Consider the following 121,896-nt stretch of genomic DNA (forward strand, 5'->3'; position numbering starts at 1 on the left):
CCCTCAGATTGTCCTCAGGGCATTCAGGCCCAGTCCCCACTCTATGCATGCAGCCCACATCTCCCTGTTCAGCCCCAACTCACTGCTGGTGGATGCAAGCGACCGGGCTACCTCTCCACTGGGAGTCATGGCTAGGCCGTAATCTGTGGGCTCTATTATTTTTTTTCTCCCAGTTATGTTGCCCTCCAAGATTCCAAAACTCCCCCACAGACCCACCGGTGAGAGGGTTTCCTGGTGTTTGGAAACTTCTCCTCCTTCACGACTCCCTCCCCAGGATGGATCTCTGTCCCTAATTCTATTATCTCTCTTTTTATCTTGTATATTTTGCCCTACCTCCTTTTGAAGAGAATGGGCTGCCTTTCTGGGTGCCTGGTGTTCCACCAGCATTCAGAAATTGTTTTGTGGAATTTACTCATCATTAAAATGATCTTTTGATGAATTTGTTGGGGGAGAAAGTGGTCTCCCTGTCCTATTCCTCTGCCATCTTAGGACCACCTCTCCTCATTTTTATTACCTAAGAAAAAAAGAATTTGAACCAAAAATGGCATTAAAATAGCATTAAGATTCATAGGATGAAACAAATTCCAAGGCACTCTCCAAGTGTTGCTCTAAGTAGAACATCTATCAAGGATCCATCTTCCATCCAGTCTGCCAGTATTGCCAGATGTTCTGCATGAAGAACACGACCATTAACATAATCTCATGTATAATTTTTAAAGAGGCGATGAGAACGTCACTAAATACTTTTCAGACAGGAAATTGCACCCTACATTGAAAGGATCAATGGCTGTGTTAAACTGATAGCTCGCAGTTAAAGATGTCAGATTCATGATCTCTGAAGATTTAACTTCGGTACCAAGGACAAGGCTTGATCACTCAAGAGCTTTTGTGTGGCAGAGTTTTATTAAAGTAAGAAAAGGGACAGAGAAAGCTTCTGACATAGACATCAGAAGGGGGACATCAGAGAATGTCCCCCTAGCTAGTCTTATCAAGGCCTTATATACTTTTTTCAGACCCATTTGCACAACATACACCCACTTCCACAACATACATCTTAAATTAACAAGATTAGAATGAGCAATAGAAAGATCTTACCAGACCCACTCTCATAATATACATTTTAAGATAGCAGGATTAGTCAGAAGGTTCTTATTAAGGAGAAACATGTCCTGCTGCTGCTCCTGCTAAGTCGCTTCAGTCGTGTACGACTCTGTGCAACGCCATAGACAGCCTCCCACCAGGCTCCCCCGTCCCTGGGATTCTCCAGGCAAGAACACTGGAGTGGGTTGCCATTTCCTTCTCCAATGCATGAAACTGAAAAGTGAACGTGAAGTCTCCCAGTCAAGTCCAACTCTTAGTGAAACATATCCTATATGTTGTTATATTGACTAAGACAAAGCAATGTAGAAGAGAACATTTGTCCTTTTCTCCTTGAGAGTCCCAGACCCTTTTCTCCTTCTCAGGGGCTCCAGGCCCCTCTCTCCTCCTTGGAACCCTGGAATTATCAACCAACCTAGGAATTGATTCTCTCAAAACCAGCCGTGCTTTCTGGACGAAAAGAGCTGTTCTCTGGAGAGAAGGCATTCTCCAGTTGTATGTGTTTGGTCTCAAGTTGAACACCCACTGTTTTGGTTTGTTTTTATACAGAATTACAAATTTTTCCAGTCATGAGAACTTTTAAGATCTATTCTCTTAGCAACTTTCAAATATACAATACAACATGGTATTATTCACTATAGGTTTCCCAGGTGCTGCAGCGGTAAAGAATCCACGTGCCAAAGCAGGAAATGCAGAAAACGCAGGTTCAGTCCCTGGGTCAGGAAGATCCTTTGGAGAAGAAAATGGCAACCCACTCCAGGATTCTTGCCTAAAGAATCCTATGGACAGAGGAGTTTGGTGGGCTACAGACCATGGGGTCACAATAGAGTTGGACATAACTGAGCAACTAAACAACAACAACAAGCCATACATGTTGATAGCATGATACATAACAGGGAAAATTGATAAACTGATAAACTGTGTTTAAATTTTTATCTGTAAAGACCCTATAAAAGATAAAGAGACAGCCACAGCCTGAAAGGAAATATTTGAAAACTGCAAATAGGACCAGAGGATTCATGGCTAAAATATAAAGAACTCTCAAAACTCATCAATTAAAAAATCAAATAATCTAATTAGAAAATGGGCAAAAGAAGACATGAAGAGATATGTCAGCAAAGAGGATGACATACAGACAGCAAATAGAGTGATGTTCAGGTCAACAGCCATTCAGCTCAGTTCAGTTCAGTTCAGTCGCTCAGTTGTGTCCGACTCTTTTCGACCCCATGAATCACAGCACTCCAGGCCTCCTTGTCCACCACCAACTCCCGGAGTCACTCAGACTCACATCCATCAAGTCAGTGATGCCATCCAACCATTTCATCCTCTGTCGTCCCCTTCTCCTCCTGCCCACAATCCCTCCCAGCATCAGAGTCTTTTCCAATGAGTCAACTCTTCCCATGAGGTGGCCAAAGTACTGGAGTTTCAGCTTTAGCATCATTCTTTCCAAAGAAATTCCAGGGCTGATCTCCTTCAGAATGGACTGGTTGGATCTCCTTGCAGTCCATGGGACTCTCAAGAGTCTTCTCCAACACCACAGTTATTAGAGATAAGCAAATTAAAACCACAATGCACTACCTCTACACAACTATTATTAATAAAACACTAAAGTAAGAAACAGGCTTCCTGGGTGGCGCTAGTGGTAAAGAACCCCCTGCCAATGAAGGAGACATAAGAGACACAGGTTCAATCCCTAGGTTGGGAAGATCCTCTGGAAAAGGAAATGGCAACCCACTCCAGTATTCATGCCTGGAGAATCCCATGGACAGAGGAGCCTGGCAGGCCAAAGTCCATGGGGTCACACAGAGTCAGACACAACTGAAGCAACTGAGCACACAAAGTAGAAAATAGTAACACCACCAAATGCTAGCAAGAATATAGAGAAACTAAATCTTTCAGTGGAAACATAAAATAGTAAAGGCATTTTTGGGAAAAAGAAGGGCAATTTCTTATGAAATAAACGTGTGCTCACCATGTGACCCAGTGACTGATCTCTGAGGCAGTTAACCAAAACTTAGGTTCACCCACAAGTCCATCTGACACAGAGGAATAGAAAAGGTCTTCCACACAGTCATTCAGCAGGTCCATAGGAGGATGATAGAGACAATGGCACTAGGCTTCTTATATGGTAGAGCGTCCTTTGTCAAGTCTACAGTGTCCGCTACATATAATGCAACATGACAAAATAAATTAAATTTATAGCTGCTCCATTTTAGGACACTTTAATTATTGTTGTTTAGTCTCTAAATTGTGCCCAACTCTGCAACTCCGTGGTCGCAAAGACTCCCACCAGGCTAGCCCGCCTGGCTCCTCTGTCCATGGGATTTCCCAGGTAAGAATACTGGAGAAGGTTGCCATTTCCTTCTCCAGGGGGTCTTCCCAACCCAGGGATCTAATCCAAGTCTCCTGCATTGCAGGCAGATTCTTTACCACTGGACCACCAGGGAAGCCCTATCAGTTCAGTTCAGTCGCTCAGTCGTGTCCAACTCTTTGCGATCCCATTGACTGCAGCACGCCAGGCTTCCCTGTCCATCACCAACTCCCAGAGTTTACTCAAACTCATGTCCATTGAGTCAGTGGTGTCATCCAATCGTCTCATCCTCTGTCATCCGCTTCCCTCATCTTCAATCTTTCCCAGCATCAGGGTCTTTTCCAATGAGTCACTTCTTCACAACAGGTGGCCAAAGTATTGGCATTTCATCTTCAGCCTCATGTCCTTCCAATGAATATTCAGGGTTGATTTCCTTTAGGATGGACTGGTTAGATCTCCTTGAAGTCCAAGGGACTCTCAAGAGTCTTCTCCAACACCACATTTCAAAAGCATCAATTCTGCTGTACTCAGCTTTCTTTATAGTCTAACTCTCACATCCATACATGACTACTGGAAAAAATATAGCTTTGACTAGATGGACCTTTGTTGGTAAAGTAATGTCTCTGCTTTTTTAATACGCTGTCTAGGTTGGTCATAACTTTTCTTCCAAGGAGTAAGCATCTTTTAATTTCACAGTAGTCATCATCTGCAGTGATTCTGGAGCCCCAAAAATAAAGTCTGTCACTGTTTCCACTGTTTCCCCATCTATTTGCCATGAAGTGATTGGATGAGATGTCAAAATCATAGTTTTCTGAATGTTGAATTTTAAGCCAACTTTTTCACTCTCCTCTTTCACTTTCATCAAGTGGCTCTTTAGTTCTTCACTTTCTGCCATAAGTGTGATATCATCTGCATATCTGAGGTTATTGATATTTCTCCAGGCAACCTTGATTCCAGCTTGTGCTTTATCCAGTCCAGCATTTCTCACATGATGTACTCTGCCTATATCCCCTCCCTCTTGGATTTCACCACCCCCAATTCCCATCCCTTTAAGTCATCACAAAGCACTGAGCTGAGCTCCTTGGGCTATGGCAGCTTCTCACTAGCTATCTATTTTACACATGATAGTATATATATATATGAATGCTACTCTCCCAATTTGTCCCACCCTCTCCTACCCCTTAAGTGTCCACAAGTCCATTCTCCATGTCTGTATCTCTATTACTGCCCTGCAAACAGGTTCATCTGTACCATTTTCCTAGATTTCACATACACATGTTAATATACAATATTTGTTGTTCTCTTTCTGACTTACTTGACTCTGTATGACAGACTCTAGGTTCATCCACCTCTCTACAAATGATCCAATTTCATTCCTTTTTATGACAGTATTTGTCTTTCTGTGAGTGTCTTATTTCATTTAGTAAAACGTCTTCAAGGGTAATTCACATTGTAGCATGTGTCGAAATTTCCTTGTCCTTTTAGACAAAGTCTAGGAGTTACTTGAGCTTCCCAAGTGGTTCAGTGGTAAAGAATCTACCTGCCATGCAGGAGATGCAAGTTTGATCCCTGGACTGGGAAGATCCCCTGGAGGAGGAAATGGCAACCCACTCCAGTATGTTTGCCTGGGAAATCCCATGGACAGAGGAGCCTGGAGGGCTACAGTCCATGGGGTCTGAAAGAGTCAGACATGACTAAGTGACTCACAACAACAACAAGGAGTTTCTTCCTTATGAAGCCTGCTGAGCAACCCCTGACAGAGGCAAAGCTATTTCTAGTCTCCCAGTGTCTTTGTCTATATTTTTATTATAACAAAACACTGCATCATAGTCATATGCTTGCCTGTCTTTCTCCTCTCTCCATCCTCCTAAAATATCCTAACAAAAGTACAAAACTCCTCTGAGGCCAAGAATGTTATCTTATAATCACATTTGGAGGCAGATAGATTAAAGGATAAAGAACAGGGAGAAATTTGTTGTAAAGAACTCGGCGTGGATACACCTAATTATTTCCATACACACACACACACACACACACACACATATTCTTTATGGACTTGCTAAGCCTCAGCACGCTTTTATGTGGTTAAGATGTTATCATATGATTATGACTATTATGTTCACCATTCACAGCCCTTCTTTAATACAGACGTATGAGAGCACAGGGAGGTTTTCCAAATTCTCACTAATCACTACAAAATAAAAGAAGGAAGGTAATTGTGTGGTTTTAGTTAAAAGACTTTTCTGTTTCAAGATTGAGCCTGTGATGTCTGGTTTAAAATGGCTTCTGAGAAGTCTTCCTAGGTTCAGCCAGTCCCTTCTCTCCATGGAAATGCTGACGAATACACAGAAAGGGCATGAAGTGTGTGCTTCTCTCCCGATTTAGGACTGGCTATCCTCTTGGAGAACTCTGAAGTCAAGGAGTGACTAAGTGCCCTCGAGTCCATTCCCTGCTTCTATTTATTACTATAGCATCCATTGTGACTTCATCCATATCCATAAGCATCTCAGTCTATTTAACCTGTTATCACTAAGTAAGGACATCCTTGCCCCTTTGCTTCAGCTGTGTCATGACCCTGGGATGAAAGTGCTTTTAGCAAATGGAAAATGGATTCATCTTAGGATTTATGAAGGCCAGTACTCTTGCCTGGAAAATCCCATGGATGGGGGAGCCTGGTAGGCTGCAGTCCATGGGGTCGCTGAGAGTCGGACATGACTGAGAGACTTTACTTTCACTTTTCACTTTCATGCATTGGAGAAGGAAATGGCAACCCACTCCAGTGTTCTTGCCTGGAGAATCCCAGGGACGGGGGAGCCTGGTGGGCTGCCGTCTATGGGGTCGCGCAGAGTCGGACACGACTGAAGCGACTTGGCAGCAGCAGCAGAAGTAGAAATAATCTAGATGGATTACTATCACTTATAAACTATAGTTTTCTATATGTATCTTGCAATTCCTCACTTGGAGATCCTCCATGTTAGAAGTAGTCTATCCTTCACATGGAAAGAGAAAGAACAGTAGCTATTGAAGTAGGTGTAGATGTTGTTCAGTCACTAAGTATATCCGACTCTTTGTGACCCGATGGACTGCAGCACACCAGGCTTCTCTGTCCTTCACCATCTCCCAGAGTTTCCTCAAACTCACATCCATTGAGTCAGCAATGATATCGGGTGATGATGTCTAGCCTCCGTCTAGTCTCCTAATAATCCAGGTCTTGTTGATTCCTCATTGTTAGAGAAGAAGAAAAAACTCTGCCATAGGCTCAGGAATTGACAGGTGGTTCTGACCTTCCCATTTTTGGAGAAAATTCTTCAGGTATAAGGAAGATGGTTTAGAGAATGGCACATGCGAGATGATTCTCACAAGGCTTGTCACTTAAGAAACTTCAGCTCTTCCCCATTATGAAATCTTTTCCCTGATTCCTTTTCTCATTTAATCCCTAATGTAATGCTTTAGTAGTGAAGTCGCTCAGTCGTGTCTGACTATTTGCAACCCCATGGACAGTAACCCACCAGGTTCCTCCATCCATGGGATTTTCCAAGCAAGAGTACTGGAGTGGGTTGCCATTTTCTTCTCCAGGTACAGACAACACTGCCAGAGGCAAGTTGAGCTGTATATATGTTCAGCTGCCTCCAGGAAGATCCCCAGGAATGTGCAATCCACACACACTCTTCCTCTATGATTCCTATAGCACCCAGAGCTCATAGCACTCTTTCAGACACTGAATTGTATAAAACTTGGCTTCAAGCACAGCTACCTTGGGCCCAACCCACCTGTTTATTTCTTAAACAGGTGGGTTGGGCCCACCTGAACCCCAGCTTTGGGATTTCCACTTCAGGGCAATTTAAATGATTGAAAGTAAATTTCTGATCATTCACAAATGTATCAAGGATGACAAATCCATCCACAATGCTATCAGCTTTTTTTATGAATAATAAATGTAAAATTCCTGTCATAATGGATATGAATTCTCTCAGTACTGATCCAAAATGAATTGTCATCCTATCTAAAACCATTCTTTTAGTGTGATTTAGAAAGATACAGTTGAGGTCCTATCTACATCTACTATGGCTTAATTTATATATATATATATATATATATATATATATATATATATATATAGTATCCTGGTAACTTAGGCTAGAGATAGACTACTAATTAGGTTCTGAGTTTGACAGCCTTCTGAGAAGTGGTAACTAATTTATATCGCATTCTGGAAAGATGTCTTCCCTAATTTAAAAGTTATTAAGTTATTAAAATATGATATTTGTAAACCAGTGTATGAAAAAATTAAAAAATGATTATTTTTATTTTAAAATATAATCTACAGAGATGAGCCAAAGATTTATGTATAAGAATATTTGTTGTCAGATTATATATAAAATTAAGTAATAGAAAACTTCATAAATTTTCAAGAAATTGTGTTAGTACAATGCAATATTATACATTCATTAAAAGAGTGTTTCAAGAGAAGTTTTAATATCAAGGTAAAGTGTTCAAAACTATATTCAGTTTTTAAAAGTAAGTTATATTGCGAATTCCCTTGCAGTTCAGTGGTTGGGACGCCTCTCTTCCACTACATGACAGGTGAGGTTCAATTACCAGTCAGAAAACTAAGATCCTGCATGCTGCACAGCACAGCCTTTAAAAAAAAAAAATGTAGGTTAAGGCATTATATATGGTATGGCTTCTTATTTATTTCAATGTATAAAAACCCAAAAGAAAAAATGTTTAAATATTAACTGTGATTAGCACTAGAATGAGAATTTGTACCTTTCTCTATTTAAAAATTTCCCCCACTGCACATATACTACTTTTGGAATCAGAAAAGAAATAATAAGCATTTTCAAATTTTTTAATATTCTATATTAGAAATATAGTTTTTAAATAAATTATTATTCTAAACCACAATTTGTATTAACAGCAAGAAAAATATGAACTAATAAAAATTTCTCTGATATTTAAAATAAATAAAGTAAAATTCACCTAGCACTCTAATTTTGTTTTCCAAGTACTATTCTCCAATGACAGAAACCAGACTTTTTAATGGACTGAATTCCAGGGCCTGAGGCAGGGAAAGTTCAAGAAGAACTCTGAATATCTTTTAACTTTTTTCATTTTTACTTTGCACATAATTATTTGCACAAAAAAATTCTTAATTTTATAAGCAGTACATGAAGAAGGAAAATATCTTTGAATGAAATATATCTGAGAGTCCATATAGTCAGTCCACACTGACATTAAGATAAATGAAATAGTGAAAGTGAAAAAGTGAAAAAAATAAAATAGAAGACATAAAGATAGATGAAATAGATAAATAAATAGACAGATAAATAGATATATATAGATGATGGGGAAGGAAAGTGCTCCTTACTGTAGGATACCAGTTAATAAGTGAGATTTTAGTAATTGCACTGTGGTTACAGAAAAAGTTAACATTTGAAGTGGTCTGATGAAGTTAAGAACTTTTTGTTCTAATTTGGCAACTTTCTTGTAAAGTTAAAATTATTACAACATGAATTTTAAAATTAGGGCTATTTGAATAGTAGGTATAATTCTTTGCCTCTGTGTACTGAACTGAAGTGAAGGTATAATTATTTATGTTATTAAATTAATGCATCAGTGGTTGTAGAAAAATGGAATAGGAGATAAAAATATCACAACTCATAGATTCTTTAGACAAACATACATTTCTGTTGTCTGTACTCTTTAATGGATACTTTTGAAGGCACTTATATAGATCTAAAGAGAAACTTACAGTGCCTCCTGGGCTCGCTCCAGTATCTGACCCTGAGCTCTCTCACTGGGCCCTAGACAGCCATCATTGCAGTGTGGTGACTCAGAATTACATCCACATGTGGCAGCCGGGCAGGACAGTGGGCCCATATCAGACACGCCAAGCACAGCCTCTTCCCAATCGCTCAGAGCAAGCTTCCGGTCTGGAAACCGCTGTCAGCCCAGCCCATCTGGAGAACATTAGCAGGAACTTCCACTGGTAGCATCACAACCTCCTCCAGGCATGAAGGGGCCTGATGACAACCAGAACATGCTAACAAGATCTCCTGCTGCAGAGAAAAGACAAAACTACATTAAAGTTATATAAAACTGTTTTTCTTAATACAGAATCTTGATCAAAAACCAAGGCATCTGGAGTAATTACAAGACATCCATCTGCTAAGACATCATTACAAATTTGGAAGCAAATAGACAAAGAGGCAGCGGCAAGGACGTACCCCACATTCTAGCTGCCAGAATTGAGCCTCTTGGTATCATGCTTTGCCCTGACCAGAAATGATGGTTTATAGCTGGACGAGGAGGGGGATGTGAACTCAGAGGTCCATTGAGCTGGCACAAAAAATCTGGTTTCTCCCGCTGAAACCAGGCTGTTGCTATAGCAACCACCAGATGATGGACAGGTTTTTGAATGTGCAGTAGTCTACCATGATAGAGCTCACAAGCTGTCCACTAAGCGTTTTCAGATCTGCTAATACATGCACACTGTGGAATGATACTAAATGCTGTTTCAAGATTGATTTTAAATGCCTTTTTTCTACATAATTGAAAGGATCAACAATCTGAACTACTTTTAGTTTTAAATAACCATTTACACTAATGCCAGTTTTATTCACATGCCAAGTCAAAACTCCCTGGAGAAGGAAACGGCTACCCACTCCATTATTCTTGCATGGAGAATCCCATGGACAGAGGAGTCTGGTGGGCTAGTCTATGGAGGTCACAAAGAATTGGACACGACTGAGCAACTAACACTCTGACTTTCAAGTCAAAGCTCCCATTCTTCACCAGCTCTGCTTATTTGCTTTCAGGAAAGTTGGCCAGAATTCATGAAAAAGTACAGTGTCCCTGGATGACAGGAAGTTCTCTCCAAGGTGAATCCAATGCCAGGAGCTGGAAGGTTTCTGGAAACCAGTGAAAGCACAATGAAATGCCTTTGACCTTCATTTGCTGTTTTACATATATATATATTCCCTTAAGGAAACACTATCACCACAAAGCAATTTCACTTTGGTTGAACCAGAAATGAATAAAACCCATACCACAGTAGCATTTCCAGGCAACCTACAGTGAGTTTTCCGAGTTTTATGCAAAATACTCTTGACTTTAATACATCTAAAATACTTTTGACACCCAACATTTTAAAACTGCAGTGAGATGCTTAGAATTACTGGAATTTGGAGCAAGTGGCTTCCTCAGATCCCTGCCTAGTGAAGATGCTGGTAATCAGTTAACCCACAGTGAATGTCTGAAAGAACATCTCAAAATTCAGGCAAACCTTTTAGTGGGTTTATAGTTACAACTTAAATTTCTTTGATCAAATGTGGATTGTCTTTACTAAAAAATTTAGGCTAAAAGTCATCTATCTTGAGGAAAAAAACATCAGACTAATTATATTCAGTAACCTTTTTATTGAAGTATATTGGTGACTGTAGCCATGAAATTAGATGACAGTTGGTTCTTGGAAGGAAAGCTATGACAAATCTAGACAGCATATTAAAAAGACATCAGTCACTTTGCCGACAAAGGTCCATGTAGTCAAAGCTGTGGTCTTTCTAGTAGTCATGTATGGATATGAGAGTTGGACCATAAAAAAGGCTGGGTGCCAAAGAACTGAGCTTTCGAATTGTGGTGCTGGAGAAGACTCTTGAGAGTCCCCTGGACAGCAAGGAAATCAATTCAGTCAATCCTGAAAGAAATCAACCCTGAATATTCACTGGAAAGACTGATGCTCAAACTGAAGCTCCAATACTTTGGCCACCTGATGCAAAGAGCCGACTCATTGGAAAAGACTGATTCTGGGAAAGATTGAACGCAAAAGAAGAGAGCAGCAGAGGATGAGGTGGTTAGACAGCATGACTGATTCAATGGACATGAACTTGGGCAAACTCTGGGAGATAGTGAAGGACAGGGAAGCCTGGCCTGCTGCAGTCCATGGGGTTGCAAAGTATTGGACACAACTTAGCGACTGAACAACAACAACAAAATACTCAGAGATGTACACATATCTGAAGTGTAATCAACTCAATTAACTCTCACTGAAATGATGCACCTCTATAACCAGCACCTAGAAGAAGAAACAGGATATAAGACCAAACAAGAACGCAGAGCGACCTCTGTGCTCCTCCCTGTCACCGCCCTCTGATGGCAACCAGACCCCAACCCCATAAATTAGCTCTGCCTGTTGCTGAGTTTTACATAAATGGACGCACACTGTGTTATGTCTGTCACATTTAACTTAGCTGTTCCTTGATGAGGCTTATCCATGATGTTGCTTGTAACGATATTAATAGTTTGTTCATTCTCACCCTGGTATATAGTATTTGATCCATGGATTCCATTAAAAAGATAGTCTGGATCTACTTTAAGGCAGTCCATTCTAGGAAATAGTTACAATTTTCAAAGTAACTTCTTCTCAAAGCTGAAAATCAAAAGGACTAACAGAGTTGAGAGGCCCAAATGTGTTTTTCCTTGAAATCTGAGTGATGATCCTCCTATTGTGTTGCTTTGATTCGATTAGAATAAACATCAGTTGCCTCTGAGCAATGAAAAGCATTGAGAAATAGTATTTTCAAAAGTCGCTGTCCCTTTTTTTGTATTCAACACTTTCAAATCCCACATATTTTTCTTCCATTTCTGAAATATATCTTGAAATTTGGTTGAATCATTTCAGGGAGGTATTAATTTATTTTGTCTTCTTTTTTTCAGTCTAAAATTTCTAAAATGATTTTTGAAAGGAAAAATTAACACATTGCCAGCATGTATATTTTCAAATATAAGGCCAGTTGGAAGAGGCAAAAATTCCATGCCTCTGCACTAGTAGCGTGTTTTCAGAAATTCCCCCATTTTTACTATTGTGGTCAGGGTTGTACCGGGACAGTTTGCCCAGGCTTTGGAATAAGCACATTCTATTGAGAACCTGCCACATCTGACCCCAAGCACAGCTCTGCATTCAGTTTATTTTCTTGGACATATTTCCACACTTTTCTCCGTGTCTTTCAGACAAGAACTGAACATCGTCCCCAAGTCATTCAAGTGCACCGTCTTCTCAAGCTCACTTCCATGGAGAAAAACACAACTTCTATTTCTAAAGGCAGATATCTATCAAGGCTTAAAGTGCAAGTTTCTTAGTCACGTCTGACTCTTTGTGACCCCATGGACTATACAGGCCATGGAATTCTCCAGGCCAGAATAATGGAGTGGGTAGCCATTCCTTTCTCCAGAGGATCTTCTCAACCTAGGGATTGAACCCAGGTCTCACACATTTCAGGTGGATTCTTTACCAGCTGAGCCACCAGGGAAGATCACCAAGGAACCCAGCATCAAGGTTTAAAAGTCAGAATGAATTCTACTTTTTACAATCTGCTACATAAACTAACAAATCCAGCACAAACCATCATTTCTTTGGAATGGAGTTTTAGGAGCTTTGGTGGCCAAGAAGATAGAAACCAGGTAACAATTTCGCCTTAAGTTTACTCCGAAAGACTTGGGAAAAAAAATAGTTTAGAATGTTCAAAAACCAGAGGTGTGCCTTTTCAGCCAATAGATGTTTGTCCACTCCTGGTCAAATTTTCCTGTTTAATATCTTCAGAGAAAACATTGTGTACAAGAGACAGGCAAGATCTACATTGATTTCGGACTCAACCTTCACATGAACACACACACACACTTGTAGTTTTGTGTGTGTGCACAACACACATAACATGAAATCTAAAAGAGAGCTGCTTTCAGGAGAGTCTAGTCGGTTGAGAAGGGCCTAGACCAGGCTTGACATCCAGGTCTGCTGGGGGTGGGCCCGGGCGCAGTCTCTCCCTGAGGTCAAGATGAGCAGAGAGCTCTCGCTTTCCCTGAGTCCATTTCATTTTTTTGTAACTCAAAAGGATTTGACTATAGGGTATAAGTTTCCTTCCAGAACTAACAGGCTCTGATGCTTCTTCAGAAATAAATCAAATGATGAGAGGCAGGAAGGAGGTCAAAGCAGAGGTCAGGAGCTGGGCAATCAAGTTGAGAAGAGCCTGGAGGCCTGGCGGGCTGGCAGCCAGTGAGGAGTAAAGGATTAGATGCCCAGAGGTTTCCGGAAAGGCCTCAGGAACAGCAATAATGCACAGAAATGACCTAATCCTCTCGCCTCTGTATTTCCTGCTGACCAAGGGCGGGTGGGGGAGACAATACAGGAGTCAGCATCCGGCCTGAGGGAGAGTGAGGTTAGGGGATGGGCACCCCCAGATCACGGGGCTCCCCACCCACTTCAGAGAAAGCAGCAGTTTCAGGGAAGAATATGGGATTTGGAATTTTTTTATAAACTCTAAAAAAATTTAGAATTGTTTCAGATTTACCTAAAAATTGCAAATTGTCCACTCAGCTTAACAACTAGCAAATAACATGAATGAATCATAAACCTTTGTTCCATTAAATTAAACTAAGCCCCTGTGATTTTAAGGTTGCTTTTATTCTACTTCTGTTGTAGGATTTACCTTTGTTCCCCGCCCCCGCCCCGGCCCCACGATGCCTTCCCAGTAGTATCACCTCAAATTGTTAAGTATTTTGTCTTTCTTCATTTATCATGCACAAAATTTGAATTAGGGTCAGTTTCTGGACATTTTTCTGATTGGCTTTGTTAATTATTGGTCTGTCTAGTTAAACTGCAATACCAAGCTGTTTAAAGATGAATAAATACATAAAATTGATCCTTTGACTCCAGTTATGAGAAATAAAACATATTTTTCTCGATTTGTTTCCCCTTCTCTCTTTTAATTTTATCCGTTGCCTCATAGACACATTACTAGGTATTTGGCACTGACACTTGTGTTAGGCTTGGTTTCACGCTTTTATATTTGATGCTTACTGATATCTTTCACTGTGGTTTCTCTTAGCATCTCTGGGTCAGCTAAGAGTGCCTTCCAATTCCAATAACTCCCTTAGGTGAACTCAGGAACAATGTTTCTCTGAGTTTGCACAAGTTCAAAACCGTTTGCCTGTAGCCCTTACACCTGAAGGACATTTAAATGAGTATAAAACCTTTAGCTCACTCTTCATTTCTTTGGATGTCTTTGTCCTGCCGTGAAAGTTGCTGCAGAAAAGAACACAAAAAGCTTCATTTTACCCCGTCTTAGTTTTTCCTGCTGCATTGCAAGTGCTTTCTTTAACCCCAAGGCCATGTTTTTAAATACATTTTTCAATTCTGTTATTTTGGTTTCCTTTTCAGCAACTCATACATTGGCTCTCTTTTACTTATCATCTATATTTATTTTTCTCTCTATAATTTTTTTTAAATTTTATTTTGTTTTTAACTTTACAATATTGTATTGGTTTTGCCATATATCAAAATGAATCTGCCACAGGTATACATGTGTTCCCCATCCTGAACCCTCCTCCCTCCTCCCTCCCCATACCATCCCTCTGGGTCGTCCCAGTGCACCAGCCCCAAACATCCAGTATCGTGCATCGAAACTGGACTGGTGACTCATTTCATATATGATATTATACATATTTCAATGCCATTCTTCCAAATCATCCCACCCTCTCCCTCTCCCACAGAGTCCAAAAGACTATTCTATACATTAGTGTCTCTTTTGCTGTCTCGTATACAGGGTTATTGTTACCATCTTTCTAAATTCCATATGTATGTGTTAGTGACTGAGCGACTGATCTGATCTGATCTGATCTGATACTGTATTGGTGTTTTTCTTTCTGGCTTACTTCACTCTGTATAATAGGCTCCAGTTTCATCCACCTCATTAGAACTGATTCAAATGTATTCTTTTTAATGGCTGAGTAATACTTCATTGTGTATATGTACCACAGCTTTCTTATCCATTCATCTGCTGATGGACATCTAGGTTGCTTCTATGTCCTGGCTATTATAAACAGTGCTGCAATGAACACTGGGGTACACGTGTCTCTTTCAATTCTGGTTTCCTCAGTGTGTATGCCCAGCAGTGAGATTGCTGGATCATAAGGCAGTTCTATTTCCATTTTTTTAAGGAATCTCCACACTGTTCTCCATAGTGACTGTACTAGTTTGCGTTCCCACCAACAGTGTAAGAGGGTTCCCTTTTATCCACACCCTCTCCAGCATTTATTGTTTGTAGACTTTTGGATCACAGCCATTCTGACTGGCGTGAAATGGTACCTCATAGTGGTTTTGATTTGCATTTCTCTGATAATGAGTGATGTTGAGCATCTTTTCATGTGTTTGTTAGCCATCTGTATGTCTTCTTTGGAGAAATGTCTATTTAGTTCTTTGGCCCATATTTTGATTGGGTCATTTATTTTTCTGGAATTGAGCTGTAGGAGTTGCTTGTATATTTTTGAGATTAGTTGTTTGTCAGTTGCTTCATTTGCTATTATTTTCTCCCATTCTGAAGGCTGTCTTTTCACCTTGCTTATAATTTCCTTTGTTGTGCAGAAGCTAAACCCTAAAGACTCCACCAGAAAATTACTAGAACTAATCAATGAATATAGTAAAGTTGCAGGATATAAAATCAACACACAGAAATCCCTTGCATTCCTATACACTAATAATGAGAAAATAGAAAGAGAAATTAAGGAAACAATTCCATTCACCATTGCAACGAAAAGAATAAAATACTTAGGAATATATCTACCTAAAGAAACTAAAGACCTACATATAGAAAACTATAAAACAATGGTGAAAGAAATCAAAGAGGGCACTAATAGATGGAGAAATATACCATGTTCATGGATTGGAAGAATCGATATAGTGAAAATGAGTATACTACCCAAAGCAATTTATAGATTCAATGCAATCCCTATCAAGCTATCAACGGTATTCTTCACAGAGCTAGAACAAATAATTTCACAATTTGTATGGAAATACAAAAAAACCTCGAATAGCCAAAGCTATCTTGAGAAAGAAGAATGAAACTGGAGGAATCAACCTACCTGACTTCAGGCTCTACTACAAAGCCACAGTCATCAAGACAGTATGGTACTGGCACAAAGACAGAAAAATAGATCAATGGAACAAAATAGAAAGCCCAGAGATAAATCCACGCACATATGGACACCTTATCTTTGACAAAGGAGGCAAGAATACACAATGGATTAAAGACAATCTCTTTAACAAGTGGTGCTGGGAAAACTGGTCAACCACATGTAAAAGAATGAAACTAGAGCACTTTCTAACACCATACACAAAAATAAACTCAAAATGGATTAAAGATCTAAACGTAAGACTAGAAACTATAAAACTCCTAGAGGAGAACATAGGCAAAACACTCTCCGACATACATCACAGCAGGATCCTCTATGACCCACCTCCCAGAATATTGGAAATAAAAGCAAAAATAAACAAATGGGACCTAATTAAACTTAAAAGCTTCTATAATTTTTTAATTCTGGTAAAATTTCAAGCAAAAATACTCAGCAGTATTCTCATTTTCCTTTTACCCTGATTCACCAATGTTTTATATTTTCCCCATTTGCCTTATGATTTGTGCATTCTCTCACTCTTCCTCTCTCTCTTTCTCTCTCTGTCTCATATATTTTTATTTACACCCTTTTACCCTAATGGACACAACTTAGTGGCCGAACAACAGTAACAATCATAAATATATCAGTATGTTGCCTATCAACAAGGCTATTCTTTTTATTTTAAGATTTTTTGATGTGGACCATATTTAAAGTCTTTATTGATTTTGTTGCAACATTGCTCCTGTTTTATGTTTTGGGTTTTTGTCCACGAGGCATGTGGAATCCCAGCTCTCCAAACAGGGATCGAACCTGCACCCCCTGCATAGGAAGGCAAAGTCTTAACCCCTGGACTGCCAGAGAAGTCCCAAGACCACGATGCTTACACATCAGAGTGGACAGGCCAGCCCTGAAGACAGCCGCACGTGGGTGGGGAGGAGTCACCATCTTTGAGCAGGCTTAGCTCAGCTGTACCTCTTGGTGCCCTGGATGCTGCCCCAGTTTGAGTCTCTGGTCAAAGTGTACTTGTTAAAAAGCACCTCTTTTCACTGAAAAAATATTTGGGGATGGATGACAAATGACATGGTTGCATGACTGGCCCAGGAGCAACAAAGCAGGCCCAGCTCCCTGGAGACAGGTGAGTCTGGCAGGTCTGGGCTGTGTTTCTGTACATCTCCTACCTTCAGGTTGAGCTGTCTGGTCAGTCATGCACCCCACAAGGATGAGGATGGCTTCCTCCTTTGCACAGAGGTGTTCTTGATGTTCTGGGAGACTGACTCTCGCCTGCATCTATCTGCTGATATTCAGATATAGGTCAAAGGGCAAATGCATAGTATGGTATCTACATGACATCCCCAAACAAGGTGACGGGTTTATGTAAATGAGAGATCCAAGACTACCTGAAGAATTAATGGGGAATGTGACATTCAGCCTGACACTTGCCACCAGTCAGTATCATTGCAGCAGTGACACATTGATGTGGTTTCATTAACTGGTCAATAATGTCTCTGCTCCATGCAAACTAGTATATATCTGTTGTTATTGCTGTTCAGTCCATAAGTTGTGTCCCCATGGACTGTAGCACTCCAGGCTCCTTTGTCCATGGGATTGCCCAGGCAAGAATACTGTAGTGGGTTGCCATTTCCTCCTACAGAGGATCTTCTTGGACCAGGGATGGAACCCATGTCTCCTATGTTGGCAGGAGGAGATGGATAAACAACAAGCTCTTACTATATAGCACAGGGAACCATATTCAATAATCTGGGATAACATTATGAGAAAGAATGTATATGTGTGTATGTGTGTAATTGAATCACTTTGCTGTACAGCAGAAACTAACACAACATTGTAAATCATCTATACTCCTATAAAATAAACATTTTAAAAGCCTCTGTTAAAAAATACTACAAGAATATGCATGTAAGTTAGACATTGTTCAGTTCAGTTCAGTCACCTAGTCGTGTCCGACTCTTTGAAACCCCATAGATGGCAGTAATACCAGGCTTCCCTGTCCATCACCAACTCCCAGAATTTGCTCAAACTCATGTCCATCGAGTCAGTGATGCCATCCAATCTCATCCTCCTTCGTCCCCTTCTCCTCCTGCCTTCTATATCCCAGCATCGGGGTCTTTTCCAATGAGTCCATTCATTCCATCAGGTGACCAAAATATTGGAGCTTCAGCTTCAGCATCAGTCCTTCCAATGAATATTCAGGACTGATTTCCTTTAGGATTGACTGGTTTGATCTCCTTGCAGTCCAAGGGACTCTCAAGAGTCTTCTCCAACACCATAGTTCAAAAGCACCAATTCTTCGGCAATCAGGTTTGTTTATGGTCCAACTTTCACATCCATACATGACTACTGGAAAAACCATAGCTTTGACTAGATGGACCTTTGTTGGTAAAGTAATGTCTCTGCTTTTTAATATGCTATCTGGTTTGTGATAGCTTTTCTTCCAAGGAACAAATGTCTTTTAATTTCATGGTTGCAGTGATTTTGGAGCCCAAGAAAATAAAATCTGTCACTGTTTCCACTGCTTCCCCATCTATTTGCCATGAAATGATGGGACCAGATGCCATGATTTTAGTTTTTTGAATCTTGAGTTTTAAGCCAGCTTTTTCACACTCCTCTTTCACTTTCATCAAGAGGATTTTAAGTTCCTCTTTGCTTTCTGCCATAAGAGTGGTACCTCTTCATATCTGATGTAATTGATATTTCTCCCTGCAATCTTGATTTCAGCTTGTGCTTCTTCCAGCCCAGCGTTTCTCATGATGAACTCTGCATAGAAGTTAAATAAGCAGGGGGACAATATACAGCCTTGACGTACTCCTTTCCCAATTTGAAACCAGTCTGTTGTTCTGTGTCTGGTTCTAACTGTTGCTTCTTGACTTGCATACAGAATTCTCAGGAGGCAGGTAATGTGGTCTGGTATTCCCATCTCTTTAAAAATTTTCCACAGTTTGTTGTGATCCACACAGTCAAAGGCTTTAGCATAGTCAATGAAGCAGAAGTAGATGTTTTTCTGGAATTCTCTTGCTTTTTCTATGATCCAATGAATGTTGGTAATTTGATCTCTGGTTCCTCTGCCTTTTTTAAATCCAGCTTGAACATCTGGAAGTTCTTGGTTCACCGTACTGTTGAAGCCTGGCTTGGAGAATTTTGAGCATTACTTTGTTTTGCTAGACATTCTTACAGAGTACTAACTTCAGCAAAATCTAGAAACAGCATTATTACACAAAAACTTATCTTCCTTGATAATCTCTAAATATTTTCAAACAACACAGACCTAGTATGCTGTGTACTGTTTTGCCTCTTGCAATTTTGGCTTTCATGGTAAAAGTTAATTGGATGTATTGAAAGTCTCAGTGACACCCCAGAGGTAAAAGTCATCCATTTTAATTATGAAATCCTTGGAGCACATCATAAGACCTGTGGTCATCCAGCATCCAAAATTCAGATCACGAGTCATTCCAATATGCAAAATCATAAAGTGAAGGGCTAGATTTTTCCAAATGTTTTCTCTCCCACAGAATTGAATTTGTATCTAAAACCACAAACTACATTTCTGAAAGATGTAGTCACAATACCAGTGAGAGAAGCATAAGCTGTTAATTGCCAAAATGCTCTCTGCTAACCCACCAAAGGAAGCCCCTCAGTCAGTGACATCAACAGGTCAGAAAACAGGGATCTGAGTTCAGAAGAATAGAATTATAGATGAAATAGTGGAAAATAAAGACAATGGCAAGAGTCTGCTCTTCCTTCCTTTAATATAGACATTTGCCACTTTCTTGATCTGCTGACATCCTTAGACAGAAGCTGCATCATCAATTTAATGACAGACTTTTGGAGGAAAAAATGTATATATGTTTGAGTTTTGTGTTTATTTTTAGCTAAACAAAAATAGCATATGTGCCACATGCTAATTAGTTCTTCTTTCCTTCTGTTATTGAAAAAGTCCTAATTTCAGAAGTTGAAGATTATTCTAGAAGACTTTTGGCCATCATTCAGTTCAGTTTAGTTCAGTCATGTCTGACTCTTTGCAACTCCCGGGACTGCAGCACGCCAGGCTTCCCTGTCCATAATCAACTCCCGGAGTTCACTTAGACTCACATCCATCGAGTCAGCGATGCCATCCAGCCATCTCATCCTCTGTCGTCCCCTTCTCCTCTTGCCTTCAATCTTGCCCAGCATCAGCGTCTTTTCCAATGAGTCAATTCTTCACATCAGGTGGCCAAAGTATTGGAACTTTAGCTTCAGCATCAGTCCTTCCAATGAATATTCAGAACAGATTTCCTTTAGGATTGACTGGTTTGATCTTCTTGCATTCCAAGGGACGCTCAAGAGTCTTCTCCAACACCACAGTTCAAAAGCATCAGTTCTTCAGTGCTCATCTTTCTTTATGGTCCAATTCTCATATCCATACATGACTACTGGAAAAACCAAAGCTTTGACTAGATGAATCTAGTCTTTACAATCACTAGCCATAGATAAGATGATGGTGGCACACTGCCTTACAAAACCCATACTTGTTTGTGCATTTGACACCATAGCAGTTTTAGAATCAACTGCATAATTTTGAAACACATCCTATAATCTTATGGTTTTGCCTGAATTTCATATGATTAAATGTACAGCTTAATTTTCATCTAACTTGAATCATATTTTGCTTAAAGTTAAGCAGTTCTTCTTGCCACACATTTGGACATATAAATATTCACTGTCTGAGTGACAGAAATATGAATTAATTATGCCAACCTTACCAACTTCCCACTAAGAGACTTCTGGCAATTTTTACAACCTTTGATTACATTGCTATCCTGAAAAGAAGGAGCATCAGAAAGGGATAATACAGATTTTATAACTAAGTGTCCACACTTATGTACCCATGAGCACAATTTGAGTTTCTTCTTAACTATGGTTGTATGTTTTATTAATATTCATGTTTCGATTTATACTTGCATTTTCAACTTTATTCAACATAAAATTTAATTTAAAAAAAATTATCACATTCATATATAAAATTGCATGCTTTTGGTTATCATTAGTGGGTTTTTCCAATCTTTTCTATGACCACATCTTTCATTCTCAGTATTTTATTTAAAAGTATCCATTTTGGGAAAAACCTGGGCTAATCCATTAACAGGGATGTTTCAGGAAGGCTAAATGTGTCCCTGTGTAATGTTCTGTGCTGCTGCTAAGTCTCATCAGTTGTGTCCAACTCTGCGCGACCCTATAGGTGGCAGCCCACCAGACTTCTCCGTCCCTGGGATTCTCTAGGCAAGAACACTGGAGTGTGTTGCCATTTCCTTCTCCAGTGCATGAAAGTGAAAAGTGAAAGTGAAGTCACTCAGTCATATCCGACTCTTAGCAACCCCATGGACTGCAGGCTACCAGGCTCCTCTGTCCATGGGATTTTCCAGACAAGAGTACTGGAGTTGGGTGCCATTGCCTTCTCCGGTGTAATGTTCTACATTTCCTCAAACTCAAGCAAGTTGCTAGAAATGGATTTTGTGGATGAAAAAGGCAAAGTATTGGGTTCATTAAACAATAGAACTGAACTCCATCTGATCTATTATTTTTTTTAATGATTTGTAAGTTGCAAAGTCCCTTGGTCCACACCTAAGATCTAAGGTCTGCTCTGTAGATAAACACAAGCTCCAAATCAATAAAAATGACTCATACAGAATCATAAAGTTATAAACTCTTTTTCACTAACTCGACATGTATTTGACATCTGCTCTACTTTGGGGTTGTTGGGGTTGTTCAGTCATGTCCGACTCTTTGCAACCCCATGGACTGCAGCACTCCAGGCTTCCCTGTCCTCCACTATCTCCCGGAGTTTGATCAAACTTGTGTCCATTGAATCAGTGATGCTACAGGGGCAAATCAAAATCTTTGACCTCATTCCCTTGCAGTATTATAAAGAAATCAGATAATAATATATATTTTTGTATAAAATATACAATATAAAATGTCAAAGATCCTAGGAAATCATATAGCCTCAAAAGCTTGAGTTTTCCTCCACTTTGCCAGCACTGTCCCCTTCATTCTTCTGTTGAGTCTCTGGCTCGTCCTTCCACCAACAGCTTGTTTTCCCCCTCTTCCACCCAAACACCTTCTCTCCCCCACTACTCTGGTGAGTCATAGTTTTTGTTGTTCATAATGTCACCTTCCTCCAGGCTCACATTCTCTCATGGCCTTTCTTGAAACATCCTATTAGTTTCATAGCCTGATTCCAATTACCTATATTTCTCCATATTTCCCAAGACACAAATTCGGATTGGTCCAGGGTGCTTTGGCATAAGCATGCAGACCAAGCAAATTTGGAGGCTGTACCTCCCCTCCCATTCACTGAGGGCCTGAGACACATGGATGAGGGATGCTTCCTAACAAGCATCGGGAGTGCAGGTATTTCTGTGAAGAAGCAGGAAGCACAGCTCATGGTTATTTTGCTATTTACAAGTGTTAAAGGAAAATACATACACACTCTATTTATCCCACAAGTTCTTAGCTATTAAATCCAAAATAAGGATGAGGAGTCACTATAAACTCCTTATGTTACAAAGACAAACTGAACTAATGTAAATTAAACAACACTTAACTAACAGAAATTAAACTAAAATTAAATTAAAGTCAACACAGAAAATGTTGCTGAGGATATGGAGAAAAGGGAACCCTTGTGCACTCCTGGTGTGAATGTAAATTGGTGCAGCCACTATGGAAAACAGTACGTGCATGCTTGCGTGCTCAGTCACTTCAGTCGTGTCTGACTGTTTGCGACCCCATCAACTGTAGCCCACCAGGCTCCTCTGTCCATGGGATTCTCCAGACAAGAATACTGGAGTGTGTTGCCATTTCCTTCTCCAGGGGATCTTCCTGACCCAGGGATCAAGTCTTGTTTCCTGGATTGCAGGTGGATTCTTTACTGACTAAGCCACCAGGGAAGCCCAGAAAACAGTATAGAGGTTCATAAAAAAATTAAAAATAGAATTCCCATATGATCCAGCAATCCAAAAACTGGGTATATGTTCAAAGGAAATGAAATCATTAACTTGAGGAGGTAACTGTATCCCCAAGTCCATTGCAGCATTACTTAAAGTAGCCACTCTCTAACATGGAAAGTGTTACTGGGGGATGAACTGATAAAGGAAATGTCATCTATGTATGGCCAGCAGCCTCTCTCAGGGCACCTGAGCTCTGCATTTTATTCCACCATAAATCTTCTCCACTCTTCTCTCTGCCTTTGAGTCTTGAGTCTCTGCCAAGATGCAAGTGATGGTGCCTAAGTCCCAGCTATAAATAAAAAGCCTCTTTGTTTTCATTTGGTGACCTTTGTTTATTACCACAGAGAGTAAAAAAAAAAAAAAAAAAAATTTAGGAGTTAAGATGACAAATACCTATAAAATCAGATGGGATATGTGTAGAGCAAGCAGAGAATCAGCACGTTTCTGTCCTTTGAGAAGGACATTATAAGTTACTCAGTGTCCTTGACACTTAAAGTCAAGGTCAGGAAATGTCCCCTCGGAGACAATCTAACAGAATACACATCAGGTAACCACAGAGGAACCCATCTTAGGAAATCACTTGCAAAGTTGGTATTGCTATGTAGAGTGTTGCCTTTGTTTCTTCCAAGCTGCAATGATCAAAAAATTTAACCAAGTAATATAAATGTAATAAGCCCACAATAAGATGCAGAAACATATTTGAGCATCAGTCTAATTCACATTCTCCATCCTTTTTGAAGCTGTTCCAGATCTTTTGTAGTAAAGAACCCGGATGCCAATGCAGGAGACACAGGTTCTATCCCTGGGTCAGGAAGATCCCATGGAGGAGGAAATGGCAACCCCACTCCAGTATTCTTGCCTGGAGAATCCCATGGACAGAGGAGCCTGGCGGGCTACAGTCCATGGGGTCACCAAGAGGCAGGCAACTTAATGACTAAACGAAAACAATGTAGCCCAGTAGCTGGTTCTAGAAGGGCTTGATGTTGGTGTTTGCTAGGCTGTGGACTCCCATCTGAGAAAGAGCTACATGAGTCAGCAGGGACCTGGCTGACAACCATACCAGGGGTCACATAGCTTTCCTTAAAGAGGCAGACGGTCAGTTTTACACTTGCAGGACATAGGGTTTCTGGGGCAGCTACTCAACTCTGCCCTTTTCAGCCAAAGCAGCCCTAGGCAACAGAAAACAAATGAGCATGGCTGCATTAATACCACTTTCTTCCCCCGAACAGACAGAGGGCTGGATTTTGAGACAAACCATAGACCTACCTTTGACATAAAATTTCAACACCTCAAAGGGAGATGGGTGTTAGAAAGCGAACAAATCCAACAATATTTCCTATCAGCCCAAGGCTCGTCTCTGGACCAGTCTCAAAAGCAGTGTGATTTGTTCCTTGCATTCTCTACAGAAGGAAGCGCTGACCTTCACATTGGTGAGAGAAGAAGAAGGTGGAGTATGGGTGAAGAGCTTGCCCAGGGAGGAACGGAAGGTCCCTTGGCCCTCAGTCTCTGTGACGACACTGTTCTCAAAGGGATCACTCACCCCAACAACCTTACTCAGTGCTCAAAGAACGTTACAAAGCAGGAATTACCACTTCTATTTTACACTTAAGGCAACAGTGATGCAAGATAGCTTCTTGTTTGAGAACACAAGGCTCCTGGCAGGAAAAGACAAAGTCAAATCCAAGTCTACCCACCTACAGAAGCCCTGTGCTCAGTTCGCAGGACTAGAGTCAGCACCTCAGGAGGGTCCTGTGGGTATCTACCACAATGCCGCCAGAGACCAAACAACCTGAGCCTCCATTCATGACATGAGGTTTGACATTCTCTGAATTCTTGAAATCTGCCACCCAAAGATGAGAAGCAATCTAGTATGATGGAATTGAATAGCTTGGATCAATAACTGCACTGAAATCATATTCATGATCTAAGCAAAATGCAACCAAGTGCATTTTTATAAAGAAAGAAGTCTTATCTATTTATAGGTTCTAGCTATTTATATATCAAAAGTAGAGAATATAGTTTTTCTATAATTAAAACAGACTATTTTTTATTTAAACACATTTTAAAGGTGTATAGAAGTTCTGGTTTTCAAGTTCTCACTAGGATGAGATTGAACTTTTAAAATGGAATGTTGATCTACAGCATTCATACAACTTGCTGTGTTCTTTGTTTCTGTCAGACTTTCTCACCTCTTCTTCATAAAGGCTTCCTTTATGTGGGTTTCATTAAAACGAAACATGAGCCGGGGGAGGGAGGGTGTGGCGGGTGGAGGGGAGTCTTCTCTAGTGGTCCAGTGGTTAAGACAGCGCTTCCACTACAAGGGGTGAGGGTTCCATCCCTGGTCAGGGAACTAAGGCCCCAAATGCCATGTGTTGTGGCCAAAAAAGCGGGGGAGGAATAAAGATTTCATTCTTCAGGGAAAAAAAGAAGAAACACAAGGATTTGGGGAAACAAAACCACACACACACACACACAAGACTTATAACTGGCTCCAACCATGCACTTAAAAGTTCACTTATTCTCCAGTGGATTTTGACCTAAACTCATTAGCTGTCTCCTGTCAAAAGATGCAAGCTTTATAGAGTCATTGCAGAAACCATAGCTAGATTCCCAAGGGTGTCAATGTAGATTTTCCTTTTGAGATGCAAATAAAGAGATTGTTTTGTTTTATTTGTTTGTTTCTTAAGTTTCAAACACACACACACCAATGACTTGAATTAACTTCTGTTAGAGTTCAAAGGCAGAGAAGGCAATGGCACCCCACTCCAGTACTCTTGCCTGGAAAATCCCATGGATGGAGGAGCCTGGTAGGCTGCAGTCCGTGGGGTCGTGAAGAGTTGGACATGACTGAGCGACTTCCCTTTCACTTTTCACTTTCATGCATTGGAGAAGGAAATGGCAACTCACTCCAGTGTTCTTGCCTGGAGAATCCCAGGGATGGAGGAGCCTGGCAGGCTGCCATCTATGGAGTAGCACAGAGTCAGACATGACTGAAGCAGCAGCAGAGTTCAAAGGCACCATAGCTTCAGCTCTGAAAGTACTTCACGGATTCTCTGCCTGCCCTGCCACAAGGATGCCCTTCTGTGCTGGGATATCTCAGAATTTCCCCCCACCAGCTCCCTAGCAGTCTCCTGGCCCCATTAGCCTATCTTGGAAACTTAAAGAAATTCTTGGCTAGGGTGTTTTTCCTCTCCTCTTACAAAGGTTTTAAAAAGTCATTTTTAAAAAATGGTAATTTAACATTCAGGTTATTTTGAAAGCCTTTGCAAACCAAAGATTGCACAAGCAAAGGTTCTTATAGCGCCCTCACCCACGTGTCCATATGTTATATTTTGGATAGGCAAGATGTTAAATATAAGCTTTAATAAATGCAGCGAGGCTAAATGAAGTCAGCAAGCGTGACATTTGCATTCACTGTTTAACCATGATTTTGCCTCCCTGTTCCAAATGAAGATAGACAGCTTGAGCATGAGGGGGAAAAAATGTCTCTCTGTTTTTTTTACCTTTTGTGTACATTTATTCTGTTTCAAGTCTACCACTCATTTCTAATCTATAATTTTTTTTTCATTTTTATTCTTCACAATCTCATATCATGGCTCAAATGGACAAAGACAAAGTAGGGAAAGAATATGACAAATAATAGCTCTCAAGTATCTTTGAGATAAGGTGATAAGGCAGAGGCTCAAACTTGCCTGGGACTTGTGATGTAAGTTACCATCCGGATGTGTTTTGTAAAACACAAACTCCTCAAGAATACTCATATGATTGTGTATCGAGTGGAAGAGCTACAGAATAATACATCTTTGTTACTTGATTTCAAGTATATTCTCAAATAGCTTTCAACACTGACAAGGGAACAACATTCAGGCACTCTGTCTGTGGAGCGGAGCCAAACACCTGGGTGGAAACTGAAAAAGAAGAATCAAGCAAATTACCTTCATTGAACTGTCATGAAGTGAAACACTCAGGTCTTTAGGAACATCAAACACAACCTTTTGATGAGTGGATCCTTCTTCATAGCTAAAATTCTAGGAAAACTGCCTTGTGTTGCTTACATAAAAGAGTGTCTTCAAATGAACTTATCTATGAAATAGAAAGAGACTTACAGACACAGAGAGCAGACTTGTGGTTGCCAAGGAGGACTGGCTTGGGAAGAGATGGAGTGGGAGGTTGGGATTAGCAGGTGCAAACTGTTATATTAAGATGGATAAACAACAAGGCCCTACTGTACAATGCAAGGAACTATATTCAATATCCTGTGATAAACCATAATGGAAAAGATTATTAAAAATAATGCATCTATATGTATAAATTGAACTTTTTGCTCTATACCTGAAATTAACATAACACTGTAAATCAACTAGTCTTGCTGTTGTTAGTTGCTAAGTTGTGTCCAATGAGTCTTGTGCAACTCACAAGGGACTGCAGCCCACCAGGCTCCTCTGTCCATGGGATTCTCCAGGCAAGAATGCTGGAGTGGGTTGCCATTTCCTTCGCCAGGGGAAGCCAACCCAGGGATCAAACTCACGTCTCCTGTTTGGCAGGCGGATTCTTTACCACTGAGCCACCAGGAAAGCCCATATACTTCAGTAAAATTTTAAAAAGCAATCAGAGTGTCTTATGTGACAGAATGATGCAGAGCTAGAGAGAAACAGAACAGCAGTGGAGTGGGCACTCTGGGGGCTGGCCTGCCCTCTAGCAGGAAGATGGGACATGGACTGGGACACACCTCTGAGACAGACTGACAGCCAACACTCCTGAGGATTCACTCCACCAGGTGTTGGGCCAAGTAATTCATGTGCATCATCTCATTTAAGCCTCAAAACAGCCCCAGCTTGTAATCCACAATGCTACTATGATATTACTCAGGCTGACACTGAGAGCAGACGTGACCTACCAAGTGATTGTTGTGTATCAAGAGCTGTTCTTCCTTTACATCTATGCATTTAGTCCTATGACAACCTGTGAAATCAGTCCCACTCACTAGATGAGGTCACTGAGACCCACAGACATCCTCTTAACCAAGGGCATACTATGGGAAGCCAGAGTCCACGTGGAAGGGGGTGATCCTGGAGAGGACGACAACATGGAGCACATCCACCCAGTCTCTGAAAATCAGGGACATCTCAGTCTGGAGCATTTTGTCCAGGGATTGCATCCATCCACTAGTGCATTGTGTGCTAAGTCGCTTCAATTGTGTCTCTTTTCAACTCTATGGACTATAGTCCTGTGAACTATAGACCCTATGGACTCTACAGCCCACCAGGCTTTTCTGTCCATGGTATTTCCCAGGCAAGAATATTGGAGTGGGATGCCATGCCTACCTGCAGGAGATCTTCTCAACCCAAGGATTGAACCCATGTCTCACATTTCCTGAATTGGCAGGCGGGTTCTTTACCACTAGTGTCACTTGGGAAGCCCCCATCCATCCACTAAACATGTGACTGTTATGAATGACTACCTTCTATAGGATGCTCACTGCTCTCAGACAGCGTCTCGTGCGTGCCCTTCAGGTCTTGGTTTTCTCGTGGCTCTTGTTTATAAACATGGATGCAAACCATCTGATGAGCATGAACACTTTCAGCTGTTCTTTGCCTCTGTTCCCTGTCTTCATGCATCTCAGAAGTGATAGTCCCACTGCTCAGTTATTAGTTATTAGCAATAGAGAATAAACTGAGGACACAGGAAAAATGCAGCAAAGAGAGAGACTCTACTACTTCCTTTATTCACCGTGATCCTGGCAACTAAAACATTTTTTTAATTTTTATTTTTATTGGAGTACAGTTGATCTCTGGAGAAGAGAAATGGCAATCCACTCCAGTACTATTGCCTGGAAAATCCCATGGACAGAGGAGCCTGGCGGGCTACAGTCCATGGGGTCGCAAAGAGCTGGACCTGACTGAGCGACTTCACTTTCACTTTCACAGTTGATCTCTAGTATAGATCTGATTCATTGGAAAACACTCTGATGCTGGGAAAGATTGAGGGCAGGAAGAGAAGGGGATAATAGAGGATGAGATGGTTGGAAAGCATCACCAACTCAATAGACATGAATTTGACCAATGAAGGACAGGGAAGCCTGGCATGCTGTAGTCAGTGGGGTCCTAAAGAGTCAGACATGACTGAGTGACCGAACAACAACAGGATAGTTGATCTACAATGTTGTGTTAGTGTCAGGTGTACATCAAGGCAAATCAGTTATACATATACATGTATCTATTCTTTTTTAGATTCTTTTCCCAGATAGTTCATTACAGAGTAACGGAATTCCCTGTGCTGTACAGTAAATGGTCCCATTGAAACATCTTTATTTAAATGGTAGCATGTAGTGCTCTAAAATTTAGCATTTGTATCATGTAATACTTTAATACCAGTTTCTTCATTCTAAGGATGAGACTGTCTGGTTTGACCTTTTAGAGAAAACCACATTTCATTATAATGCTATAACTATCTATCTTTCCTGCAAATGCCTTTCAAGCATTTATATCAACCTCAGATTTTCACAAGTACTATAAAGCTTGGAAACAGGAGCTCATTGACCTGAAGAAGGTAGAGTTCCAGCTCAGCGGAACCAATTAGACAACAAAAGCAATGAAAATAAAGAGTTATGTTTAAGGCTGGCATACGCCCTCCCTGTTTATAAAGCCTGGGACAAAATCATCCTTTCAGCTGGAGAAGGGACTGGAAGCAAACCCCAGGCAAGCAGCTACCCTGACGGTGCGGTGCACAGCTCTGAACCTGCTAGTTCAGGTATGACATATGATGACGATGTTCTTCTAACTTAATTGTTAAAATCAAGACAGCAAGGACTTCTGTGGTGGGCCACTGCTTAAGAATCCACCCTGCAATGCAGAGGACTCGGGCTTGGTCCCTGGTCCTGTAACTAAAGATCCCCATGGAGTAACTGAGCCTGTGGACTGCAAGGAAAATGCCCCACAGAATGCAACAAAGATCCTACAAGCTGCAACCGAGACCCAATGCATCCAAATAGATAAATAAATAGATATTTTTAAAAACCAAGGCACTCAAGCCATTGTTTCAAAAATGGTTCCAATCAGAATGTTTTGAACTGTTTTTAACAATAAGTGAATATACTTTTGTTGTTGTTCAGTGGCTCAGTCATGTTGGACTCTTTGTGACCCCACAGACTGAAGGCTTCCTTGTCCTTCACCATCTCCCAGAGCTTGTGCAAACTCATGTCCATTGAGTCAATGATGCCATGCAACCATCTCATTCTCTGTCACCCCCTCTCTTCCCATGATGCCACACAGTGAGAAATCAGGTGCTAGGTAGTCTGACAACTGGAAAACTGAGTCACAACAAGGTCCCCAGAGACCCCTGTTCTTTCCACCTTCTGTTTGCCATTCAGTTGCCTTTACTCTCACATTTGTCTCCTTGTGGCTGCAGGAAGGCTGAGCAGATCTGAGCAACCTGTCTTCACAGAGCAACATCCAATACCTGGGGAGAGAACAGTCCCCCTCTGCACCACTTTCTAATAAAGAAGAAAACCTTTTTACAGATCCTCTGCCACCACCACCACCACCACCACCAATGGTGAATTTTGCTCAAAACTTTGGCCCATTTTTAACTGGATTCTTTCTTTTTTTATCATTATATTTTAAAAGGTCATTGAATATTCACAATGCCAGGTCTTTATCAGATATTTGTTTTGCAGAGATTTTCCACCAAGTGTTTTTTCTACTAAGCTTTACAAAATACTGATTCCAGAGTGTCGTCCCCTGAGATTTTTATTTTGCTGGTCTAACGTGTGCTCTCAGTATCCAGATGTTTAAAAGCCCCCCAAGTGATAAGAAGCTCCAGATTAGAGCAATTAAGACATGCATTCTTGGGGCTGGAGAAGAGCCCTGGAGACACAGGACATCCTGATGCCAGAACAAAATTGGAGTCAGCAAGATTCCAGTTGAATATGAGGTGGCCCTAACGGTAAAGAATCCACCTGCCAATGCAGGAGATGCCAGAGATGCAGGTTCTATCTCTGGTTCTATCCTTGGGTCAGAAAGATCCCCTGGAGAAGGAAATGGCAACCCATTCCAGTATTCTTGCCTGGAGAATCCCACAGACAGATAAGCCCGGCAGGCTACAGTCTATGAGGTCGTAAAGAGTCAGACACAACTGGGCACATACACACATACTTTTAAAAAATAATAAAATTTGTAAGCATCAGTAACAGGGGTAATGGGGTAAAGAGATGTCTTTTAAGGTGTTTGTCTGCCCCATTATAAATGACCCCTCTCTGCTGTCACCAGGGGCAGGAGTTGATCCAAAGGAGCCGTGTCTGTGGAGTGTGACAGGACCAAGAAGACTCTAATTAAATGACTCCCCAGGAATTGTAAATGGAAGTGAGAAGCCTGAATCCTGAAAATCTGACTTGAACTGGGGACATTGGTTCCCCCGTAGAAAGTGCACAAGACAAAGAAGACTGTAGCTGGAAGGCCAGCCCTCACCTTCACAGCTACACAGACCAGAAAACTGTCAGCCCCATTGCTGAGTTCCCTCTCCAGGGCCCAGTAGCATGGGAAGCCCAGTCATGAGATTCTGTTTTGCACGTGGCATCAGCATTATTCCTTGGAGACTGAAGTGGTGGCCTGGGGTGCCTACAGCCCCAAAAGGGAAGTACTATCAGGCTGTGTGGACATGCCAAGGAAACAGGGTCTGGACACCCGGGAAACAAGAGTAGATCAACTTTGGGAGTTTGGCTTTGGGTCCACTTGAAAAAGATTCTTCTCCTTTACTCTTCCTCTGGTAACTGACCTGTCCCTTCCCCTGGACCCCCTACCTGAGAACTGTGATCAGAAACTGGGGACACCCATCTTCTCCTTGCTCAGCATCCCAACTTGCTCCACTGGGTCCTCAGAGCTTGTGGGATGGTCATGTGACACCGGGCAGCCAATCAGCATTGAGGGGAGTTAGCTGAAGCCTCACCACCCAGGTCCTGACTCAGCACTGAGACCTTGCTCCCACCTCCTGGAAGATGTTTCCTGCACTAGCTGAGAACAGCAGACGTTGGGAAACCTTGAGAAGGGTTCCTGGTTTAGTTCCTAAGTCCTGTCTGATGCTTTTGGGACCCCATGGACTGTAGCCTGCCAGGCTCCTCTGTCCATGGGATTTTCCAGGCAAGAATACTAGAGTATGTTACCATTTCCTTTTCCAGGGCATTTTCCTGACCCAGGGATCAAACCCAGGCCTCCTACACTGCAGGCAGATTCTTTACCATCTGAATCACCAGGGAAGCCCCAGTAGATTGAACGGTGGTCCTTCAAAAGTTATGTCCAAGTCCTAATACCTGGAATCTATGAATGTGGGCTTGTTTGGGAAGAGGGTCTTTGCATATATAATTAAGCTAAAGATCTCAAGGTCATCCTGAATGATCTGGGTGGGCCCTACATTCAATTCAGTTCAGTTCAGTCGCTCAGTCGTGTCTGACTCTTTGCGACCCCATGAATCGCAGCATGCCAGGCCTCCCTGTCCATCACCAACTCCCGGAGTTCACCCAGACTCATGTCCATCGAGTCAGTGATGCCATCCAGCCATCTCATCCTCTGTCGTCCCCTTCTCCTCCTGCCCCCAATCCCTCCCCAGCATCAGAGTCTTTTCCAATGAGTCAACTCTTCTCATGAGGTGGCCAAAGGACTGGAGTTTCAGCTTTAGCATCATTCCTTCCAAAGAAATCCCAGGGCTGATCTCCTTCAGAATGGACTGGTTGGATCTCCTTGCAGTCCAAGGGACTCTCAAGAGTCTTCTCCAACACCACACTTCAAAAGCATCAATTCTTCGGTGCTCAGCCTTCTTCACAGTCCAGCTCTCACATCCATACATGACCACAGGAAAAACCATAGCCTTGACCAGATGAACCTTTGTTGGCAAAGTAATGTCTCTGCTTTTGAATATGCTATCTAGGTTGGTCATAACTTTCCTTCCAAGGAGTAAGTGTCTTTTAATTTTATGGCTGCAGTCACCATTTGCAGTGATTTTGGAGCCAAAAAAAATTAAGTCTGACACTGTTTCCACTGTTTCCCCATCTATTTCCCATGAAATGATGGGGCCGGATGCCATGATCTTCGTTTTCTGAATGTGGAGCTTTAAGCCAACTTTTTCACTCTCCACTTTCACTTTCATCAAGAGGCTTTTGAGTTCCTCTTCACTTTCTGCCATAAGGGTGGTGTCATCTGCATATCTGAGGTTATTGATATTTCTCCCGACAATCTTGATTCCAGCTTGTGCTTCTTCCAGTCCAGTGTTTCTCATGATGTACTCTGCATATAAGTTAAATAAGCAGGGTGACAATATACAGCCTTGACATACTCCTTTTCCTATTTGGAACCAGTCTGTTGTTCCATGTCCAGTTCTAACTGTTGCTTCCTGACCTGCATACAAATTTCTCAAGAGGCAGATCAGGTGGTCTGGTATTCCCATCTCTTTCAGAATTTTCCACAGTTGATTGTGATCCACACAGTCAAAGGCTTTGGCATAGCCAATTAAGCAGAAATAGATGTTTTTCTGGAACTCTCTTGCTTTTTCCATGATCCAGCAGATGTTGGCAATTTGATCTCTGGTTCCTCTGCCTTTTCTGAAACCAGTTTGAACATCAGAAAGTTCACGGTTCACATATTGCTGAAGCCTGGCTTGGAGAATTTTGAGCATTACTTTACTAGCGTGTGAGATGGCCAGTGTCAAAAAGGAGAAGTGCAGAGATCAGAGTGACGCAGCCACTGAAAAGACTACCTGCAGTTTGCGAGAGAGGTGAGGAGCGACCCTCCACCAGAGCCTTCAGAAAGAGGGAAGCCCTGCTCAATCTTGATCCCAGAGTTCTGCTTCCAGAACTGGCAAAGAATAAATTTCTATTGTGAAAGTCACAATGTTTGTGGTCATTTCTTACAGCAGCTCTGGGAAACTACTATAAAAGCTAAATAAAAAACATAGTTTGCAGAATCATTCAAAATTTGGGCTATAGGAGGTATATATTAATACCTAAACCCAATTTCTTGTTTGTATTAATGCTTGGTCTGACATTAAAAGAATATTCAGCAAAAGGCTTGGTGCTCATCCAAAAATATTTTCTTACAAGCGAAGCCAGATTTGGGGAAAGAATTGGCCCGGTTTCCCAAACTAGCTTCGAGTCCTATTTTTTAAGTCGAAAGCAATGTCATTTTTGACTGCCACTAGAAGGGGCAGAGGAAGATCATTTCAAAAGGAACTTTTATCTTCAAATGGATTTCAGATTTCTTATGTAGGGTTTCCAACCATGTGAGTATTTTGACAGATGAACTTAAGGCATTTAAAAGTATTTTCATTGTTTGGTTTTCATATTCTTACCTTACAGGCCAAGATAAAACATGGAGAAAGGGTGAAATTGCTATTATCTTTCAGGAAACAGGGGACAGAGTCTCCTCCACACGTTTAAATTCGCTTCATATGTTTGCATTTTTCTAAGGCTTCCAGCAACCACAGAGCAGAAGTGACACTTCCCTCTTATAAAGCATCATGTGCTTCCCAGCTCAGACAGCATCCTATGTGATTATAGGGAAAATTAAACAATTATATTTTCAGCTGATTCGTACAACGCCAAAGTGTGGCAGTCAATGTCATTCCCCCAAAACATTCAGTGGCTCAGAAAAGGACGGACTAGGGTTCTGCATTCGAACACCAGGTCCTGCACTTCCCTGGTGGTTGAGTGGAAAAGAATCTGCCTGCCAATGCAGAGGACACGGGTTTGATTCCTAGTCCCAGAAGATCCCACATGCAGCAGAGCAAGTAAGATGGTGCGCCACAACTGAGTCTGCGCTCGAGAGCCCACACACTGCAACTACTGAAGCCAGCAAACCCTAGAGCCCATGCTCCCCAACAAAAGAAGCCATCACAACAAGAAGCCCAAGCACAAGTAGAGAGTAGCGCCTGCTCACCGCAACTACAGAAAAGCCTGAGCAGCAACAAAGACCCCATACAACCAAAAGTAAATAAATTAATTAAATTAAAAGCATTTGTTAAAAAATAAAAAAGAACACCAGGTCCAGGTGTGAATTTACTCATCCGCATGGCTCCCTCGTCAGGTCAAATCCTCTCCCTTGTCAAGTTAAATCTTCAGAGGGGCTCTGCTTGTCCTTCAGCTGAAGCCAGGAGACCAGTTCAAGAACAGTCGTAGGAGGAGATGGACCCCTCATCGTAGAGGAGGACCTCTGTGATGACTAGAGACCCCGACCCCACCTGGCAGTGGCTCCAGTGCCTGGCATCACCCTCAGACACTGGCTCTGTCCCCTCTCAGCATGGAGTGCTAACACCCCATCGTGGCTTTGTCTGAAGGTGCCTCGGAGAGAGGAGACCTGGGTCACTTGAGAGCATGGGGGCCTGTCCTTGAAGAAGATGGGAACAGGGAGCATTCTCACCAGGGGCAGTGGAGGTGCTAAAATGAGACCTAAGGGAGATAAGAACCCTCCTGTTGTATTTGTTCTTGCAACAAATACAGGGTCATGGAGGGAGGGCTCCAGTTAAAAGGGCCAGTTTTCTCATTGGGTATTTCAGGTTGTGCCTAAATGTGCCCAGGTGCTTTTCTGTGCCTGCTGGGCTGGTGGTGCTGATGCTATCATGATGGTGCTCTGCCCATCCCCCATCAGACCTGGCCATGCAGCTCGCCAGGCTGACCTCCAGCTGCTGCCACTCCATCTCTGCCTGGGGGCTTCCTCTGGCAGCTGGAGTCCTTCTGGGCAGCATCAAGGAACTAACACTGCCCCCAACCCACACCCACCCCCCAACGCAGTCCTTGAAGGGAGACTGGCACATCTGATACCCCAGCTCCATCACACTCTGAGCTCAGTGTGCTCTGCTGTTGCCAGGGACCCCACAAGATGGATCGTGGGGACCCACTCTGGTTATCTGCTTCACAATGCTCTTTTTATCGGCTGTCTATGGTTACGGGCCTTCCTTCCCCAGGCTCTCTCTGCACTGATGTTTCCTGGGGTCACCTCCACTTGCACTTGTCTCAAAGTCTGCTTCTGGGGAACCAAACTACAACAGCTGGCAGAGTTCTCTGCAAGCAGAACCTCTCCTCTGTCTAATGGCTGCTGGCTCTGCATCCACAAAGGCTGTCTCCGTTCATAGCACTATTTTATTCTCGAAGGAAAAGAATTGGCCAGAATAGCTATTTGGTCTAAATACATCATTCCCCTCCCAGCTTGTGAGTTTATTGGTGACAGAGAAATCCTTTTAGATCTATTATTTTTAATACACTAAGAAAAAACAATATAACATTTGCCAAGGTGGTGCCAGCAGAGTGCCAGGGAGTTACCTAAATCTCCACCTCCACCTAGAAATCCAAGGAGTCCCAAAGTGCCCCCAAGGAGGTCACATGGAGACTCTAGACTCTAGACCACCACCTGAGAGTCACAAGGGGCCATCCCCTTTCTCCCACTGGTGTGGGGTCAGAGGAGCCCTACTAAGACATTTAAATAAGACCCTGAATCATATACTGTCCCAAATATCCAGGTTTTAATTTTAAAAATCACTTATCATACAAAACATCAGGAATATCTCCAACTAAATGAGAAAAGACAGCCAGTAGACATCAACCAACACTAAGAGGACATTCAGATGTTAGAATTCTCTGACACGAGTTTAAAGCAGCCATCACAGACATGCTTCACTGGCCAAATATGGAAGACAAATTTTAAAAATAGAAAATCTCAGAAAAGATGGAGAAGATACAAATAAGAACCAAGCAAAAAGTTTAAAACTGAAAAGTAGACTAGCCAAAATAAAATGCTCATCAGTGATGAGATCAACAAGAGAATGGAGACGAAAAGAGAAAGAGTCAGTGAACTTGAAGATAGAAGAATAAAAATGATCAAATCTAAATGATACAGAAAATAGATGGAAAAATAACTGAATAGAGTCTCGGGGACAAGTGGGGTTATACCAAAATGTTTAACTTTCATGTTGTCAGAATCCAGGAGATCAAAAAAGAGGATGGAAATTAAAGATACCTAAAAAAAGACTGGGGACTTCCCTGCTGGGCCAGTGTTTAAGACCTGGTGCTCCTGACTCAGGGGGCATGGGTTCCATCCCTGGTCAGGGAAGCATGCCCCAAAACATGACCAAAAATAAAAAATAAACAAATAATATTTAAAAATTAAGACTGAACACTTCTTAAACTTGCCAAAAAGTGTAAACCTACAGAGCAAGCAATGAACAATCTTCAAACAGAATAAAAAACAAAGAAACACACGCTAAGACATATTATGGGCAAACTACAAACACACGTGTGAGACACTGTTTCCTTCAGGCATGTCCCAATGCACTCGGTTGTGATTCAGTGTTAATGGGTCGACAGTACATATTAAACCAGATGTCTTTAAAGAGAAACACATTTAAAAGGTTATCAATCACCTCATGAAAAAGCTACAATCAAGAGCCTACAGGAACTAATCCTGTACTTCACCTGGAGCTGTGATTCAGCATTGCTAATCCACAGTTCCTGAGAACACTCCAAGACATTACGACTGCAAATAATGAAAACTGACTGTAGCTATAAAACAATACTTATGAATCGGAGAGAAAAACTCTTTTACTTGGTTCCTAAATGTCCATAAAGCTATGACAAAACTAAAAGGTATGGTTTTGCCTGTAGTCATGTGTGGATGTGAATGTTGAACCATAAAGAAGGCTGAGCCCTGAAAAATTGATGCTTTCGAATTGTGGTGCTGGAGAAGACTCTTGAGAGTCCCTTGGACAGCAAGGAGAACAAACCTTGCAAACCTAAAGGAACTCAGTCCTTAATACTCACTGGAAGGACTGATGCTGAAGCTGAAGCACCAATATTTTGGACACCTGATTCTAAGAGCTGACTCATTACAAAAGACCCAGATGCTGGGAAATATTGAGGGCAGGAGGAGATGGGAGTGACAGAGGATGAGATGGTTGTATGACATCACTGACTCAATGGACATGAATTTGAGCAAACTCTGGGAAGAGAAAGAAGCCTGGTGTGCTGCAGTCCATGGGGTGGGAAAGAGTCAGACACCACTTAGTGACAGAACAACAACAAAATTGGAATTTAGTTAGTGGATTTACAATGTTGTGTTAATTTCTGCTGTAAAGCAAAGTGATTCAGTCCTAACCTACGCATTCTTTTTCATATTGTTTTCCATACTCCCAAAGACAGTCTATGAAACCAACATCATTCTGATACTAAAACCAAAGACACCACCGAAAAAGGAAATTACAGACAAATACCAGTGACGAATATAAATGTAAGTATTGATCTTAAACTGTGTTAAAGGAGACCTAGAAATATGTTGGAAAGAATAGCTTTAATTGGACAAGAGAAGTATCAGACAAGTTAGTACTTCTTTAAAAAAGTACGGTTGGATTGAAAAAAAATGGTCCAAAGTTTCTACTTCATATTCATGCTTCTTCTGTCTCCTGAAAACCTGAAAGTAAGTTGTTCAGTCATGTCTGGCTCTTTGTGACCCCATGGACTGTAGCCCACCAGGCTCCTCTGTCCATGGGATTCTCCATGAAAGAATACTGGAGTGGGTTACTATGCCCTCCTCCAGGGGATCTTCCCTACCCAGGGATCAAACCCAGGTCTCCAGCGTCTCAGGCAGATTCTTAACCATCTGAGCCACATCTTTCAGCATCTGCTGTCTCTTAAATTCATGCAATTATTACCCATTAGTTTCTATAACTAAAGCTATTTTGTACCATTTCTATCACTGACTGAAAAAATGTTAAAAATGAATGTAGGATTTTGACTTCTGAAATAGAATGCTGTTTTTAACTCAGTGGTAATTGTGTTTGGTGCAGCCTGCTTCAACCTAAAATGATGAGTCTTTTGTGAAAGACAGATAACAAATTGCAGAGCTAATCAATGGGAAAATTAGCCAGCAGCAGAAGTAGGTTTTAATTAATGATACTGCTCACTTGTTTGGAAAGGTCTCTGAAAAGGTAATCAAAGAAACATCACATATGGGCCATTTGTTCTCTGAGGACTATTTTTTTAAAGGAAATTTCCTGACTAAGTTTTCAGTCCTTTGTCAAATACTTCTAAGGATCGGGGATGGAATTACATGTCCTTGGCAACTTTCTGATGGGTCTCCCCTCTCCCTATGTGGAAACAGATGAAGACCGCCCAAATGAGGACCAGCTAAGGTTATTTCTTCTGAGCTGGTGATAGCAAGGGAGTCAGCCACCATCAGGCTGCCCTGATGGCTCAGTAGTAAAGAAACTGCCTGCCAACGCAGGAGATACAAGAGACATGGGATGGATCCATGGGTTGGGATGATCCCCCAGAAAAGGAAATGGCAAACCCCTCCAATATTCTTGCCTGGGAAATTTCACGGATAGAGGAGCCTGGTAGGCTATTTCAGCCTATTTCAGCCTATTCAGCTATTTCAGCCTGGTAGGCTATTTCAGCCGCTATTTCACCGTGGAGCCTGGTAGGCTACAGTCCATGGGGTCGCAAAGTGTTGGACACTACTGAGCGACTGAGCCCATTTATCTTGCAACCCTGGGCTAACTAGTAATCAGGCATCTTATGTGGCTGATTGAAAGTGAAATTGAAGTCGCTCAGTCGTGTCTGACTCTTTGCGACCCCATGGACGGTAGCCTACCAGGCTCCGCGGTCCATGGGATTTTCCAGGCAAGAAATACTGGAGTGGGCTACCATTTCCTTCTCCAGGGGATCTTCCCAACCCAGGGATTGAACTCAGGTCTCCTGCATTGCAGACAGACGCTTTACCGTCTGAGCCACTAGGGAAGCCCATGTGGCTGATTAGGGGACCGTATTTGGCTTCCTAAGGACAGTGTGTGTCAGAAGTGGGGCAAACACTTGAGAAGCCAGTGGTTATGAACACTGACTGTGGGGCCTGAGTGTCCACAGGCTGTGGTTTGGCTTCGTGGCCCAGCTGCTGCGAATGGTGGGTTACTGTCAGATGCGGTCTGATGTCGTGGGTCTGTACTTTCAGTTTCCATGGAAATACAGAAGCCCCTGTCCTGTCATTGGCATCTGTGTCTGCAGGACCCTGGGAGAGTGCTGGCACTCAACAATGGCTGAACGAGAGGGCTCGTGGTCAGAAGGCTCCCTGTAACATGCATCCTTCTCACTCCCTGTACCTGCGCTTTAATATCTACAAACCAGCACACTTCCACCCTCTAAGAGCAGCCATTTATTGAACAATTGCTGGACGTGCAATTAGAGTAGGCACTTGGAAGTCACACGGAGCAGCCCTCTGACTTGGCCAACTGCTCTCATTTCACAGAGGAGGAAATGGTTTCCAAGTTATCATCTTGCCCAAGTTGCTGCTGATCACTGGCCATGTGACCCAGGACAGTCTGCTCTCTCTGTCTGTGACGTTTCAGTTTCCTCTTTCGAAAGACGGAGACAAAAACACTGGCATAATAAGCTTGTTATAAAATCAAGAAATGGGGGAAAAGAGAAAAAGCTCTTCCGTGTGGCAAAATGCCAACCACACCGTGTAAAGTATGGATGGGATTAGGAAAGCGTCGTCCTTGCAGGGGAGAATCGAGATCAGAGGCCTAAACAGGAGAGGAAAAGTTTGAGGAGAAACAGAATATTTACATATCCTCAAAGCATCTCAACACAAATTACTTTTAATGATAAAGGAAGGAATAGTAACTTCACTGTGGAGAAAACTGGCACACCCCACCTTAAGCAAGTAACAGAAGTTAAGCTCATTGTTACTGGAACGAATGAGCACAGTATGTAGTTTCCAAACGGATGCTCTGTCACACTGGGGTGTTTCTGGCCAAAAAGGAAAAAAGCATAATCTGAAGCTAATCTGAATTTGATTGTGAGGAAGCATCAGACAAGCCCACCTGGAGGGCACTTAACACGAGAAATGATCTGAACTGTACAAAAAAATGGGAAAGTTAAGGAAACTGTTTCAGATTAAAGAGACCAAAGATACAATGAAATACAACAGATGATTCGTGATGGGTTCCTGGGCCCTGTTGTTTATTATTATTATAAAAGACATTATTATTATTTTGTTTATTATGATAAAATATATATTATATAATAATATATTGTTATATTGCTTATTATTATTATAAAGGACTTCCTCAGGACAATTAGTGAAATGTGAATAGAGTCTGAGATGAGATCATAGTATAATAATATCACTTCCCTAATTATGTAAGACGATGTCCCTGTTGTTAGGAAAATAAAATATAGATTTGCCCCAACTATGCGAAAGTAGTTCATCCCCAGGGACGCTTTCACAAGTGGAAACAGTGTAAAGCGAGGAAGTCACTTACGATGGGTCTTGCTAGCGGTCTCAAAATAAATGAAGAAGCACACAGATGTTCCCAGACAGGGTTCACAGCCCTGGGGACCAGATGCTGAGATGCTCAGCATGGTTCCAGGAAGGAGCCTGGGGAGGCCACTCATGCAAAGCACATGCCAGACACAACTTTCACTTTTTGCCCTTTTTCATAAAAGTGAAAAATCCTCCTAGGATTTCTTTCTGTTTGCAAAGACAGATACTTGTGGTTTTTTCTAAAAGCAAAGTGGCTTAAAGCCACTTTGGAGTACCTGCATTTGGGGGAGTTGGAAAGGACACAGTGGATGCAACTTGCTCTAGGGAGAAAACATTTCAGGACAAAACAGAAGTGATGGGGGATGTGACAACCCCAGTCAAGTGCCAGAGTCTGGGGAATCTGGGGTAAGGTATTAGTTCTCTAATTTTTCTTTAAGTTTGAAATTATTCCAAAATAAAGTTTTTTTAAATCCTTGTTATTAATATTAAATGAGTCAATATTTATAAAGGGCTTAGTATGTAGGGCTTAAAACATCAGTGTTAGCAATGATTATGGTCCCCCAGTTCTCTAGATGGCCTTATTAATCCCCCACTTCTTCACCTCCTACTTCAGAGTGGAGGGGAGAGAAGCCTTTACATAAACTGTGAAGTGCGGTGCACTTGTGGATGTCTGTGAGCTTGTGCAGTGAGCTCCCCCTCCTGCAGGTATTGTGAAGTGGGTTTAGTTGGCATCACTGACACGGTCGTGGAGGCTCAGAAGGTTCAAACAGCTTCATGAAGGTGACAGGGTTGGTGGAAAACCCAGATCTCCCTGATGAGTCTTGTCCTTTTTAAAAAATTTTTTTAAATTTATTTTTAATTGAAGAATAATTGCTTTACAATGTTGTGTTGGTTTCTGCCATACATCAGCATGAATAAGCCATAGGTACACATATGTCCCCTCCCTCCTGAACCTCCCTCCACCTCCCACACCCCACCCCATCCCGCTCTAAGTTGTCACTTCTGAGTTAGTTCTAACACAGTGGATGAACCTAGAGCCTGTTACACACAGTGAAGTAAGACAGAACGAAAAAGGCAAATATCGTATATAAATGCATATATGTGGAATCCAGAAAGATAGTACTGACGAACCCATCTGTAAGGAGAGGCAGACACAGAGAACAGACTTGTGGACATGGGGTTGCGGGAGAAAGGAAGGAGAGGGTGGAGTGAATAGAAAGAATAGCCTAGAAACATATACGTTACCACATGTAAAATAGACGGCCAGTGGGAATTTGCTATACGATGCAGGGGACTCAAACCCTGGGCTCTGAGTCCTGTCCTTTTAAATTTAGGTCGTGGATTACACGGAAAAGTTTGCCAAAGGGAAACTTCTTTCACAGCCTGACTTGTTTTCACCTAGGTCAGTTCTGCAGGTGTGGCTGTGACCCCCTGACCCTGCCCGAAGCTGCTCCATTTCCAGTTGGAGTTCCAGGATAGGGAGATGCAAGCTAGATGGCGGCAAGAGATAGTCATGCCTCAGTGTCTTCCGGTACAGGCTTCTTATCTACTGAAGTGAAGTGTTGGTCACTTAGTTGTGTCTGACTCTTTATGACCCCATAGGCTGTAGTCTGCCAGGCTCCTCTGCCCATGGGATTCTCCAAGCAAGAATACTGGAGTGGGTTGCCATTCCCTTCTCCAAGGGATCTTTCCAACCCAGGGATTGAATCCAGGTCTTCTGCATTGCAGGTGGATTCTTTACATCTGAGCCACTAGGGAAGCCCACATCTGATGAAAAGAAAGATCTTTTTCTCCCCATCTGAAAATATGGAAGGGTCACTGATGTTACCGCCTGCATGTCCGGGATTCTAACCACAACATCCATCCAAAATCCTAAGCCTGCTTCTTCTTAATGGTGGTTGTCTTCCTATTAATATTTCTAAGACTAAATGGCAATTAGAAGAAAACAAAAAAAATAGGTTGGCTAGGAAAAGAATGTTTGTTCCTAATCCTAGCATGGTTTGCACGCTTGCTAAGTGTTTGTGTAGTCACTAAGTCATTGACTCTGCGACCCCATAGACTATACCCTGCCAGGCTCCTCCGTCCAAGGGATTCTCCAGGCAAGAATACTGGAGTGGGGAGCCATTTTCTTCTCCAGGGGATCGTCCCAATCCAGGGATCAAACCCACGTCTTCTGCATTGGCAGGAGAATTCTTTATCACTGAGCTACCTGGGAAGTCCTAGCACTACTTAATGGACTCCAAACAAGTGAGTATCCAAAACTCATTTTTGCATGGCCCACACACATTTGTCTCACTGATTGAGTATGAAGAACACGTCTGTAAGTTATTTTCCTCCCTGAGGTACTAATTTCATTTACAGAGTGAAAATCTCAGAACTGAAGACATAATGCTTAAAGAAAATGATCCTAAGAAAAAGAAATCTGTCAGCCTCAGTTTCCACATCTGTCAAATAATCTGTGGGTTTATTGTGAGAATGAATGGCATAATAATAGGGCCGCAATTTTTTCTACAAACAGTAGTTAAGTGGAAAAAAGTCCCCCAGATTCAACAATGATACAGTTAGAAAATGTTTACCCATTTCCTACCCAAACCCAGATACTTCTCAGATGGGAGTTTACGGAACTTCTGGATGTGACTGCTAATCAAGGACAAGTTTCAAAAGAGGGAAGGAATGTTTCCTGTGAACACATCTGTCATCTGACAACACTGGATAATAAAAAGGATAGTGGGACCCTGAGTTTAAAAACAGAAAAGGACATTCAGCTTATTAGGAAGAAATGGGTATTACCAAATGGGTTTCTGATGCTTAAGAATAAATTTATTCTGGTTTATTTTTTTAAGGAATGGAATATTAAAATGCCAGAAGAGCAAGTGAATTTTTTGCAAATCTGTAGACTAATAAAAAAAAAAACTAAATAATCTGTTCCTACTTGAGATGCCTCTTAGCAATTAAGGGATGTCAAAATATTTTATTTACCATACACTTGGACAGAAACGATCATCAGTTGATAGCTTTATGTCTGTCAACTAGCTTTCTGATTTCCTTAGGAAACAATAATTAAGTCAATTTAGCCCCACTTCATTGATTAACACAACCATAAATAATAAATGCACTTAAAATTTTACAATGATTTGCATATTTGCCTGCAGGTGGTAATTTTTCTACAAGCATAAAGTTAATTGTTATTTGGTTACTCTTATTTAACTTCTCATTAAAATTTCCTTAAGGTAATCAAGGCACTAACTTCTGCAGCATTTAAATATGTATACACTATAGGAAGAGTATATAAATTATTTTCTATTTCATGGTTAAGGGATTTTAATAATGGCTACTATTATATATTAATTACTATAATTATTAGACATAACATTTCAGGCACTAGGGAGACATTTCAATACCTGATCTCTACTCTTTTATTTTTTTGGCTGTCTGTGTCTCGGTTGCTGCATGTGGGCTTCCTCTAGTTGTGGGAGCAGGGGCTATTCTCTAGCTGGGGTGCATGGGCTTCTCATTGCAGTGGCTTTTCTTGTTGCAGAGCACAGGCTCTAGGGCAGGTGGGCTTCAGTAACTGCAACTTCCTGGCTCTAGGTCTCGCAGGCTTCAGTAGTTTTAGTTTCACACACGGGCTAGGTAGTTTCTGCTCACTTAGTTGCCCTGTGGCATGTGGGGTCTTCCCTGCCCAGGGATCAAAGCGTGTCCCCTGCACTGCCAGGCAGATTGTTATCCACTGCGCCACCAGGGAAGTCCCTGAGCTCTACTCTTAATGATAAACCTGGAAGGTAGGTACCCTCCAGTGCATTATGCAGAAGAGAAAATCAAGGCCCATAGAGTCTGTGACCTGCCAGGGTCCCTCAGAGCAGTGGTCCCCAATCTTTCTAGCACCAGGGACTAGTTTCCTGGTTTCCTAAAAGGCAATTTTCCTACGGATTGGAGTGGGGGATGGTTCATGATGATTCAAGTGTGTTACATTTACTGAGCACTTTATTTATACTGCTTTACACCAGCTCCGCCTCAGATACTCAGGCATGAGACCCCGGAGGTTGGGAAGCCCTCTGTCAGGGAACAAGGGGTGGATTTTTCTGCATTACTCCCATCCCCACCAGGCCCAGGACCCTATCAGGTCACTTTCTTGTAGCCATATTGTCGGTGGTTCACATTTATCACTCTTCTCTAAGCCCATGTGACACACGATCCCTTCACTGCAGCTCCTCCCAACTCCAGGTGTCAGAAACCATCACCACAACTGGGGAAACATAGGGGGAGCGTTTTTGGCCCCCACTGTTGATTGAGGGCAGCGCGTCTTGCCCAGTCGGTTTTAGTTGAACACCTGGTGATGGTTTAAATTTCCGCAAACTCCCTGAAGGCAGGAAAGAGGTGCTACTCAGCTTGCTTGTCTACTGCCCCTTCTCCAGCCCGGAGTCCCGGAACACAGCAGTCACTCAGTAAATATTGAATGGATTGGATATCCAATTCATTATTTTCTTCTAAAAATCCTGAATTAGGTCAATGAATGTACATACGAATTTTAAAATAGTGTATTTAGTGAAGGATTTGTATCTCCAAACTGTCAGCTCCTGCTGGGAGCTAGGATGGAGGGCCTCTGTCCCTCTGAGACGGCCACTACCAGGTGGCTCCCCCACCCCCACCCCAACAGCCCTCTGGGGCCGCCGGAGGACAACAGGGTGGGGAACTGCCTACCGCCTCCTTCGCGCACGCGGGGAGCGCATTGAAGTTCAAAGGCGCGTGTTTACCAGCAAACAAAGCGCGTCGTGGTCTTGGTCCCAGGGACCAGCTGCGGTCCCCTCAGAAGGGACGAGGGCCGCGGCGACAAATGGACATTCCGCACGCTGGCAGAGGGACATCCGATCTGCCGCCCCACCCCCGGCTCCAGCGCCTGTTCTCCGCGCGCCGGGCCAGCAGCCTGGGGGCCGCGGTCCGGAGAACTTTGCCGGCCCGGCGGGGATGGCCGGGCAGAGGGTGCATTAGGGAATTCCCAGGGGCAGGTGGCCACTCCCGCTACAACCCCGACCCCTGCGCCTCCGAGGAGTTTCCGGGAGCGAGGGCCGGGCGGCGGCCTGGGGCCGGCCGAGCGGGCGGAACAAAGGGAGCCTGCGGGCCGGGAGGATGCTGCGCTCGCTCCCCTGCACCCCACCCGGCCCGCTCCCGGGCGCTGCCTCGCGCGCAGGTAGCCCGGCCTTCGGCGCCGCGGTAGGGTGTGTCGCAGCGGGGCCGCACAAAGACTCACTTCCGCGGGGCCTAGTGCCCCGACCCCGGCCCCGCAGCTCACAGCATCCCCGCCGTCGGCCAGGCCCGAGTGCCAGCGGCTGCGGCGCGCGGTGCCGGGCGGAGCCTGTGCAGGTGACCCTCGGAGGACCGGGGCTGGCTGGCAGCGGCGGCGCGGACAGGCGTGCCTTTACAGGCTACCGCGACGCCCCAGTCTACGATCACTTTGTGCCAGCAGCGGGGCTCGGCTCGCAGCCGGGGAGCGCCCACCTTGTACCGTTTGCGCCGCCGCCGCCAGGCAGTGGGGAGTGGTCGCGGAACTTCCCGAGGCCAGCTGCCGCCCGCTAGGTGAGCACGGCAGCGAGGGGAGGCCGGAGGAAGCCTCGGAGGCGGAGGGGCGGGGGGCAAGGGGTGGGCGCTGGGGAGCGCTGGGCGGGGCGCGGCGCAGGCTCTGCGCGGGGGCTGGGAGCAGGGAGCCGCCGCCTGGAACAATGAGGCGCATCGCGCCGGCCCGGAGGCCGAGTCCCCCGCGCTCGTTTTCGCCGCCCAACACCGAGCGAACAGGACCAGAGAATACCCCGCCGGCCGCCCGGGACGCGAGCGCGGGTCGCTGGGTCTCTGGGTCGGCGCCAGGAGGCTGCTCGGCGGAGGCGGGCTGCTGCTGCGGGAGCCGCTGAGCCGCGCGCGCGTCTGGCGCCCGGGCCCCGGCTCTCTGCTCCAGTCCGTGCAATTGTGGGAGCGCGTGGCGCGCACCCGAGCAGCCGCGGGAGAAGAAGATGTGACACGCTCGTCCCCGACTCCACGCCACGGGGTCGGGCGCAGGGAGGCGCGGCGTACGGAAAAGGTGGGCGACCGAGGGCTCGGGGTCGGGCGGTGCCAGACGGCTGCCGCTGGGTCGCCGGAGCCGGGCGCAACTCCGCAGCGAGTTAGACTCGGCGACCCGCTCCCAGACCTGTGGTGGGGTGTAGGGGGAGCGCTGAGGACAGTTTTGGGGGGAGAAGCAGGAAATTCCTCGAGAGGTGAGCCCACCGGAAGACTTGCGCTCTGGGGATAGGGGAACACAGTGTGCCCCTCAGTGACACTGATCTTTAATTTTGGCTCTAGAAGGGGCTTCGAGGTCTTTAATTGTCTTCTCGACCCCACCCGCAGGCACAACTGCGCTTCTTAAAGTCTAAAGTGCGTTGCACTGATCTCTAGTTTTCTGTAGCTGAAACGTTTGGGGCAGAAGGATCTTGTGAATCCTGAGCAGTGGGGTGTTCGTTCTTGCGCACTGGCGCGAGGAGGGCGGCTTCGGAGTTGTCCCACTTTCCACCGTGTACCGAAAGGAGATTTGATGCATTCGGGGATATGGAATGCAACGTCCATCTCCTTCGGATTTTGCGATGCAGGGGAATGGAGCGGAGTGAAACTCCTGGCTGGAGCTAAGCGGCTGCTGCCTCCTTCCAAAGCGATCCGAATAGCTGTTTGAGAAGCCGTGCTTTCCAGGAATTTAAATGAGACTTTTTGCGAACGCCTTCCAGGTCTCTCCCCCTGGTACCGTGTTTGTTTTGTCAGGCTGAACTTTCAAAGCTGTTTTATAATCCGAGAAGCACTTTGGGAGAAGAGTAATGCTTGGCTGGATTGGTTGTGAACGTATTTTTAGTGATCAGGCTGAAAAATTGAGGAGAGGCAAACCATATTTGGTCGGAATCTTTGCTTTGTGTGCGGTTGGCGTTCTGACCGGGAAGGGGCCAGCTGATCCCCAGCTCGGTTGGCTGTTTGCTTGGTGAGGACATTGCTGGGGGACTCGAAAAGCATTTTAAGTACTTTCTGCACATTTTAAACGCCTCGGGCGGGTTACTCGATAGTTACTTTTTTTTTTTTAATTTTGGTCGACATACTTTGCCATATTGAAATAAAATTCATGACCCGTGGTTTTCAAAAATTGAAATGCTGTTGTTGCAAACTTGGGGTTGACGTTTTCTTTTAAAAGGAGAAATGATGTGTGGCCTTGAGCTTATTTTTACCCTGCTATTTTTCTGAAACTGGCAACCAAAATTTTTCCAACCCTTGAAGGCTCGCATTTCCCACATGCATCAGGAAAACTGTTGGCAGTAGGGAGTGGGGAATGCTGGAAACTAATGGAAGAATTGCCTTGAATTTCACCGCTGAGTTTAAGAAAAGTCACTCAAACATGTTGGAATTCTTGATAAAATTTTTGTTGTGAGTAAGGTAAACTGGGGGTATTCCTTTCTGCTTGGTGCAAGTGAAGCTTCCGAAGCTTTGTGCTAAATCTCTGTAGAGACTGTGTAATGAACCTCAGCTCTTAGTGGGGTTCTGAACCCAAAGTTCAGACAAGAAGGGCCAAAGGTGGGAGAGAGCTCAGCAGAAACCAGCATTTGCTGAATGTAGTAAGTGGTACCTGCGATCTGAGAAGTAAAGAATTGAGGACATTTAGACTGTAGGATTCAAAGCTGAGATAATTTCACATCTGAAAATATGTGAATGGATTATTATGTAGAGAAGAGCAGGCAGCGCTGCTCAGTCTCTGATGAGGATAATTAAGACGGAAAAGTTTACTCATGAGGTGAACACATCTGTTGGGTCTGGGGAAGGATTTGTGGCCAGCCTGTGAGATAAGTTGAACAGTGAAGTGGTTGCTGAGAAATTCCTGTAGATGTTTGTTCCTGGAGCTCTTTTTTTCTGAGATTCTCCTTTTCCTGAGATGATGAAGTGTGTGCATGCTTATACTAACTGGAGTTTTATCCTCTGTGTCTACAGTTTATCCAAGTGTTTCTCAGTGCTTAAGTCTTTCTATAAATACCAGTTTATTTCTATACTTTTGTACCTATTACTTAGGTAAGCCAATGACAAGTTCCTTTCCAGAAACTTGGAGATATTTGACCTTTGAGAAACTTTTAATTAATGTCTAGATTTGTTGTCTCATTCTTGATGCTTTTGCATAAAAAATGTTTTATGCATTAATAATTGGGACAGCCTTTGTTTTAATATTCACCTAAGTATACAGTGTTTTTTCTCCCTCCTGGATCTTCTATTATATCATCTTAATTTGTAATTGCTTAAATTAAGTGAACTACTTTACTTTTCTTGCTTGAATGTCTTAGCAAAGATAGTGCCTTCAAGGTAGGGGTATGTCAAGCTTTGCGATTTTAATCATTGGACACTCCTTTAAAAAGAACTAGGGGATTAAATTGACAACTGACAGTAAGAGAAATAATTACATAGAATCAGATACTAATTTTGGAATCAGGACTGTGCAGGTGTAATTTACACAGCAGTTTTCAATGTTCTTAACAGGTTGGTGTCAAGTCCAAATCCTGAGTGTGCTGGAAGATGTGACCAGCTACTCTTATGCATAAACATCAGACTGTGGATTACTACATCTGCCATTTTTCTACTTTTGAGCGATTTATGTATAAACATGGGGCTTGGGCAGAAGCATGGATTTATTATGGCTCTTACAAAATCCCATCCTGATCTTAAATTCTAAGCCCCGTCCAGCCCCCCTAAATTGATGGGGAAGAGATGCAATTCAAAATGCATGGAACACACCTGGCCTGTGGGTGAAGTGGTGGCCCTAATGTAAAGGGTGTGAGACTGGCCCTAATGTAAAGGGTGTGAGACTGGCCCAAGCAGTCCTCAGCCAGTAGTTTGGTCCAGCCCTCACATCCATCCTAGACCTGCCGCTTGGTAAAAGCTGGGTTTCCCGCAGTAGTCTGCCTACTGTCTTCCCTTGGCCGTAGGCAGGTTCCGGTCTGCCTCCCAGCACCAAGTCCCTCCTGCTTTGACATGGAATTGCCCTGTGGATGGACTGACATCAGAGCACCGCCACCCACTCTCAGGGACTTGTCTGAACAGACCTGTCCATACCCCTCCCGCTTTCCGCTGCCCACTGTGGTCTTCTCCAGGAAAGAATCCCCAGTTCCAGGCAGATGTTGTTTCTAACAAGTGTGAGGGTTGGGGTAGCAGTTTTGCGCTGGACTTTCTCAGAGAATGAAGCAGGAGGGTGACCTCTCGGTCCCGAGTTCTGCACAGACCTGCATGGTTTTCAGGGCTGCCAGATGAAGACTCTGCTTAAACTCTCTCCAAGGTGTCTTCCAGCATGCGGATTGCGTGGAATGGATAATTGTGTTTTCTGGCGTATTGAAAAGCTAATTCCCCTGCTCAGAAGAGAAGGAACCTTTAGTTATCCATACTGGACATCCCTTCCAACAGCCCATAGTCCTGGGGAGAGCAGTGACGCCAAGAATAATCAGAGCCTCTGCTTTGAGACTTTTCATGCCCCACCCTGCTGTTATGTCTGCACAGGGCATCAAGGGGCACCTTGGCCATAACCTGGGCCATGCTATGAGACTGAGCTCAGAAGGAGGAAGTGGCTGCCTCAAGAGTGAGAACAGAGCTGGGATCTGAACTTGGGCTTGGATGTCTCCAAATGCAGATGACACCACCCTGATGGCAGAAAGGAACTGAGGAACCTCTTGATGAAAGTGAAAGAGAAGAGTGAAGAAGTTGGCTTAAAACTCAACATTCAAAAAACTAAGATCATGGCATCCGGTCCCATCACTTCATGGCAAATAAATGGGGAAACAATGGAAACAGTGACAGAGTTTATTCTCTTGGGCTCCAAAATCACTGCAGATGGTGACTGCAGCCACGAAATTAAAAGACACTTGCTCCTTGGAAGAAAAGATTGTATATGATCAACCTAGACAGCATATTAAAAAGCAGAGACATTACTTTGCCAACAAAGGTCCATCTAGTCAAAGCTATGGTTTTTACAGTAGTCATGTATGGATGTGAGAGTTGGACCATAAAGAAAGCTGAGCACCAAAGAAGTGATGCTTTTGAACTGTGGTGAAGAAGACTCTTGAGAAGGGACTTCAAGGAGATCAAACCAGTCAATCATAAAGGAAATCGGTCCTGAAGATTCATTGGAAGGACTGATGCTGAAGCTGAAGCTCCAATACTTTGGCCACCTGATGCGAAGAACTGACTCATTGGAAAAGACCCTGATGCTGGGCAAGATTGAAGGCAGGAGGAAAAGGGGGTGACAGGATGAGATGGTTGGATGGCATCACGGACTTGATGGACATGAGTTTGAGCAGGTTTTGGGAGTTGGTCAAGGACAGGGAAGTCTGGTATGCTGCGGTCCATGGGGGTGGGAAAGAGTCAGACATGACTGAGTGACTGAACTGAACTGAACTTGGGTGTCTCCAAAGGCCACGCAGCAACATGAGATACCACTCTGAAGAGGAAGCGCACTGACTGAGAGCTCCCAGCCCCACCCAGGCGTGCTGGCTCCAGAAGGTTGTCCAGGCTGCAAGCACAGGGCCTGGAGTATGTGTCTTTTGGAACCTGAAGGCAGACAGAAGCCTGAGTTGCAGCTGAAAGGTGGCCCAGGCCATTTGGGATATCCAGTCATGCAGTAGTAGGGTGAAATTCAGGCTCACGGGGTGTGACAGCAGTGACATTTTCAAAGAAAAATATAAGCTAAGATTCAAGAGAATTACCCCTGTGCTTTGAGGCTTCCCTAGTGGCTCAGACAGTAAAGAATCTGTCTGCAATGCAGGAGACCTGGGTTTGATCCCTGAGTTGGAAAGATCTCCTGGAGAAGGGAATGGCAACAAGCTCCAGTATTCTTGCCTGGAAAATCCCATGGGCAGAAGAGCCTGCCAGGCTACAGTCCGCGGGCTCGCAAAGAGTCAGAAACGCCTGAGCAACTAACACACTTTTGAGTTACTGGGTCATCAAAGAGTGCAAGCCTAGAAAGTAGCCTCTTAGATGTTTAGAAATATATTGGCTAAAGCATTAGAGAATACATCGTCAAGAAAAATCCTGCAGTGTCTTGGTCAGAAGCCTTTGTTTTCAGAAATTTAAAGTTCACATACTTAGTCCTATGCCAGGCTGCTTCTAGGATTTGAGCCTGAGAGAAGAATGCTATATTAACTTTAGAACCATTGGTTTTCTGCGTTGAAATTATACAAATTTTTCAAGTACAGGTTCTTGCATGTTGCTAATTATTGTGGCTTCTAGAATGACTGTCTGGAGTAGGAAATGGCAAACCACTCCGGTATTCTTGCCCAGAAATCCTATGCACAGAGGAGCCTGAAAGGCTACAGTCCATGGGGTCACAAAAGAGTTGGCCATGACTGAGTGACTGAGCGTAGAATGGCTTGGCTTTAAATTATATTTGGGAAAAGGTAAATCTTGTAGATACCCCAATAGCTTTCATGAATCAGAAATTAATGTGAAAAGCAGCTTCCTTGAAAGTCTATTGATGGCTCTTTTGCAGTGTGTTAAAACCTGTATTTGTACCTCTGGCCACAGATGGGTAGGAAAAAGTGCAATTAATATGGAATTTGTTTTATAAATGATACAGTTAATCCAATAGGTGCATGATTAAATGAATGAATTTGCTTTTCCTATTAGAAGAAGGGTCTTACTATGTAAATTATATTTTACAATTGGGAAAACTATACCCCTGAGAAGTCCCAGTGACAAAAAAAAAAAAAAAAAAGAGGACTATCTTTTAAAAGACGACGCAAGCACACACACACATTGGCACACCCTCACACACACTCACACTTAAATATGGGAGGAACACATCCCGGGACTGATGTGACTCTATGTCAGATATGAGAGAGAATGTGAATCGTGACAAGTAAACGTTCCTGGCTGGGATTCACAGCTGCTGAGAAACAAACTCAGGATCAGAACCCTGGCCTTCTGACCGAGAGAACACTCTTCTTCCTGTATCAGAGATCTCGGGAGAATTCCACATTGTCAGTGGAGTAGGAAGATCTCAAAAATGTTTAGGGTTTAAACTGCACTCTTCGTTTATTATAAGTAGACCGTGTGTTAGAGAACGAAATGGCAATTCACCCCAGTATTCTTGCCTGGAGAATCCCATGGACAGAGGAGCCTGGCGGGCTACAGTCCAGGGGGTCACAGAAGAGTTGGCCATGACTGAGCGACTGCACAACAACAAAGACTGCGTGTGGGAACACGCGCTTTTTTCTCTCTGTGTGCAGCGTGAGGGTTCTTACAGCGTCAGCATCTCCCGGTACCTGGGTAGGTGCAGGATGTGTTTCATCCTCGGGACCAGATCCTGCAGTGGCATCTCCAGCAGGGTATCTAGGGTGCCCCTAGGGTGCTGGGCTGGGCCAGGTGACTGGACTCCTGGTATCACAACTCAAGTTCCCTGGGGGAGGTAGATTCAGAGCAGGACTAGAGGAGGAAGGTCAGGTGTGTGCTTGCTTTATACTGTGTTTTTACATGGTGGGTGAAAGCAGGACTGAGGGTTGCAGTTAGATATTTCGACATTGCCCTTGTTTATCCTGTGTGCTTGCCAAGGACATTTTTGCTTAAAGTCCAGTCCGGTCACCTATGTACCTCAAAACCAAGTGTCCTTCCTTTAGTGTCTGGCAGTTTGTAGGGTGAACAGAACACAGGGGCTGTCACAGGCCCCCTTGCTTGTGTGGGGAGAACAGAGGACAGATGGTAAAGTTCACACCAAGATACACAAAAGTGAATTTCACTTTCTGACTCTTTGCTACCCCGTGGACTGCAGCCCGCCAGGCTCCTCTGTCCATGGGATTGTCCAGGCCAGAGAACTGGAGTGGGTTGCCATTCCCTTCTCCAGGGGATCTTCCCCACCCAGGGATTGAAGCTGGGTCTCCTGTATTGCAGATGATTCTTTACCAATTGAGCAAAACCTCGAGCACCTGATGATCTCCAGGTGCCAGGGCAGTGACATCATGGAACATATCGGGTCTGGAGCAGGCCTTCCTTTCTCACATTTTGTTAGCTACTTTAGGAAGTCAGACTTAAACCATTCAACCCTATTATTTGTATGCCTCCCTGAATCTCACAGAGAACACCTGAAAAGCGCCTCTCTTTTCATAATGATCCCAGATGTAGTTGGGCATCTTTGTTCCTTTCTTTAACAGAGCATTCAGAAGTGAGGGACATGTGTAGTTGGCCAGTAATTAGTAAATAAATTGGGTAGGACCTTCCCAGGGAGAGTTTACAAAAGCACTCATCTCGGATCCATAAACGTATCAAATCCTAACAATCAGAGCCACACACATTAGCAGCCCCTGGTGGGATAATAAGGCTGGTCCCCAGGGATGGGCTGGTGGTGGTTGTGGTTGGGCTGCAGTTTTTTCCTGCTTGCCCATGAATCATCTGTGAACAGATATTAAAATTTGGGAAAGGTCCCTGGGCAGGAAAATCAAATCTTAGCTGACCACAAAGAATTGTAAGTGCAGTGCTTTGAGTTCTGGCCCTCCCAGTGCAGGTGGAGAAGGTAACACACACCTTTGGTGGGAAGCCAGAGATGGTACTGTGCTATGTCCCCAGCAGTGTGTCACACCTGGCCTGAATGTCACGCATGGCCATTACACGTTCTGCCAGCACTCCCTGCAGGAGACAGCCATGCAGACTAAGGGCATCTTCCCGGGAGGGACAGAGGGTCAGCTGCATTTGGAGTCATGAGAGTTTATATGGTGCTTCCTGTATTTTCCAAGCATCTTCCCAGACAACGTCCTCTATGTGCTAAGCGCTCTGCATTGCTTTCCCTAAAGGTCAAGTGAGGGCTCGGGGCAGCCCTGAGTGAGTCAGTTAATTAAAGGAACTCTTTCCATTACTCTGAACCCATACTAGAATGAAAATAAAGACTGTCACCAGTGGTTGAAGTTAAGGACTTCAAGTGATTCTCTGTAGTAAATAGAACATTGCAGGAGTTTAATGAAAGCACATGGAGTTAAAAAAAAAAAAAATACATGGAGCGTTTGAATAAACTGTTCTTGCTCCATTTAAGTATGCTTAAGATACAAGGGATGACTTGCAAATGAACAGAGAGGTACCTAAGCGTGGCTTTCCTCTCACCCAAGGAAGTCATTTTAAATCACTTTCATAATCCAGTTAAGTGGATTTTAATGACAACATGTGTGTTGGTCCTTAGCCGCCACGTTGCTGCCTGTGGCATTGCGGCAGTTCTGTCCCGTGACAACCCCCAGCACCAGCAACACTCGGGATCTCCACGAAGTCTCACAGACCCAGGTCAGTTCTGGACATACACACCTGGCAAAGGAAGCTCTTTGGAGGAACCTCCATCCACTGTTGGGCTTCCCAGGTGGCGCTAGTGGTAAAGAACCCACCTGCCAGTGCAGGAGATGTGGGTTCAATCCCTGGCTTGGGAAGATCCCCTGGAGGAGGGCATGGCAGATCACTCCAGTATTCTTGCCTGGAGATTCCCATAGACAGAGGAGCCTGGCGGACTATAGTCCATGGGGTCACAAAGAGTCAGATACGACTTAGCATTGCACCATCCACTGTCACAGGCCTGGGTTGATTCCCACAGTATTCAGTGCTACTGCTATTTGTGGTAATATATTAAAATTGAAAATCTGTGAAAACGGTAGGACCTTAGCTCTCTGCACACCCTTGAGCCCTTTTAATTTTCCTCATGAGTCACGCTGTGCCAACTTAATGAGGTTTGCATTACCAGTTGGTTTCTCTGCACTTTTTAATTATGTTGTTGTCCTGGACAAGGTCTTTGAAAACTGAAACTGGGTAGAAAATTCTCTTACTGGGTTCTGAAATCCTGATGCCAGTCAGGAAGGCCTGAGCCTGTGATCAAACTAGCTCACCAACTGGTGCTGTGTTCTTCTGGGAATTCAGAACCATGGGTTATTGAAGCTGGTTTCCAGTGGACCCCAACATTTCAGGAGAGTGTGAACTCAGCCTTGACCTTCGCAGTAGGCTGAGTGTTTTGCTTGTTTGTTTTTCTTCTTTCCAACTGTTTCAGACTGCTTGAGAAGATTTACTCTCAGGCAGGGAACCTCAAAGTCAAGACAATTTTGTGGCCTCCTAGAAACTGATGATGAATAATTCAGATCTTACAAGAGGTCCTGCCTTTCCCTTGTTTGTGCTGTGTGTGTGTTCAGTCATGTCAGACTCGTTGCAACCCCATGAACTGTAGCCCTCCAGGCTCCTCTGTCCATGGGATTCTCCAGGCAAGAATTCTGGAGTGAGTTGCCATTCCCTTCTCCAGGGGATCTTCCTGACCCAGCGATTGAACAGGTCTCCTGCACTGTAGGCAGATTCCTTACTGTCTGAAACACAAGCAACCCTGACAAACAGGTAAATAAAGATGATCTGTTTCCCAGGTGTAGAGGCCGGGCACCTGCTCTGTCCAGCTGAGCTGTGTATCAGGATGGGTGAGGGGCAGCTGTCAGGGGAGGGGGTCCCCTCGGAGTTCAGGGGGGTCTTTACCTTCAGCCTCATAGAGAGGATAATAGAAAAAGCAAGAGAGTTCCAGAAAAACATCTACTTCTGCTTTATTGACTACACCAAAGCCTTTGACTATGTGGATCACAGCAAACTGTAGAAAATTCTTCAAGAGATGGGAATACCAGACCACTTTACCTGCCTCCTGAGAAATCTGTATGCAGGTCAAGAAGCAACAGTTAGAACCGGACATGGAACAATGGACTGGTTCCAAATTGGGAAAGGAGTACCTCAAGGCTGTATATTGTCACCTTGCTTATTTAACTTCTATGCAGAGTACATCATGTGAAATGCCAGGCTGGATGAAGCACAAGCTGTAATCAAGATTGCTGGGAGAGATATGCAGATGACACCACCTTTAAGGCAGGAAGCAAAGAGGAACTGAAGAGCTTTTTGATGAAAGTGAAAGAGGAGAGTGAAAAAGCTAGGTTAAAACTCAACATTCAAAAAACTAAGATCATGATATCTGGTCCCATCACCTCATGGCAAATAGATGGGGAAACAGTGGAAACAGTGACAGACTTTATTTTCTTGGGCTCCAAAATCACTGCAGATGCTGACTGTAGCCATGAAATTAAAAGACATCTGTTCCTTGGAAGAAAAGCTATGACCAACCTAGACAGCATATTAAAAAGCAGAGATATTACTTTGCCAACAAAGGTCCGTCTAGTCAAAGCTATGGTTTTTCTAGTGGTCATGTATGGATGTGAAAGTTGGACTATAAAGAAAGCTGGGCACCAAAGAATTGATAGTTTTGAACTGTGATGTTGGAGAAGACTCCTGAGAGTCCCTTGGACTGCAAGGAGATCAAACCAGTCAATCCTAAAGGAAATCAGTCCTGAATATTCATCGGAAGGACTGATGCTGCAGCTGTAACTTCAATACCTTGGCCACCTGATGTGAAGAATTGACTCACTGGAAAAGACCCTGATGCTGGGAAAGATTGAAGGCAGGAGGAGAAGAGGACAACAGAGGATGAGATGGTTGGATGGCATCACCATCCAACTCATGTCCATCAAGTCGGAGCAAGCTCCGGGAGTTGGTGGTGGTCAGGGAAGCCTGGCATGCTGCAGTCCATGGAGTCGCAAAGAGTTGGACATGACTGAGCAACTGAACTGAACTGAACAATGATCCTACATGTAGGGCAGCAAAGGAGACACAGACATAAAGAACACTGGACTCTGTGGGAGAAGCCGAGATAATTTGGGATAATTTGAGAGAATAGCATTGAAACATGTATATTACCATATGTAAGACAGATGACCAGTGTAAGTTCAATGCGTGAAGCAGGGCACCCAAAGCCCTGGGACAACCCAGAAGGATGAGGTGCGGAGGGAGGTGGGAGGGGGGTTCAGGATGGGGGGACACATGTGCACCCGTGGCTGATTCAGGTCAATGTATAGCAAGATTATCACAGTATTGTAAGGTAAGTATCCCCCATCAAATAAATTAATTACTTGAAAAAAAAAAAGACTCTGAGATGTGGAAACTTATGTAATCTGCCTTTGTGTCGCCAGCTCGAACATTCCTCCAGTAGATCCTGTAGATATTTGTTGAGTAAAAGTCGCTCCTTTCATGGCAGACTTGGGCTTGTTGCCATCAAGCAGTGGAGTTCCGCCCACTGCCTCTTTATCCTCAGGGCTGGGGAGTCAAGGAGAGGGGCTGAGGACACTCCTTCCATGAATCGTGCATCTCACAGGGTTGTTACTGTACTCGCTCCCTGGTTTACACTCTTTGGCCACAGTTAACAAGTGTGGGAACAGGAACGTGCTGAGGTCAGCCATCTCCTTCTTAAAAAGAGAACTAAGTTGGCTTCTTGTCATGGTCTCCGCAGCTCCCAGACTCTCCCCTGAGGGAGGGCGGATGGCGTTTCTTGTGCTGGATTCCGTGCTCCTGCCTCCGTCTCCATCTCTTTCTCCGACACACACCTCATTGCATCCATACCTACACGAGCACTGTGGGGGCATGGCAGGGGATTTCAGCCCCTGACCTCTGCTTGGAGGCTTGAACACTGATGCTTACTTTATTATAGCAGGTGCTAACGATTTATGAGCTGTGAAAAGTTTCTTTTCAGCGCACCGGAGGTCAGAACTGGACATTTAATTTGAAACCCATATGGCACTGACTTGACAGTATGGGGAGACCCTTTGTAAACTGTAGAGGGCAGTCGCTGTGAGAGACATGAACTCTGGAGCCAACAGACTAAGTTTCAGATTCCAGGCCTCCACTTTGGAGGAATTTGTGGTCATTATTCTTTTTTCTTTTCTTCTTTCTGTTCTACTTTTTTTAAAAACAAAAAATTCAGACTTTTAGAGCACCTTAAGGTTCCCAGCAAAATTGAGCAGAACATATGGAGACTTCCTGCCTCACACAAGCACGGCATCCTCTATTATCAGCATACCCCCAAATGGTATATTTGTTGCAATCTGATGAACCTACATTGATGCATCATAATGTCCCAAAGTCCATAGTTAACCTTTGGGTTCACTCTTGGGTTTATACATTCTATGCTGTTGATGTTCTTGTTGTAGTTGCTAAACTGTGCCTGACTCTTTTTTGACCCCATGGGCTGTAGCCCACCAGGCTCCCCTGTCCATGGGATTCTCCAGGCAAGAATCCTGGAGTGGATTGCCATTTCCTTCTCCAGGGCATCTTCCCAACCCGGGATCAAACATGAGTCTCCTTCACTGCAGGCAGACTTCTTAGCATCTGAGCTGCCAGGGAAGTTGAAAACTTATGTCCACACAAAAACTCAGCTGCTGCACATGGATGAGTAGCAAGGACTGGTGATTGCACAGAGAATACTCCACCTCTGTTCTGCTGGAGCACACGCTCCATGGTCCTGGTCTCCCTTCTAGCTTCACTTAGAATACACAGAATCAAAGACACAACTCTGAAGACCTCCAAGACAGCAACAGGGGAGCAGGAAACCAAGGCTGACCCTTTGCACGCGGGTTCCTGTAGGGCTGCCGTAGGGCTCCCGGTTGTGTGCCTGTGAAGCCGGCCCGACTGATGTCCCATGGACTCTTAACCTCGGTTTCTCATCATGAAACTGAGGCACTCATAGCGCCCAGCTCACAGGTCATTCTTAGGTTTATCACTGACACAGCAGCACACTTGGAGCCTGTGAGCTCTACTCCTTCTACCACCGGGTGAGGCTTAAACACAGGCAGCTGGTCAGATGCAGCCAGGCCACTCAGTGTCACCTCCAGAACTGAGCAGGCTGCACAGAGGTTTCCGTAAGTCACGGAGGATGAATCTTATTAGCCCTCTGGAAATGAGTCAGTGCCTGTACAGATGAACAAGCAAATAAAATAGAGTGCCTTCAGCACTTTGAACAGCAAGTGATTTTATAAAAAGACAAAACCTGGCTGCCAGCCCCCGTCACTTTCCCCTGAGAGCTCGTGCCCGCCCCTGAACCTCAGCACCCTCACCTGTGAAGCGAAAGCCTCTGAGGATGATGGATCCCAGAGCTTGGACATCATGATGTAGAGTCTTACAAGAAGGCGGGACCTAAGATAAAAGTCAAGACATGTGAATGTGTGTAACAGGACATGCTGGGAAGAAACAGCAAACCAGATTTATCATCACCATCCTGTCATCTGGGCATTGAAAGCCAGCAGCGCTGGAGACCCTCTCCCCGAAGCCGAGCCTTCACCAGCAGGACTGACACCCATGTGCACCTGTCTCTGCCATACAGACACCTGCTGTCTGGTAGCCACATGGCACCCTCCTCGAAGGTCTAAACTTGTGCTTCTGCATCTGTTTAAAGGACCCTGAAGCCCTCCAGGTGTCTGAACAACCAGGAACCCTGGCATGAATACCCTTGCAGGATAGACTTCTTCTGGGAGGGGTGAGGTGCCCCAGTTTCTGCAGCTCCCTTGCCAATGTTCAGGAACTCTGTGCATTGGTGCTCAGTCGCTTAGTCATGCCTGACTCTTTTGTGACCCCATGAACTGTACCTGCCCAGCTCCTCTGTCTATGGGATTTTCCAGGCAAGAATACTGGAGTGGATTGCCATTTCCTCCTCCAGGGGATCTTGCTGACCCAGGGATTGAATCCACATGTCCTGTGTCTCCTACACTGGTAGGCGGGTTCTTTAGCACTGAGCCATCTGAGAAGCCCCCAGGAATTTTGTGAGCCAATTATTAAATTATATTAAAAACAAAGATGGTCAGCTCTCAAAACTCATCGATTCCTAACAGTTTCATCACATCTTCTGCCTTTTCTCCTTCAGGAGTCCTTTGCATCTATTGCATCTGTGTAGTAAAAATACTGAGATGAGCTTCTGTGTCTGTTCCCACCTCTGAGTTCAATAAGGACACATAAGTAGATTGAAATTGGCTGTGGTGGAAATACTTACACCATAGAAAGGCAAATGCTAAAAATCAGGTCTCCTCCCCACTCCCCTTGCCTGAGAGCCAATTTTAAAACTTTTATCTGTACATTGCTGAGCAGGGATGACATTTAGAGAAGTTCTTTTTGAAAGGTTTGTTACAAGCTGTGTTTATCATAGACCATTCCAGAATCAAGTAGAAAGTGTGGAAAAGGAAAAAAGGAAGAAGGGGAGACCATTCTGGGAGCACCCGTGCCTGGAAGCACATGGACTGTGTAGAATCTAATAAAAATCCTCTGGAAGACTGGCTGAGCTGTGTGATGGCACTCAGCATTTCAGAGGAGAGAGAACTGGTGTTTGTGACTCAGCTGCTTAACATCTTGCTTCTGTAGAATGGGAATCTGGGTATGATTTGCAAAGGCAGTAGTGTTCAACGCTATGGGAAAGTTTTTGTAAGCATAATTACACTCTGCTGTTTCTTTTATTCATGTATCTGTGCCTCGGGTGTTAAAAGTCCCTTGCTAGTGGGAGAAGCAGGCACGGACGCAGTGCTGGGTAGCACAGGAAGCAGCCAGGGAAGGGTGCCCCAGCTGGTTCCTGAGGTGACAGCCCCCATCTTCCTGCAGAGGAAATGGCCCTCGCAGAGGCACTCAGCTGGGACCCCAGTCTCGCCTGTGGGGTCCAGGGCTGCACAGGGCTATATGGGTCAAGGTGGGTGTAGCTGGTTTGGGGAGAGGTGATGGGGATTAGGAAGCTGTAGTCAGACAAGCATCTGTGGGTGGTTCTGTGGGTGGTTTGGGGATTCCTGCCAAACCACCTCCTGACTGCATGGGAGGACAGTGCCTGTTCTCTCTCCTGCCCTGAGGTTTTACTCACTCATGCAGCCATCCAAGGGCCAACATGCAATGCAGGCACATGGGCCCCGCCTCTGGGATTTTGGTTCAAGTCTGGAGCAGATGCCAGGAGGTTTCATTTTTTTAATTAATTTTTGTTGGAGTATGGTTGCTTCACACTGTTGTGTCAATTTCTGCTGTATAGCAAAGCGAATATATATACATATGTTCCGTCTTTTTCAGATTTCCTTCCCATTTAGGTCACCACAGAACACTGAGTAGAGTTTCGTGCGCAATGCAGTAGGCTCTCATTAGCTTTCTATTTTATGGGCTACCTTGGTGGGTCAGACGGTAAAGAATCTGCCTGCAACACAGGAGACTAGAGTTTGATCTCTGGGTCGGGAAGATCCTTTGGAGGAAGGAATGGCAACCCACTCCAGTATTCTTGCCTGGAGAATCCCACAGACAGAAGAACCGGGCGGGCCACAGTCCATGGGGTTGCAAAGAGTAGGACACCACTGAGCAACAACAGCAAAGTGAATCAGCTGTATGTATACATAGATCCCTGCTGTTTGGGATTTCCTTCCCATTGAGGTCACCAGAGAGCACCGAGTAGAGTTCCCTGTGCTCTACAGTAGGTTCTCATTAGTTATCTATTTTCTATTTAGTATCAATAGTGTATATATGTCAACCTCAGTCTGCCAGTTAATCCTCCCCCCGGCCCTTTCCCCCTTGCTGTCCATCCATTGTTCTATACGTCTTCATTGTCTCCAATGTGTCATCCATTGTCTCCATTTCTCTTTTTTCACATACGTGTCGCACCACACACAGAAGTGTTGTTCTGTAACCTCTGTGTCTTCACCACCAAGAGAAGACGATGCACAATAATAATAAGGCTCTTTCCAGCTCCACGTCCCTCTGGCTCCCAGTCTCAATCTGTCCCCACAATCACTTTGTGAGACATTCAGAGCAGCTGTTCCTAATTTTCCAGCTAAGAGAACAGAGACAGCAGAGGTTGACTGAGGAGCACAGGTCCCACCGTAGCACGTGGGGCACCCATGCTTCTCTCCACTTGCCGGGGGTTTTTCTCAGGAACATGGACCCTGGGGGTCCTGTCTGTGAGCCCTGGGAGCCACCTTGTGGTCATCTGCTCTGGGGCCAACCTCAGGCCCATCCTGCAATGAACAAGTTGCACCTGAGTTCCCCAAGAAACCTTGAGCTCTGCGAGGATGACTCTATGGACTTTACAGCATAGTCATTCTATTCTTAATTTTCCTCCTGTTTAATTCCTGCAGCACTCTGTTCAGCTGTGGGACTTTATAAGATTGTGGATGTAAAATATGGTTCAATCTATTTAGTATCATTAGATGACAAGGAATGTGTCGCGAGTAGAAGAGATTTTTGTGGGTTTTTAGATATTTCCATCTCTTTCCATCACTTAATGACAGGAGAAGACAGAACGAGGGCGTGCACTTCAGCCCTGGGACCTGTGTTCTCACTGTGACCACATCCAGCTTTGTATTCACAGGTAGCGTGCCGCATTTCCCTAGACCATGGGTCTATATAGAGTCATCCTTGCAGAGCTCAAGGTATCTTGGGGAACTCAGGTGCTCCCTTGTTCACTGCAGGATGGGTCTGAGGTTGGCCCCGGAGCAGATGACCATGGTCACTGGGAAGAAGAGCGCTTGAGGAGATGAGTGTGTGAGGGGTGGGGGTAGAGAGATCATACAGGCAGTACCACCGTCACAAACCCCCATTGATGCAGCATCTTCAACCCACATCCCCGGGGTTCAAGAAATGCAGCTTTATCTAAACTCCACAGAAGCTGTATTTTGAGTGTCTCACTCTCCTATTTCAATTCACCTTCTCCTTTCCATCAGCCTGTGTGTGTTACTCACTCAGTCGTGTCGGACGCTTTGCGGCCCCATGGGCTGTACCTGCCAGCCTCCTCTGTCCATGGGATTTCCCAGGCAAAAATACTGGAATGTTTTGCCATTCCCTTCTCCAGGCGATCTTCCTGACCCAAGGATCGAAAAGGGTTTCCTGCATGCAGGCAGATTCTTTACCATCTGAGCCACCAGGGATAGTTTTTACCTCCTTTTGGGCAAGGGAAAACCCACTCAAAAAGGATTCTTCCAAATTTGTGTCCTCCCCTCCACAGTCCTTGAAATACAGCTTTTGAACTTCAAAGCTGAGAATTAACATAAAGGGCTGCTGGTTCTTCTGTGACAGTCATCCTGGGTCAGAGAAGGTCTGCTCTTTGTCCCCGTGAATTCAGGAAGGTATAGCAAAAGGGAAAAAAAAAAAAAAATCAGTCAGGATGCCTAGCATCCTGCCAGACTTGTGAACTTGGTTCTGTCTTTCCCACATTACTTTAGGCCTGGGGCGGGGGGTATGTTTGATGTGTTTAACATCGCATACCTGGAATCCAGCATGTGTCAGGTGTGCAGGTATCTGTGGAGTTTATGAATGAATGAAGCAATGGAAAATCAGCACTGTGCTTGTGTGCACACACACCAGATGCAAGAACAATTGTGCAGCTCTCAGCCAGGGCACAGTGACCCAGTGACTGGCAGCGACCAGAGGCAGGTAGGAACTAGAGTACGTTATCACGGGTGGCCGAAACTCAGAGAAACTTCAGAAACTATTTCGTAACCTGGAAACATTTTACTGGTTCTGAAACTGAAATCTGGAAAAGCAGGCTAGACCGAAAACATCCAGACCACGTTGGATTTTCCTGAGGTCCACTGAGTCCACCCTAGCCCCTCGCACCTTTGCTGAGGTGAGGTCTGCAGATGGAAAACTTGGCTTTGAAGCTCAGGGCAGAGTTGAAAGCTCCACACAGAGAAGTGTCTTTAAAGTCTCATGTTTTATATTAAATCTTCAAGTTGATTTCCTATTTGACTCCATGATAAGTGTGTATATGTGTTTTAAAACAAAAATTGTTTTTCTCACAGCCTGCTGTGAGCTCAGAGCTCTTTTACGCTTCCATAAATCATTTTAGCTTTGAGCTTTTCTCTTCCAGACTGATAACGCTGTCACATGAAAGTCCTCAACCAAGGCTGGAATTCACTGTCAGATTTATATTTTGTGCTGATGTATTGGCAGGAATTATGACCCAAAGAGATCGGGAAACAGAAACATAAATATAAACACAATGAACGAGTTCTTATTCTTGTTTTTACAACTTTCAGGACAAGTTTTATGTTGACAAATTTTGTTATGTTTGAAATCGTAAATACTTGAAATCTGTGTAAAACAGAAATAGTCAGTTTCCAAACTCAGATTGCATGGTTGTGAATATTTTGCCATTTTACTCCAGACACGCTTGAGCGGTGAAACTCAACACCCCTCCTCCTCTCACCCAGGCCCTTCCCTCCCTCCTCAAAGGAGCTTCTATCTGCCATTTATATTGGAGTTGTCAGGTTTTACATAAACAGTAGGATGTGCTGGGTTTGTTTTGCAGCTTCCTTTTCGCCTCAGTGCTTCCCTGACATTTATCCACACTCCTCTGTGCAGACAGAGCTAGAGCCGTGAGCTTGGAGTTTGAGGAAGTGGCTTTTGCCCACTTCCACTCTGATGGAGTGCACACGCCTCGTGGGTTGTTCGAAGACTCCTGAGAGGGGTCTCCGAAGCGCCCTCTTTGGGCTCTTGGGGGAATGTGTGCGTCCTCAGTCGTGTCAGACTCTTTGCAACCCCAGGGACCATAGCCCACCAGGTTCCTCTGTCCTTGGGATTACCCAGGCAAGAATACTGGAGTGGGTGGCCAATCCCTTCTTCAGGGGAATCTTCCCAACCCAGGGATCAAACTCAGGTCTCCCCCATTGCAGGTGGATTCTTTATCACATGAACCACCAGTATACATATAACCCCTCCCTCCTGAATCTCTCTCTCAACCCCACCCACCCTTCTAGGTTATCAGAGCACGAGCTGAGCTCCCAACAGCTTCCCACTAGCTATCTACACATAATAGCGTATATATGTCTATGTGACTCTCTGTTTGTCCCACACTCTCCTTCCTCCCACTGTGTGCACAAGTCTATTCTCTCTGTCTGCTCGGTGTCACTTCTTTACTTTTACACAATACCAAACCTGAACTGAAAACTACTGTGTCTTGAACTCTCACTGTGAGCCAGGTACTGTGGTGAGTCTTGTAGACCAGTGAGGGTTAGGACACGTATGGTGCATGTTGAATGAAGAAGCTGAGGCTTAACAGATTTTTCTAACATGACAAGAAGGCTCAGAACAGGCTGTCCGACCTCAGGGCCTTCTGGTCAGCTACACACTGTAGAGTCGTGGGTCTCACTGTCCAACCCGCAGTCTGGACTCGGGGGCGGTGTCCCTGAGCTGCCCCTGGGTGGTGCCAGCATCCCCCACCACTGCATCCCGTCTCCTGCTGGTGATGCTCCGGACCCTCTCAGATGAGGAAGGGAGGCCTGCATTTCTTGAGGAAGCAGGGTTCCTGCTGGCTGGAGGCCCCCTCGTAAGGACCACCTGCCGGCCACTGACACTTTGACCGCGAATCTGGGAGAAACCTTACATCCCCATGGCAGTATGCCACTTCCCATCCTTCCCATCACCGTGAGTGTTGGAGCTACTTCAGCTGTGAGCCTTGGCACATTACTGGTATAAAGTGTAAATATCTGAATGCTGATTATCATAAAACAAACAGACCACTCTGTCCAGAGCATATTCAGGCAGCCAGAGACCCCAGCTGGCAGTCAGCTTGTGCATCTCTGAACAGCCAGAAACAGGCTTCCCAACCCCACTGCCCTGCCACCACCTGCCACCCCCCTTGCAGAAAGTTCTGAGAGCTAAAAGCTGCCCAGTGCCACTTGCCCATGTGAACCTTTGTCTCTTATTTATTTTTTTGAACTTTTTATTTTCTATTGGGTATAACTGATTAACAATGTTGTGATAGTTTCAGGTATTCAGCCAGCTATACATATGTATCCATTCTCCCCTAAACTCTCCTCCCATCCAGGCTGTCACATAACATTGAGCAGAGTTCCCTCTGCTGTACAGTAGGTCCTTGTTGCTTATCTATTTTAAATCCAGCAAGTCTCTGCCTTTTCAACCATTTTCCATCTGCTCTGCTGCCAAAGGACAGACCTTGAACTGCTGAGGGAGATGGTCCCAATGAGAGGACATGTCCCTGTCCATCTGGGTATCCCACCCCTCCTGGTCGCCCATGTGTGTACCAGACAGCCAGGCTCACCACCCTGGCCAGAAGGGACTGAGCCCCGCCCCCAACTCCACTCTGTCCCTCACAGTCCACCTCTGGTCCCCTCCTTTTGGAAGCAACCAGGATGACTTCAATCCCAGTCTCTCCTCTGTCCACTCACCCATCTTGGGACAGCGAAGGTAGTCAGAATCATCACTTTGTCTTCCTACTGAGAGAGCAAACCCCCTGGGATCAGGGACCTCTACACCTGGAGCTCCTCCGAAAGTGTTGAGAGCTGGCCTCCCCTTCTGATGGGCGGAATTCATGTGGTTGGCCAGCCAGGCGAGACTCTCCAGTGGCTGCCAGCTCAGAGCCCTGTGGATTCTGTGAACATAAAAAAGGATGTTAGGGGAAACAGGATTTTAGGGGACCACATGATCCCACCAGTGCAGGGACTTAGGCTAGAATTCAGCATGGTATTTGTGGCAGAGAGGGGAAAAAATTTCATTAAAATTTTAAGCAAGGTGCACCATCCCCAGCTTTGAGATATAATAGAAAAAGATGGGACTCTGAAATGGTGTAGAGAAAGGGAACCATTCAGAGCCAAATGAGATTAATAATGTTTGTAAGGAGTTTGTTGGAGAAGGTGATGGCATTACCACTCCAGTACTCTTGCCTGGAAAATCCCATGGATGGAGGAGCCTGGTGGGCTGCAGTCCATGGGGTCACTGAGGGTCAGACACAACTGAGTGACTTCCCTTTCACACATTGGAGAAGGAAATGGCAACCCACTCCAGCGTTCTTGCCTGGAGAATCCCAGGGACAGGGGAGCCTGGTGGGCTGCCATCTATGGGGTCGCACAGAGTTGGACACAACTGAAGTGACTTAGCAAAGAGGAATTTGTTATAAACATTGTGTGTGTTCAGTCACTCAGTTGTGTCCGATTCTTTGCAGCCCCATGGACTGTAGCCCGCCAGGCTCCTTTGTCCATGGGATTTCCCAGGTAAGAATACTGGAGTTGGTAAAACTGAGAATGAAGAATTAAAATGAGACAGTATAGATATAGTGGTTTGTGGGGGCACCTGTTGATAGCAGCGAGTGATGCTGGTCTGGTCCACCCCCCTGACATCTGCTGTTCATAATCCACCCTGCCCCCGCCTGACCTAACGTGACCCCACAACACAGGTCTCCTTTTCTGGGAGCTGCTCATAGGACGTCAAATGGCTCACGCTTTTCCGCTCTGACATTGCCCCAGCTGCCACATTTTGCCCTGAGAGGAAGCCTGGTGCTAAGGTTTGTAACTTACACATTTGCCCAGCGAGCGCCCTCCGTGGTCCAGCCCCAGTAGCATCCTTCCTCCCATCCGGGACTGCCGCACCCTTTTGAGGGCCTGGGGTCACTGACCAGAAGCCGCCAGCAGTGGGGTGCCCTTCCTTCTGAGGATGAATTGCCCTCCTGCTGGTTAAGAGGGAGACAGAGAAGGGGCTCTCCTCCCACCAGTTCTGCTTGACCTGGCTGACCTTTTCCTTTCTATTCTTCGGACATTAGCCTACGAATGGGCTGAAATGGATAGAGGATGCCCTAAGGAGTGGACAGTTACTGGCCTTGAGGATTCCTCACATTTATAAACAATGAAAAACGAAAGCGGTCCTTTGTGAAGGGAAGGCCTGAGGTGCTGGAGAGACAGCAGCACTGCCTCCAGGGCAGCCCCCTCCTGTGCTTGGCAGGCTGAGTGTTTCCTTGAAGATGTGATGATAGCTAATTTTAGAAAAATGATTCTTGAAAGAAAATGACTCCTGAAGGCTGTTAAGATGCACGAGTGCCTCACTGTAGCTCATACACTACATCTTCTTTATTATTATCTCAGTGTTAAAACAAATACTTAGGTTTTAGACAACAACACACACACACAAAAGGGCACAAGAGTTTCTTAAGCCAAGAGAAAACCTGGCCGAATGGCAGTTGGGGCAGACACATCCATCAGTGTGTGTGTTAAAAAAAAAAAGAAAAAGAAAAGACACTCTCCATTCAAGAAAACCAGCAATCAAGCTTGTCAACCTCAGGGGGTAGGTAGGACAGTATTCAAGAAGCAAAGCCCAGAACTAACTTTTCTTTCATTGTTGTCATTGTTTAATCACTGAGTTGTGTCCTCCTCTTGCAACCCCATGGACTGTAGCCCGCCAGGCTCCTCTGTCCATGGGATTCTCCAGGCAAGAATACTGGAGTAGTTGCCATTTCCTTCTCCAGGAGATTTTCCTGACCCAGGGATCAAACCCACATCTCCTACATTTGTAGGTGGGTTCTTTACCACTGAGCCACCAGGGAAGCCCTAATTTCTCTTTAGCCTTAATAAGATGGTATTAACCCTCAGCTCCCTCAGCTGCTGGAGAATCCCATGGACAGAGGAGCTTGGTGGGCTACAGTCCATAGAGTTACAAAGAGCTGGGCACGACTGAAGTGACTGAGCACAAATGTACGCAGTCCTCAGCTGCATCGTGGTGTTGGTCTGTGCCGGTGCTTACATTGCATAATTTCATCAGACAACTTATCACAAATTGTGCCTTTTTGAGAATGTGATTTCTTTCTGAATGACTTGAGGGAGCATTTGAATACTCTGTGCTCTTGAAAAACATCCATGTGGAAATGGGACTCATTTCTCTGAGAATTAGCATATAAGATTTGGGCATCAGAATTCCATAGCAGGTAGAAGCATCAACATGATTTCTCGCGGTGGGTCACTTTTTTGTTTTGTCTCTAATCCTTGTCCGTATGTTACGTTTCCTAGAAGCTTGGCTACAAAGGCGACAGAAAGTAGGCAAAAGGTGAGAACGAAGAAAATTGGTTGAAATAGGCAGAGAGCACCCAATTGGAACTTATGCCCTAGCACGGCCAGGTGCTGATGTTGGAATCCTAAAAGGAAAAGAGAGAAATCCACACAGCACAGGCCATGCTTCTCACCTGGCCAGCAGGACCTCAACAGCCTCAGTCAAAGACACCATCCCAGAAAAGGCTGCATGTGCTCCATCAAGGAGCCCCTTTTCATCACCGCCTGGGGACCGATGATTTGTATGATGAGCCTCTATTTGTATGTCCCTGGCGCCATTCATGTCCCCCTGCTGCTGATGAAATAGATCAGTGAGTTACAGACACTATCCATTTGAGCTGTATCATCATAGCATTTCAGGTGTACTATACTAACGGGAGAAAAATGTTTTTTCTATCATTTATCCAACATTTCTTCCTATTAGGCCATGTGCTCAGTTACTCGGTCATGTCTAAGTCTTTGAGACCCCTGTGGACTATAGCCCACCAGGCTTCTCTGTCCATGGGTTTCTCCAGGCAGGAATATTGGGGTGGGTTGCCATTTTCTATTCCATTTTCTATTCGACCCCTGACCCAGGGGGTCGAACCCACATCTCCTGCATTGGCAGGCAGACTGTTTACCACTGAGCCACCTGGGAAACCCTATTAGGCTGTATGGTTATTTTAAGGCAAAAACTGATCCGGGCTCTGACTCTGACAGCATCCTCCACCTCTATGTCCTGGATCTTTGCAAAAGTACCAATAACTGGGACCATGACACATGTAATGATTTCTGCAGCCTGTTGCTGGCAGAGGATCTGCACCTCCTTGAGATTTCATCATTTTGGAGGACGTTTCCTTAACTGGCAGCAGAGATTTGCAGTGACAGAGGCTGCAGGCACAGCTGCAGTTTATTAACAGCTGAAGCCTCACCCAGAGCGGAGGCAGCGAACCCATGCCTTCAGGTTATTACCAAGCATCAGGCGCGGAAGTCTCACCTGATGAGAAGTCATCCTGTACCTTGGGATGATGTTCGTTTCTCCACGTCCGAGGCCTCACAGACCTGCCCTTCCACCTCCCAGAGACCTGTGGAGGGAACCCCACATCTCCCAGGGTCCTGGCCCCTTGCAGCTCCGTCCGTCCTGCAGGGCTTCTCCTTTCCTCCTTTCGAGTCCCGAGACATCCTCTCATCACATCCCTCCCTTTCACATCTCTCACCTCCCCATGAGGGAAAGGGTTTCTCGAGTCTTCTGCTGGGAGTCAGGCATATCCATATAAAGCAGGCTGTGCATGTGATGCCCTGAGTGTGCCGTGGGATGTGGCAGGTCCCCTGCCAGCTCAGTTCCCATGGCCTCCTGACCCTGCTGAATGGAGGCAGCTGGGTGTTGTGCTGGCCCCCAGCTCCTCCTCAGGAAGTCAAGGCTTTGCCAACCCCAGCCCTGTGCACACCCCTCACTTTGACTCTGAAGCGAATGCTGAAATAAGAAGCCTCTGTTTCCTATTCTTTAGTGACCTGCCAGGATTAGCTCAAAGCTATTCCCAGTGCAGCCAGCAGTAATGAGGATTTCCAGCCAGGAGCAGAAAGACTACCTTTTAAATTAGCTACTACTGCCTTACTGCAGTACAAAGAATTGGTCTTTGTCCCAGGTCTAGAAATGGAGCTTCTAAAACCGTTGGAATCTCCTGAGTTATAAGAGGGTCTTTGTTGTGCTAAAGAGGTCAGTCTTGGTGAACCTTCCAGGATGGGGGCAATCACCAGAAAGACCAATCCAGTGATGAGATGGTGGGGGTTTGGGGCCAGCCTGACCTCTGGAGGTGGGAAGGCAACTGGAGTTTGAATTCAGTCACATGGCCAAGTATTCAGTCAGTGATGTCCACCTAGTGAAACCCCAACTAAACTCGGGTCAGGGCTCAGTGGAGCTTTGTAATTGGTCAACACATTCATGTCGCTCATGTGACATTCCTAGACCCCAGGTATAGAGAGCCTGGAACCTCTGCCCTTGGGACTACCCCCACCCACCCCTCAAACTCTGTGTATCCCTTTCCCAGAGACTGTGATCACTGGTGTGTATTAATATTAGTGCTTTCCTGAGTTCTGCCAGTCTCTTTAGCAAATCTTCAAACTTAAGGGAGCCCCCAGATCAGTAGCCAAACTGCCAGAAGTGCAAGTGGCCTGGGGAGCCCGCTCCAGGCTGGTGTCTGAAGTGGGGCCATCGTGTGGGACTGAGTCTTTTCCCCGTGGGGGCCCTGCTAGCTGCGGTGGTTGGTGTCAGAGCAATGCGGCATGGTGCTCAGCTGGAGGAAACACAGAATAACTGTTATTAAGGGTAATTTTGTGATTGCTAATAGAAATGTTGAGATCCTGGAAACAGCTTTTCGATCATCAGTCTGGGGCATCACAGTTTGAAGCGTGGGCTCCTGAGTGGACAGGTTTGGGAAGATCATTTAGCAGTTTCTGCTCAGTGTGGTCCCCAGGCAGTGTCTGTCTGGGGACGCTGCTCGTTGGCTGTCCCTCAAGAGTCCCTGAGAAGCTTTTCCAGTACCAGGACATTGCCGAGACGGTCAGGAATGGAAATGTGTATTCAGAGTCCCACAGTTTGGCGTATTTAGAATAGACAGCCTCATCTGGTACCATCAGATGGAGTCAGAACTTAGCATTAAAAGTGTAAGCAGGTGGCTTTTTTGGTGCTGTCTACTGCGTGCTATCTCTGTGGCTTTGGGCAAGTTACTTAACCTCTCTGGGCTTCAACCCCCTCCTCTATAAAATGGACACAGCAGTGTTTCCTACTTAACTAGGCATTGTGCTAAGTCGTTTCAGTCATGTCCAACTCTGTGCAACCCCATGGACTGTAGCCCCCCAGCCTCTTCTGTCCATGGAATTTTCCAGGCAAGAATACTGGAGTGGGCTGCCATTTCCTCCTCCAGGGGCTCTTCCCAACCCAGGGATTGAACCTGCATCTCTTATGTCTCCTTCATTGGCAGGTGGATTCTTTACCACTAGCGCCACCTGGGAAGCCTGACCAGGTGCTGGGAAGACCAAATAAGATAACGAAGGAAGCATGTTAAGTGAGCACAGAGTCTGACAGAGAGCAAGTTAACTGCTGGCACTATTTCTTGTACATTTGTTCGCTGGCATGAGTGTGTCTGGCTTGGTGAGACCATGCTCTGTGTGTGGGTTTGATGTGTGGCTGCGAAGGAAATCTACAGCCTTGCTTTGATGTGTCAAGCAGACAGCAGCTTTTAAGAAGCCACAACTTAAAAAACACTTCAGTGAATGTTGCTCTTCACATAATCCCTCTGAGAGGCTGGACTTGTCTCAAGGGTGCATGACTGTTGAGGCATCTGGGGAACTTCTCATCTGGCTTTTCTAGCAGAGCCTGTTCCAATGATCATTTCTGATGTAACGAATCAGCTCCAGACCTGTGGCTCAGAAGAGCAACCTCTATCACTTTAAACCAGTGTCTTTATCATGCCTGGTTCTGAGGGTTAACTGGCTCCACTGGGTTCCCGCTTGGGGTCTTACATGCAGCTGCCGCCAGAGGCTGGACAGAACTGGAATCATCTGAACGTTCCACTGGGCTGGAGTCCAGGATGGTAGTGGGCTGGGACAACTGGACAGCCAGGGCTCAGCTGGGCATCTCTCAGTCCGTGGAGAGATGTCTGCTTCTGCTGGTGACTACTTCCTCCCTCGTGAGCATTTTAAAGGCAGGACATGGAAGCTGCTGGACCTGAGACTGGTAACTGGTCAGAGCACTCCCCCTGCTCAAATGGGAGAGACCCAGACCCACCTCTCCATGGGAAGAGAGCGAAGGACCCATGTCCATCTGTAATCAGCTACAGGGCCATAAGGCGTGTGGGTTTCTCACCCTAGCACATCATTTTTTCCACAAGAGACTCTGTGTAGCTTCCTCAGGTGACCACACTGACCTAGGGATCGCCCACTTGGTTTCAGTTCTTATCTAAGTAAACCCCTTGCCCTCGCATGAAAACCTCATCTGCTCCCATCTCCTCATCTGCTCCCTTATTTAAAATTTCGACATTTGTCCATCTTACTCTATCAGAGGCTGGTGGTGAGGGTGAACATCTGGGGGTGTTTTGAGGTCCACAGACACCCTAACATAACCTTCCCCTGCAGCCTCAGTGGCTGGGTCATCACTTACTAGGGACCATTGGGGCACTGTGGGGAAGCTTCCCTTAGAAGCGCTTGGCCCTTTGTTGTACAGGATCTGAGCTCTGAGCCAGTGTTCTGACGAGAGAGGGCGACCCGGACTGAGCCCTGCTGCCAGCTTCACTAAACTGAAATCTGGAACCAGCTGTGGGGAGGGGTCGGGGAAGGGGGCAGCGGGGAGAATTAAGCAGTCGTGATGGTGGGCAGGCAGACACATCACCAAGGTGCCTTGGGTAGTTCTCCATGGTACACCGAGCTCACCTCCCTTCTCCCAAGACCCTGGGTTGAGGGGATGGGACTTCTTGTTCTGTAGGCATTCAGAGTGGGGGCGTATGAGCGCTGAATTTAGCCGGAGCTCCAGGCCATCCTGGTTTCTGATGCTCCTTCCAACCGCCCCAAGAGACCCTCTAGGATGGACTGTCCCCAGCGCTTTCGTGCGTGGCTCACTGTGACACCCTCTGTTTTCAGGTCCAGGTCGCCATCTCAGGACACAGGCGCTAACCCCGTGGACCTGCCATGAAACCGCACCTGAAGCAATGGAGACAAGGAATGCTCTGCGGGGTGTTTGCATGGGGGCTCTTCTTTGTGGTGATCTTCCTCTACTTCACCGACAGCAGCCCAGCCAAGCCTGCGCCCAGCTCCTTCTCCTTTCTGGAGACCCGGAGGCTGCTGCCCGCACAAGGGAGGCAGCGGGCCATTATGGGGGCCTCAGAGGGCCTGCCCGAGGGCGCGGACTTGCGGCGGGGGTCTCCCCGGGGACTCCCATCTGGCCCCCTGCGGACATGGGCCGGAGATGGCTTTGAACGTGAACAAGAGTTTCTTTCGGTCCAGACAGGGAGAACGTCCCTAAGCTCTTTTGCCCCGGAGGACTCCGCTCCGGGCACGTCGGGGCGCCTCTTCCCTGGGGACCCAGGCCCGGAGGGGGCTCGGCCGCCACGCGCAGCCCCCGGACGGCGGGCAAAGCGAGGGCCACGGAGGCAAAGCCTGAGCGCGCGGGGCGAGGACGGGGAGCGGCTGTACTCGTCCATGTCCCGGGCCTTGCTGCGACGGCTCTGGAAGGGCGATGCGTCGGCGCGCATGCTGCACCCGCGTCTGCAGAAGGCCATGGGTGCCTACCTGCGCGCCAACAAGCACGGCGTGCGCTTCCGGGGGCGCCGCGCATCCGGGCGGAGCCGCACCGAGCTGCTGTGCGCGTTGCGGGGCCGCGTGCAGGTGCGCACCCTGGACGGCACTGAGCCGCCCTTCTCGGCACTCGGCTGGCGCGCACTGGTCCCTCCGGTGCCACTCAGCCGGCTGCTCCCGCGCAGGCTCCGGACCTGCGCCGTGGTCACGTCGGCAGGCGCCATCCTCAACTCATCTCTGGGCGAGGAGATAGGTGGGTCCCCGAGGCCACCCGACCCCTACCCCCAGGGCGGCCAGTCTGACACTGTGTTTCTGGAGAGTCTTGGGTCTTCTTTCCCTGGGACCGAATGAACCCCGGTGGATCCAGCAGAGGTCTCCTTTTATTGTTATTTATTCGCTAAGTCATATCCGACTCTTTCCGACCCCATGGACTGCAGGCCACCAGGCTCCTCTGTCCCCAAGCAGATTCCCCAAGCAAGAATACTGGAATAGGTATTCTTCCTGGAATACTGGAATACTGGAATGGGTAGTCATTCCCTTCTCCAGGGATCGAACTGCATCTCCTGTGTCTCCTGCATTGCTGTAGAGAGAAAGGTTAATTTTAAGGCCTCCTCCCCGCCCTTATGGGGACTGGGAAACCTGAAGGCCACTGGACAGGCAGGTAGGCTGTCTGGAAATACATGTAAGGGTTGTTGTTGCAGCCTGGAGCCCCAGATTTGTGGGGCATGCTGGCAGCAGGCAAGTGAGGAGGGTTCCCACATCTAGATGCAGAGTCCCTTCTCAAGAAACTGCAGTCTAGTTTCAGGCCCTCGACACCCTTGTGACCAGCCCAGCCAGCTGCAGCACCGGTGATCCGGTAGCTCCTCCACTCCTTAGGCAGACACGTGGCCCCTCCTCTGGGCAGGTTTCTGTACTAGGTGCTAAGAAATCAAGTGCCTACTGGACGCAGCCTTGGCCTCGAGGCCAGATGTAAAACCACGCCCCTGTAACTCCTCACGGTGGACGGTGTTAGCTCAGCCCCCCTGGACGCAATCTGCAGGGGTCACTGCCCACTGGACAGAAAGGAGTCATCGCCATCTCTGGGGCCGGGGCATTTTCCATGTCCTCTAGGAGTGGCTGATGCCCCATCACCAGGCTGCACAGCCAGACCTACTCCCACAGGGTCTCGGCAATGAGGCTGAATCTGAAATTCTTAACAAGTTGAAAAAAAACAAAGCTCAAGCCTGGGCTTGCGGCCTGGAGTCCCAGTGTCCCCGTGCTGACATTAAGCAGGCTCATAATCACGTTGTCCGAGTGTCACAGAAACTTGCGGCCAAAGCTGAGCAGAGCGGCTGCTTCCAATTAGGAGGGAGCTCTGGCTCAGGGGCCCCTGGGGTGAAGTAAAGCCACACTTCCCTCTGGTTCCCAGGACATGATTAATCACGGAAGGAGGAATTTAACCAGCATGCTTTAAAGCAGGCGCCGACTTGCTCTTGTTTTTTTTTATTTTTGCTTTGTTTTAAGCCCCACTGCCTCCTACCTGTGTGTTTGCATTGCTTTCATCCATCAGGCAGAATTCCCTCACTCTTTATTTGGGCGTAAATATCCCCAACCAGAGTCTTATAAATTCTCTTCTATTTGACCAGAGTCTTATAAATTCTTTTCTGTTCAGAATTCAGAAGAGAGTGTGAATGGCCCTGGGAATTCCATGTTTCTGGGGAACACGATGTGTCAGTTATATCTTTCTTAGTTTCTGGCAACCAGATTTAATTGACAGCATCTGCGCTCACACAAAGGTTCATGTTTAGAATCGTAGAAAGGTACGTGAAGAACCAACACTTGGAAATTTTTTAAAATTCTCTATTGTTTTGCTTCGTTTCCTTTGAATCCAGTTTTGTATCTGCCTTTTTAAGAGTATATAATATAGCACAATTCCATTTGTAAAGACAAGAAAGAAGCCTTTCATTTTCATAAGCTGGCATCTCAGCATCAGCCCTCATGATGCCAGGTGCTGACATGAACTGAATGTACACACACTTATAAATACACAGTTGTTAGCACCTCTCTTGATGAGAACAAAGTCACAGAGCCAGTTTCTTCAGGAAGCTTGGAATTGGGCATGCTTTGTGTTAGTGGCTCAGTAGTGTCTGACTCTCTGCAACCCCATGGACTGTAGCCCACCAGGCTTCCTTGTCCATGGAATTCGCCAGGCAGGAATATAAGAGTGGATAACCGTTCTCTTCTCCAGGGGAGCTTCCTGACGCAGGGATTGAACCCGCGTCTCCCTCATTGCAGGCAGATTCTCTACCATCTGAGCCACCAATAGCGCATGCTGTACTGTTTAACTAAACTCATCTTAACCCCTAAGCATCTATTGTACTTGTGAATTGGCTAAGTGAAGATCAGAAGACTTGCAGGAGGTTCTGGTCTTATGAGGGCAGAGCTAGAAAATCTCCCTGGGCCCCCTCCCCAAGGGAACCAGGGATGCCCCGGGGTTGCCTCAGCAGCTCCCTCTTCTGGCTGCTGCGGTGCCACAGTGTTTCCCCAATTCCGTTGCACTGAGGCATACCTTGTCATTGTTTTTGAGAACAGTGTAGCAGCTGTAAACACCTCCACTTTGAATATGTTACTGAAAAGCAAAGTGAACTGTTTTGGAAACATGGAACACTCATTGCTAGAGTCATGAGATGATCTTTTTTCACCTGTTCTGTAAATAATAATTATTTGTGAGCTCACTAGCAGCCATCCTGGGGAAGCACGCTCTAGACAAGACACGTCTGCCCTAAGCTAACAGGCATCGCCTGGAATGCGAGATCAAGTCTGTTCCTTGAAATTCAGATTCCGGCCAGCATGTGGGAAATGGGAGGATGGAGAGAAGCCTTGCAGGGAGGGGACATCTTCCTGGGTGAACTTGGAATTTGGCATCCTGTTACCATTGCTTTAAAAAGCAAGAGAGCAGGTCATATAGTCATTCAACAACCATGGTCCCAAACTCTTCACCAGCCACTGTGCTCACCACTAGTGATGGAAAGATGGATGAGGCCCAGCCCTAACCTCAAATCTTCTGCTGTCTGGTGGGAAAGACAGACTATAAAGAGACACTTCACAATTAGAAGGACAGAGAGACACGTAGACAGACAGGGAAGAGATGAACTTGGAATCTGGCCACCCCTCGAGGGCTGATGTCTGAGGCCAGCTGAGCAGGTGGACGAGAAAAACAGTTCAGTGTGTGGGTGATGAGGGAGAGCACAAGAGGCTGGGGGTGGAGAGCCAACAGATAAGCTGGACTAGTGGCAAGTCAGCCCCATGCTCTCACATGTCATTCTCCAGAAGTTAGACTTCACATAATGATCATAATAGTAGGTACCACGTATAGTTGGGTGGCATCATCGGGCTTAATGGATATGAGTCTGAGCAAACTCCGAGAGATAGTGAAGGACAGGGAAGCCTGGAGAGCTGCAGTCCATGGGGCCACAAAGAGTTGGACACGACTTAGTGACTGAACAACAGCAATGTGTAGGGTCTTCCCTGTTACTGCAGGGAAGTTCCCATCCTCCATGCTTTTGTGTTAACCAGCCTTGTGATGCCAAGTGACAGACAAGATTATTCCCATTTTGTAGATAAAGGAAACTGATGCACCTAGAGACACAGAGGATGGAGCCAGGTTTGAACTCCAGTCTGGGTCTCAGAAACTCCAACTCCATCCCTGGCTTCCTGGTGCAAAGCTCTGAAATCTTAAAGCGGAGAAGTGATGGATCAGGGTCTCATTAGGGAAAGATTGCTCCAGAGCCAAGATTGGAGCGAGCACATTGTGAAAGTCACAATGAGGTGAGAAAGACCTGAGTGGCAGGTTTGGGAGGAAGAAGAACTGTCTCTGTCAGGCTGTTCCCCGGAGACTGGGGCGTGGGCTCCCTCTACAGATTCCTGCCCTCAGGAAGGGTTGGGGGCTCTGGGAATGCAGCGACCGGGGCTGGGTCTGGATTTCATGCTGCTGTGCCTTCTGGCCGGCCACTCCCTGCAGGGTTTTCATCTTCCTCAGTGATGTGCTGAGCCTGGCTCTGTTCTCAAGGTCAACGTGAAGTGGCTCTTGCCTGGAAATGTGTCCTCCAGAAATGACTGACTCTATGTTCTCTTCTCCTGTCTCCTGTCTGATCCGTTCCTCTCCCTCTAAATGTGAATGGACAGTTCAGTTTTTAAGGCGATTATCTGGGAGAGGCACAGCCAGGCAAGATCTGCCTGATGGACTCTGCTCGTCCTCTGCACACTCCCCCTCCCATCCTGGTCCCTTCTGCTCCCTGACAGCTGGAGGAGGTTCAGTCTCTGTCCCTGTCTCTCTATGTCCTCCACGAAATTGACCTCTTAACTCTTCGAACTCATACCACTTCCAGAAGAGTGAAGCTAGATTGCGTTTCTGTGCCCTGTGCCTTGTCAAGTCCTTCTGAGGCTTAAAACACACCTCAGTGTAGAACAGGGTTTCCCTGGTGGCTTAGATGGTAAAGAATCCACCTACAGTACAAGAGACCAGAGTTTGATCTCTGGGTTGGGAAAAATCCCCTGGAGAAGGAAATGGCTACCCACTCCAGTATTCTTGCCTGGAGAATCCCATGGACAGAGAAGCCTGGTGGGTTACAGTCCATAGGGTTGCAAAGAGTCAGACATGACTGAGCAACTAACACTTTCAGTGTAGAACACCAGCTTTTAAAACCTGGGGCATTTGCTGCAGTGATCGATTAATTTGAAGTTTCTACATAATCAATTAGAAATGCACCCAGTGCCTGGCCTCCTCCATTTGTTCACCTTACCTCTAGATGGAGGCTGTGTTGAGGGGGCTTGGATTAGAGAGAGAACTGGCCCAGGAGTGCTAGCATCCTACCTCTGGCCCTGGTGCCCACCCTGATTACCTCTCAGTGCCTGGAGGCCACCCCACTTTTGCCCCAGGTCAGCAGTTCATAGAGTCTGTGACCTTGCACTTGGAGTCCCTGAGACCCTTTCAGGGGTTCACAAGGTGAGAACTATTTCCATTATAGCACTCACAGGTCCTTTTGGCTGTTGGCAGTTGAATAGGATGATGCAGGAGCAGCAGTGGATAAAACAGATCAAAGCAGTGGTACCCAATGTTACTAGCCTTCATGGAATGCTTTGCTGCCAAGCTTAACAGTAACAGGAAAGGGTGCCAGTTCCAAATATGGATGCCCTTGATGAAGCAGTAAAAATGATTGGTTTTATTATATTTCAGTCTTTGAAGTACATGTGTTTTTAAGACCAAATGGGAAATAACAATGAAAGCATTTCTGCAAACCAGCCCCCAGTAGAAAAGCACTCTTGTGATTGAGCTGTGAGTGGAACGAGCCCTTTTTTGTCACGAAACACAGTTATACTTGGGACAGACGACTGATAGACAGATATACTTAATTTAGACTTGGACATTTGGCAGGTATTTTCTCAAAAAGGAAGTAAGTAAGCCTGTCACTTTTAGAAACATAACCAACGGTATTCATTGCCAGTGACAAAGCTTTCAACCATGAGCTTAGAAGCTTCCCAAACTTAAAAAGTGATGGTATCCATGGTGATATATATGATATTTGATACCTTATAATGAAATACATAGATATTTGAAAGATCTGCATGACTTAATGAGCTGATAGTTTCCAAATGACCCTTATACAGTGTTACAAACTATACGTGGGTGAGTCATTTTTTTTAAAACTTGAAATATAGTTGATATACAATTTTGTGTTAGTTTCTGGTGTACATCAGAGTGATTCAGTTATACATACATATATTCTTTTTCAGAGTCATTTCCATTATAGGTTATTACAAGGTATTGAGTATGGCTCCCTGTGCTATGCAGTAGGTCCTTATTGGTTATCTATTTTATATACAGTACTGTCTGTCTGTTAATCTCAAACTCCTAAAGTGTCCCTTCCCTACTCATTTTCCCTTTGGTAACCATAAGCTTGTTTTCCATATCTGTGAGTCTGTTTGTGTTTTATAAATAAGTTCATTTGTCACCATTTTTTGAGATTCCGCATAAAAATATCATAGATTTGTCTTTTTCTGTCTGACTTTCTTCACCTGGTATGATCTCTCAGTCCATCCATGTTGCTGCAAATGGCATTTTTCAGTCTTTTTTATGGCTGAGTAGCGTTCCATTGTATAGATGTACCGCATCTTCTTCTGTTCATCTGTTGGTGGGCACTCAGGTTGCTTCCATGTCTTGGCTGTTGTAAATAGTGCTTCTGTGAACACTGGGGTGCGTGTGTTTCAAATTAGAGTTTTCTCTGACATATGCCCAGGAGTGAGATTGCTGGGTCATATGGTAGCTCTGGCTTTAGTTTTTTAAGGAACTTCCATACTGTTTTGAAACTGGAGAAAACCCATAGAAATTCCCTATAGCTGATTAACTGTGGTTTCAGCACTGTTTCTAGGAAACACATGAGACTCCACAGAGCAGTCTAGATACACACACACATCTTGACATTTCCTGCACACGTAAAGCATGTCCTTAAAGACTGAATGCATACCAAGCATCTAAATATAACTTAGATGCTGTAGGACCACTTGTAATGGATTGATACGGTTTCATGTTTATTTGCCCCCAGCCAGGATCTCATTCTAAATAAACAGTATACCGAACAATGTGTGTGGAGAGGGGGGAGGAGTGTCTGAACTTTACTGGGGTCCAGTTTCAGGTATTGAAAGATTTGCTTTAAGATATTTTCCTAGATAATGCTGATTTTTATGCAGAGGCAAAAAAAGAGTCATTTTGTCACATGTGTCCCTCAGATTCCCATGATGCGGTTTTGAGGTTTAACTCTGCTCCTACACGTGGCTACGAGAAAGATGTCGGAAATAAAACCACCGTCCGCATCATTAATTCCCAGGTAAGCTGGGTAGACTTTTCATGGATGTATATTTTACAAGTAAATAGCTTAACTGGATGAATGAAGAGAAATCACCCAGCTTTCCATGACCATGATCTCGGGGTTTTGTAATAATAAAAAATTACTGAGAAAAAATGCAGAGACTTGGGAATTCATGTGTGCTGTGAAGAGGGGAAAAAAAGTAAATAAGATCAAAAGGAAAAATCAGAATCGAGGTAGAAATATATATAGGTAGCACACTGAGTTCTGGGAACTGTGAAAAAGGAAGTTAAACAGAATAAATCAGGGGTGGAGGGCAGAAAGGCAAAGATACAGAATTCAAGGGGCAGCAGAACACCTCAGAAATTTCACTTTGTCATTGTCATTTGAAAATTTTAAAAAGGAAGATTCTTTTCTGTATGTTCTTAAGAAGAATGTTTTCCAAAATTCGTAACAAAATTATTCTCAGAACAAACCACAACAATTTCTAGCATTTCAAACTGTATGTAAAAAATGCAGTGATGAGAAATTTTTAGTGAGTTTCTTACCGAACAAAAGGTGTGCTTTCTGCATCAGGCCCTGGGCTCGCAGCCTGAGAGAGAGGTGAGAGTCAGGCCCTGCTTCCTGAATGCAGAGATGCCACTGATTGAAGATTCCTCTTCTGTCTGACGACAGCTTTTCAAAGAGGAGAAGATAAGCTCCAGCAAATTAAGACACCTGTCACTGTGATACACCCTAACTTCAGAAATACTAAGATGTGAAGAAGAGTGTCTTAAAACTGAGACAAATCAATGCATCATTCCCCCCTCCCCACCCCACCACCAAACTCTAGTTTTAAAAAGGTGATGGGCAGATGAAATTGAAGGACTCACCCAGGGCCAGAGAGGGCCCCAGTCTCCAGATCTCTGGGCTCCATTTGTCCTGAGGCTGTTTGTCTCAGGGAGGCACCTGAAGATTCTGGTTTTTCTAGGTCTGCAGCTCACCCTCAATGACCTGTGAAAGCCACTGAAGAAGAGCCTTTTGGGGTAGCCGAGGAGCCAGGGGATTCAATCCAGAGCTGGTATCTTTAGATGGGTCCATCGAGGGCTCTTTTCTTAAAAAAGGAAACTGCTCCCCCCTCCTTTCTCCAGATATTTTCTAAATTTCTAGTATGTAAAGCCTGCCTTTCTCCCTCCCCTAGAAAATCTGAGGAACATTTTTTTCCAATTCCTCTTTTAAATTTTCACTTCTTGGGCTTCTGTGGTGACTCCGTGGTAAAGAATCCACCTGCCAATGCAGGAGACACAGGTTCGATCCCTGGTCCAGGAAGATCCCACATGCTGCAGAGCAACTAAGCCCATGTGCCACAACTACTGAGCTGTGCTCTAGAGCCTGGGAACTGCAGTTACCAAGCCCAAATGCCGCAACTACTGAAGCCTGCATGCCCTAGAGCCTGTACTCTGCAACAAGAGAAGCCACTGCACTGAGAAGCCCGCACAACACAACTAGAGAAAAGCCTGCCCAACACCAAGACCCAGCACAGCCAAAAATAAATAAGATTATAAAAAACAAGTTTTCACCTTTTAAAAAATACTAATTCTGAAGACCTAAGCCCTTGCTTTGCAGTGATTTTTGTATATATTTGCAGATTCTAACCAACCCCAGCTACCACTTCATGGACAGTGCATTGTATAAAGATGTCATCTTGGTGGCCTGGGACCCAGCTCCTTATTCTGCAAATCTTAACCTGGTGAGTATTTCCTTGGTGCCCTGTCCCTTGCAGGTCAGATGGTGCCTTTGACTGATACATAACAGGAAGAAGTCAGGGACTGAACTTGGACAGGCGGAATGAAACTGATCATAGGCGCTAATTAAATTCACATATGCTCATACTGTTTGACTCCCAGTTGCAGTAGCTCCATGGTGAGCATCAACCCTCTGATGATAAAGTGTTTTTGTTCTGGAGGACTTAAAAAAACAAAACGTACAACATCTAGATGCTAGGAAAGTCCTAGTCATACCGGAAATTGGACTGCTTACATGCTGAATTTTTCCATTGTAGGATGATTACATCACCTTCCCATTTTTTAAAAGATATTTTGAAATAAATGGGAAGTTCTTGGTGGGACAGGCTAAGCTTTGTGACTCCACAACTCATTATTATTGAAATGGAGCCTGTCACAGGTTTTTCTTGAGTGTGCAGCTCTTTGGCTTCTGCCTCCAAACCTTCTTAATCTTATAGAATAGAGGATAAACAAGATTATTCAGTTCAGTTCAGTTACTCAGTTCTGCCTTTGTGACCCCTAGGGCACGCAGGCTTCCCTGTCCATCACCAACTCCCAGAGCCTACTCAAACTCATGTCCATCTCATCTGTGATGCCATCCAACCATCTCATCCTCTCTTGTCCCCTTCTCCTCCTGCCTTCAATCTTTCCCAGCATCAGGGTCTTTTCCACTGAGATGGTTCTTCTCAAGAGGTGGCCAAAGTAACGGAGTTTCAGCTTCAGAATCAGTCCTTCCAATGAATATCCGGGGGAGGCGTGGGTCGGCAGTGGCCTGCTGCAGGGTCTGAGGCACTGAGTTCAGCAGTGCATGCATGGAACCTTTTGAAGGAGGTCACCATTATCTTCATTACCTCCACCATAGTGTGGCCTCAGGTCAAGCAACAGGGAGGGAACACAGCCCCACCCAGCAACAGAAAATTGGATTAAAGATTTACTGAACATGGCCCCACCCATCAGAACAAGACCCAGTTTCCCCCTCAGACTTTCTCTCCTATCAGGAAGCTTCCATAAGCCTCTGATCCTTATCCGTCAGAGGGCAGACAGAATGAAAACCACAATCACAGTCAACTAACCAATCTGATCACATGGACCACAGCCTTGTCTAACTGAATGAAACTATGAGCCATGCTGTGTTGGGCCACCCAAGATGGACGGGTTGTGGCGGAGAATTCTGACAAAATGTGGTCCACTGGAGAAAGGAATGGCAAACCACTTTAGTATTCTTGCCTTGAGAACCCCATGAGCAATATAAAAAGGCAAAAAAACAATATTCTTGCCAGCCAGCAAAATATAAGGGAGTGGGCTTCCCAGGTGGCTCAGGGGTAAAGAATCCACTTGCCAATGCAGAAGACATGGATTTGATCCCTAATCCCAGAAGATCCCACATGCCATGGAGCAACTACGCCCATGCACCACAACTACTGAACTTGCGCTCTAGAGCCTGGGAGCCACAACTACTGAGCCCATGTGCTGCAGCTACTGAAGCCCAAGTGACCTAGAGCCTGTGCTCCACCACAAGAAAAGCCACCTGGATGAGAAGCCTGAGCACCACAACTAGAGAGTAGCCCCTGCTCCCAGCAACTAGAGAAAGCCTGTGCATAACAACAGAGACCCAGCACAGCCAAAAGTAAGTTGTTGTTGCTCAGTCGCTAGGTCACGTCCAACTCTTTGCTTCCCCATGAACTGCGGCACGCCAGGCTTCTCTGTCCTTCACCATTTCCCAGAGTTTGCTCAGACTCATTTCTATTGAGTCAGTGGTGCCATCCAACCATCTCATTCTTTGCCACACCCTTCTCCTCCTGCCCTCAGTCTTTCCCAGCATCAGGGTCTTTTCCAATGAGTTGGGTCTTTTCCAGTGAGTCAGCTCTTTATTTGAAAAAATATATATATAAGAGAATTACATTCACAACCTCTGTACTTTGGGGAAGCCTGGCGTGAAAAGCCAGTCTACTTGTTCTGAAAGGGGGCTAGGAAATTGGGCTGCACTTTATCCCCATGAGCAATGCTATAAGCTGTGCCACTGGCTGTGGACTTGTTTTCCATGACCCCAGAGGATGCCAGCTTCCTCTGATGAAGATGGGAACAGATTTCAGCCCTATCGGGGGGTACCTTTCCAAAAGAGCTGCCCATGATGGACTGTCCCTCTGGAAGAAGCATTCTGTCACCATGCATTCTGAGACAGAGGCTGGACACACACCTGGCATGACTCTAACTATTCTCACCCAGGAGTGCACATCAGCATCTCCTAAAGGCTTATCCCGCACATCTCCAAAGCCCTGTTCCCAGGAATCCGGCCGTATCCAGCCTCCACCTGTGATTTTGAGAGAGCTCTCTAATCAATTCCCACACACACCTTCTACTGAGAACCAGCATCAAGTGGGTGTTTGCACTTGTCAGCTTCCTTCCAGTCTGAGGTCTGTGGTTTTAAGTTCTGACAGCTTTCTTGCTGTTTTGGACCCATGAGAGTCTCTGGCTGTGGGCCTTGTTTCCTCCTGATTTAGAAGCTTCCCAGCTCAGGGCATGAGCTGTCTGATCAATGGACATGGGCAGTGACTGTGCCACTCTTGGGAAACCAGGCTCTGCTTCTGCTCCATGAGGGTCTGGAGGAGGTGGCGAAGACCCTGAGCTTCTCTCTAACTGCCCCCCGGGGTTTGGGGGCCACAGTTCAAATTATTCTTCTCAAAATGTTTAAAGCCACAGACCACATTCAACCAGGGACTGTTATGTAGGATCGTAATACAAGCCCAGGCTTCCTTGGTGGCTCAGAAGATAAAAAATCTGCATGCAATGCAGGAGACCCAAGTTTGATCCCTGGCTTGGGATGATCTGCTGGAGGAGGGGTTGGCTACCCACTCCAGGATTCTTGCCTAGAGAATCCCATGGACAGAGGAACCTGGCAGGCATGGTCCATGGCGTTGCAAAGTGTCAGACACCACTGAGCAGAAACACCAGTATCTTTGCCCGAGGCGTCTATTTGAAGGGACGGTCAGCCGGATGAACCCCTCCCCATACACCTTCTCCAAACCCCACTTCTTGGTGGCACCTGAGATGCTTCTGAAGACTTTTTAAAAATCAACCTTAGTGTATATGTTTTCATATAATTGTTGTTGTTCAATAGCTAAGTTGTGTGCAACTCATTGCCACCCAATGGAGTGCATGGCCGAGCTCATCTTCTGATGTCTTATCTTTTCGACTTTTCATGCCCTTCATGGGGTTCTTGAGGCAGGAATACTGGGGCAGATTGCCATTCTCTTCTCTAGTGGACGTTTTGTCAGAAGTCTCTACTATGACCCATCGGTCTTGGGTGGTCCTGCACAGCATGGCTCATAGCTTCACTGAGTTACATAAGCCCCTCCATCAAACCCCTCCATGAAGAGGTTTCATGCAATCATTTATGTGTAATCTTTGTACATGTGTGTGTTGCTGGGCAGTGGGCTGCAGTCCATGGGGTCGCTAGGAGTCGGACACAACTGAGCGACTTCACTTTCCCTTTTCACTTTCATGCATTAGAGAAGGAAATGGCAACCCACTCCAGAGTTCTTGCCTGGAGAATCCCAGGGACGGGGGAGCCTGGTGGGCTGCCATCTATGGGGTCGCACAGAGTCAAACATGACTGAAGTGACTTAGCAGCAGCAGCAGCAAATGTATACAGTCCTGTATTCAGCACCACAATGAAGGAACAGAATCTCCCCATCATTGCAGAGTCCTTTGTGTCATTCATTCACCTCCCAGACCTGGCCCCAACCCCAGGCAACAGCTGACATGTTTTTGAACTAGAGATTAGATTGGGAAAGCATATTTCTGAAATACAGTGATTGAAACCATGGCCATGGGCCATCTGGCCCTGTTTTTTGTTTTTGTTTTTTTTCCCTTTGTTTTTTTTGTTTGTTTGTTTTTCTTTACTTCTTTTTTGTTTGTTTGCCTTTGTTTTTGTAAATAAAGTTTTATTGAAACACAGCCACATATTGTACCATCTGTGGCTGCTTTCCATGTAAGTATACAGTGGAGCCCAGGAGTTGCAGCAGAGACCCCATGGCCCCAAAGCCTAACCTCTTTTACTACCTGGCCCCTTCTAGAAAAGTCTGCTGACTCTGCTCTAGCCCTTCTCCCTCCTTTTACTAAAGAATAAGCACCAGTCCCCCAGGCTGGACCTCAGCCCCTATACTCACTCACCCCTCATCCAGTGTAGAAGTGCCTACAGAAGGGGCATCCTAACCCCCCTCCCAGTCTGGTCCTCAGCCTCTAACTACCCACAACCCCAGCACTGCCCAGTTTCCTTTTCACAGTGTGGACCTCTGCCTTGACTGTGTGTTTTTTTCTCTTAGTGGTACAAGAAGCCAGATTACAACCTGTTCACACCGTATGTTCAGCATCGTCAGAGAAACCCGAACCAGCCATTTTACATTCTTCACCCCAAGTTTATCTGGCAGCTTTGGGACATCATCCAGGAGAACACGAAGGAGAAGATCCAGCCCAACCCGCCGTCCTCTGGCTTTATCGGTATGTGGCTATCAGGTTGGGTGAGTAGCAGCAGGTGTAGGTTCATGCTAAGTGACTGTACATCCGTGCTATACAAGAGCATCTAGAGGGTGTCTTTAGAGGGAAGATAGATTCACTAAAAAGAGTGCAAAGACTCTGTTTCAGTTTCTGCAGGCGAGTAAGAAACTACCTCAACATTCCAAGATCTGAAATGAACTGTTTCATTTTCTCTCATGATGGAGTGTGTCAGGAAGGGCCCAGCTGGGTGACCCCTTTGTTCCAGACTCATGGAGTCACTTGCGGGCATTCAGCTGCCCCATGGGGTGACCTTGCTCCCTCTGTTGGGCCCATCTGCTGGATGCCTGGGGGGTTGCAGCTCAGCTGGCCTGGTGACCATGTGCTTGTAGATGGTGGCCTCATGGTAATTGGACTCTTGATGGAAGCTCAGGGCTCCTGGCAGGTGTTCCAGTGACAGGAAGTGGAAGCAGGCTTTCTCAGGGCAGAAGCCCGAGGACACTCTGTGGGTCACAGCCGTCAGAGGCCCCCCAGACTCAAGGGGTGGAGACCTCAGGGCCGCTCAGGACCACCACCACTCGCATGCACATTGTTGATGTGGGGCCAGGTCGAGGATGGGAATTCATGGCCACTGGACCACCTCCCAGGGGTTGCAAGGTCACCAGTGGGTCTGGGCTTTGAGTAGCAGGATTCTCAGGCTGAGCACCACTCTCTCCACAGGATAGCGGACTTTGTGTAACAAGGGCATCACACTTGGCCTAGTGTATTGTTTGCACTCAGGTTTTTATCCTCAAATGTGGTCTTAACCCATTTCTTTTCCCATGTTTCAGCCTCTTGCCCTGTTATTGTCTTGGTGGCACCTGAATAGGGTGATATTAAGAAAGACCTTAGCTCCCCTTGGCATATGAAAGCTGCAGTGGAAACCCAGGATAGGAATTTTGTCCATAAAACACTGTAGCAGTCTCTACCCTAGTATTAATGAATATACAACCTGCACTGGGCTGCACAGGTGATAACCATGACTAAAGGAATGTTTATGGAAGTGACGTGAGTTGGTCAGTGATGCAGGCCCAAGAAGCATGCAAAGTGAGGCTTGTGGGTTTAGAGCAGTTTTGAGGTATTATAAAAATATGAAATATTTTATGCAGAATTCAAGACAAAATTCATGACTGCATGTTATTTTCCTTAAGCAGAGCTCCCTCACCCATTTTATGTCATGCCTTTGAAACACTTTGTTTCCAAGGCACTTTGTCAGATTCTAAGGTGGTTGTTTTTTTTTTTAATATTTATTTATTTATTTTTAGCTGAGCTGGGTCTTCATTGCTGTGTGCAGGTTTTCTCTAGTTGTGGAGAGAGGGGATACTGTCTGGTTGTGGTGCGCAAGCTGCTCGTTCTGGTGGCTTCTCTTGTGGCGCACAGGCTTAGTTGCCCTGCGACATGTGGGATCTTCCTGGACCAGGGATTGAACCTGTGTCTCCTGCACTGGCAGGTGGATTCTTAGCCACTGTGCCACCAGGGAAGTCCATGTTGTGTTCTATTTTTTCTGTGAGTGAAAGATTACTCTGGGTATTCTCCTAGGAGACACTGCAAAATTCCCAGAGCAAAGGGTACAGATACGTAATTATATTATAACCACAAGTGGCAGGTTCAGTTCAGTTCAGTTCAGTCGCTCAGTGGTGTCTGACTCTTTGTGACCCCATGAATTGCAGCACACCAGGCCTCCCTGTCCATCACCAACTCCCAGAGTTCACTCAGACTCACGTCCATCCAGTCAGTGATGCCATCCAGCTATCTCATCCTCTGTCATCCCCTTCTCCTCCTGCCCCCAATCCCTCCCAGCATCAGAGTCTTTTCCAATCAGTCAACTCTTCGCATGAGGTGGCCAAAGTACTGGAGTTTCAACTTTAGCATCATTCCTTCCAAAGAAATCCCAAGGCTGATCTCCTTCAGAATGGACTGGTTGGATCTCCTTGCAGTCCAAGGGACTCTCAAGAGTCTTCTCCAACACCACAGTTCAAAAGCATCAATTCTTTGGCGCTCAGCCTTCTTCACAGTCCAACTCTCACATCCATACATGACCATAGGAAAAACCATAGCCTTGACTAGACAGACCTTTGTTGGCAAAGTAATGGCAGGTTAGATACAGTAATCCAAGCTACCACATAAGGATTCTAGAGCTCCAGTATGAGTGGAACAAACTACAAAGTGTCAGTCTTAGGCGCAGACATCTGGGATTAGAATAGGTCAGAAAAACCAGGGTGGACTATGATTTGTCTTTCGTGTGGTGTCATGGAATCCTGCTGACCTAGGGAAGAACGTGGAACAGGATGGAATGATGCTGAGACAGCATAATGGGATGTGGCCATCCAATCAAGTCTCCCTGGGAATTCCTGTGGCAGAAATCTGATCACAGCAAGAGCTTGGGAGCACAGTGGGGGCTCTCAGACACACTTACTACCGATATGAAGTTTGAAAGTTTCCTCTGACATAGTCATAGCTGGGGAACATTTCTGTGTGTTTTTGCTGTTGAAAGAAATCCTGCCACTTGTGGCCAGCTTCCTTTCACAGCTATGTGCTGAGCATTTAGAGTTTTCAGGGACACTGCTTGCCTGTGTGGTTTCTTTTCCAGGACAACGGGATTGCAGCTGGGGGTCATTTCAGGAGTGGGGGCTGGGCTGAACGACAGTCCTCTGATGTCACTGGCTTTCCAATTGCAGGCGAGTCACTTGCTCCTGTGAATGTCCTCATGGTCCTGGGAGAAAGGAGAGTCATAGCAACACCTTTTTATGGGGCCAGTTCACACTTGTGGTCATTTTCTAGCTCCGTCCTGTCCAGGCTGGCAGCTCTTAGACACCGGTGGCTGCTCAAGTGTAAGTTAATTAAGATTAAACAGGAGGAAAATCTCTCCCTCGGTGCTTGAGCCCCATTTCAGGCTCTTAAAGTCCTGTGTTCCCAGTGGCTATGGCCCTGGGTGGTGTAGATGGAGACCGTCTTCACCACAGGGAAAGTTACGAAGGACAGCAGGAAGAAAAGGAACTTTTGGAGGAGCAACCAGTTCCTACTGGACGCTGTGCCTTATGGGCAGGGACCTCTCTGATGGAAGACATTTGATGTTACCCATCATATCGATGAATTGTTACTATATCCACATGTCAATTCTAATACATACTATCATTTATTCTATACGTGAACATGCAGACTTTTCTTCCCTTTAAACTATTTCCTTAAGATAAATTCCCAGGTGTATATGACTGCTGAGGAGAGGGTGTGGTATGTTGATCACGTTGGAAGCACCAACTTACTGCTTTTTCCCTGACTTCTGACCAAAGGCCGTATTTGTGCTTCCGGGTCACAGAAGGACATCCTTATGTGTGTCAGAGATGTACTCTGTGTACCATCCCCTTGTCCAGAGCAGCAGCAAAGAGATGCTTACCCCTTGTGCATGGCACATGTATTATTTTAAAAAAAGAGTAGAATTTTGTTTTAGCTATACCTAAGGAACATTTCATGCAAAGATGGGCTCGATAAAGGACAGAAATGGTATGGACCTAACAGAAGCAAAAGATTTTAAGAAGAGATGGCAAGAATACATAGAAGAACTGTACAGAAAAGATCTTCACGACCCAGATAATCACGATGGTGTGATCACTGACCTAGAGCCAGACATCCTGGAATGTGAAGTCAAGTGGGCCTTAGAAAGCATCACTACGAACAAAGCTAGTGGAGGTGATAGAATTCCAGTTGAGCTATTCCAAATCCTGAAAGATGATGCTGTGAAAGTGCTGTACTCAATATGCCAGCAAATTTGGAAAACTCAGCGGTGGCCACAGGACTGGAAAAGGTCAGTTTTCATTCCAATCCCAAAGAAAGGCAATGCCAAAGAATGCTCAAACTACCGCACAATTGCACTCATCTCACATGCTGGTAAAGTAATGCTCAAAATTCTCCAAGCCAGGCTTCAGCAATATGTGAACCGTGAACTTCCTGATGTTCAAGCTGGTTTTAGAAAAGGCAGAGGAACCAGAGATAAAATTGCCAACATCTGCTGGATCATCAAAAAAGCAAGAGAGTTCCAGAAAAAACATCTATTTCTGCTTTATTGACTATGCCAAAGCCTTTGACTGTGGATCACAATAAACTGTGGAAAATTCTGAAAGAGATGGGAATACCAGACCACCTGATCTGCCTCTTAAGAAATTTATATGCAGGTCAGGAAGCAACAGTTAGAACTGGACATGGAACAACAGACTGGTTCCAAATAGGAAAAGGAGTACGTCAAGCCTGCATATTGTCACCCTGCTTATTTAACTTATATGCGGAGTACATCATGAGAAATGCTGGACTGGAAGAAACACAAGCTGGAATCAAGATTGCTGGGAGAAATATCAATAACCTCAGATATGCAGATGGCACCACCCTTATGGCAGAAAGTGAAGAGGAACTAAAAAGCCTGTTGATGAAAGTGAAAGTGGAGAGTGAAAAAGTTGGCTTAAAGCTCAACATTCAGAAAACGAAGATCATGGCATCCGGTCCCATCACTTCATGGGAAATAGATGGGGAAACAGTGGAAACAGTGTCAGACTTTATTTTTCTGGGCTCCAAAATCACTGCAGATGGTGACTGCAACCATGAAATTAAAAGACGCTTACTCCTTGGAAGGAAAGTTATGACCAACCTAGATAGCATATTCAAAAGCAGAGACATTACTTTGCCAACAAAGGTCCGTCTAGTCAAGGCTATGGTTTTTCCTGTGGTCATGTATAGATATGAGAGTTGGACTGTGAAGAAGGCTGAGCACCGAAGAATTGATGCTTTTGAACTGTGGTGTTGGAGAAGATTCTTGAGAGTCCCTTGGACTGCAAGGAGATCCAACCAGTCCATTCTGAAGGAGATCAGCCCTGGAATTTCTTTGGAAGGAATGATGCTGAAGCTAAAACTCCAGTACTTTGGCCACCTCATGCAAAGAGTTGACTCATTGGAAAAGACTCTGATGCTGGGAGGGATTGGGGGCAAGAGGAGAAGGGGACGACAGAGGATGAGATGGCTGAATGGCATCACTGACTGGATGGATGTGAGTCTGAGTGAATTCCGGGAGTTGGTGATGGACAGAGAGGCCTGGTGTGCTGCAATTCATGGGGTCACAAAGAGTCGGACACGACTGAGCGACTGATGTGATCTGATCTGATTTGATATGTGTATCTGGGCTTCCCTGGTGGCTCAGTGGTAAAGAATCTGCCTGTCAATGCAGGAGACCTGGGTTCGATCCCCGGGTCAGGAAGATCCCCTGGAGAAGGAAATGGCAACCCACTCCAGTATGCCTGTCCGTGGCCCATGGACAGAGGAGCCTGGTGGGCTACAATCCATGGGGTAACAAAGAGTCAGACACGACTGAGGGACAAAACAACAACATACACGTATCCTCTCCCTCTTGGTTCTTCCTCCCACCTGCTCTCCATCCCACTGCTCTCGGTCATCACAGAGCACCAACCTGAGTTTTTTCTGCTTTATATTTTTTTTAATTAAAAAGAAGTAACATAAGACATCCCTGGCGGTCCAGTGATGAAGACTTTGCCTCCCAATGTAGGGGGGTACGCTTTCAATCCCACATGCCACGTGGCAAAAACAAAACAAAACAAAACATAAAACAGAAGCAATACTGTAACAAATTCAACAAGGACTTTAAAAATGGTCCACATTAAAAAAAAAACTCTTTTTTTATAAAAAGAAATAGCATACATCCCAGAGAAGGCAATGGCACCCCACTCCAGTACTCTTGCCTGGAAAATCCCATGGATGGAGGAGCCTGGTGGGCTGCAGTCCATGGTGTCGCTAGGCGTCGGACACGACTGAGCAACCTCAGTTTCACTTTTCACTTTCATGCATTGGAGAAGGAAATGGCAACCCATTCCAGTGTTCTTGCCTGGAGAATCCCAGGGACGGGGGAGCCTGGTGCGCTGTCATATCCGGGGTCGCAGAGTCCGGACACGACTAAAGTGACTTAGCAGCAGCAGCAGCAGCAGCACACATCCAGGTAATTTGGATGCCCCACAGGACCCGTTTCTTTGGAACATTTGTCCCACAGTGTCAGGACCCTTCAGTCCACTGGGAGCCACTTGTTCACATGGCAAGAACATCTCTCTTTTTCATCCCTGTCTGGATGCTGGAGGCCTTCTCTCATTACCTGGTACTGGGAGGTGGTTCTGACAGCACTGAGGCCTTCCTAGGGAAGGGAGAGTCATTTCCTAGGAATTCCATGGTTTCCACATTGCCTTCATACACACTGATAGTTTTGTGGGAGGTGTGTGAGTTCATCCGAAGTCCTGAAGTCTGGCTGGGTGGTTCTGCCGTCTGATGTAGGAGGCCCTCCAGCTTCACCCCAGGGGGTTCCGGGCTGAGCATCGTCAGGCAGACTGGCCTCTGCACCAGCCTGACCAGCGCTGATAGGAGACTTGCTTTCACTGTACAAACCACCAGCACCCGCTCACACCTTTTGAAAAGGCAGCCTCAATTGTTTATAGCATAAGTACTATTTCTAGACTTCACAGATGCAAATGCTGTAATTTCAGACTATTGAATATACAGGCAGAATAATATGCTTAAAAACAAGTCATGACTTCATTTCTTTTCCACTTTATTTTGCATTCAGGACTCTAATTTTCCAATGTATCATCCAAACTCAGATGGTAACACAAAATAATAACACGTTAACTCAAAATAATAAGCCGCTTAACATCTCATACATGACTGTGTAAAACCAATCATTATTATGTTGACGAGGAACAACTTTTTACATTTCCCTGTAAACAGTGAATCCCGAATGTATGTTACCATCAAATAATACAATATAAATGGGCTAAAAAATTGATTTTCAAGTATTATTCATGCATTACATGATTTTACTTAATATAGTACATGCTTGTTAAATTATTATTTTATTACATGAAATGCAAATTTCCAAACCACTTCTTTTTTTACAATTTAAGTAACTCATTTTGTTGAGCTGCTATTGTGAATATTGTCTTTGATATTTTTTAAATTAATTTTTATATAAGTATAGTTGCTTTACAGCCTGTTAGTTTCTACCATACAACAAAGTGAATCAGCTATACATATACATATATCCCCTCTTTTTTGGATTTCCTTCCCATTTCCTTCCCATTCACTACAGTTCCCTGTGTTACACAATAGGTTCTCATTAGTTATCTATTTTATAAATAGTATCAATAGTATATATATTCCAGTTTCCCAATTCATCTCATCCCCATAGAAACCACATTTTAATTACAGGTATCTTCTGGAAATGTCACTTAAAATGTCATTTTTGCTCCTTCAGTAATCTTAAGTACAGTTTTCATAATTTTCCATCTTATGATGAATTTATGGAGAAACCACAGAATAGCTACTACATTTCCATTAGACCAGCACATTCAATACCCTTAACTTTTCACCCTCACCCCTCATTCAGAAACATGTTTTGCAGGGTTTATTGGATATTCTCAGAAATTCCTTATTTGAATTATGTTCAAGTATTACCTGAAATTGATGAGAGCCTGTATTTTTCCCATCACTTGCATTAGGTTCTATGTCCATAGCTTATTTTGCTCCATGTTAAAAAGATACATTCATCAAGGAGAAAATCCTATTATTGTTAACAATTTGGGATATCATTTTAAATATTTTGCCAGGTGCAAAGTAAGATAATTTGGTGTGATCACAATTAAAATCTAAATGATTAAGTTCTGTTAGACTCTAACACATCAATCATATCTACGTATATGAAAAGTAGAGGTTTGGGTTTCTTTTTTTTTTTTTTTGGTTGCACGGGGCTGGGTCTTTGTTGCAGGGTGTGGGCTCTCTAGTTGTCGAGTGGGCTTAGTTGCTTATGTGGGCTCTTAGTTCCCCACACAGGTGCTGAACCAGCGTTACCTGCATTGGAAGGCAGATTGTCAACCACTGAACACCAGAGGAGCCCCAAAAGTAGAGTCTTTATAGGAGAACCTTGTTTATTCAGAATTTGTGGTCGTCTGAACATAACATGCAAAGATGCAGGTGGAAGTTTGCTTTTTATCCAGGTTTTAGAAAAATAAATAAGTGTACATACTGCTTGTTAAGCTGAGTCATAGACTATGACTTTTTATTAAGACCAGTGGAAATGCTTTTTAAGTGGTTAGATAATTATATTGAATTATACAATATTTTAAAACCTGTAATTTGGCAAATGAATGGCTCTTGAGTCATAATTGCCCAGAAAAATTTGCACTTTTTTTTCTTCAAATGAATCTCTACTCATTTGTAAAACTTGGCCAAAAAACTTAACATGAATTATGTTCAAAGATTTTTAGGAACTGGCTGCATGCCCATTTGATTGGTTTGGAAAAATACATTAAAAAGTGTCTAAATATTGATCCACTTATCAAAAAGTCTGGCTGCACACTGAAAGCAGTAAAATTTTATTAGTGCTGAAAGCAGTTCCTTTTGGATAGTCCATAAACGAAATTATGTAACATTAAAGTTCCTTAAGTGATTTTTCTAAAAATTCTTTACTGAATAAGATAGCATGAGATGATTTGTATTCATTTTTGCTCTGGGGGTAATCCTGAGCAGTCCTAAGAAAGGAAATGAAAAAAAAATTTTTTAGTGTAGCCAGATGTGAAGTCCCCATATGGGTCTGGCTTGGGGGAATGATGAGGAACAATGTGATGCTGTGAGTTTATACGTACAGGGCATCTGTGCAGACAGGCTGCAGCCCCGCTGGCCTGCCTGCTGATCACCAGGGACCCCTGCCTGCAGGGTTGACCCTTGGCTGGCTTCTGGGAGCCTGGGTTTGGGGAGACCCTCCCTTCTGACAGAGTGGGTCACTGTGCCCAGATGCTCATGCAGCAGTGGGGCCTCTTCCCAGCACCTGCATCCTTCTGGAGTCTGGACAGTGTGAGCCAGGTTTGTAATAAATCACTGACTCTCTGCTGGGCCCTGTAGGTCCCTCTGGCAAGTCATCAAACCCAGAGGCAGGCTGGGGAACTCAGACCCGGTCCCTCGTCAGCATAGTGCAGAGAAAATGTCTGCAGCCCATGTGTTGTTGGTGTTGACGTCACCATGGTGATAGAGCAGCATCACCGCAGGTCAGAAGAGATGCTGCCGGCAGTGCAGGCATTTGTCTCAGACCATAGTGAAGACACTCTCTTCAGTCATTCTCAGGATGGTAGGTCATGGGCCTGCCGCCTGTTTTTAAATGTAAACATTCGTTCTTTAGTTTAGTTTACTTTTTTTTTTAATTTATGTATTTATTTTTTGGCTGTGTTGGTTCTTCATTGCTGCACTCAGGCTTTTTCTAGTTGCAACGAGCAGGGGCTAGTCTCTAGTTGTGGCACTCGGGCTTCTCATTGCAGTGGCTTCTCTTGTTGCAGCTCTTAGGCTTTAGAGAACAGGCTCAATAGTTGTGGCGCACGGGCTTAGTTGCCCCACGGTATGTGGGATCTTCCTGGACCAGGAATCGAACCTGTGTCCCCTACATTGGCAGGCAGATTCTTAACCACTGGACCACCAGGGTAAACCCTACATTTTTTTTGTAAAGAAACTTTTTATAAATCCCAGTCCTCAGCCTGTGCCCAGTTGAATACAGAGTGAGTTTAACTGAAGAGGCTTCCAACAGTCCCTAACAGCCTGCTCCCTCCCAGTGTGGTCCCAACCCCACCTCCTGCGGTCTTTCCTCCTCACACCCCATCTCCCAACTCTAGCCCCGAGTTGTGCCAGGGCTGGCACACACTCCAGACATCATGGTCCACACACTTCCTCTTTGCAACACATGCAGAAGTTTCATTTCAGGATTTTGTGTGTGGCTAAGTACTCTAAACTCCTAGGAAAAGTGATGTGCAGATTTAACCACATTTAATAATGATGTTCAATATTTATTATATGGCAGAGTTTAAATTTAAACTCTAATTTATGTGTAATATATGGTTGGTAAGTTAAAAAGCAGAGTATACATATGCTAAATGAAATGACCATGATGTCTGAAAATTTTTTGAATAATTAAAAATATTCTCCACTTGGTTTTCTAAATCTTGCCCACACTTCACATGTACCCTACAAGTTGCAAACTGATTTTTCCCTCCCTTTGAAGGTGTTGCCCTAATGATTTGATATCACCGCTACAACTGCCTGTCATTTAAACACTTGGGGCAGAATCGGCTCTAACTTAAATTTTAGTGCTCTGGACCAAGGCTCATGGTTACAGGAACTCACAAGTTCATATGTGTGTGTGTGTGTGTTAGTCGTTCAGTCATGGCCGACTCTTTTGTGACCCCATGGACTACAGCCAGGCTCCCCTGTCCATGGAATTCTTTAGGCAAGAATACTGCGATGGTTTGCTATTCCCTTCTCCAGGGGATCTTCCAGACCCAGGGATTGAACCTGGGTCTCCTGCATTGGAGGAGGATTGTTTACCACCTGAGCCACCAGGGAAGCAAGTTCATACAAGAACACAGAATGAGATGCAAAAACCAGGAGGAAGAATGCAGATAACTCAAGATAAGGACCCCGCTTCCTAAACCTTTGTCAGCCTTCAGTTGGGATGGCCATGAAATACCTAGCAAATTTCTGAAGCTCTAAGAGTTGTTTTAAAATATATTTATATATGAAGGCACTGGTCCTTGGTTCTCTCTGGCTCTACCTGGATCTGGGTCACACTGTGGGGCTCATGGAAGGGGGAGAGGAGGAGGGAGCCAGCACTGCTGGGAGGAAGGAGGGGGACTGAGCTGGGACTTGATGTTTCCACATAGCTCTTGGGAACGGCTTGACTTCCTAGAAGCCGACCTGAAGAATCTCCGTGTCTCTTTTAAGGAGCAGCGTTACTCGCAGCCGCAAGCAGCTTTGTGGCCGTCAAGGCACGTCCTGATGTCTTCTGAACAGAACACCGGATCCTCTCTGTCATCCTGTCTCCCCCCCCCTCCCCCCAGGTGGTGCCTACAGATTCAACCCTCACCTCCCCCAGGAACCTTTCTCTGCATCCCCAAGCCCTTCCCACTGCTCCCCCAGGCCCTTGTGCTGGACTTTACCCAGTTGTGAGCATTTTCATGCTGCAAACACAGTTGATTACTTAGAAATATGCTTGTCCTCTGCAGACCAGCCTTGTCTGTAACAGGAACTCACTGTGTGATTTCATGTCTTTTTCATAACAAGGATTATCCTTTCCTAAAAGGGAGAAGGAAATGGCAACCTAATCCAGTATTCTTGCCTAGAGAATCCCATGGACCAAGGAGCCTGGCAGGGTGCAGTCCATAGGGTCACAGAATCAGACACGACTGAGCGACTTAGCACACACACATACATAATTTTAAGTTTAAAAGGTGTTACTACATCGCTTCTCGCCCTTTCTAAGATCAAGTGTAAAGAGTGTTAACAGAGGTGATGGGGAAAATAACAGAGCTCGGAAAATAACAGAGCTCGGAAAATAACGCTCTTTAGCACAGATCCAGATGAGACTTCCTCTATGATGATGCAGTTTTATAGCTATTTGAAATATTAAAAATAAAAAAGAAATCAAAGAAACTTTAATATGGATAGTTTCAGTGAGAAAAACACTTTTTTTTTAATTTTATTTTATTTTTAAACTTTACATAATTGTATTAGTTTTGCCAAATATTAAAATGAATCTGCCACAGGTATACATGTGTTCCCCATCCTGAACCCTCCTCCCTCCTCCCTCCCCATACCATCCCTCTGGGTCGTCCCAGTGCACCAGCCCCAAGCATCCAGTATCGTGCATCGAACCTGGACTGGCAACTCGTTTCATACATGATATTTTACATGTTTCAATGCCATTCTCCCAAATCTCCCCACCCTCTCCCTCTCCCACAGAGTCCATAAGACTGTTCTATACATCAGTGTCTCTTTTGCTGTCTTAAACTCTGTGTCTCCATCTCTTTCCTTTTAACGATTTTATAATAAATTTTTTTTCACATTACACTCATTTCTTTGTTACATCACGGTTCTCCTGTTGTAAATCAGGTGGACCTGGGTGTGGAATGAAATAGTATATTCAGACTTGGGGATACAGATCTGGCCCCAACTGTCCTCTGCTTAAGTTTGACTGCTTGGTCTTTTCTTCTCTCATTCCCGGGTCCCCAGTGGTCAGCTGGATGGGTGAATGTGTAATAGCATCGTGTCTTAGCACGGCCCCAGTCCCCAGACCTCACACATGCCACTCACTGGAAGCTAGAGTCGCAAGGTGAAGCCGACAAGGTAGGGGACACAGAGCAGGCATCTCCTGCCCCAATTGTGACCCTCCATCCCATCTAAAGATGTCCACCCCCCCATTACTTCTCCTTAAGAAAGTAGGTCATATAGGACTCAGGGAAGTCAAACCAAGACTCTGTGATAACCTAGAGGGGTGGGATGGGAAGGAAGGTGGGAGAGAAGTTCAAGAGGGAGGGGACATATATTTATGGCTGACTCATGTTGATGTTGAGCAGAAACCAACACAATTCTGTAAAGCAAATTATCGTTCATTTAAAAAATAAATTTAAAATTTAAAAAAGGAAAGTAGGTCATATAGTCATTCAACAAACATGGATCCTTAACTCTCCACCAATACTGTGCATGCCTCTAATGATAAGAAGATGGATAAGTGACCCAGCCCTCACCCTCGAATCCTCTGCTCTCTGGTGGGAAAGAGACTGTAAGCAGACACATGGTTAGGACAGGGAGACACGTAGACAAGGAAGAAACGACGGTGGAATCCGCCACCCTTGAGGACTGATGCCTCCCCCTCCCCGAGTTGCTCACGGCTCTGCTTCCCCCTCCCCCACCAGGCATCCTGCTGATGATGAACCTGTGTGGCGAGGTGCACGTGTACGAATACGTCCCGTCAGTGCGGCAGACAGACCTGTGTCACTACCACGAGCCCTACCATGACGCCGCCTGCACACTGGGCGCCTACCACCCGCTGCTCTACGAGAAGCTGCTGGTGCAGCGGCTCAACGTGGGCACCCATGGTGACCTGCACCGCAAAGGCAAGGTCGTGCTGCCCGGGTTGCAGGCCGTGCGCTGCCCGCCAGGTGCCTGAGGGGCCAGCCGGGCTCTGCATCCCGGAGATGCTGGAAGGCACCCTGGAGGCAGCGTGACCTTGTGTCTGCAGCTGTGACTTTGTGCTGACCATGGGGATCCTTCCCTTTCTAAGCCAGTGAGTGTGTCCGACCGTTCAGAACATAGAAATGGAATTCAAAGAAACTCCAGAAAGATACAAAAGAAAAATTTTCAAAGATAGCTAGGGGGAAAAAAATGTGTAAGAAATGGATAAATAGCTCCAGAATGTTGGTCTTTGCTTTCAGCTGACACACCTGATGGAGATGTGGTTTGTACCTGGAAGCAGCCTCGCTTCGGGACAGTACCTGACACATCTGCTGTGTCATTTGTATGTCATTTGTCGTGAAAGAGCCCAGGGTTGATGATGAACCCTGATTATCACCCAGACCTGTTTATAGGAACAGCAGACCCCACAGGATATCCTGTGAGGTGTCTTCTCCACTTCTGCTCCCAGCTGCCACCGAAGGCTTTGCAGTTTTGTGTATCAGGACACGTTTCTAAAAGCATGAAGCCCCCTTCCTGGATAGTCCAGGAAGAAGCCAGCCCCACGCAGCACCCAGGGGAGGCACTTTGCCCTCCTGCAGCGTTTCCTTGCTTGACTAGAATCCCCAGGCACGCGGGAACATCGCGGCAGGTGTGCACAGAATGGGGCAGCAGGCGGCCGTGGGCAGCACGGCCCCAGGCCCCAGCTTTTCTGGCCTCAGCACCCGCCAGCCCTCCACACAACCTGCGTGTCTACAGGCACTGACAATTAGGACTCCCCATGGTGGCGGTGCGGGGGGGTCCTTCCAGCCTAGAGCTGTCCCCCTGTGCTTCTAGAGCTGCACACCTGTCTCTTCCATGTGTTTTCCTCACAGGTTCATATCATCTGTTGGGATCCTAACGGTGATACACTGACTTCCGCTGATTCTTCCTACAGTCAGATGTTTAGGAATCCCATCATCATCTTCACAGATCTGTTGTGCGTCAGTAACATAACAAAGCCATATAATTAAATACATTTGCGTGAAAGCACTGGTTTTTAGCAAATAAAAAATAAAAGTATATGATTCAGAGGGAAAGACAGTGAGAGAGGAGAGTCAGTCCAGTGTGTTAGCTATAGCAGCTCATTTGGTTGTAATCTCAATTTTTGTCACAAAAGCATCAAAAAAAATTTTTTTTCCATAAATGTAGTAAAACAGAAACATTATGGAATACCTTAGTTCAACGTACAATTTCAATCCATACCCAACACCTATCTCCACGGTCCAGTTACAACTTATTGGCCGGAACAGTCACAGCTTCTTTAAATGTGTTCTTCTCCACAAGAGTGTGAACATCAGGAAAGTTTAGTACAGAAGGTTTTTTTGTTCCAGGATTGTTTGTTTGTTTTTTTTTTTCCTGAGCAAGAATGGTTGACAGAAACTGGCCTCTCTGGTCAGTATACTCAGCAGAAACTGGGCCAAGTCGCAGACATCTCCTATGGCTTATTGTCACAGTGAATTTGGGGTCATTGAAAAGCTTTGATTGTGACAATATCCACTACAAGCCTACTGTGAGAGCCTCGCTTCCAGATTTATGGTAAGGGATGGATAGTTCTGTCCAGCCTGCCAACTAATATCCAAGCAGACATGAACAGGCCGCTTTTCTCCCTCATTTCCTGAAGGGATACAGCCCTGTGCGGTGTTCAGTGAGTCCTGACGCTGCGAAGTGGCTGGTGCAGGGTGACTGGTCCAGTCACCCTGGGCCCTCCCCAGACTGTGCAGGCTCTGACCTCAGATACCCATGACACTGAAGTTTCTTTACTCACCTTCCTACTGGGTTTCCCTCTGGGCCTCCTTGTATCCAGAACAGCCCCTTCTGCCGGCATGAGATACTGGGCAGAAGGAAATTTGCTGGTGGGTCAGCATAGATATTCAAGTTCAGAAGCCCCAGAAAACACTTCAAAGGCCTCCAAATACATTTTGTTGTAACCCATGCACTTTTAAAATGTACCTTTAGCTCACAGAGGTTATAAGAAAGACTGAAGAGGATACAGAACATTTAATTAAAGGTTTTGGATTTATTATGGCCTTAAAGACTCTTGGGAACCAGGGTCTGTTAAAAACACTGAGACAACGCGGTACAAGTATTCATACATTGCAGGCTGGGCATTCTTCTGCTTAAGAGTTTCAGTTGTTTAGCTCCTTGAATCTATTAGGCAGTTATAGTTGATGTGTTGACTCTTCTCGTCAGCAGACAGTGATTAAGCCCTCTAAATACACACATTGCAATAAGCAGCCGGCCTTTCCATGAAGGAATTAAAGGAAATGGTGCCCACTGCATTTCTTTCAGGCTTCACCCCTTCCAGACCTTCCACCCTTGCTATAAAGCGATGCTCTGTAAACCGAGGCCGTTAGGTGGTCCTTCTCTCTCAGGACTGAAGAAGGTCACACTGCGTCACTTCTTGAGGTAACTTCACTCCATCTTTTGTTGTTGCTGTTGTCACACTGAAATGTTGACCAGAAATGACAACTCACTCGCGTCCAGGTCTCAGGTCCTCCCCTTGAGGCTCTCCAGCCCTTCCCTAGGTATGAAGGGAGGGTCTAATAGGTAGAGCATCCACGCTGTCCCCTGGGATGCCAGTGCTGGCCCTATACATCACCTTAAGGGCGAAGGGCTCACAGGTGGACAGGAGGAATTACATAAGTACCCTCCTCCGTTAGGGTTGGCGAGGGGCTTTGGTTCAACTTTGGTCCCAGGGTCTGTCATTGTCCACAGTATGCAGGGCTCAGGGAACCCCAGCCCTGTCCTCCCAACATGTCCCACACCCTCCTTTAATTAACCCTGGGCTCCCTAGTAATCGTCATCACAGTAGCTATAGCATCTAGACAAAGCCATGCTGAAATAATGATCAGCCTTCTCAAAGCTGGGAAATGAAAGTAAGTGTTTAAAGCCACCCAGGGTCACTCTGTTACATGACCATGAGCCAGTTCCTTCTGGTGGAACAGATTAATTCCTGATGTTGTGGGCTGTCCCTTAGGGGCAGGAATACTCACAGCCACAGAATTAATTAGGTCCAGTCTGGCGGTATCAGGATCACGTGAGGGATGGTAGGTGATGGAGGATTTCGTGTGCACAGATAACGTCATGATGAGAGCACCCTGACCAGCCTTTCTCTTAGAGATCAAGGCACCGTGCATGGTTGAGGCTGGTGGCCAAAGTGACCCAGTCTCACTGCTGCTTAACTATGGCAAGAGGCAGAGCCAGGAGGTAGGGTGATGACCAAGAAACACGTGGCTGAGTGTGCAAGCCACATAGTGTCTGAATATATTCAACCAGATTGCGTATGTCGACTTCTCACTTTCTGATCGTTTAGGACTCTTACCCAGAGGTTCCACAGCCAATGAGGGCAGTTGTATATTGAAATTCAGTGCTTAGGGAAAGTGTGCCTGAGTTCACACTTGTGTGTTATACTCCAGATACTTCCATCATGAAATTATTCTGCATATATCTGTCTCTCAGGCATTATTTATACAACTGGTAAATGAAAGATATTAATTGGTTGAGGGAAGAAATTATAAGTTCTGATTCTTGCTTTATTAAGTAACTGAAGCCTTTTAGTAAGAAGAAATCCAGAAAATTTCTCTATGAGCTCAGGCTAATGGAATTTAAGGAATGAAAGACACTGATATAGTTCTGACTCTTATTATAACAAGTGTGCATGTAGATATAGTTATATAATTGTATATATACATATCTACGTACATGGTTGCTTTTAAACATTTTTTTTCATCAAACTTTATTTCTAAAACCTTGACAATAAATTTTTTAATTATGCAAGCACCAGTTTTTTAAGAGAAGTAAGCAAATGTTATATGTCTTTCTATGAAATAAAAAAATCCAGTTTTCCCATGCGCTCATATTTCACACCTTCTGGCTACATTAAAAAGTATGGCAGGAATATTTACAAGGTGCTCTGAGGGTAGAACTACAACCTAAAGGTTGTGTCCTCATCAGAAACCTAACTGAACTCTGACCTTTGACGAGAAGTTGATCTAGAATTCATGGTTTTTGCAAGATTAGGGGAAGAAATGCTTATTTGGATCTATGGAAAATAGTCTCCTAGCTTAGGTTTCACACAAATTAACTGCGTCAGAACTGTTAAAACCTAACATTTATGACACCACACATCATGTTAGACTCTATATAAAAATCCTTGTGAAATTTTTCTTGGGAAAAAAAATCCTTGGAAACCAGTCAACTTTTTTAACAGCTTTGGGGATTTTTTTGTATGATACTTTTTAAAATGAAATGTGTACTCTTCAACATGAATTAAGGCTTGAGGTTTTCCAGGAGTCACCTTTTAAATGTGTTTGTACACAGTTTAACACTTTGATATTTTCTAGTTTGGTTTTGTATATTTTTATGTGTACACAATGTACAGACTTTTTTCCTGTAAATAAAACATGTTTTCATTTGTCTAGATGCGTCTCTGTTTTAATTTGTAGAAATTGCACAAAATAATGAATGAGGGGCAAAATCATGAGGTGTCTCAAGAAAAAAAAAATGGCACAGAGCCAAGATCTAACTGCAAGATTGTAAAAGGAGTAAGAACAGCAGGCCTTCCCACTCTGAACCTGGACACAGCCGGCCTGAAACAGAGGTGGGGCCAGCGGTCCTCACCAGAGGGTTACCTGCCAGACCAGGAGAAAGGGCATGGACATTCAGAGGAGTGGCCGCCCTAGGCACTCCATGCCATGCTCAGGAAACCCCAAGTGCACAGAATCGGGCAGGAGAGAAGCCCTCCAGCACAAAAGGCAAAATTAGGCAGACAGGTCCTAACGTTACCTATAGGCTAGCACATTGATTAATTTTTTGTCTCCAGCATGACAGAGCTTTTAGTCTTAGAGACTACAAATAAGGGTTTCCCAGGTGACTCAGTGGTAAAGAACCTGTCTGCCAATACAGGAAACATAGGAGACGCAGGTTCGATCCCTGGGTCGGGAAGATCCCCTGGAGGAGGGCATGGCAACCCGCTCCAGTATTCTTGCCTGGAGAATCCCATGGACACAGGAGCCTGGTGGGCTACAGTCCATGGGGTTGCAAAGAGTTAGACACACTAAGCAACTTCGGATGCCTGCACACACGATAAATGAATGACTAGAGGGAGGCTTGGAGACACTGAAGTCACCTTACCCAGTACTATGTCACATTATCCTTAGTGTCTCTGCCCTTTCCTCATGAAGGGAAATCAGTTAGTTAGGCCCCCGGAAGGAAATTCCCAGAGATTTTGTGGTTAGAATGTGAAGGAGTCCTGGAGGGGAAGTGTCCAGGGTTGACTGTGAGGTCTGACGTGAGCAGCCTGGAGGCCCTGAATTCCCTCTGAGTGATGTGCTGAGTCACAGGGGACCCACACTGTAGCTTGCCATCAGTTTTCTTTCCCCATAAGGTGCAAGATGCCAGCTTCCAGGTCATTGAAATGCAGGCCCGATTCGGGAAGACTAGAGCTGGAGCCCTGCAAGGATGCTGAGATGAGGCGGCCCTGGGACAAAGATGAGGCCAAAGAGCGAGGAGCAGGAGGCCAACTCCACCTGCCTCAGGCTAGAGGTGCCAGGGGAGACAGCCCTGGGTGCTCCGTGCTGTGCTTACAAAACACAGAATCTGGCAGGAGGGAAGCCCTCTGGCAGCAAACCTCCGCTGACCCCTCATCTGAGCAGAGGTTGGCAAACTGCAGCCCACAGCCTCCTTTTGTCAGTAAAGTTTTATTGGACTGCAGCCACACTCATGTGTTGACGTCTTAGCCATGGCTACTCCATACAGAATCGAGTAGTTGCTACAGAGACCTAATAGCCACCGATCCTAAAATATGTATTATCTGGTTCTTTACAGAAAGGATCTGCTGCTGCTGCTAAGTCACTTCAGTCGTTTCCAACTCTGTGTGACCCCATAGACAGCAGCCCACCTGGCTCCCCCGTCCCTGGGATTCTCCAGGCAAGAACACTGGAGTGGGTTGCCATTTCCTTCTCCAATGCATGAAAGTGAAAAGTGAAAGTGAAGTTGCTCAGTTGTGTCCAACTCTTAGCGACCCCTTGGACTGCAGCCCACCAGCCTCCTCCGTCCATGGATTTTCCAGGCAAGAGTACTGGAGTGGGGTGCCATTGCCTTCTCCAACAGAAAGGATCTGTGGAGTCTCAATTTCAGATACAAAATACAAGAGCTCGTTTAGGCAAGCATTGTGTTAATGGCAGGCAGGTGGTCCTCCCAAACCACCTTCTAAGTAGTTATAATATTAGCCTCAGGAATATTGGGATTATAGAGGTTAATTCACCAGCCTGCAACCCTACAATCAGGAAGTGACGGAGTCCAGCTTGCAGTCCCCATCTGACTTAAAGCCTCTGCTTAGAACTCTTAGGTCAGGCTTTCTTTTTCTTTTCAATATTTATATATTTATTTGGTTGCCCTGGTTCCTGGTTGCGGCATGCTCACAGAATGTGAAGTCTTAGTTACTGGCATGTGGGATCTAGTTCCTTGAATAGGGATCAAAACTGGACCCCCTGCACTGGGAGCACGGAGTCTTAGCCACTGGACCACCAGGGAAGTCCTGTGTCAGGCTTTTTAGAGCCTCCTCTCCCTGAGACACTACTCTGCTGCTCAAATACCCCCCGAACCCCCCACATACCCTGAGGGCTCAACTCTGGAGCCTCATTTTGCTTGAATATTTTGAGAAATTGTGCTTTGAAATTTATGGAGAGAGCAGTTCCCTAAACCCCTGAACTGCATGTGTCAAGTGCAATTTCTACTTCCTGATTAGCAGCCCGTCTCTGTGTTTGTCACAGCCCAGTGGAAGGAGCAGGTCTCATATGCAAAGAGAAAGCCAACACCCCATAAACTCCCCCCAACACATACACAGCTCCCATCCTAACTCCTCGGTGTTGTGCTGGAGAAACCACTTTGAAGAATGAGACACTACGTGTGAAATGATCACAGAAGTCAAAGGAACAGAAAAATCAATGGATATAAGGGGAATTTGTAGAGAGTGGAAGGCAAAATAACTTAACAAAAATGAGAAAGCTGGGACTGAGAGGGAAGCTGAAGAGAGAAGGGATATATGTATATGTACAGCTGATTCACTTTACTGTACACCAGGAGCTAACACAACATTGTAAAGCAACTATACTGCAATTAAAAAAAAAAATAGAAAACTGGTATGCTGCAGGAGCAGGATCTAATCCAAGCTTCCAGTCCCTCGGCCTTTGTTCACTTTGCTGTGCTGCTTCAGTGTTACTGGCCTCCGCACCCACCTCTGAGCTACTAGGCCCGCTAGACCGCTGCACTGACGGCTGCTGTTGTTATTGTTTGGTGACTAAGTCATGTCCGATTCTTTGTGACCCCATGACTGTAGCCCACCAGGCTCCTCAGTATACTTGCCTCTCCAGGCAAGAACACTGGAGTGGGTTGCCATTTCCTTCTCCAGGGGATCTTCCTGACCCAGGGATAGAAACCACATCTCCTGCATTGTCAAGCAGATTCTTTACCATTTGAGCCACTAGGGAAGACCTTTATATCATACATAAATACATACATGACTTAAAAATAATTTTAAGTGCCCAAATAATTAGAACTAGTGATTATCTCGGCATGGTGAGAAAATAAGGAGCTTATCTTATCCTTATACTTTACATATTTTTGAAAGATCTATAAACATAAAAACAAAAAACAAATTTTAACAATATTCAGGAGATCTTGTGGTCTAGTGGGAAGAGATGAGTTTCAACAGTGTGGCTGGTCAGAGAAGAGAACCCCTCTCCTGCTTTGCTTTATTTATTTAATTGATCCAGATGTGGTGGGGATCAGAACCCCCAGATGCTCACTGCTATACAGTAAGTTCAGCACCCAGCACCCTGTAATGTCACCACCAAGAGCATGGGATCATGTTATTGATGAGAAAGGCCAGGTCAGTGCCTACCTCCTCACTAGCCAGGCAACCTTGAGTACAGCATTTATTTTCTCTGACATTTGTTTCTTCATGTGCGAAAAAAGAGGTCATAACAGCACCTACTCACAGTGTGCGTAAATTATTTAGCACAGGGTCTGACAGCTAATAAAATGAATGGTTGCTGGTCTTGTTATTATTTTTATATTTTGATCTCCTCAGTCTAATATATCTAAATAATTAATAGAAGAGGACATTCATGGATGCTAAACAGAGCAGATGGTTGCTTTTTCACAGACGTTTCAGACGTTTAAATTTTAAAGTAAAAGGAAACTATGTCTTTGTGGGGATGATTTGTTTTCAAGTCTCTCTAAACAAAATGCAGCAGGAATCCTCCTCTTGCATGAAATAAGGAAGCCCAGGTAAATATGAAAGAAAATTTTTTTCTTCTTTCTGACCCTTTTCCCGCCTACAGAGGATCCGTGCCTGCATTGTATTGCCCCCAGGAAGGAGCTAATCACCTCTCAGCGATGCTGGTCAGAATCTGCACAAACTCTCACTAAACAGAATAAATCGGCAAATGGGGAAGTGTTGTCAATAGCTCAGTTCCTATTTATTTCCTCTTCTTTACAGCTTTCTGCTCTCTTTGAACATGTGCACTATTGGTACAGCAGTTATCTGCAGAGCAAGTGCTGCAAAGCAAGCTGAAAGTAGTGAAAGAAGAAGTGTCAGTCGCTCAGTCACACTGGCCTACAAGAAACATCAGGGCCTATTGGCCTGACACCATCCATCAGACGTGGGGATGAGGTGAACCATCCATTCTGGGTGACTCCACGGCTGCATGTAGCCCTGGAACCACCCAGGAGAAGCCAGCAGAGGAGCCGGCCGATGGACCTGAAGAGTGGGATGAACAGCACATAGCTTCTGCTTTGAGCCTTTACACCCTGGTGACTCAGTGGTAAAGAATCTGCCTGCAATGCAGGAGACCCAGGTTCAATCCCTTTGTGTCCCAGCAGGGCTGTGTGGTCTAAGGTCTGAGTATGGTCCAGGGGACATGAGAGGCAGTGACTGGAGGTACTGTTACTGAGCAGGACTCATAGGGCCTTGGGGATGGGGTGGGGACAGAACCCCTCCCCCACACTTTCTGCTGCAGCTCCTCTCTGAAATACATAGACGGCAGTATTTGATGCACATTTCCTGAGCTGTTTTGCAGATATAAAGAAAACCACCCTCTCCACCAAGCGGAAGGTGTTAACTACTTGAGACCCTGAACACACAGCCCAGGCCTCCTATAGCCTAAGGACTGATGCTGTTCACCCTGTGACACAACCTGCAGCCTCCCCATCAGCCAATCAGAGGATTGTAGGCGAGCTGATCACACACCCTGAGGCACCCTCCCTTACCTGCTTTTAAAAGGGTTTTGCTGATACCCTTCAGGCAGTTTGGGGGAGCTAGGGGCTTTTTAGGGCATGAACCACCCTTCTGCTTGTAGGGCCCTGCAACAAACCTCTGCTCCAAACTCCAATGTTTCCATTTGTTTGGCCTCACTGTGTGTGGGCGCACAGACTCGCGCTGGCACAAGTTTGGGATACTGTCCAGGGTTTTGATGTATGTGGTGAACCAGCCACCAGTATGTGGTGCTTTCTCATCATTGGCCAAAATAAATAGATCTAAAGTCAAAACGAGGGTACCCATCGTATGATCACGCCTCATGTCGGAGGCTAGCAGAATAGGCCATTTCAAACAGACCACTTTGGCTTAAGGATTATTTTGATCTAAAGGCACCTGAAAGACAGCAGGTGCAAGAAGTGTGCTCAGATCACCTATTTTCCTCCTGGAGGCAGGAAATGAAGCTCCGCTATGAATGATACCCTCCAGTTCTAGGAGAAAAGAAGCATTCCCATTCCCTGAGAAGGGGAGTCGAGGTGGAGAGAAATCTGTACAAACTCTGATGAAATACCTTGACCTTCCTTTAGCCTCTGAGTATTTTAGTTTCTTCCCTATGACGGAAACTCTGTTCAACGTGCTATACGAGCACCAAGGCCTCCGGAGGCTCCCACGTGCCTGCAAGAATCTGCACTGTGCTGTGTGCTGTGCTTAGTTGCTCAGTTGTGTCCAGCTCTTTGTGACCCCATGGACTGTAGCCCACAAGGCTCCTCTGTCCATTGAATTCTCCAGGAAAGAATACTGGAGTGGGTTGCCATGCCTTCCTCCAGGGGACTTTCCCAACCCAGGGATCAAACCCAGGTCTCCCACATTGCAGGTGTATTCTTTACTGTCTGAGCCATAAGGGAAGCCCAAGTATCTGCACACCCTTCTGTAAATCTACTGTTTGTCAACTTAATTCTCAGCCTAATTGGAACCCCTAAGACAGTCAAGATAAAGCTTGGCCTTCTCGACAGACCCAGTGAAATATTTTTATTGCTGGTCGCTGCAATTCAGTGCTTTTCTTTTGTTTCTTTTTAAACCTTTCATTTAAAAATTTTTATTTATTCATTATTTTTGACCACACCATGAGGCATGTGGAATTAGTTCTTCGACCAGGGATCATACCCATGCCCCCTGCACTGGAAGTGCAGAGACTTAGCAACTGGCCTGCCAGGGAAGTCCCAGTGCTTTTCTTGTTTGGAGGCTTCCTAACCAAGAGAGGAAGGCTTCCAGCAGGGAACACAGCAATGTCACCACCATCTTGGCCATTTGTGTTCTCGGGTCATGTGGCCAAAAAAGTGAGCAGAGAAGAGAGGTTGCAGAGTCTGCTGGGGTACCATGGTCCTGCCATGGAGGAGACAGTGGGAGCTGTTACACTATGGGGGCAGGAAGAGGAGAATGGAGCCCAGACAACCCTTGGTCTTTAGGCTGCCATGCCTTGTGTGACACCTGAACATGGGCCGGTTTACTGAGGCTGAGATGCAAATGAAAAGCTGAGTTATCCCCGGGGAAAATGGAATGGGAGTGTGGCCTCTGTGCATGTTTCCTTCCCTGCCCGGAGGAACATCTGTTCATAATTTTAATGGTCTCCTTTCTCTTCCCTTTCCTTCTTCCCCGCCTTGTATGAGGCAGAGGTCCCTGGGACAAATTTCATGGAAGACAATTTTTCCGTGGACAGGGATGGTTTCGGGACGATTCAAGCACATGGCATTTATTGTGCACTTTATTTCTATTATTATTACAACAGCCCCATCTCAGATCATCAGGAACTAGATTCTGGAGGTTGGGGAGCCCTGGCATAAAGGGTATCCTAGTGATATTCATGTTGAAAATGTGACTATAAGTTGCAGAATATTTCAAGGGCATTACAACTGCTGCAGAAGCCCCTGTGTCTCCTGAGATGGCTGGAGCTGTTTTATTGAATGATGGTGGCTTGGACTGGATCCTGTGGAGAAGGGCCATGTTATTTCAGGTGGAAGCTGTCACTTCAAAAGTGTGAAGGTAGAAGGAAGGTTTAGGCAGGAGCTGAGTAATCAAAGGTGTGAGTGCAGGAAATAGCTCACAGTTTTGAGGATGTGCCCACCTGATTCACACATTCGTTCGAGTTGGGAGGAATGCCTCCTTACAAGTCTCCACGGGAAGCAGTAGGGAAACTGGCAACACCACGTGCTTCCTCTCCCAGCCTACGACCAAGAGGGTGGGCACACAGCCGTGCACTGACCAACTGCGTGTCCTCCCCCTGGACTCTGAGGTTTGCGTTTGTGGCACAAAGTCCCGAAGATCACTGAGACATGAGCCTGACAGCATCTTGGCCAGGTCACTAGTGGCCCCAAGCTGGGCTCTGTCCACAGCCCCACCTCCTACTTCTCAGGACTACATCCCTGATACTGAGCTCTCTGAGCTGCTTCATATATATGGGAGATTAATCCTTCATCAGTTGGTTCATTTTCAATTATTGATTAATACGTTTATGTGGAATCTAGAAAAATAGTACTGATGAACCTATTTACAGAGAAGAAACGGAGACGCAGGTATAGAGAATGAACTTGTGGACACAGCAGGGGAAGGGGAAGGTGCGACGAATCAAGAGCGTAGCATTGACATACATACACCACCATGTGTAAAACGGATAGCTAGTGGGGAGCCGCTGTAAAACACAGGGAGCTCAGCTCGGGTCTGCGATGACCTAGAGGGTGGGATGGAAGAGGATGCAAGGGAGGTCCAGGTGGGAGGGGGTGCATACATACACATGTAGCTGGTTCACTCTGTTGTACAGCAGAAACTGATACAACATTGTAAAGCAATTATCCTCCAATTTAAAAAAAAAGACTGATTCTCAGCCCTCTCACTGTTGTCATCAACAGCTCAACATCCTTCCTCTTCTGATGAACTTGCCGAAGTCTGTTTCTATCTCTTGCAACCAAGGATTGACTAGTATCCCAAGCAATCAAAAGCGCTCCTCAAAAATGAGACAATTTTCTAGCAAAGATTTTTTTCTGTATCTTTCTAGCAACCACTTTTAATCACAGCTATTGAAATATTTTGATAACATCATTTGACATCATGTTCATTAGAAAAGTTTTTGTAAGTAAGAAATTAACTTAAATGGAAAAATTAGAACATTTATTAAAGTTAGTATTATAAATATAAATTACAATTTGCTTCAAAATTTCAGAGTAGGCTGATGGAAAGCTAAAATACTTTGGCTATTGTAAAATCAGAAATGAGATAAGGTATAAATTACATATACAAGTATAATTTACATATACAATACAAATAACTACATAAATTATGTATATAATTTACATACACATGTACATATACAAGTATGTGTGTGTGTGTGTGCTTGTATACTTTCCTCCCAAACACAGATTTCCTTGTACTTTTTCCAGAGCTTCAGAATCAGATTTATCATCCTGCTAATTTTACATAGCATTTAATGAACATCTGACACCTCAGTAAACAATTTTTTGAGTTTCTTCTCTCCATTTGAAAATTTCTGAACCATTGTGAAAAGACATCTACTTTTAAAGACATAATATGTTCTGCTTCTATCGGAAGGTTTTGAGAGTTGATTTTCCCCTATAACTTATGTCGGCAGTAACTTTATGAAGCTTATTACATGTGCTTGACACGTCGACCGCGTCATTGAACATGCTGCTTGGTAGATAAAGATTAGTCATCAGTGTGAGGTTGTATTTATGGAAACATGAAATTTAAAACTCAAGTAATTCAATAATTCACACCTTGAAAAAAACATGTTCCAGAAGCAAAATTCCAAGATGATAACACTTCTTAAAGCAATCTACAGCTTCAATGCCACCTCTACTGAAATATCAATGCCTTTTTCTGTAGAAATGGAGAAGGCAGCACTCAAACTCATACAGGAGTGGGGTGCCATCGCCTTCTCCAACTAGGAAATCAGAAAAACTCAAACAGCCAGGTGTCCTGTATGTGAGTAAAAAGGACAAACCCTCCTCCAGGACTGTGGGCTCTTGGAAAGAAATGCCTTCAGGCTCCAACATTCCAGACTCTAGGGATCATAATGAAGGTTTTTCCTCTCGGGCTAGGATTAACTGTAAGATGGGCTTACAGAATCAAGGTTCCTCAACCTACAAGCTGATGGCAAAGTTGCAACATCATTAAAAATCCCTGTGTCTGTACATGTGTGGCCGAGTCCCTTTGCTGTTCACTGGAAACTACCACGAGGTTGTTAATCAGCTATGTGCATGCGGGCTAAGTCATTTCAGTCATGTCAAACTCTTTGCAACCCCATTGACTCCCACCAGGCTCCTCTGTCCATGGGATTCTCCAGGCAAGAATACTGGCCTGAGTTACCATTTCCTTAGGGAGGGGCACTCAGGCAGTTACCCACATCTTAAAGCCATGGTTCTCAGATCTGGTGACTGGATGGTCCAGCTCTTTTTGCTGTTTGGAATCACAGCACAACTGTGAGCTAGCTCTCCTTCTGAAAATGTCTCTGAACTGAGAAGTTCTGAACTCCTTATGATTCTTCTGCCTCACATCAAAGCCGCAGGCCCATCCTAATTAACTCCCTGTCTTTCAGAGATGGATGGAATAAGCTACTTGCATCTGTTTGATGTTCTTCCAAAAGCACAAATTACCCATTCAGCCCACCTCTAGCATCAGAGTCAAATGGGCTTGGGAAAGATGAAATAGAAGCAGACAAAACCTCGCCCCCCGACCCTCCACCAAATACTTGGAAAGTGGAGATAGAGAAAGGATTTTGTCTGTGGGATCTATGGTTTGAAGAATTCATGCAATTTCCTCCTCTTCTCCTGTTTTCTGAAGCGTTTTTTTTTTTTTTTTCCTCCACTTCCTCAGTCAATAAAGAAAAGCTGAGTAACAGCTGTTTCATCTCTTGCTCTTATAAATTGGAAATGGATTTTTTGTAACACAGCGAAATTCTGTACCACAAAAATCGATGAGCCCCATGGACAGTGGGAAAGGGATTTGACCTATTTAAGGATTAATGAAATATAGGTGCGAGCCCAGTGCTGAGCCTATGTCTCCAGCTTGGCCTCTGCCCACCTGCCTCCTGGGGAGGGACTGGGGGAGAGCTGCCTTTCTCTGGGTGATGCACACACTGGGCTAAGCTCTGATGGCTTCCACGCCTCTGATCCCACTGTTCCCATACCCCACCCTTCACTGCCTTCATCTGCCCAGCATGGTCCCCACCTGAACATCCCTCCATCCACAGAGCCCTCCCCGTCGGCATCTCCTGCTGTGGATCAGCCTTTCCTCTGAAACAGGGCTGAGCTCATTCCTCTGTTGTCTGTCCTCTGCCTCCAGGCCTGGGCTCCTGGAGGGTGGAGGTGACTCCTCCACAGGGAGCAGTTCTGAATTCATCACTTGGGTTCATCAGGATTGCCTGAAACAAGCACATAGACCCCTGCTCACCTCCATGCTTTATTCATCTCATTCCATGTCTCCAGTGCCTTCCCTCTGTTCTCCTCTCCAGGTGCTCAGATACTAACCATCCACTAAGACCAAGCTTAGAGCATCCCAGGTGGCACAGGGTGAAGAACTCACCTGCCAAACAGGAGACATAAGAAACACAAGTTCAATCCCTGGATTGGGAAGATCCCCTGGAGAAGGAAATGGCGACTCACTCCATGGAAAATCCCATGGACAGAGGAGCCTGGCGGGCTACAGTCCACGGGGTCACAAAGAGTCAGATGCAACTGAGCAACTATACACACATACACGCTAGACCAAGCTCAATTCCCACCTCCTCCATGAAGCCCTCTAGGACTCTTCTTCCTGACTCTGGTTGTACCTGCAACCTGACTCTGTTGGTTGACTCCTCCTCTGTTCTGTATAAAATTCTGGATCTCCTCCAAAGCTGGCCCTCTCCTACGACTCTATACTCTGTCCCTGGGTGGTTCCATCCACATCACATCACTGCCATGGTCTAGGTGCTGTTCTTCCTTTATCTTCATCTCTAACTTAATTTTAGTTGAATCTATTAAATTCCTTCTGACTATGCCACTGAACTATTTTAACAGATCAACATGGAACCCAAGATCTTTCTTTTCCCAAAGAGTTCTACCCATCATGAGCCTCACCTCGGTAACCAGAGTTATCCCCTACTTTGTAAAAATTTAAGAAGTGCCCTTTCCACTAGACACTACTCCCAGCATTGGAACTTTCTCATGATACATTAATTTTATCTGGGCAAGACAATGCCTCCACCAGCTGGAAACTCTTATTATAAAAATAGGAATCTGTGCTGTCAGGGGAATAAATGACAGCCTTTAGAAGTAACACCACCATTCTCTAAAGTACACCTGGTCACCCTGATGGGCTGAAATACAGGTGCCTTCCCTGTTAAAACCGTCTGGAGCACGTCACCCAGGCATTGGTTCTGAATGTTTACTTGATACAATGAAATAATTGAAAAGTGAAAGTGATGTCAGTCGTATCTGACTCTTTTCGACCTTGTGGACTGTAGCTTACCAGGCATCTCCGTCCATGGGATTCTCCAGGCAAGAATACTAGAGTGGGTTACCATTTCCTTCTCCAACCCACTATTAGCTATGTTCATGTTTTCTTAAAAGGAAAAGAAAATAAGAAAAACAGCATTGTTAAAATCATACCCTTGAAAGTTTCCAGAAGTAAACAGGAGGAGTGCCTGACATTCTTTTTTTATTATTATTATTTATTTTATTCTGGGACTTCTGGTGGCTCAGTGGTAAAGAATCTGCCTGCCAATGCAGAAGACATGGGTTTGATCCCTGGTCCAGGAAGATCCCAGAGCAACTAAGCCCGTGTGCCACAACTACTGAAGCCCATGTGCCCTAGAGCCTTTGCTCTGCAACAAGAGAAGCTGCCACAATGAGAAGCCCTGGCACTGCAACTAGAGAGTATCTCCCACTCCCCAGAACTAGAGAAAAGCCTGAAGAGCAACTACTTCTCAGCACAGCCTAAATAAATAAGTAGTATTTACTTATTTACTTGGCTGCCCCAGGTCTTAGTTGGGCTTCCCAGGTGGTGCTAGTGGTAAAGAACTTGCCTGCCAATATGAGAGATATAAGAGATGCCAGTTCGATTCCTGGGCTGGGAAAATCCACTGGAGGAGGGCACGGCAACCTACTCCAGTATTCTTTCCTGGAGAATCCTGTCAGGGGAGCATGTAATTCCCTCAGTTCTGTTTGTCACAACAAAAATTTGAAGCGACGGACGTTAAACCCCTCGGCGCATCACAGCTCTCAGACAGTCTGTGTTACAGCTCCGTGTTACAGCTCAGTTTTACTTAGAAAATAAAAGGAAAATACATCCTTGAGGCATGAGGGCATGCCAACCCAAAAGACACAAAGAGAAGTGAGAGAGAGAGGGAGAAAGAGAGACAGAGAGTGCATGCAAGCGCAGGAGAGAGACCCCTGGCCCTTTGGCTCCTCTTTTTATATGTTCTTTCCTCCCCGCTGGGCCTGCCCTATGTAAATTGGGCTAGCCAGGAGTGCTGTTTGTTCTACCTGAGGTCCTTATTCTGGTCCTTAGATGTTCCTTTGTTCTATTTTCACGGGCTTTTCCTTTCCTTGTCTTTTAGCCACCGCCATTTTGGACTCCTTTTCCCTATTCTAACTACCTAACAATCCCATGGACAGAGAAGCCTGGAGGGTTACAGTCCATAGGACTGCCAAGAGTCAGACACGACTGAGTGACTAAGCATGCACACACACATGGGTCTTAGTTGTGGCAGGTGGGATCTTAAGTTGCAGTATATAGGATCAAGCCTGGGCCCTTTGCACTGGGAGGAAGGAGTCTTTTCATGTGAAATTTAACTCAAAGAAAATGAGAGATCATTTATCCATTCTGTATGTAATAGTTTGCATCTACTAACTCCAGACTCACAGCCCATCCCTCCCCTACCACTTCCCCCTTGGCAACAAGGTCCTAGAGTATAGTCCAGGAAACTTTACTGAATATCCAGAGATAAACCATAATGGAAAAGAATATAAAAAACTTTATCTGAATGTAACTGAATCACTGTGCTGTGCAAAAGAAATTAACACAACATTGTAAATCAACTGTACTTCAATTAAAAAAAGGGAGGAGGGGGATCTCTGAGAAACTGATTTTTATCTTGTCTTCTTTCACTGCTTGTTTCTTTCAAATGTAAATCTTGACACTGCAAACACAAAGCTGACTCTAAAAAACAAAATAAAAAGAGAGAGAGTCTGAAATGTTCCAACTTGAAAGAGCAGCAGACAAATGGCTATGATGATGCAGCTGTACAAATGCTGATTGAAAAGGCAACTTGAAAGAGAAGAGCAGTGTTCAAAACAATTATTAACACTAGAGGCCCAGAGATCACTGGATAAATCATAGCTCAAATGAAAGTCTCTTCCTGCATATTCTAGCCAGATGTACTTGAATCTTCAGAAAATATTAAAACGCACGTCTCAGCTTTTCTAACATCTACATCTGTGTCTCCAAACTGTGGGACTTATTCTGAGTAACACGTGTGTAGGTGCTCAGTTGTGTCCAACTCTGTGTGATCCCACGGACTGTATGTGTGTGCTAAGTCACTCAGTCCTGTCCAACTCCTTGTGATCCCATGGACTGTGACCCACCAGGCTCCTCTGTCCATGGGATTCTCCAGGCAAGAACACTGGAGTGGGCTGCCATTCCCTTCTCCAGGGGATCTTCCCGACCAGGGATCGAACCCAGGTCTCCTGCATTGGCAGGCAGATTCTTTACCACTGAGCCCACAGGGAAGCCCTCAAGGAGGAAGATTGTCTCTTAAAGGTTCTGACCCTTGTGAGATAAAGGAATGCTATTCCCTAAGGAGGTACGTGAATGCAGATGCACAGTGCATACTAAAGGGGAGGGAGGAGACCCAAAAAGGCAAAGAAAAATGTTTAATTTCATAAAATGTGAATTTAATTTCACCACCCAAGAGAAATTTACATTAGCCAGACTTCCCACTTCAAGGCCCTTCTGCCCACCCACCACCATTATGATGCATGATTACTTACTTCATTGATTTTTAAAACACTGACAGGAGCTTCCCTGGTAGGCTGGTGGCTAAGATTCCATACTTCCAATGCAGGGGCCAGGATTTGATCCCTGGCTGGGGAACTAGATCCCATGTACTACGACTAAGACCTGGCACAATCAAATAAATAAATAAAATTTTTTTAGAAAAACACTGACAAATAGGAAATAATCATAAACAGGAATGTTAGGTTTAGGGAGGGTAATTATTCAATTTACTGAACTTGCAAAAGTCAAAACTTCCAAGACTTGGTACCTAAGGGAGAAATGCCACAAGGAAGGATGCTTGAAAACATCTGTTAAAGAAGCAGAGGTTGGGGACTTCCCTGAAGGCCCAGGGGTGAAGACTTGGCCTTTCAATGCAGGGGGGTGAGGGTTCAATTCATGGTCGGAGAGCTAAGATCCCACAGGCCTTTAGGCCAAAAAACCAAAGCATAAAACAAGCAATATTGTAACAAATTCAATAAAGACTTTAAAAATGGTCCACATAAAAAAAATCTTTAACAGAAAAAAAAAGAAGAAGAAGCACACATCAGTTATCAGAGCTGAGCTCCTGGAAAGGACAGAAGCATCTCCTCACCTTCAGAGCCCAGCTCCACACATCAAATTGGAAGATTTCTGAAAAAGAGTGTATAATATTCAACTTATCATTTTATGTGCACCAACTACTGTAATTTTATAAAAAATATATGAAGGCTATTGACAGGTTAATCATATCCTCCAGCTCAAAAAAAAAAAAAAAAAAAAATCTAGCTTAGAATGCACAGAAATAGTAACTAAAAGGAAATCATCCATTTTGCCTATGGTTATAAAAAGGAGAGAGGCCAGGGCGATGCCCTTCTGTCGCTATACACTCACCACACTCACTCAGGGACAGTGGAAAGCCCCATCACCCCTCTGCAACTCTGCTGCTTTTCAGGCAAGGTCTTACTGTGACAAAGGAATCGTGCAAGTGAAAAACAAATTAGTGCACTTAAAGTAATTTGCATTTGAAAATACTTCACTCCTTCTTGGCATCTTACATCTTCACTAGACTATTTAAAGATCCATAAACCTTATAGATATTTCAGAAGCCATTTTATGCTCCTTTTCCAATGACAAACAGTTTCTTCACTTCAATGTACTCTACATAGGTAAGCTTTTGGGGTGGGGGGGAGGGGAGGGTGTTCGTTCTAGGAGGTCTTGTAGGTCTTCATAGAACCATTCAGCTTCTTCAGCGTTACTGGTCAGGGCATAGACTTGGATTGCCATGATATTGAATCATTCTGTCATTTTTGAGACTGCATCCAAGTACTGCATTTTGGACTCTTTTGTTGACTATGATGGCTACTCCATTTCTTCTAAGGGATTCCTGCCCACAGTAGTAGATATAATGGTCATCTGAGTTAAATTCACCCATTCCGGTCCATCTTAGTTTTCTGATTCCTGGAATGTCGATGTTCACTCTTGCCATCTCTTGTTTGACCACTTCCAATTTGCCTTGATTAATGGAGCTAACATTGCAGGTTCCTATGCAATATTGCTCTTTACAGCATCAAACCTTGCTTCTGTCACCAGTCCCATCCACAACTGGGTTTTGCTTTGGCTCCATCCCTTCATTCTTTCTGAAGTTATTTCTCCACTGGTATCCAGTAGCATACTGGGCACCTATCGACCTGTGGAGTTCATCTTTCAGTATCCTATCCTTTTGCCTTTTCATACTGTTCATGGGGTTCTCAAGGCAAGAATAATGAAGTGGTTTGCCCTACCCTTCTCCAGTGGACCACATTCTGTCAGACTTCT

General features: G+C 45.1%; 1 protein-coding gene across 2 annotated transcripts; it reads left to right on the forward strand.

Annotated features, from left to right (window-relative positions):
* Positions 1–47,174: 47,174 nt before the first annotated feature.
* ST6GAL2 (ST6 beta-galactoside alpha-2,6-sialyltransferase 2) lies at positions 47,175–106,215 on the forward strand. Of its 2 annotated transcripts, none has more exons than NM_001008668.2 (6): positions 47,175–47,219; positions 74,936–75,842; positions 82,355–82,452; positions 84,059–84,160; positions 88,520–88,694; positions 101,498–102,832. In NM_001008668.2, the coding sequence occupies exons 2-6, from the start codon at positions 74,984–74,986 to the stop codon at positions 101,749–101,751; spliced, it is 1,488 nt and encodes a 495-aa protein (NP_001008668.2). In that variant the 5' UTR covers positions 47,175–47,219; positions 74,936–74,983; the 3' UTR covers positions 101,752–102,832. The 2 variants fall into 2 exon arrangements, with proteins under 2 accessions (NP_001008668.2, XP_005212804.1); XM_005212747.5 differs by lacking the exon at positions 47,175–47,219 and adding an exon at positions 47,353–47,715 and having other exon boundaries at positions 101,498–106,215.
* Positions 106,216–121,896: the final 15,681 nt, after the last annotated feature.

Source organism: Bos taurus, chromosome 11 (genome assembly GCF_002263795.3).
Source record: "Bos taurus isolate L1 Dominette 01449 registration number 42190680 breed Hereford chromosome 11, ARS-UCD2.0, whole genome shotgun sequence".
NCBI lineage: Eukaryota > Metazoa > Chordata > Mammalia > Artiodactyla > Bovidae > Bos > Bos taurus.

Bases quoted from the DNA above. Each gene is read 5' to 3' on its own strand.
- ST6GAL2 (NM_001008668.2), top strand. From the start codon at position 74,984: ATGAAACCGCACCTGAAGCAATGGAGACAAGGAATGCTCTGCGGGGTG. The intron at 75,843-82,354 runs GTGGGTCCCCGA...TGTGTCCCTCAG, and splicing joins ATCTCTGGGCGAGGAGATAG to ATTCCCATGATGCGGTTTTG. The intron at 88,695-101,497 runs GTATGTGGCTAT...CTCCCCCACCAG, and splicing joins GCCGTCCTCTGGCTTTATCG to GCATCCTGCTGATGATGAAC.